Source organism: Dermochelys coriacea, chromosome 19, assembly GCF_009764565.3.
Source record: "Dermochelys coriacea isolate rDerCor1 chromosome 19, rDerCor1.pri.v4, whole genome shotgun sequence".
NCBI classification, from domain to species: Eukaryota; Metazoa; Chordata; order Testudines; family Dermochelyidae; genus Dermochelys; species Dermochelys coriacea.
Genome location: NC_050086.2, coordinates 3892559 through 4002566, shown reverse-complemented (window position 1 = coordinate 4002566; position 110008 = coordinate 3892559). Strand labels below are relative to the sequence as shown.

The 110008-nt window shown below is 40.3% G+C and overlaps 2 protein-coding genes and 3 long non-coding RNA genes across 38 annotated transcripts; 2 read left to right on the top strand and 3 right to left on the bottom strand.

Moving 5' to 3' along the window:
* Positions 1 to 3215: 3215 nt before the first annotated feature.
* On the bottom strand, positions 3216 to 19562 carry SFPQ (splicing factor proline and glutamine rich). Of its 27 annotated transcripts, none has more exons than XR_006278193.1 (13): positions 18846 to 19562; positions 18177 to 18365; positions 17779 to 18080; positions 17501 to 17596; positions 16075 to 16271; positions 15435 to 15519; positions 14940 to 15057; positions 14662 to 14710; positions 14461 to 14588; positions 4872 to 11597; positions 4293 to 4368; positions 3852 to 4125; positions 3216 to 3308 (listed from the first exon to the last, which is right to left on the bottom strand). XR_006278193.1 is itself a non-coding variant. In XM_043505921.1 (11 exons), the coding sequence occupies exons 1-10, from the start codon at positions 19476 to 19478 to the stop codon at positions 4896 to 4898; spliced, it is 1821 nt and encodes a 606-aa protein (XP_043361856.1). In that variant the 5' UTR covers positions 19479 to 19562; the 3' UTR covers positions 3216 to 4368; positions 4872 to 4895. The 27 variants fall into 27 exon arrangements, 3 of the variants coding, with proteins under 3 accessions (XP_043361856.1, XP_043361855.1, XP_043361857.1); XR_006278189.1 differs by having other exon boundaries at positions 4293 to 4365; XR_006278194.1 differs by having other exon boundaries at positions 4293 to 4362.
* Positions 19563 to 34846: 15284 nt separating this feature from the next.
* Positions 34847 to 39926, top strand: LOC119845470. The gene is made up of 3 exons (XR_005289604.2): positions 34847 to 34860; positions 36550 to 39339; positions 39446 to 39926. It is a non-coding gene; the product is annotated as an uncharacterized LOC119845470 (long non-coding RNA).
* Positions 39927 to 40652: 726 nt separating this feature from the next.
* Positions 40653 to 98125, top strand: LOC119845311 (zinc finger MYM-type protein 4). 8 transcript variants are annotated; one of them, XM_038377418.2, is made up of 30 exons: positions 40872 to 40981; positions 44364 to 44661; positions 60232 to 60274; positions 60396 to 60920; positions 62529 to 62596; positions 63266 to 63436; positions 67242 to 67320; positions 67738 to 67990; positions 70076 to 70250; positions 70349 to 70561; positions 73801 to 73951; positions 75284 to 75399; positions 75518 to 75793; positions 76277 to 76427; positions 76660 to 76832; positions 77439 to 77589; positions 79548 to 79688; positions 80039 to 80076; positions 81032 to 81176; positions 82381 to 82499; positions 83382 to 83553; positions 84660 to 84713; positions 84806 to 84985; positions 85637 to 85731; positions 86352 to 86523; positions 88324 to 88475; positions 89926 to 90037; positions 91409 to 91657; positions 93747 to 93876; positions 95760 to 98125. In XM_038377418.2, the coding sequence occupies exons 4-30, from the start codon at positions 60419 to 60421 to the stop codon at positions 95965 to 95967; spliced, it is 4446 nt and encodes a 1481-aa protein (XP_038233346.1). In that variant the 5' UTR covers positions 40872 to 40981; positions 44364 to 44661; positions 60232 to 60274; positions 60396 to 60418; the 3' UTR covers positions 95968 to 98125. The 8 variants fall into 8 exon arrangements, with proteins under 8 accessions (XP_038233343.1, XP_043361847.1, XP_038233347.1 ...); XM_043505913.1 differs by lacking the exon at positions 44364 to 44661 and adding an exon at positions 52992 to 53119 and having other exon boundaries at positions 40904 to 40981; positions 77439 to 77469; XM_043505911.1 differs by lacking the exon at positions 44364 to 44661 and adding an exon at positions 52992 to 53119 and having other exon boundaries at positions 40907 to 40981.
* On the bottom strand, positions 42001 to 44691 carry LOC122458260. Its single transcript, XR_006278187.1, has 3 exons — positions 44496 to 44691; positions 42965 to 43067; positions 42001 to 42250 (listed from the first exon to the last, which is right to left on the bottom strand). It is a non-coding gene; the product is annotated as an uncharacterized LOC122458260 (long non-coding RNA).
* A 7522-nt stretch (positions 98126 to 105647) lies between the features above and the next one.
* LOC122458258 lies at positions 105648 to 109066 on the bottom strand. Its single transcript, XR_006278184.1, has 2 exons — positions 106779 to 109066; positions 105648 to 106731 (listed from the first exon to the last, which is right to left on the bottom strand). It is a non-coding gene; the product is annotated as an uncharacterized LOC122458258 (long non-coding RNA).
* Positions 109067 to 110008: the final 942 nt, after the last annotated feature.

Here is a 110008-nt window from a genome sequence, read left to right as displayed (position 1 = left end):
CCCCACCCCAATCCCACCTCTTCTTGAGCCCAGCTCACTCCATCCCCCACCCTCACTCACTTTCACCAGGCTAGGAGAAGAGTGTTGGGGTGCAGGCTCTGGGAGTTTCACTGAAGGAGGGGGGTGAGGCCTCTGGGAGGGAGTTTGGGTGCAGGCAGGGGTGCGGGATGTGGGCTCTGGGCTGGCGGAGGGGGTGAGAAGGCAATGCAGGGCACAACTCTAGCATCCCTGATGCATTGGGAACACAGCACTGGTACCTCAAGACTTCCAAAGTACTGCAGCTGCAGAGCGGAGAGATGCCAAGTTTCTATTTGAGAGTAAAGCAAAATGAGCTTGGGTGGGGGCCCAGGCAGCATGGCAAGCTATACCAGGTGAATACCTGACTTGAGCTGAGCTTCAAGTGCTAAAGCCACATTCCTGTCTCAGGTGTGTGACCTACCTTTGCTTTCTGACACTGCAAGCCACCTTGCAAAAAGACAGCTGAGAGTTTGGATTCTTTTAATTGAAAGTCCTGGATTCTATCACATTTAGATGGTGGAACAGTCTCACACCGGGAGTGGTGGAACCCACACTGCTGGTGACAAAACTAAGACAAATCATTGCAGAATAGAGTATTTGTCCGAAGGAGATGGGAAGAGGAGAACCACACAGTCCTGCATTAGCCAACGAGATAGACAAGGCTTATTCTCCCCCTACCCCCATCTCTAATTCCTATGATTTAATCAGGCATAAAAGATCTCAAAAGTATTTAATAAAATGTTACACACTACTGAACAGCAGGTGGTAGGGGACTCACCTGCTCTCAAAGCGCAATTTCCAACTGCGCTGCTGCTGACAAAGGCTAGAGCATGTTAGATAGCTGGGACAACAAAGCCACATACCTAGCATCTGGAAGAGGAGTCCCTTTCCTTGCTTTCAAGTCCAGAAGTGGGTTGCTCAGTCCCAAGGATATTTTTGGCACTGCTAAGTGTAACATTCCGCTGCGTTTGTTCATTTCACTGAGTGACTTCCCAAAGGCAGTGGCGAGTCCTAGCCCTGGAAGAGTTCTCCAAGTCTCTTTCCCTGAGCACCTGCCCCCGTCCAGTTTAGCTCAGGTCTAAACGACGTTGAATAATTCAGTTGCTGAGCTATGTAATATTCATGAGTGATGAGTAAAAAATGGGACCTAATTACCATCCAAACCTAGAGGGAAGTTAGCTATGTAACATGAGGACTTGCCTACAAGCTTGCCAGACAAATGGTTGCATTAACACACAAAGAAAATGCAATATTGGACATCCCTCTGCAGCTGAAACCCTCATTTTTTATAGTTGCTTGAAAGGAAGAGCAATGACTTGGATGCCAAATAACTGAAATCCCCCTTTTCCTGGGGAGATTGTCCTGTATCTGAACAAATGTTACTTGATTGTATGGATAACTGGAAGTCAGCTCAGTACGAGCTTGTTATGATGCAGAAAAGCCTGATGGCAAATTCAGCATTGCTACTTTGGGGCTGGACTCTCACTGCTGCTTTGCCACTACCTCACTACTTGCCTGCAGCCCCCAGCTCTGGGCCTATTTTGAGCAGGTACTGCTAACCATAGTGAACAGGGTGGTTTGTTAAGGATAACTGAGCCCACATGATGGGAAGCTCAAGGGCAGTTATACCACTTATTGTTCCACTTGCTGATGTACTACTTTTGGGAGCAAGATTAGGAAACCAAAAGCCAAAACAGGAGTCACTGGTATCACTTCAAGCACCTGTAACATACATGTGGCTGACTGTTCACTTACAGCATGGGTACACTTCCCACAATTACGTATATGCTCCAATCCAGTACTCTCTTCCCCTCCCAAGTAACACCCCAAGGATTGCCAAGAATGTTCCCAGGACATCTAAGACACTAACTCAATTTTTAAAACTTAGGCCTCCACTGGGCTTACAAATTTCCACGTCTTGTCACACTGCTGTTCAGTTTGATCCATGCAGCAATGAAGCAAAAGGCTGCTTCTCCTGCGACCACTAACCCCTTAATCAAGCTGTTAAGAAATTTTCTACAGCAGTGTAGAAACCTGTGATTGATCTTTTATTTGAAAGGCTGGTTATATATGGGAAAAATTTAGCTGGTATTATGTTAGGATGGATTAATGTGATTACAGTAATCTGCACTGCTGTAATATTTATGCCCAAGCCTTGCCTAGCAAAGGAATTTACACCACAATAATGGCTATTGGCAGAGCATAAACTTCATCAGCTGCTCTGTATTACATGACAGGACAAGATCAGAAATATGGATATTCAAAGCTAAACACAGCAATCATCTTCATCCAGCACTGATTGGGTTGTGGCAGTTTTCTTGGTATGGACATATTAGAATGGAAGACCAACAAATTCCAGAGTGTGTTCACCTAGGACTGCTGCTACACTGTGCAATCACTTGGGTGGCGAAAGGTTTGATGACACAATAAAACTGAATATCCAACCAAACCACTTTAAGGACCTAGATAGATAAATATAGGTGAAGCTTCATCTGCAATGATGTCACATCCCTTTGTGATTTGTCATCATGAAAGCATTAACATAGCTGCTATCTTGACTCTTTCCTGAAGAGGAAAAATAAGGACATGATGGGCCTTTTTTGCTAGACTTAAATCCTCATCCACGCACTGAAGCAATAAAGCATTACAACAGGATTGGACAGCTGCAGGATTCATGCTTTCTACACAACCAACCTTATTTTGCAGTAGGTAGCTGGCTCTGGCTAATGAGTAACTGCAATTTTGAGATCTATCTCTGGAGAAGCAGTTGGTCTGATTAAGAACCTGATCTCTGTAAGGGAGCACTTTGGAACAAGATGCTTTGTCTAGTAAGAACTTTCAGAATCAGGCTTCTAGTTTTGTAAACATGATAGGCAAGTGCCCATCCCAGCTCACGCAGCTGCCTATTGCTTTCTAGGATTCATTGGGGTCTTGAGTTTGCCTTGTTCAGTACAGGTGCAGCACAGCACTGGAAGACATTAACCATGCAAATGCTTACACAAGCTCAAAAGACAAGAGTCCAGTATTCCCCACATACTGATGTTTGGTTGCTTAGGGGAGGGGTTCACAGATTCCATCACATTGTGCTACCCCCCCCAAATCACCACCTCATTTTTAGCAGTGATACCCAAAGTACATAAATACGTTCAACTAAATTAAGTTCTGGAGTAAAACTTAAGAAAACAAATGTCATTTTGTACAGCAATTGAGTCTTTTATTGAAGAAAACCATTGCCACTTAAGTCCCTAGGTCCTCTCCACTGGGTTCTGGGCTTCAAACACTGCTTCTTCCTGTGAATGCAAAAAACAGAAAGTTAGCCCCAAAATCTAGAGATGTTACCAGCAATCTTCATACATAGATAACTTAAATACTGAATGAACACAAAAAAAAAATCAAGCATCTGGCCAACATGTTCTTTAGCAATGTATATAAGCTTTCAGGATACACCTGGGATTAAGTGAATAGCATAGGAACAGGGACATAGAAGCAGTTCTGAATTGGACCACAGCATTAGGAATCAACTTGTAAGGATCTTTACATCACTGGTTTCAAAAAAGTGTTATTCTGTTTAATCTGCCTAAAGGATAGATCAGATGCATACAACCATCAACAGTCCAAAGAAAATATTTAGCAAGTTTCCCCCAGGCCTGTGGTTTTAAAAACTGGCATAATATTTTGTAAGTGTTTTAGACTGAAGTCTAGTCAAATGGTGAGAGAAAAGAACTCTAGTTTAATTCCAGCTCTGCAGATTCCTCCTTATGGTCCCTGCATACTATCTACTATCTGCTCGCTCCCCCACATATAAAAAACAGGTAAAATATTGATTTACCTACCTTGCTGGGTGCTGTGAAGTTCAACTGTAAAATGTTTTGAAGATGAAAAGCAGAACTAATTTTTTGCATCAAGTTTAATTTAGGTAATTGTTTTACTCAAGAGCTAAGCTATCTGCCCTAAACCTCTCTCCTCCTAATGCACCATGCATTTCTTATGGTGCTTGAAATTAACATGTTAGGTTCCTTGTTTGTGTCTGAGCATCTGTAGAGTTCAGTGAGCAGGGTTTATTGATGCTGCAGAGCCGGAAAGCCTCAAACAATGCTTATCTTGGTTCTACAAAAGAAAGATTAAAAGGTTTTATATAAAATCCATTGAAGAATTACTTCTGACCTTACGAATATATATTAAGATCAGGTCAAGTTTTAGGCAGAAACTGCTAAGTACACTTAGGGTCATTTCTTCTTACAAACTCAGTATTCCAAGGTTAATCTACTACTCACCCATTCACTTTGCAGTCTGGCTACTCCACGTCACCTGACATCAGGTCACAGTCTGGACTGTGCTCAGGCTCTACTGCTGCATAGGGAGAAGATATGCAAGTTAATGTCTCCCATAAGATGATTTTATACCCCCCAAATACAAGTCACTTATTTGGTGACTCTCCATTTGGCCATTCCTTTATGAGGTGCAGCATCTCAGCAAAGTAGAGGCCATGGAATTAAGAGGAAGTTGGCATCTAAAGTAGAACATGACCAAGCAAAAATGACAGCTTGCACAATCATAACTATTTATCTGGACATGTAAAAAGCATGTTAACTCTATGGCAGGGGTTCCCAAAAATGTATTCAGAGGGTGAACCATATCAACAAGATTGTTTGAGAACTACCTACCCTCCCTCCATTCGCTATTATAATGGACTGTCTGTGGCAACTACTGCAATTGCTTACACAAAAATGTACGTTTAGCTTTTTAACGCAAATTAGCTACTGGAAACAAGAACCACCACCAGCACTATTCCACACTCCTTTAGACCAGTTTTGAACATTTTTTTAAAATGAAAGAACACCACATATGCTTACTTCACATGGATGAGCACATTTGTTTCACTCAGCTTGCATCATCTTCACCTAAAGGATAACAACTGAAGTTATTATAAAAATATACACTAGAAAGTTTCTGAAAACAAAGTTCTAACAGATTACAAAATTCTAACCTTTAAATTAAAAATAAAAGTTTAAAAGATACATGGACTGATTAGTTATGAGGGAATTTACAAATTATTCCAAAATACTAGGTGGAAGTAGTATAAGGGGCAGAAATAGGCTAGTCTAAACACTTGTAAGAAAGTAAAAGAATATGCAGGTGGTTGAGTGAAAAACTGCACCTAATCTGAACACCAAGCCATAACTGCTAGCTTCACCAGTCTGAGTACAATGAAGTTTGATTGCAGTCAGAGGTATACTATCCCTTATGTGAAGGTATGCACCTGTGAAACTATACTAGTTATTTAACCACAGTTTGGCTTATCTGTAGTAATAATCCACGCTCCATATGGATGAAGCAAAGTGTTCCTGATACTAGCTGTGCCCAGCCCAAGAATCCTACAAGTGCATTGCAATCCAAAGGAAGACACTAGAGTTTGTCATGCGCTTTTCGTTACCTTCGTTCTGTCACAGCTTTCCCCCCCTCTGCATATTAAGCCTTCACTATAGCTATGTTGAGGGCAAACTGCAAGGGGCTGAATGAAGATCATCTACTCATCAGCAACTAGGGACAAGTCTGTGCTAAGTTCTGTGCACGCTATTAGCTGGAGGCAAAGCACACTGCCTTCACAATGCTACTTAGCCAGCCAAAGGGATGAGAGACCCAAATTTAATATCAAACCCACCTCTTGGTAGTGTTGACACTGAATTATAAAATCGACAAGAGAAAATTTAGTATGCACATTGTTTTCTATGCTGTAGCACCAAACACCATGCATAAGGGATACTATATCTTTGTGCATCTTTAGAACACTCCAGATTATGCACTTGTAGCCACCCCCTTTTCCCCAGTTAGCTCTTCAGTACTGGTGTTCAAAAGCAACATTTATAGGTGGGGTATTCACAGTCCACTGTGGGATTGCACAATCGAGTCCTAACTTGTCAATCATTATCTAGCAGCAATGACAGACACGGGAGAAGGCCAATCCTCCCATTTTTTTCTTTTCCAGTAGGCAGCCATTTAAAAACCCCACTAGCTGATATGGAGAGAAATCAGAAGCTGATCAGTTGATTCCAGCCTTGCTAGTAGTGGAAGAAGCCAAGTAACAGTCCAAAACAGCACACTATGCAATTTCTCCAACATGCTTAGCCTCATTTAACATGTTACAACGCACAGGCCTTCCTGATCGTGTCACTGCAGCTGGCAATGATTAACAGAGACATGCAACCCCAATACCACTCAAGTCCTAAAACTACTCACAGGCCTCAATATTTAGCTGTTTAGTGTTTTGCTATTGGGGAAACTGCAAGCAAGACTTGGTATGCTTAATGTTACAGTAAAAGCCCCCATATGCTACACTGTGCTGTGCTCTCCCCTGACAGCACCAGTATCTGATCTAACAGGTACGCATATGTATTCTGGCACCACACTTCCGAGCTTCAGATAAACTTTTGGGAAAAGTATAATTTATAGAGAAAAAGATAAAACCAAGATGAAACACAATGCAAGCACTTCAGTGTACTGTTATTTCTCATACCCACTTATTACAAGTTGTTTGCTTAAAATAAACATGCCTATTTGTTTAAGAAACCTACTGCACTAAGTTTCGTTACTGCAGACAAATCAAAGCTAGTATGAAACCCATTGCTTTGTCACAAATTGCTTGCTCCAAGAGTGTCAAAAGCCTATTACCATTCCAAGTATGCAGAAGAAGGTAGATGTGTCCGTATAACCCCTCCATGACATTCCTGAAGGCAAGTCACGTGTCTAGTAAATACTCAGCACACTGACAAAACTGAACAGACCTGACTGTTGGTTTAGAGATACCTAATAATCCAATTCTTGCAGTTTCACAGCAAACATACTGCCATCAATTTCATTACTGAATTTTACTCATAGAAAACTCTAAACAATGGCAACTGCCCAAACTGGCTTAAAGACTAATGGTATCACAGGTTGAACAGCTTAAGTTCAGCTACACATTCAATGTAACTAAAGAGCTGTTACTGTCCGAGTTATGAAGTGCAGAAATTACTTTGATTTTTCAAAAGAACATGAATACAAACAGTAGAGGGCAAGCCTATCTAGTTTATAAACTGCTTACCAATGAGTAAGATTCTTTCTTGGAAGATACAATACGGAAGTATAATGTCCAAATTTGACAAAAATGTACACCAGAAACAAGTATGCAAAGTAAAACTTTGCATCTTAAGTCAAATCCCTTGCAATACCTCTGAAAGAGGTTTCTTATGCATTGCCAAGAACCAGATCAGGGGATGAAATAAGGAAACGTATGACATTCAGACTCTGTAGTTACAGCTAACTAGCACAACAAAGCAGATAGGAGCTGAAGGTCGACACATTCAGAAGTTTGGAAACATTTAGGTATGTAACCTTTTGAAACACCGTATCTGGTATTTCAAGCAGTGAAGAATTTAGAATAAGCACACACTTGAAAGATATTTTGATGAAAAATTAAGCTACTTTGATCAGTACATTCACTACCAAGATGAGTATGTAAAGACGGGAATCCACAGATTCCCAGCATATTCAGTTGCCTTTAATTGAACATGTATCATGATCACTGTCACCTAAAAATTAAAACAAACGTATCTTAAGTTGATAAACCCTGAAAATAATGGAGATATTTGAACAATTTATGACCTGAGAAGTACTTACACCCAGTCTTAAAACTCACTACAGTGAGCTTTACATCTTTATCACCTAGTTCATTGAAGGCTAGAGCAATGATTACCAATATGTTTTCTAAATAGCCAAGACTCTACAAGGGGATGCACTGCAGATGGGATATTTTGCTACTACAGAAAGTTAATACAAGTGACAGGTTTTTTAGGTGCAAATTGCACCCAGTTGACTAGTTAAATGATTCTAAAATCACATTCCCTCTTCCCCACAGAGCTCACCTAAGAATATCTTCTTCATTACAATGTACTTTAAGAAAATCCACACAAGCCAAGTCATATGTACAAAGGAATCGGGTCTGAGATACTTATCTAAGAATTGCAATAAGTTGCTTATTGCTGCTGAAAAAGATACAGCTTAAAACCGAAAGCCACGCAACTTTGATGCAACCTAAACATTATACAAGTATGAAGAGTGCTGCACTGTAATTTCATAGTCGGAAGTGTGATGTCAGAATACCCACAGAATAAGGTTACACAGAAAGTCACCAAGTTATATTATATTGCTTGTTACCTACCTGTACGCAGTCGGCAATGAGAATCTCGGAGCAAGCAGGAATACTACATCCGGGTCCTAATGTCCATTGCCATTTGTGGTACTACGTTCCTCACAGTTATGAACTGCAGAAATGCTGGCTAAGTGCAGTTATGTAGCAGGCCACTACTTTTAAGAGTGTAAAATTGCAGTCTCAAAAACTCCAGCAAAAACTTGCTGCCACAGTAAGTGGTTGCCGCCAAGGAGAAGCCAAGAATTTTTCTACCATAAAAATACCACGAAATCTCACAAAAGCAGTTTCAATTTCTCATAAGCTGTATTTCTATTAGGTGGTGTGATGTATCTACAGAGTACTGTAGATATGCTCTGTATTCATTTTTAAGGAAGTGTGAAAACATGCAAAAGGATACCCATTTCTATATGCTGCATAACAGATTAAAAGTTTAAATGGGCTCAATTTAATTAAAGCAGACTAAATTGCAAAAGCCAATATTTTCTCTAAGTCCAATACAAAAAAAGGTTCTACATGGTCTAGACCATCTAGAAATGGGTCTGCCAGACCAAGGACTTTTCTTAATGGATTTGAAAACCCTTTACTTCAGTTATGTAAATCACCTGAATTTGTGAAGACTCCAAAACCACAGAACCATGGGGTAAGACCAAGGAATATGACAACTTCCTTAACACCTCCCACCAACTTAATAACTGGATATAAAATTTTAAAATTCTGACATTTGTCTGTCAGCTTTTAAGGCTACCTTTAAAAAGGTTTTGAAATCAAATTGGCCAGAAGCTACTGTATGCCTGTTTAACACATGCAACTCAAAGCAGGACTTGACTTTTTTTTAAAAAGTCTGCTTATGCAACTACAACTACAACATTGGGTACGTGGTTTAATAAAACTATCTCAAATGTTGTAGAAACTGCTGAATCTTTCAGTATGTTTGCTAAACACAGTTTTGCAAACTGTCTATTTTTAAGACCTAGCAACAGCTTACATACAAATAGGGGTACTAAAAAGAAAACCTCTGGAAGGTAATGATTTAGGACATCAGCATCCTTCACTCTTCAAAGTTACAGTACTACAAAAGAAAGCATTTTAGGACATGTGCCAGCATCTCTTTAATAAAGAATGACATGTAATCTGAAAAATAAACTGAAAAAAATTAATTTAATGTTTACGGTCAGAGTTCCCCATCTCAGACACTTTCACCCTCTGTGGGTGTCCACGAACACCCTTTTGAAAGTATTTGCATTGAGTCCCTACTATAAAACTCATACAAATTGTAATTGGACTGCTGATTTTAAACTAAGAATCCTATACAAAGGATCCCAGCCACTTGATCTCCAGTTTAAGAACTGCTGATCTAAGATTTCCTACATTTCGATTCATAGTGGTAAAGTGTCATCTACCCTCTTTAAAAAGTTCTGGGAAAATAGGAACAGATTTGCCCAACTGGCTGAGTCTCTATTTAGACACTTATTTAGTCACACAGCTGGTTACAACATTTCACAGCTTGCCAGGATTTTACAATTGAAGTTTTAACAGTCAGCATTTAAACAGTGCTCACTTCTGAAGACAGACTGTATTCCAAGGTAATGAAGTCTAAACACTAAAACTTTATCCAGAGAGACAAAATTTAGGATTAGCCAATGCTTAGCACAAACAGTGGAAAGACCTTCTAACAATTAAAACTATTCACAGAATGCTCAACATTTTGGGAGTCAGGTAAAAATACAACCAAACCAAGTAAGTTTACCAACTTTGCACAAGCAGGTTGATGTATCCTGTCTTAACACCAAGGCATTTTACACTGGGAAGCCATGCTCCCAGCTTGTCAGGTACAATCACAGTAATAAAGTCCAGCATACCTTGAATTCTATGGGGTTTAATTAAGTGGACAGCAAACTGATAATTCATCAAACCCATCTCCTCTGTCAGACTCTTAAGAGGGAGTTTTATTTGTACTATGTAACATTAGCTATTGAACTCCAGGTTTAGTCCTACTCTTGCCTTCCAAATGTCAGCATTAAGACCTGACAATATCAGAACAGGGGTTCTCAACCAGAAGGTGTGGTGAGCTGAGCCAAACTTAAGTGGCACTGTGACCTGGCACATGGGCAGTGGAAGCACCAAGTAAAACGAAATGCGAAGATTGGCCAGGACTCAAAAAAAGCTGAGAACCCTACTACAGTGCAAGAGGCTATTTATTTATCTGAATTTAACATGATGAATTTAGGATTTAAGTACTACAAGGTCTATGAAAGAACTTCAGTTTTTACAGCCCCCTGACATTAACCCTAGTTGATTTCTGAACTATAAGAGTTAGTCCACTCAATTAGCATAAGGACATAAGCAAGTTACAGAGTACATATTATAAACCTCCTTGTTTTACTCAAGTAATACTCCCTGGTCTTCTTGCCAAGCAATTTCATTTAGGTATTAAATACTGAACCAGGCCAATCCTGCATCTCAGGCAGACAGCTTCTGTATAAAACAAACTGTCACATTTACAGCCATTTAATTGGGAAGTCAATCCAAGCCATTCTGTGGATTTCCTTTAAAAAGTGACCTTTTCAACTTCTTTAAAGATTTCAAGCAGTGGATGCCAAAGAGAAGTCTGTTACCATCCCACCCTCCATTGTTAAAATCCAAAACTCATTACATGACAGCAGCATCATTTGCAGTTTAGTTTCCATTACTGCATCTTACAACACTTGCACAATTTCCATTTATTTCCTTATTGCAGTATAACGAATGCTCTGAAAATCTGTATCCACTGGAAGATCAAGTATCGGTCTACAACTATTTGACCCAAACGTAAAGCTTGAGTCGTAACGGGAGGAGGCCTCACCCTTAAGCTACTTTTCCACATCCTGGTCTAAATCAGACCTCTAAATCCAAGACTCATTTCTTTTATGTTGAAAGGTATGGCATTTAGCCTCATTTAGAACCATGAATGGCGAGTTTAAGATCAGAATAGTTACTACATTTAGTATTCTATTTATTTGAAGCACAGTAAAAAAAAGTTGGTACACTGCCATCAAGTTAGGGATGTTATACATCAAAAAAAAGCTAAATTTTTTTTGAAACACTGCATTACATAATTAAATTTTACTCGTCCAAACAGACCACTTACAAATATTAGGTCACTAGTTTCTAACATCCATAAAAATGTAGCTTTCTTACTAAAATGCAAGAATTAAAAAGTTGGTGTCTAAACAAGGCAGACAAAAACAAACTGGAATGAAACTACTGGTCACATCTAAAATCGGGGCTTTTTGTTTGGGCCTTCATATTCTTCTCTCCCTCTACCATATCCTGCTGGTGTTCCAGGCCCCATTCCTCTAGGACCCTGGCCACCCACAGGCCCCGCACCTCCCTGCCCAAAGCGTTCAGCACGCTATTGGAACAGTATTAACAGTTCATTATATGTAGTTGATGTCCATGTGTGTTAAGTATATATTTTTAGAAGGTTCCGTAGTCAAGGTTCGTCGATACAATCACCATTGAGCCGATCCACAGGTACCGGGAACATAGAAAGGAAAAAAGGGTAATTTAAAAATTAGTTTATTGTAAAACATGCCTTGAGGTATGTTCCCAACTTGATGCATTCTCATACATCTGTTACAAAGAACAGATACTCCCTGCAGTGCTAGAAATGTAAGCATTAGTGCAGATGTGAATTAACACCCTTTCCAAAATGAGCTCTAGCAATTTTCAACCAAGTTTACGCAAACAGCTTGCAAACTCAACTTTAGTTCAGTACAGGTTTTGTTTACGTCAATAAGTTATTTCCAAATAAACCTAGCCAGAAAAAGCAAATTCAGTTCACTGAAGTATGAGCTGACATTAATAAAATGTCATTGTAAAGAGGATGCCTACTCACCAGTTAATGGCATGTGCTGCATTAGAGACCATGTGCTTTTCAAGATGGGCTTTAAGACTACATCTGCTGACTAAACTGCAGAAGCCTTAAGTAGTAAAACAAACAACTGTAATACAGTGCTACTGGATTACAAGAATGAAAAATGTGAAAGGCTAATAAGCAGTGATTTACCTAACCAACACAATTGCTTGATCAAAAGACCTTAATTTATTCTCACATTTTCAGGTCTATTGCTATATAACCAAATGTAAAAATGGGTTCACAAAACTACATTTTAATCACTGTTTCAAGTTTGCCCTTTGGGCATTTCACTAGGTGCACCCATTAGAGCCCCCCTCCCTTCCCAGCTTCACCGCAAGCTCTTGGAAAGTCCACTAAGACTTTACAATTATTAAAAAGACTTCAGGGACTATCTCCCCATCAGAGTTGCAAACACTGAATTGGACTGCAATAAAGCAGAGACTTCAAATATCTTTACTAATGCATCTAGCTGCACGTATTTCTACCAAGCTACCAGATAAGCAAGTAGGTGTGGCTGGCAGCAATCTCTAAAAGTTACATCAATACTGTGAAGTCAAAGATAGCTTTCAACTTCCTTTTCAAATAAGAGTTTCACTACCCCCTAAAAGAACAATAGTAATTTCAATTTACTAAATTAAGTCTGTAAATACAGACCATAGGTTAAATTCAAACTTTTCTCCAGTTACTGGCACAGAATTATTTGAAAGTTGCTTCAATCTTTCTGAGGAAGGAATTTTCAGAAAACAAGGAGTTTCTAGCTTCTCCATAATTCATGTCTTCTTTACAAAGTTTATACACCAACTAAAACCTAATTGCAACTCTTAAGTTTAATAACTGGGACTGCATTTTGTGGCATAGAGAGCCATGTCCTAGGGAACTTTAGGCAGTTAAACCATCTTAACAGCAACATGTTTTGATGGTACCAAGTTGTTTTAAATTAATACACAAGTTCAACATGCACCTGTACCAAGACTTTTAAAATGAGGAAAAAAATGTACACAGCATTCGCCACAGACTACCTAAATGTTCACTAGACACTTACGAATTGCTTAAAAATGTTATCAGTAGATTATAGATGCATTAAGGCCAGCAGCATCATCTACTGAATCAATCAATGCTTTGCAAAGTTAGATACCAGAGGTATGGTTTCCATAAAAAGAAGATACCTGGTAAGCTACTGTGGTAGCACACCATATGAAGCCAAAGGCCTGAGTACAGTCTAACCTTAAACCCACCCAGAAAAAGATTATCTGCATTTTGTGCCAGAGGGTGTGCACCCTCGACAGGGAAGGTGGAAGCATACTATCATCAACCACTTGACCCAGAATACACTTCCAGCCTATTAAAGCATTTCTGTTAGCACTGCTCCAGTGGGATAGCACCAAGCAGACTCCAACCCCATGCACACATTTAGTGTGCCAAAAATAGTATTGTTTGGAAACATACCTCTAAACATGAGGTATGCAGTAGATTAAGAACCTGCGTCTACAGTCATGCCCAACAAGTGGGAAACAAGAAGTTAGAACAGGCTATCATTCTTTTGTCAGATAGGAGTCACAAAATGACTAAGGTCAAGGAGTACTGGGAATATCTAAACATGCCTAAAGCTGCTAACTGCATTTCCGCTCTTTTGATATTATGGCAAACATTAGCACACAGAATATGGTATACTGTTTGCCATCTGATTACTCACAAGTTGGCAGTGATGAGTAATCTTGCATAAACATACGTGAGTACAGATTTGCATTTTGCAATCAATGCAAAGGTGCACTGATTTTGTAATTAGGCTTGGAAGGACCAGATTTTAATTGATCTCAGTAATTACACATTGGAGAACAAGAGTAGAACATAGCACTTGTGGACAATTGCTACAATTATGAAATAGTTTTAGATAGAACTGACAAGCTTCAAGCTCTCCTGTCTATTTGTTGTAAATTAATTTCTACAGTAATTACATCTTGATAAATAAGCCTTATTTCTTGTTAGAGCAAAAATTTAAGCTGTTGGAAATCAGACCAGTATTTTGAAATATCAAAATTCATGAAAAAATCCTTCCAAGGCTAAATATAATGCAGGTACTCAAAACCCAACCAGTAACAGGGTTACCAGCACATATGCTTAATAGCACATTTGAATTTGTTTACAGACAACTTTGTCTAAATGACCATACTCATTAAAAACTGAATTACTGTACATACTGCCAGACTAGTCCTTAATACTGCTATTACATACACTGACGAAAAAAAGCAGTCAGTACTTAGATTTAAACCATCTACCATTCAAAAATTGGGAGAGTTCAGAATTTCCTGCCTTAATTTCCCCCCTACTAAAGTAAAGCCACCACAGGATACATTACCATGTCACTTCCCATCATAGAACCACTCATGGCCGGTTGGCCAACACCAGGACTGGCTTCATAACCTATGCCGCCACCACCGCCACCACCCATAGGTGGGAATTTCTGAGCTGTTGCACCATAGGGATCTGAGAAAGAAAAATACATAATCATATTCTGACAAGTTATGTTACCCTTGTAAACATATTTAACAATCCTTACCTCCCATGTTCATTGTGCTAGCACCACCCATTCTCATGTCTCTCTCTCTCTGCAAAGGCAAAAACAGAACATCAGAATGAGTAATCAGTTCTGTTCCCCCTTTGAAGGCCTGCATTTCATGAAGCAGGTGGCACCATTTAACAGTATCCATTCACCTACCAAAATTACTTGGTTTTAAGTTACTTTGAACTATTTTTTGAAACCAAGAAAATCCCAGTAGCATCTCAGATTAGTTTAATTATCCATAAACCACAAGGTTTTATTTTGTTAATACTTACTGGATCCATGTAACCCATTCTACTGTAATTCTCTTCTCTCTGTCTTCTCATCTGTTCTTCCATCTCACGCTGGCGAATCATCATTTCTTCTTCCCGTCTACGACGTTCTTCCTCCTGCCTGATAAGTGTGTGTTATTATACCTCAAAAAGCACAATATTTACACCCTTAATATGTATATAACCAACCTGAACATAAAGAGTGAGCATCTTACAATGTGTGTTGGTGTTGGTGGATGAAAAGCTAACAAGTGAATTCAACTTCAGTGAGAGCTAAAGATTAACCATGTAATGCTAAATAGTTTTTGGACACAGAGAAAAATACCTACATGATTTAAATCTCAAGATGTTCAAGTAAAAATGATAAGCTAGCTTTAACATGCAAACATCAACTTGAAATTGTATCAGCACATGCACAACTGTCATTTACACAAAGAACATTGTTGTACAGTACTTAGTTTAGTTTTCAGCGAAAATCTTTATCAAATCCAGGCCTACCTCAGCTGAATTTCCTTGCGTTTCTGCATTTCTTGATTATGAAGTTCCTCCATACGCCTCAATTCTTCTTGACGCCTCATAAGGTCTGAAAAAAAATTGTGAATATTCCCTTTGTACGAGTTTTTATTCTTAGAGTGTTACCTCACTTCAACCGCTTACCCCAGCCTCATTTAAGTTCTATCTGGCACACAAATGATACTGAAACAGGCCTGCTTTTCTCATCAATTAGAGTCATTAATAAACCATTCCCATTTTAAATTACAGTTGGCCAAACAGAATTTGTGCTATGCTCACAAAAAGCCCCGAAAAACAAACTGAACTTGGTGGGAAGCTTTTTCTCCTCACAGCATCCTACTGAGCAACCAGAATTCCCAGTCTCTCAGAGCCACGATAACAATGTGCACCCAGACTATACAAAGCCAATTAATAGGCTCCCATATTTTTATGCAAAATAAGATTTACAGGGAGCAGGATTTAAGTTGCAAGGTACTTTTTAAAAACAATTCTCAAGCTCCACCTGGCTGTTTACAGGGGATCAGTTAATGAAAACCTAAAACACAAACATCCACATAATACGACTTTGTATAGATAGCCCACACAACCAGAAAACAAAGGCAATAGAAGAATTAGTGCCAATCACCTTGACGCAAGAGATTTGCCTGATGTTCATGATAGGCATCTTCCATTTCACTTTCAAGTTTGTCCTTGGCATCTTTCATGTTTTTCTCCACCTGATCTCTTTGCTGTTTTTCCATTTCATCTAAGGATTTCCACCTCTGTGAATATTCAAATTCAAAACTGCCATGCTGAGCAAAGCGGGGTGGAGTTTCTCTTTCCCTACAAATGGAATAGAAAATATTAACTAATAATGAATTTAAAAGAGGAGCTGATTAACAGATTCACTTGAACACTGAATTCAAAATTAACCAGTTTCCTCCTAAGTCACAGTATTTTCAAGAAATGTTCAAATTATGCTTAGAGTTTTAAAGTCTTTTCTAAAACTCTGCTGCTGACACTATATATTCTGCCACAAGCCAGATATTCAGAACAAAGAATCTAGAAAATCCCACTAATAGAAGCAGTAATTTCTTCCAGGAAATTAAAGGAGAAACACATTGTTAGCTAGATCCAAATCATGTTTTTTATATTAGAATTAGAAAAAATTCTGTTTCACAGTTAACAAACCACAGACTCTGCCCATGAGGATAAGTGACTTAGCAGTTGGACTGAGAAAGGGTATTTACACCCACAGCTCATTGAAAAGTCAAATGATATCCACATCTTCATCACTGCAATTCTCTGAATTTGCATTTTTGTTTAAAATTTTCTGAATGTGTTGGTTTCAGACCATTAATATTAAAACATTTCATTTAAGTGGCATCAACTTGAAATCTCTTTTTTAAACAATTTTCAGATGTAGTTAAGAATTTCCATTTTCACTAATGATTTGGGTACATCTGATCATTTTACCCAGCATCAGATACTACAACTACCATTCCAACGTTCGTGCTTTTTTAATTTCCTTCTTTGTTGCTGTGTGAAAACTGCTGAAGTGCTGTGAAGTGCACAAAGCAAACAAATACTCTATTTTTACAAGTAATACAAAAAGTAAGCCATTTTTATACAGAACGGTGATTTTTAAGTTATTTTAGTGGATAGAAAGAAAAATAACCTATGAGAAGATGTCAAATTCAACATTGGCTTCACAGCAAAAGTTTTATTAAAGCTAATGTTAAAAAAATTACACTACTACATAGGTTAAGAAAACAGTGTCTATACATCTGGGTATAGTGCTTAGATATCCACAAAGTTTGTTTTAAAAATCATAAGGTACATATGCTAAACTATCATGTATTGTAAATAGCATGTACTGTAATATTTGAGCATAAACTTGTGAGCTCATGAAAATTTATGCTCAAATAAATTTGTTAGTCTCTAAGGTGCCACAAGTACTCCTTTTCTTTTTGCGAATACAGACTAACACGGCTGCTACTCTGAAACCTGTAATATATTTGAGATCAATATGCCCTATCTTTATGAGGAGGAAAAAACAAGAGTGCCCCTACTTTTGATACATTGGATTCTTCTGAGCAAGCTTTTCTGGAAGACCATCTTCATCATCCAGTTGTTCAAGTGGTTCCACAATAACTGGCCTAGGAGTACTAAACAAAAACAAAAATCAGATTTTTCCAGTATGAATGCTGCTTGTAGCTTTTAGAGGAAAATTTGTTTATAACAATTATCACTTAAGCTAACTGTAATAAAAAGACAATAAGAGACTAAATGTTTATCTCTAACTGCCATGTTTAAATAAGGTACATTTCTATACAATCAAACGGCTTACGTGGTCAACAAGAATACTCCTTCGGTGCACCGTTCAAATGCTTTCCTTGCAGCTGGCTTAGATGCAAATTCAACAATGCCTTTTCCTGTTGATCTGCCACGATCATCTACAATCACAACAGCTCTTTCAACTGGACCAAACTGTGAAAAAGCTTCTTCCAATAACTCATTGGACACATATGGCGAAAGATTACGCACAGACAGAGCAGCAGCGTGTGTGGCAAAACGAACTCGAAGCTGTCGGCCCCTCATAGGAATATCATCAAGTTCTGCCTTTGCAATTTCAGCCAGTGCTCTGGATTCCTGAAAAAAAAATTAACGAGACCCAGTTTCAACAAAACAATTGGCTCACCGTAATTTAGCTGAACAGATTTAAATGGCTATAGCATGAGAACCCACCAATTTAATGAATCCAAATCCTTTCCCCTTGTTGATAAAAACCTCTCCAGGCTCCCCATATTTAGCAAATAATCTTTTGAATTCTTCATCTGTAATATCGGCAGGCAAGTTCCCCACAAACAGACGGCAACGTTGGGTGTAAGTCTTCTCGCCGGGTCGCCGCAGAAGAGACAGATTTGCTTTAAAGCCCTACAAAAAACAGAGCAGTTCAAAGACGCGTTGCCTTTACACCCGGTAAAAGCCTTCAGTCAAAGAAGTTCAACCAGCTGCCACCCTCTTGGCCACAGCACATGCCCCGCCTGCCAAGTCGCCCAGCGAGGCGTGACGGGGTTTAGCCACCAATATGCAAACTGCGCCCACGTTGCCTGTCAGGGGGCCACCTTCCCTCCCGTAACCCGCGCCGCATTTAGGCGAGGCCAGGCGCCCCCGACGGGGAAAAGCCTCGTTCAATGGGCCCATAGCACCTTCCCCCCGCAGGGCCACGTCCCGTCCCCCCCCGCAGGGGTATCTCCTCGCCCCCCCCCCCCAGCCCGAGCACGCCCCTCCGCACGCTACGGCCACCCCGACAGGCCCCTCCGCGGCTCCCCTTCAAGATGGCGCCGGGCGCGCGGGGAGGCCGAGCGCCGCCGCCATCTTGTAGCGGTGGGGGAGGGGCGGGGACTCACTCACCTCGTCCGCGGCCTTCTCGCCGCTGCCTCCGGCCGAGCCCTGCTGCAAATTGAGGCCCTGCCCTTGGTGCTGCTGGCCCTGGCCGCGCCCGCGCTGCTCGCCGCCCGGGCCGCCGCGGTGTCCCTGCCCCCCCTTGGGGTGCGGGCCGCCGGGGCCCTGCTGGGGGCCCCCCGGACCCTTGGGCCCCCCGCCTGGAGACTGGCCCTGACCTTTCTTGGGGCCGCCGACAGGGGTGGGGCTCGGCTTCGGCTGCGCCTGCCCCCCAGGGCCGGACGGGGTGGCAGGAGGAGCGGCAGCGGCGCCCGCTTGGGCCTGCGGCTGTTGCTGTCCCGCGGCCGGGGTGGACCCCGCCGGGGCCCCAGGGCCGGCCTGGCTGCCGGAGGGGCCCGAGGCAGTGGCAGTGACGGAAGCGGACGAGGCGGGCGGCGTGGCGGTCGAGATGGGCGGCTTCGGGGGTTCGGGCTTCGGGACCCCGCCAGGCGGGCCGCCCCCCAACGGGCCGCGGTTCTGGCCAAGCCCCATGCCGGGCGGTGGAGACCGGAAATCATGGTTGGGGCCTCCCCGGCCTCCGCCGCCGCCACCGCGCCTGTGGAAACCGCCACCGCCTCGGCTACGGAACCGATCCCGAGACATGGTGCCGCTGTTCCTCTTGTCTCCTCAAGCTCCGAGCCTTGCGCACAAAATGGCGGCTACGCCAAACGGCCTCGCCGGCGCCTTTGTCCGCCCCTTATATACCTTCTCCGCCCCCGGAAACCACCCTCCATCGCGGAGTAACCAATAGAGAGCCGAGTTTGCAAAGACTGATAGATCTAATAGCCAATAGTCCGCTCCTACTGTGCCACATCTTTTCTCCCGTTGGTAGGAAATCTGCTCCCTGCTGATTGGTCTGTTTGACCTCCGACTACCCGACGGTATGATCCGTTATACTCCTGTGTGCTGATTGGACAATTTGACCGGCAGGCGGGTCGGTCATTATACAATGTGTATTACGATTGGACGGCAGCGGAGTCACTCATGCTACTAAGCTACCGGCTCTGCAGGGAAGACTAGGAGTCTGTCAACTGCCACAATGTAACCAATGGCTCTGCTATCCGCTATGCAGCCTCAGCCACGTGGTGCGCATGACCCTGAGGTCCCATGCTCGCCTTCCCTGCGGTGTGGAGGAGGGGGTCCGCTTTTGGCTGTGTCCGTGGTTAATTAACAACTGAAAGGAGGTCGCTGATTGCTCCAAGAGGTCCTATAAGAACCGAGGAAGGCTGTTCTTGCGGTTATAAGGCACTGCTCTGGCACTCAGAATAGTGGGATTCTCTTTATTCTGTGGCGGACTCACTGCTACCTTCAAAAGCAACTTTTCTGATTGGCAAAAAGAAAAGGAGGACTTGTGGCACCTTAGAGACTAACACATTTATTTGAACGTAAGCTTTCGTGAGCTACAGCTCACTTCATGGGATGCATGCCGTGGAAAATACAGAGGGGAGATTGATATACACCAAATGCATCCGATGAAGTGAGCTGTAGCTCACGAAAGCTTACGCCCTAATAAATTTGTTAGTCTCTAAGGTGCCACAAGTCCTCCTTTTCTTTTTTGTGAATACAGACTAACACGGCTGCTACTCTGAAACCTTTTCTGATTGGGGTTCTTCTATTTCTTGGTCCCCATTTTAGGCTGATTTTCAAAGGGGCTGAATATCCTCAGCTCCAACTGAAGTCAGTGGTGTCTGGGTACCCAAAAATCAGAGGCCACTGTTGAACATGTTAAACCAGATCATAGGCCCTTCTGTAAAGTATTATCTCAGTGGGGAATTCATAAGTACGAGCTGCTCAGATGAAGTGGGTTCTAGCCCACGAAAGCTTATGCCCAAATAAATGTGTTAGTCTCTAAGGTGCCACAAGTACTCCTCATTTTTTTGCTGATACAGACTAACATGGCTACCAGTCTAAAAATGTACCATAGAAGAGAATAAATAAATGTAAACAATAAAGAAATGAAAAGGAGGACTTGTGGCACCTTAGAAACTAACAAATTTATTTGAGCATAAGCTTTCGTGAGCTACAGATCACTTCATCGGATGCATTCGATGAAGTGAGCTGTAGCTCATAAAAGCTTATGCTCAAATAAATTTGTAAGTCTTTAAGGTACCACAAGTCCTCCTTTTCTTTTTGCGAATACAGACTAACACGGCTGCTACTCTGAAATAAAGAAATGGTGAAATAATTGTAGGCACAATATAAAAAAGCATCAGAATGTAATAACATTTTAATTAGTCATATTTTATGTAAGTTTTTTTGTGCTTTTGAAGGTGAGATGTTTGGAAGTCCTTCGTTTATCCACGGAAAAGTTGATTGGGGAAAATGTAGGGGATTGCAATCACTAACATTTTTATTAAATTTAACCTGATCTACAGCTCAGGAAGGCATCATAAGTAAAGCTTGGTAAAAAACAGATTATTGGTTTGTCGGCAATTCTGAGATACTGAAAAATCATTTCAGATTGGACAATGTCCAGCAAATCAAAAAGTTAAAAAATTAATTTTAGGTCAGTTTAAACATTTCCTTGTGACCATTTTAAACTGTTTTTTGATTATTTTAAATAAAATGAAAAGAAATGGTGTCTGGGCCCTCAAAATCAGAAATCACTTTTGAATGTGTTAGACGACATCTTTCTGTACCAAAATAGGCTCTTTTGTACCATACTTCAATATCTCAGTGGGGAAAACGGAAATGTTTCCTTTCAAAATGTCAAACAAAACATTTTGATATTTGGGGGGGTATTTTTTTGTTTTTTCCTAAATGAACTATTTGGCAAAATCAACACAAATTCACAAAACATTTTGGTGTCACCAAATCTGCATTTTTCACTCCAAAAAAAGCTTAGTGTGAGAAATTTCACCCAATTTTAATCACAAGTGACAAATTTTCAAGTTAGAAAAATAAAGCCATTTAATGAACCTCTGCTATTATATAGAACTAGTCATTACATTTAAGCTGTGACCTTGAGCTTTGTGGTAACATTTTATCCAACTGCTAGATTTTAGTACCAGCCCCAAGATGGGTGTATGGTAAAAACCTATGTCAATTAGCTGGTGGAAAAAGCAGATTTGGGACCCAAAAGTAGTAACAGGGGAGCCCCACTAGAGAGTTACTCTTAAATGTAATACTACACAGATCACTACTCCATAATACTGCTATCACAACATTCTGCAGATCAATATAGACAGTAGGTCAAATACATCCCAGGTGGATAGCACCATTAATTGCAATGAAGTTATATCATGGACTCATTTTGTTTGCTATAATTAGAGGCATGTGGTAGTCTGTAGTTTCAGTTTTGAGTGTTTCAATCCACACAAATTTGCAATTTCTCCCCCTCTCCCCTCTGTTTTACATTCAATATTAGGCTGGAAGGAGACCCAACACTCAAAGCAAAACTCAATCAAAACCAAAAAGTTTTGCTTGATTTCACACCGAAACCAAAACATTCATGTGGTTTTGGTGTGAAATTCTAAAGCAGACCCAGGTTTGTTGAAATAGTTTGTTAACCCTTTGGATGATCCAAGGCGGAGCATGGAATATGTACAAGAAAAAAAGTTTGGATTCCGCTATGACTTCTGCTTTTTTAAAAAGAGATTTCTTACAGCTCTAATTATTTTTCAAAACATTATATACATAACAGGCATGCTTCTTCAATCGACTTAATTCCAGCAGGATGGAACCCAAAATGATGTTTTAAAATGGATGCTCTCCTGAGATGTGAGTTCCAGCTGCCAAGAGCAGTAAACATTTCCACCGCTAGGTGTCTCAGTGGTTGTATGACAGGAGAAAGCATTTTTTAACTCAGTCTAACCAAAATACAAATAATTGTCATTTTCTCCCTCACGTTGGACTATTTCCTTTCAGTAGGCAGTGAAAACAGAATATTCAATATACAGTCAATATTTCTACCTTTGCTGTGTCTTAAGTGAAAACTATTTTTAGTTCAAGGAGCTTCTATTTGACAACATTCTTTGGATTAGATACAAAGTATGAAAGGCAATGGAGAACAACTATGATCATTTGCTACAAACCTACAGGACAAGAGGAGAGTGGAAACAAGGGGCAATTCTCGGGACCAACTCTCAATGTACTTTTAGTGTCAGGATGCTGTGTTCATGGGGGATGTAAACAAGATATCTTGTGGCTAACAAAGACAGCTAAATAGGCAATATCAAGGACGTCCTTGAGTTGTATAAAAAAACAATTTTATAACTCCATAAAGCAGGGATTCCAACTTGGGGAGACTTCAACCTAGCTCTATTGGGAGGAACTTCCTGGGAATACGAGAACAATTGGGAAGGTTGGACTAGTGACCACACATGCAGTATTTGAATTGACCATAGTATAGAATGAATTCATAGAATGCTGTAGTACAAGGCATTAGACTTCAAGAAAACTAATTTCAGGCAATTATTAAATCTGGTGAGTAAGGTGCAGAGAGAGGAATTATTAAAATCCATGTGTGTGAAAAAATGCTAGGGAATCCTAAAAGACACTATAAATGAGGTACTACAACTACAGTTTCTCTGAAAAGAATACAAGAAATAAGAATCAGTCCACATGACTTCACAAGGTGTTCTGAGGTCAATATTCATATGAACTGGAAATAGAAAAGGAGGAGGCAACCAAACAAGAATTCTCAGAATCAGTTAAGGTATTCAAGGAATATAGAAAAACAGCAAAATAAGCTAATGCTATTGAATGGGCTAAGAGGGCTTTTACAAATATAGAAGAACATGGCATATAGGGAGAAATGAAGTACATTAATAAATGAGGAAGGGGATTAAAATAGTGATTTGAAAATAGCTGGGATACTAAACTGCTTTTTAAAATGTCACCACCAAGAAATAAATGTGGCCAGATTATCCCATCTCAAAGGACTATCCACAGGAAGGGTGCAGAAAAGATTGAAAACTCTATGCTGTTTGACTCATGGAGTTTTTAGGGAATTATCACTTACCTGTATGTGTAGTAAGTGTGACCTTGCACTTTGCACTATTAAATTTAATCCCATTTCACTCCAGTTTCAAGGTACTCCAGATCTTCTTTTATGATACTGTGCTTCTACTTTGTATTGGCAATACCTCCCAACTTTGTGTCAACTGCAAATTTTATTAGCACATCCCACTTTTTGTGCTAATGTTATGAATGAAAACGTTACGTAAGATTGATCCCAAGACTGATCCCTAAGAAGCTCTACAAGTAACTTCCCTCCAGCCTGACAATTCACCTTTTAGCATGACCCATTGTAGTCTCCCCTTTAAACAGTTCCTTATCCACCTTTCAATTCTCATATTAATCCTTCTCCAATTTAACTACTAATTTCTCATGTGGAACTGTATCAAATGCCTTAATAAAATCCAGGTAGATTAGAGCTACTACATTTCTTTTATCTAAAAATTTAGTTATCTTCTCAAAGAAAGAGATCAGATAGGTCCGGCATGATTTACCTTTTGTAAAGCCATGTTGTATTTTATCCCAATTACCATTTATCTCTGCGTGGGAAGTGCAGAGAACAAGCCAAATTGAAGAAGTGGCCAACTAATTGTATGAAAAGAATTGTGAGGAATATTTGCAGAGAATAGTTCTTAGGAAAGTGCTCATGCATTTGAGGAGGAACAGAAATATTGTGTGTAAGTGCAATGGTCCAAATTTACCCCTCGTGTAACTCTACTAAATTAACTGGAGTTACACTAGGAATTAATTTGACATACTATGTTTCTTCTATATGTTTGACAGTTTTCTTCTGGTAATAATTTGTATAATCTTAGAAAGACTAGATAAAAGGATTAAACACTTATATGAATAAGAACAGCATCTGCAGTGACAGAAGCATGGATGAGTATTATAAAGGCTCTCAGTCCTCATACTTCAGCACATGAGCAGGTTGACATCTAGGTCAGGAAGAAACCCCTGCTTTCTCCCTGCACCTTCCCCCACTTCTTCATATACATGACATAGGCCACAAAGCCTTCAAAAACTTACACATGTGCTTAAAGCTAAGCATGTTTGTAAGTCTTGGCAGGACTGGGGCCAAAGTGCATAGCATAAGTGGCCTGTGACACAATTCCATCCCAGTCTCAAGAACTCATGAGCCAATTACCACATTACAGCCAATTACCATGACCTAGACTTAGAGCCATGATTTTCCATGGAGTTAATTCTGCTCTCAGACCTATATATCTAGACTAACTTAATTGAAGTCTATGGAGTAACTTCGGATTTATGCAGATCTAACAGACAGCAGGATATGACCAAATGTCTCATGACATTATAAGTGCATTCTGAGCATTTTTGATGGGTATGAAATCAAAGAGACATTGGCTAAGCAGTTGGGAATTTTTACAAAATAGCCTTTTTTAACAGTGCCCGTTTTTGTAATTATTCACAATAGGGAGTGTGCTGCTGAAACACTAAAACAAACAAGAAGAAAACTGTGAGACATTCTCCAGACAAATATGCCAAAGACAAATATGTAACAATAGCTAAATAATCAGTGGCATATTGAGAGGAGATGGTGTATGCACACCCATGGGTAAACAATCCTATGCTTGGGCATTACCAGTACCAGGCTGACCTTCAGAATGGTGCAGAATGGTCCAGTGGCTGCATCCACAACTCCAACTGAAGTCAAGGGAAGCTGTGGATGCTCAGCACCTCTGAAAATCAGGCCACAAGAAACTAGAGTGGACCAATGGGGATACCCGACTATGAAGAACCTTGAAGGTGAGGACAAGAAGCTTGCATGGTGAAGTGGAGGGATTTACTATGAACTGGCTATGTGATACCCAGATGGTACTGTTGTTCAGAACTGAAGTGCACGGTGGGAGAAGTAGTGCAGGGGGGTATGTCTGGAATAGAAGGAGAGCTGCAGGTCAAGGGTGTACACGGGGAAGCTTGCACGTTTACCCATATTATGCCAGGGTTCAAGCCCAGTTTATGAACACCAAATTGATCCTTTTATTAAATAAAAAGAATGAGTGAGGGGAAAAACACCCATACAGCAACTTCTGGTACATAGAGATAAGAGACAGCAATCCCTAATTACTGCTCTAGAGGCCCTTCTGATCAATTGAGTAACTTTCCTAGGTCACTTGAGAATAGGAGTCCTCCTTCCCATCCTCTACAGTTTTAATTCCTGGCTTGAGTACTGATTAAATCTGCTCTCCAATGGTATTTCCTGTGCACCATAACAAACATGCCTGTAGGTCAGTTGTTAACCAGGAAGGCTGGTTAGGTGACTGCAGTGACAGTAAGGCAAAGACATAGATCGGGGCTTAATTCTCCACTCACTAACACTGGTTTTGCTGTGAGTTAGTCCTGATTTACACTGGGGTAAAGGAGATCAGAATCAGGCCCCACATCCTAGGGAAAAAGGAAAGAAAATCCTAGATATACTAGGGAAACTGTTGTTTGAATATTGCCATGATAGGGACTGTAAATTCTGTTGGAGACTGTTTAATTTCTCTGAACACGATCCTGATCCCATTGAAGTCACTGATTGATTTGCTGCTGATGTCAGTGGCAGCAGATTCAGACCCACAGTGAAAATTCAAAGCTGCCATAAAAGTGACTTACAAAGGAGGAAGATTTGGGCTTGTGTAGTTTAAAGGTGTAGGGGAGCAGCTTTAACTTAGCAACATTACAACAGTGAGGAATTGGGCAGAAGAGAACTGTGCTCTGCCATGCCCCCTCCTTTTCCCTCCCTACCATCTTCCTTCTCTGATGGTGGGTTGGGCAGTGCAATTAGTCTAGGAGTCCACACCTGGAATCTGTGGCTGGTTTACATTTACTCTGAGCTGCTCAGTGAATCAGAGAACCCAGCCCTAAGCGCTGATCCTATAAACATTTAAACACCGGCATAACTTTACTTGCTCATTGACTTCACTGAGACTACTCATGGGATTAAGTGTTTGTAGAATTGGGATTTAGGTTGTGAGGTTGCGGGGAGTGGGAGATATACTGGGACTAAAAAGGAATGAACCCCAGCCACAAAGAAGCAAGAATTATTTCCTGCTTTTATAACCAGAGGTTCATGGGTAGACCTATTTATCTACTGTACTTATTTGGCCCCCATTATCACAGTATCTGAGTACCTTTCTACCTTTAACATATTCATCATCACAACATCCCTGGGAGGCGAAAGTACTATTATTCCTATTTTACAGATGGGGAACTGAGGCACAGAGAGACTAAGTAACTTGCCCAAGGTCACACAGGAAATCTGTAGCAGAGCAACAAATTGAACCCAGTTCCCTCAAGCACGAGACTAACACCCTAACCGCTCAGCCATCCTAGCCTAACATCCTGACAAGTATTGTCTTATTGCTTCCTTGTACTCATTGTCTCATTGTTTCCCCTTTGGTCTGTTTGTATCCATCCATTGTCTCTTGCCCTATACTTAACTTGTAAGCTCTTTGGGGCATTGACTGTCTGGTTCTGTATTTGCACAGTGCTTAGCACAATGGGGTCCTGGCCCATGACTGGAGCTCCTAGCTATTACAATAAATAAATAAATTATCCTTCCATCCAGCTGTGTGCATTCCTCACCAGAGATGGCTGCATTTCACTGATAGATGGAATGATTCTTGTATATGTTTGTTAAAGACACACTCCAGCATACTGAGTGTGCCTCCTGGGAGGGTGGATGTGCTCTTATCTTCCAGATAAGGCAGCTGGGATTAAGGGTGCTCCACATCTTGCAGGAAGCACTCATATGTGGGCCATCAATTTATAAAGTTTTTTGAGAGCCACCATGACATAATGTGCTTTAGAAATATAAACTACATCGTGATTCTACAGTTAATGCTCTTTCCATTTCTTCTGCTAGGAGAACTTCAAATCTTGTCACTAAAAAGAAATAAGGTATTAAAGTGTAAAAGCAGCTATCAAAAATAATGATATTCCTACTGAGCAAGTCAAGGGCTGATGGGGAAACAAATACATCAACCATGCAGAAGCTCCAGCAGCCCTGAACTACTGCTTTAGTCAATGTCAGCCTGTCCAAAGGGCTGTTGGACAGCAGGGATGTGCAGGCTCATCTCTCTCCCTACCCTCTATGCCACACTGCCTCATCTTTCCGAGAATCTTACAGGACAAGTAATTTATTTTTTCTTTCAATTTTTAAAAAAAATAATTATTTCCAAAATATGAACTTTGCATGAAATGATGGAACATAGAAAACACACACAAGATTAGAGAATTACAAACCCAAGAAAGTACACATCATGGATTTTTAAGAAAAAGTATTATCCCAAGGCACCTTGGGATCATGCTGTTCCTAATTTTCAGGTGCTTTTCCATGGACATAGGGTCCATTGAAGGAGCAATGCAAAGGAGCATTTTTTAAATTGGGTGTATGCCCTCTTTTTGCTTCTTGATGATGTATAAAAGGGCCTGAAAGGTTGTTTTGTATATACTGAAATTTAAAAAGTGGCAAATTCAAAACAGATAAAAGAAAATACTTTTTCATACAACACTTAATTACACTGTGGAACTTATTGCCACTGGAAGTTGTTGTGGCCAAGAATTTAGCAAGATTCAAAAAGGGGTTGGACATCTGTATAGATAACAAGAATGTTTGGAGTGGTGATAAAAATTAGAAAGGGATATTAAACCTAATGCTTCAGGCCTTAAGCTGATCTCTAACTCTTGTAGAGCAGGCTGAGAATAATGCGGGGAGCAGATTATCCTGCATCTGCTACTGCGCTGTTCTTACACTTCCTCTGAAGCCTATAGTGCTGGCCACTGTCAAAGATAGGATGTTGGGCTAAATGGACCTCAGGTCTGATACAGTACAACAATTTTTATATTAAAAATACTACACACTTGTTATTTATGTTAGAAGTATCAGGAATTGAATATCAATATGATCTTCCCTGGTTTTGCTATAGGACTTTCTTGTGGAAGGGGAAGCTGGGGTCAGAGATGTGTACTGTGGGCTCACACCTTAACTGAAGGAAAGAGGGTTGGATCCTTAACAAAGATATCCTTTCTCTCAATTGTTCACTAATCACTGGACTTCAGTAGGTGTTAACAGAAACAAACAGCAGACATTTAAAACATTCTGAGGACTTGTGTACATGGGGAAATTTACCAGCAGAACCATACTGGTATAAGTATACCTCTATAGCTATACTGTATAACTCCCCATGTGGACACATCTATTCTGGACTAAGGCCTTGTCTACACTGCCACTTTATAGCGCTGCAACTTTCTTGCTCAGGGGTGTGAAAAAAAACCCATAATGCTACAAGTTTGAGTGCTGTAAAGTGGCAGTGTAGACAGTGCACCAGTGCTGGGAGCCGCGCTCCCGGCGCTGGTAGTTACGCCCCTTGTGAAGGAGCCACGACTTTAACGTTGCTAGCGAAAACATGCCCTAAGAATGCCCATTTTGGGAGTTATACAGGTATACTACAGTGCTATCACTATCCTAGTATAGTTCTGCTGGTAAATTTCCCCATGTAGACAAGCCTGGAGTAAAATCTTTTCCCCTCTCAATCACCTGCTGTCAGTCTTGTATATTTAGACGTCATAATTCCAGTCACCATAACTGGGCTATCAAACAGACAGCCCAGGAGCTGGAGCTGACCTGCATGATGTATTTTTGTGGCCCTCATGACATACTCAGATTGTGCAAAATCAAGTTTCATTTTAAAAAAATGTAAGCTTCCACTTTTCCCAGACCTGAAGAAGAATTTGGTGTAAGCTCGAAAGCTTGTCTCTTTCACCAACAGAAGTTGGTCAAATAAAAGACATTACCTCACCCACCTTATCTCTCTAATATCCTGGGACCAACACAGCTACAACAACAACGTTGCACACTTCTCATGACTGCAGAGATAACCTGACCTGATGTCATGATATCTGCATGATCCTGCAAGCAGCCTGACACAATGAATTAGAGAGGTGAACTTTCTGATATTCTATTAATCTCTTTGGAGCCTCACCTGGAAAGCCCAATGAAGATCTATCAATGTCAATGTTAACTATTCCATTGCTGATCAATTTACCAGATGGAATGGGGAATGGGTGGGAATAAAGCCTCTGAGGGATGGGAATTGGGAATGGCTGCAGGGAAACAAAAGCAGAGTGAACAAAACAGGAGATTCACAAAGGCAGAAAAGAGTGAGAAACAGTGAAAAGAAAGGAAACAAAGGGCGGAAATAGCAGTGGCCTAATGAGGAGCAGATTTTCTCACTCAAATCTGACATACATGTTAAGGTTTTCATGGCATAGCCGTGTTGTTTAGGAGTGTGAAAAAAATCATATCCTAATGTAGACACAGTTACCCTGGCAAAAAGTCCTTTTGCTGGTATAGTTTATTTTGTTTGGGGAACTAGTATAAGCTATACTGACAAAAGCTGTGTCTTCACTAGGAGCATTTGCTAACCCTTACTAGTGTAGACAAGGTCTGAGTGAGACAATAATATACTGAATAATAAATAATAAAAGTTGACTTTTGAAGAAGTGAGTTTTTTACCCACGAAAGCTTATGCCCAAATAAATCTGTTAGTCTTTAAGGTGACACCAGACTCCTCATTGTTTTTGTGGACGGATAACACGGCTACCCCTCTGATACTTAATAAAAGTTGAGTTATTGCATGAAGGTTGTGGTCTCTTCTTGGTCTCTATTCAGACCTCCCTCTGACATAAGTGGGAGACCTGCTGTGTATTGAGAGGATATGAAGTCCTCAATATAAATCCTGGCCCATGGACCGTAATTAAATATGGAATCTGGCCCTCTCCTCCAAACGAGTTTGACATCCTTGCCCCAGAGTCTTCCAAGGTAGATGAGACCTGAATTTCTAATGTAAAAAACAAGCTGCAAATCAATGGAAGAATGAGTGAGTCATCGGATGATTTGTTGTCCATTTGTGGGGGTGTGGACCAATAAAGGTTAACACAAGAACATAAGAATGACTACCACTGGGTCAGATCAATGGTTCACCTAGCCCAGTATCCTGTCTTCCAACAGTGGCTGCTGCCAGATGTTTTAGAAGGAATGGACAGAACAGGGCAATCACTGAGTGATCCATCCCTGTTATCCAGCCCAGCTTCTGGCAGTCAGAGGCTTAGGGACATCTGAGCATAGGGTTGAGTCCCTGACCGTCTTGGCTAATAGCTATTGAAGGACCTATGCTCCATGAACTTATCTAATTCTTTTTTGAACCCAGTTATAATTTTGGCCTTCACAACATCCACTGATTAGTTCCACAGGCTGACAGTGCATTGTATGCAGAAGTACTTCCTTTAGTTTGTTTTAAACCTGCTGTCTATTCATTTAATTGGGTGACTCCTGGTTCACATGCTATGTAGAGGGGTAAATAACATTCCCTTATTCATTTTCTCCACACCATTCATGATTTGATAGACTTGCATAACCATTAGCCTGGACTAGCTTCATGTGTTTTAAAGATGGATTTAGGTGCCTAACTACAGACACCCAAATTTGCATATTTTGGCCACTGTCAACTAAAATTTTTATTATGTAAACAAACAAGTTCATTTTTAAAGTTACCAATGAAGTGAGCTGTAGCTCACAAAAGCTTATGCTCAAATAAATTTGTTAGTCTCTAAGGTGCCACAAGTACTCCTTTTCTTTTTTGCGAATACAGACTAACACGGCTGCTACTCTGAAACCTGTGATTTTTTAAAAACCCAGTGTACTTCTCACTGTTTATATTCTCCTTGTTTAGTTTTTGCATTTTTCTCTGTCTGGACAATGAAAATCAGTGAAATCAGTTTTCCAAATTTGTACTTACAATCAGTTTCACTTTCAGGATCTTAGCACTGCCATGTTTGTGTTGCAAACACTGAATGTTGGCATATTTAAAAAAAACAGCTGTTTTGTTTGGAATTAAAAAAAAACGGTGGAAGGATTCCACAGGTTTTAGGTTTTATAAAAGCATGCTTATACTGATTTTAAATTCTGGGCCAAATTCCGGTTGTCGGGTCCATCCATAGAATAATTCATCTGATGATAGACACCTGATCATTCCCATAGGAAAAAAAATGTTACAGGATGATTGATGAAAATATGGTTGCTTTTCTTCCCTAGTTATTCACATAAGTCCACTGTCTAGTTCCTGCAGTGTTTTGGGGTAATGTGGCACAAGCAAAGCAAATCCATCACAGATCTAGAAGTGAATAGCCCCTCCTGGGCCAGCAGAAAGTCCCTGTCGCAAGACCTTATTGACGAAAATGCAGAAGGGCATCTGTTTGTGGAGGTTTCAGAGTAGCAGCCGTGTTAGTCTGTATTCGCAAAAAGAAAAGGAGTACTTGTGGCACCTTAGAGACTAACAAATTTATTAGAGCATAAGCTTTCGTGAGCTACAGCTCACTTCATCCGATGAAGTGAGCTGTAGCTCACGAAAGCTTATGCTCTAATAAATTTGTTAGTCTCTAAGGTGCCACAAGTACTCCTTTTCTGTTTGTGGAGGGAAACCTAGAATATTTCCTTTTGAGTTTCACTTCTTCCTTTCAATTCACCTCCCATCAGACACTTCCCGGGCATCTCTCTAGCAGGGAGGGTGAAGCAGCTGCCTTTTTTTGTTTCCCTTCGCTAATCAGGGGAAGGTTGGGGGAAGGGATGTTATTCAGTGACAAATCCAGCCCTGCAAATCTGGGAGGCGTGCGAATGGGGAGTTTAAAGGTGAACTGCAAAGAAAAAAATTATGACCCTGCCATCACTCCTGTGTTCGTGAGTATATGACTGAACGCCTGCTGAACGCATTTCTTTTTTAAACTTGGCTTTTGTCCTTTGAGTCTATGTTGTTTCCATGCTTGTTGTCGCTCCCCTTTGTCTTCAGAGCCTCAGGAGACCTTGATTAGTGTAGGCCCGTGACATCACTAGTGCCATGGAAATGCAAATCACCATACTGTAATCTGAACTCCTGCTGTCCCCACAGTCTGCCAGCTTTCTTCTCCCCACCAATGGTGTCCTATGCTGGGAGAGTTCTGACAAAACAATGGTAACTGTGTAAAAGAAAAACAAACCTAGGCTGCTCCCTGCATTTAATTTCTTGCTTTCTCTCCTGGGCTACCATGGCACAAAGGTTGTGTCTACACTAGGTTTTTTTTCTGAACTATTGCTCTCCATTGCTAACAGTGATGCAGCCCCACCCGTGCGATGCAGGGCTCCAGGAGGCCACCAGCATTTTAAGCACCGTGTAATCTAAAACTACTATCTCAGAGCAAATCTAGAGATTGCCAGCACCTTGTCTACACTAGAGCTGCCACCAGCTATTCTGGTGGAGCTAGACAGGAGCAAAAGCTACAAGATCCATAGGCAGTCGAAACTTCAGCTGCTAGATCCCATGAGCTTCTGCATAGGGAGAGAGCCCTGATTCAATCTTAGTTCCCCTTTCCCTGCTGCCATCTTCCTCAGAGCCTGTGGACACTGTCCTCTTCCCACATCCTACCACAGGCAGGAAGTCCCAGCTTCTGGGCATTGCTGTCCCCTTCTCTCAATGATCCAGTCCTGAGACCCCACAGTACCTTGCTGGTGCCAACCCCGCCTGTGCTTGAAGGGTGAAATGACTGTGAATAGGTGCTTTCTCCTGCCAGGTGTGCCTCCCCAGCAATCCTCTTAGGTCAGGTCTTCACTAGAAACGTTAGCGATATAGTAATATCAGTTAGGGATATAGTATTTTGGTGGCATTTCTATAACAGCTGAAGTCCTAGTGCAGACCCAGTTATACTGGCATAAAAGTGCTTTGGCTGGCATATCTTATTTCGCTTGCTGAACTAGTATAAGCTAGCCTGGCAAAAGCGCTCCGTGTACAAACTGTGTGTACACTAGGCAGGTTTTCCTGTATAGCCAGGTTGGTATAGCTATACCAGCACATCTTTTCTAATGTAGACCTGGTACTTCATTCACCTCCCTCTCACTAGCAGAGCAAACCTTAGCTCCTCCCCACACTCCCAACCCTCTCCTCCAGGTTCATTTGCATCCCCAATAATAGTTACAGATTTTTCCCTAACATTCACCCACTCCCCCCACCTGCTGCTATGCTGGAAGGAGAGGGGGAGCCAGGAATGCCAATCCCACAACCCATCGTGTTGCCTGAAAGGAGACAAAACAGTCCCAGGCTAACCTCCACATTTCCTACCCCAAGCGTTCCCTGCTGGACTGTGGAATGATGGTGGTTATTGAAACAATTGGACACTATAGCATGAATGGATTGACTGGCTGCTGGCTGGTAGTGGGAGGAGTAAAGGTAGGGGAAATGCAGTGTTGTGAATAAAAAGAAGGCCTTGCGCAGGATGGCAGAAATGAGGAGAAGGAAAGAGATTGCACAGCTGAGCTGTCCTGCGAGTTGGTTCGGAAAGCAAACCAAATACCCGGTCAGGATGGTGTATTGTGTGTTTTCCTTTTGTACTAATGGGCAGAGTAGTGGCAAATTCTTTTACCACTTCCCTTCCAAGGAGAAAATGAGAGCAGCATGGACTGAGGTTCGCAGAAGGGAAATGAGCTGGAAGCCAAGTAAAAATAGCATGCTCTGTGAAGATCCCGTTGATTAATGTGATTTCTCAACGATGGCAGACATGGCATGACGCTGTGGATACAAAAGAAACCCTCTGAAGAAGAAAGCTTTCCCCAAACTGAGAATACGAGCAACTGCAGGGCTGGCAGCAAGGAGTAGAAGTCTGAGCTCCAATAGGAAGCATTTTTGTGTGGTAAGGGTGTATGTTCAGTGTGACAAGCCACATGGCAAAAATGGTTTAGGAATGATTCGTATTGCAGGCAAGACTCCAATGTAACATTTCCATATTGCATTTCCCAGCCATCCACGAATGCAGAGGTGGATCCAGCACTTGCAGATGAGAATGCTAGTCCAGGTGTTTCCGAACTTTCTGGGGCAGATGTCGGGAATATAAAGAGCACTGCAACAGCAAAAGATACATATCAAGAGTATATATATATACTCTTTATATATATCTGGGGCAGATGTCGGGAATATAAAGAGGACAAGCAACAGTGAGTACAGCTGAGGAGGTATCTCTTTAAAGGGGATTCTCTCTCCGAGGTTTCCATAAAAGGGAAAATCAAAGTCACTATTTTTGCTTTTAAAAACTATAGGGAAAAAAACGGGTTTGATATAAATAAGCAAAATGGAGCTGAACCCTCCCTATTAACACTGAACCTAAGAGACCGAACTCAAACATCCTTTCCAGATCACTCCAACAGGAGGTCACTAAAGGAAGGTCTGTGCTGAGCAACTTTTCTGTCTAATGTAATTTGTCTAGGTTTGTGTATCAGGCTCATCACCATCATATCGGAGTGTCTCTGTGTTATATAAACTTGTGGGAAAAGAGCTCTCTCAGCCACAGATTTCTCACTGGAACTGAATGAATAATTGAGTTTTTGGTTTGGTGGCTGAACCAAAAATCTGGAAGAAAAAAAAAGTGTTTCGACCTGAAATGAAATGTTTTGTTTTATTGCTTACATTTCAGGGTTTTTTTTTACACTTTGAATGTTTGGGTTTTTTTAAATATAGCTAAATTTAGAAAGGAATCATTGTTTCAGACAAAAAGTGAAAACGTTTCCTTGTGAAAATGTCAAAACTAACTATTTAGACTTTTAAAAAAAATTCAATTTTTTATTCAACCAAAACTATTCACCAAATTCATTAATAGTTTAATTTGCCCCAAAGCTGCATTTTTCAGTGTATAAACTATTTGACCAAAATTTTTCTCCCAGACCTATTTCTCATCCCTCGAAAATTGGCCTGGTTGTTTGCTAATACAGCAATAAATGTTTTATTCTATAGGAGACGTACAGTTCTGTTACTCCAAACTTCCATTTTTTAAAATCACAGCTGTTAATATATTGTCCTATTAAGGTCCCAATGTTTCAAAACTGAGCTCCCAACGTGTACACAGCGTGCTCCAGATTCATAGATTCATAGATACTAAGGTCAGAAGGGACCATTCTGATCATCTAGTCCAACCTCCTGCACAGCGCAGGCCACAGAATCTCACCCACCCTATGAAAAACCTCACCTATGTCTGAGCTATTGAAGGCCTTAAATCATGGTTTAAAGACTTCAAGGAGCAGAGAAGCCTCCCTCAAGTCAACCATGCCCCACGCTACAGAGGAAGGCGAAAAACCTCCAGGGCCTCTCCAATCTGCCCTGGAGGAAAATTCCTTCCCGACCCCAAATATTCTTCCAGGTAATCCCACAAAACAAAGCGAAAATGCTCACAGAATCTGCTTCCAAATTTGGAAGAAAACATTATTATTGTTATTTATTTGCATTGAATCAGGACAATTTAACACTTTTAAATGGTCCAAGTATTTGCAGGTGCAATTCTTTGAATAGAATTGAGTTAAAATAGAGGAAGGAGTGCATAGAAAAGAATGTGCAATGCTGAGGGGTTTATTTGGATGATCCACACTCAGCTATTCATGCCTGAGGGTATGTGGAATGATCATGCATTCAATTCATTGAACTGCAGCCTGCACATGATTGGAGTTTCACAATCACTTTTTTTAAAAATGTCAATCATTTAAAGACAAATGCTCTTAAACGGAGGTGTGCCATAGGCTATGGTTTGGGGGTTTTTTTCTGTAAATTAAAACCGATTATAAATCAGTATACAACTGAGCGCTCACATCTGTCTACCTGTCTAATCTACCTGTCTGTCTATGTTTTTTTTTCTATAGTGTCCGTCACCACGTAATCTAAGTCCTGAAATGGAGTGTTTATTTTCACACAGAAAAGTCACAGTTAAGTGGTGTTTCACTATAACAGGAGAGAGCCTACCTGGTTATTGCTCCCGCTTCCTCGGCCCAGGAACAATGGCAAGGGCTTTCTTCACCCCTTGCATTTTCAGGGGGCATTATCAGCTTTGTGTGTTGTTGCTACCAGTGGGAAGCAGCTATGGCAAGAGTAATCCAGTTCCTTTTCATTCCAGCCTAAAAAAAAGATGCACCAAGAGTGGGAGTCAGTGGATGCCATATTAGCCTTTTGCCATGGGATATTGTCTACTTCTCTTAACCCTCCTCTATCACCTAGGCCTGATCCAATCCTATTTAACTTCCACAGGGTATGTCTACATAGCACACTAAAAAGGCTCTGATTCAGATTTGAGCCTAAGCCCCCGTTCCATCCACACACAAAATCAGTCTAACTTGGGTCAGCAAGCACACAGGACCCAGGTTCTAGGATCCTCCTATTGTGTTGGGACAGAGCTTGAATCTCTCTGTGACTCAAGTCCAAGCCCTGTCATTTTGCAGCGTGGATACAGCTCAAGCCACAGACCTGAGTCACAAGGTCTGCCTACTTCAGTATTGATGCGTTACCATGGCTATGAGACTCATATTCAGCAATTGTAAATCCAGGTTTACAATGGAACGTGGATGCTCAGGTCAGTGATGCTGGAACAATTTTTATAGTGGGGGTGCTGAGAGCCAACGAACCAAACTGTAAACCTGGTATATAATTGAAACCACTAAAAGCTAGCACCCCTAGTTCCAGCACCTATGGCTGAAGTGTGGGCTTGGAAACACACTCCACAAGCACAGATCTCACAGACCTGGGCTTACAATGCAATATGGACATACTCAAAGACTCCTGTGTGCTGATCAGGCCCCTAGAGCAGGGGAGCAGGCAGGTGGTAGTCTCTTTGGAATAAGAAAAGGAGTACTTGTGGCACCTTAGAGACTAACAAATTTATTTGAGCATAAGCTTTCAAAATTTGTTAGTCTCTAAGGTGCCACAAGTCCTCCTTTTCTTAATACAAGCATGGTTAATGTTAGGTGCAAGATTAAGCCAAGTTGTGGCAACTTTGAAAATTTGTCCCATCAGTTTGTCTACTCCATTCCTAAGAGGGGCTAATGCAAGACTGTACTTTAGAATCTGTGCTCCAAGGCTCTGCCTGATCTAGTTTTAAATGTCTCAAGTGACATGATTTTCCCCATTTCCAGTGGGAGATTATTCCACAAAATAATAAACCTCACTATCAGTAACACCGTATCAATACAAGAAAATCCTTTATCAGGCACACTTGTTAACAGCACATTGTCTTGTAACATTCAATTCGAATGACAGGGCCTATTGCTAACAAAAAATATTACTCAGTGTTTTGTATGCATTTTCAGTATATTGTCAGATCTGGGGGCTTATGCTGACATTTCCTCAGCTCCTCAGTTTACTTCTTTGATGAGAAAAACACAAGAAGAAAAAGCTTATTGTTCCTGTTGTTGTGCACTGAACAACTCATAAAAAGTGTCACAGTACTCTACAACGTTGTTCCAGACACGACAGTGCGTAACATCAGTTTTGCAAACAATTGTGATTTCATTTAGCTTCTCGAGTCATGTGATTACATAAAAATCTCAGCTTTCATTTGGAGCTCTAGACCTAATGATTGTGGAGCAAAGTTTGAGGATGTGATCCTAATGCTACTTACAGGCTCAGAAACCAAAAGTCAAAGAAAAAGAACTTCACTTTTTTTTTAATTAATAATTTTTACGACAACTTCATCATATTTTAGGATTTGACAATATTGTTACTCCATTGTTTTGGGCCACTAATAAATATTTATACTTTGCACTTCCATCCATTCAAGAATCTTAAGAGAACTTTATAAATATTAACTAAGTCTTACAACAAATTTATTTTTATATTATATAGCACTTTTCATTGTGAAGGATTCCAAAGTACTTTAAGCTGTAACGAACTGATATATAAAGTATTAAATAGTTAATTAATTTAAGGATAAAAAGTAAAGTATAATTATTAATTTATTAATAATTTATTATTAATTATTATTAGATACAGGAATTAATCCACAACCACCACTGGAATGCAGCCACCTCTAGAGAGAGACTTGACAGCATTTTAATAATGAATCACAACAAGACACAACAGTTTAGGGTAGGAAGTGAAGGATACAGTTTATGCAGGGATCATTTCAAGCACCACTGAAATGCAGCTATCTATGGCAAAGAATGTGGCTATTGTTTAACTGTTGTTCAACAACAGTGCACATCAGATTAGGATAGGAAATGAAGAATACACTATTTAGTAAAAAAAAATAATTAACAATTAGATTATTTAACTAGTAAACATCTGGGATTATGTTGTTCATATTTATTATCCTTGGGTGCTGACAATGTGTTTGACACTATACCAGGTAAAAGATGATGACGGTCTCTAGCATGAAGGATTTACAGTCTTCATGTATTTTTGAAAGGCATATGCCCTGTTACTGGTGGGAGGTATCAAAGTGATGAACACCATTACAAAGCTTTAAAGATTTAAACCCTGCAAAGATTTAGATCCTGCAAAGTTTACATACATGCTTAAATTTAACTTAAAATCAGTGGGACTATTCATGTACTTAAAAATGAGTCCTCTTATATGCGTAAAGGTAAACATATGCAAATTTTTGCAGGATTGGGGGATTAGTTTCTGTAGAAACAGATCTTTGCTGAACCTATGACCAACAGGTTTCAGAGTAGCAGCCGTGTTAGTCTGTATTCGCAAAAAGAAAAGGAGTACTTGTGGCACCTTAGAGACTAACAAATTTATTAGAGCATAAGCTTTCGTGAGCAGAAATCTTTCTGCAAAATTAGGAAAACTCCAATGAAAACAAATAAATTATCCTCCACATATTTGCAATCCAGGTATTGCACTGACAAAAAGTGAAATTAACTAGAAACTGACTATGATATTTTTATTAGTGAATGACATAGCCTGGACACTATAAACAAAAGCAAAACTGACTAATCTAGTTTCACTAGCCAGTCCAAGTGAAGGGCAAACAATAAATAGCTCATCAGGGTAGGGACTGTATCTATTTTTGTCTCTAAAACAATGGGGTGCTGATCCCAGGATGGGAGGGATGCGCCTTGGGACTCTGTCGTAATATAAATATTAATAATAAAAATAGATTGCCTCAGAGATGAAAGATAAACAACATCCTTTCAGTGCTAATTAACTCAGATGTCATGAGCAACATAGGGGAGGAAATTTGCTTGTAAGAATATACTATGTTTAACTTGCCGGCTTCCTTTAAATAAACAAATACATACTGCCTCCAAGAGTAATGTTATGACACCACGAGGTCACTTCAAGCATGACTTTGATGAGGGCTTGTGAACAGCTTGGTCACCGGGACAAAGTTGCCTTATCGCATCTGGCAATCCCACAGAGGGTGGGGACCTGCAGCCAGTCTTCACTGAGGCCAATTGGTCCCAAGCACTAGAGGGGCGGGCACCATGGCATGAGATGGAGATGTTGTGGTGTGTGATGGAGGCAGGGGCTCTGGTAGGATGGCCTGGATGCCGCGATGTGAGGCCTAAGGTGAGGGTGCCCTAGGGTGAAGTAGGAGTGTCACAGTGCGAGGGAGTGCTGTGGCAACGTTGCCCGGGTGCTGTGGTGTGAGGTGGGAGTGCAAAATGGGAGGCGGGCGTGCCAGGGGGCGAGGGGGTAGTGGGGCACCCTGGCATGAGGCGTGAGGGTGGGGTACTGGAGCATGGGGGAGGCCTCTGGGGCACAGTGCTGAGGCTGCAGGGGACGCCTTGGCCACGGTGGATAGTGCGGCCTGGTGTAGTGCAACCCCTAATAGTGTACCCTCCCCCTCCCTTCAGAGCACAGAGCCCCTGGGTCTCCACTGAGGCTGCAGGCTGTGGGCCCCTCCCTTCCCAGCTCAGCCTAGACATGGACGCGGTGCCCTTTAAGAGGGAGCCAACCTGGACCTGAAGGAGCAAGGGGGGCGAGCGCGCATGCGCGGGGAGGGGGCGGGGGGAAGCCGAGCCTCAGCGCATGCGCCGTGCGCATGCGCACTCGCCCCCCCGCGCGCTGGGGCTTGTGGTTGCAGCTTTAAGAGGTTGGCGGCCTGGAGGGTCCGACTAGCCCCCCCCTTCCTCCCCCCTCGAGGGAGCAGCCTAGACCCCCCCCTTCCCGGGGAGCCCGGTCGGAGCCCCCCTCCCCCGCAGCAGGGCTCGGGGCCGACCCCCACCGCTCCGTGTCACCTCCTCCTACAGGGGGCGAGCGGCAGAGACGCCCCCCCCCCACCCCGGGGTGTGAGGGCTGCGGGGGCCCAACATGGCGGAGGCAAAGGAGGAGGGACCCGGAGCTCGTGCCAGGGTGAGCGGGGGGGGGGCTGGGGAGGTCAAAGGGGAAGGGTCAGGGGCGGGTCAGGGGGAGGGGGCGTGTGGGAGGCGCCGGCCCGCAGAGGAGGGGGCCGCGCTCGCAGGCAGAGGGGCAGGGAGTGGGGCAGCCCCGGGGGGGGGGGTATCCGGAGTGTGCTGAGCGGGTGGGAGGGACTCGCGCGCCCGCTCCCCTTTGTCCCTGTTAAAGGGATGGCGCAGCCCGTCTCCGCCTTTGAGGAGGGTCGCGGGGGGGGGGGGGCGCTGATCGGGATCTGGCCTGTGGAGGATGGGGGAGCGGAAGGGGCCTTTTAAAGTGGTCTTGAAAAGATGGCTGTCTGGAAACGATCCTTCTCTCTCCTCTCCTTCCCCCCCCCGCCGCCAACCTCCCATGCCAAAGCCTCGGTAGTCTATGGCAGGAGGTCCTGACCGGGCTGGGAGTGAGATGCCATCATAAAGCATGCTGGCGATGCCATGACCCAACAAGCAAAGTCCCCACTAATTAAGGGCATGGAATCCGGTAGCTAAGGTGCATTACAAATGTTGAAAATTTTCTAGCTTTCCCTAAAATTTTCCGGTGCAAATCAGTTGAGTGATATTACCTCTTTAAAATTTTGTAAGGGAGTGTCAGTTGGTCCTCCGGGTGTCATCATTCGAACGACACAATTCAAGTTTATTAGGTTTCATCATTGGGATTTAATAGTCTGGCTTTTCCTTGTTTAAGCACACACTAGTTGTTTTTAAAAAGTTATGTTAATTGTCCATGCCAAACCAAAGTGAGTTCTCAGCATGGCAGGCTCATCCAGTTCTTAGCTACTCCGATTGCAGCCACTATATGAGTACTATTAGCACAGCTAATACTGAGACATGGTCCTTCAGTTTCACAGTTAAGTCTGCATGAATATTAGGCATGTTATTTTACCACAGTGATAAGGGATCTCAGTAATAGATTTCTTATTCCCTATGTTTAGTTGCCTGAAGAATAGCTGATAAAAATAAGTTTTAAAGCATTTTTCTAAACAAATGTGCAGCAAGTCCATGGCTTTTTTCTGCACTTGTATAACTCCAATTGAAAACTGTCAGTAATAAGTGAATCAATACTAACCTGGGTTTGAGCTTCTGATGTAGAAATGAAAGTTCATATCCCATTACCATTCTTCTGAGCTGTCCCATTTCCGTTGTCTGAAAGATGCTGTTTATGATGAAGTCCTTTCAAGTTCTGGACTTAGAGACAATGAGAACAGGAGTACTTGTGGCACTTTAGAGACTAACAAATTTATTTATTTAGAGACAATGAGTATTCTCTACAAAACTTTTTGTTCATACGTATAAAAGAAGATTAACTTAATTAATTTGCTTCAAATAACATGAACCTTGTGATTGGTTAGTTGTTAGGTAGCATATGTGAATCTTCTGGATGTAATTGGCAACACTGTCTAAGTAGTTTTATATTGCTCAACTACCACAGGGTCATGGAACATCATCATAATGTTGTCTTAGATCCCGATTCTTCAAACACTTATACATTTGTGTAGCTTTATACTCGGGAGCAGTCCCACTCAACTTGGTGCAACTTCCCACAAGTCTAAAGGTGTGTGTGAGTGACCAGGCTCTCAGATATTCCCAAGGAGTTGGGAGGGTAAGGGACTTGATGAGAGAAATGCATTAGAAAATACAAAGCAAAACTTCATTTCCACTCAATTCAGATGTTAGTAATATAGCTCTTCTGCAAATCTTATCTTTCTCTTCGGTACATTATGCAGTGTTTATTGCCAAATGTATTCCATCTTTGAGAGGAGATATTTGGGATACGCAGTAGTAATGTATTGTGAAAAGAGGAAAATCATGAATCCCTTTCCTTTCTGGATATTCTAATTACCCTTAAACTTTTTGATAGCCTGATAAATTATAATGCTTGCATATTCAGAAATTGCCCTCCAGAAATCTGTGTTAAGAACCTCCTCCACGCCCCCCCCCATACCTTTTGCAAGGACTGTCACTCCAGAGTGATAGTTCTGTACATGTTGAAATTGTCATCTTGTTAAATCCATTGGATGCAATCTTGCAACTTGATCCAGGAACATCTGCAAAGAATGAAGGAAAGATGAACACTTTGCCATTGCAAAAAACAAAAAGCTGGCCTTCTATTTGCTTTTTAATAATATTCTGCAACTTTTAATATTAAAAAATCACTATAAAAGGAGATTAGTGTTCTCCCCAAAACAACACTGATACATTTTATAAGGAATATAAATAAACCTACTTAAATTATTATAAAACTACTTTTGTATTTATAAATGCTAAAGGTTTAAGTTCAAGGTTGTCCACTAATATATTTTCTACTAAGGAGTGAAATTCTTTTTTTTTTTTTTTTCAGTGCCTCAAATGCGCATGGCATTTTCCTCTTAGTTGACTGTAATGTCCCTTTCTTGAACAGATTACAATTTAAACAGGGCATGTATTTATTTAGGTTCTTATTCTGTCACCCTTACTGAAATCAGTGGGACTATTTGTGGAGTAAAGTACTAAGTGTGAGTAAAGTTAGACAGCCTTGGGGCCTTGGAAATTTAAATTAGCGCTGATAGACAAGCAGGCATCTTACATCAATAAGGCAGATATCTTCAAACATTTGTTAACTTCAGTATGATTCTTGTGCCATTGAAAATAGAAGGAAATGTTCTCTCATTTGAGAATTGGTATTGCTGAACCTCCTTCAGTGGTGCAAAGACGTTATAAACAGCCTTTCATCTTGGCAGGGGGTTAAACTTGTGGTCCCTTCTAACCCTATGATTCTCAAAGGCATTTATTGTCACCGTCCATCTCTCAAAGAACAAGTTGCTACCATTATCCTTCCACACTTGGCTGCTATATGTGAACGTAATGGGCCTGATTCTCTTATACATTAAGACCACTTTACATTGCCAGAGCAGTGTAAAGGGGTCTTCAAGTGGAAGTAAAATATACTTAAGCACACTTTAAGGCCCTTCACACAACTAGAGCTGTGTAAAGTGGCCTTGCAGTGAGAATCATGCCCAACGTTCTTGAAATGGACCTGTTTCCATCTTCACCTTCTAATAATGTCTAAATAATATTGTAGCTGATTCTATTTACTGAATTTTCTTGAAGGACTCCTGTCAATAGCCCCCTCTATCCAGATAGCTCCCATCTGTCCATTTCATAATGAGTTCCTAGCTGCATAGAAACAGAGCTATTGTAGCCCAGTCCTGTTCTTGCTGATAACATCTGTGCTTTGTAGTCATCTCTACCTGTTAAAGTAAGACTTCTCCAGTAGAAGACTTTTCATCAAGCACTTGTCATTAGGGTGGCAGCTGCTCCTGCTTTCTAGTGTCTTAGCGTATTTTTTGCTTTCCGTTCTATAGTGAAAGCAACATCATGTCTCTACTGGTGAAAAAGGGAGACAGGCAGAGAAGAGCAACAGAAGTGCATTTTTTAATGTCAGATGTCTAAAGGGAACAGAAAAAGGATGTGCAAGGATCCATATGGGGAATTACCTGGAGAAGAAATTGAGCTGTGCCACAGGGAAGATTAAATGGATTATATCAGGAATGCAGTAGGAAGTCTGGCGAGTTGGCCTCTTGTGTGGAACTGGTTCCACCAGCAGGTAGTGTCTGCACTGCTAGCAGCATAGTTCACACTGAAGCAAAGACCACATGACAGGTGAGTTTGAGAGAGATAGGAGGTCTGCTACCCTGATTTGCTATTTAGCCTTCTCGGGGAAAAGGACACCCATGTAAGCCATAAGAAAGGTTAGGGAATGGTGCTCCCCTTATAATTTAAATGTCATCTAGTTCTCTATTTACCCTTTCCTTGTTCTTAGTGCCATCTTTCTGCAAATGCTTCTTTCCAGAAACTGCAAGGGAAACAAAAATAAAAGTAACTAGTTTTTTTAAAGACTTCTATCTGTAGCTTTAAATTACGAAAATGTTCTTTGTTCAACAAATGCATGCTACTTACTGCCTTTTTTTTAGACCAGTTGAGAACTGGTAATGTTGTGAAACCATAGCTGCTTTGTTTTTTTCCATACATTTTTGCTATATATTAGAAAGCAATCTCAAATGTAATATTTGATTATCAGTCCAAAATTATTGCTTTTCTTTGGCTTTTGGCAAAAATAAATTAGAAAGGTAAAATCAGTTAGTCACCTATCAAAAATGTTTTTGGTTTTTCTTTTAGTTCATCCAGAGAGAACTAGCAGTCAGATTCTAGGAATGCTCTGACAATAATATTTTCTCTAACTCAATAATACTGCAATGAAATTGCACATTTAGAAACTTTTAAGTGGCCTTTCAGAAGCATATGAAAATTGGAACACATTTTGAAGTTTCAAAGTGTCTGTGTAACTCTTAATTTTCATTGAAAAATATATATGATATTCAAATATCATTGTAATTAAAACTTCCTTAACTGTGGTTCAATTTTATGGAAATCATAGAATTTACCACTTGCTTCAAAAACATAAAACTCTAGCTGTCTAGCAGTCCCGTCCCCGCCCACCTCCTGTGAAAATCTCTTATTTAGGCTATGATTCATCAGACTGAAATTGGCAAGGTATAAGAACTTCAATAATTTTTCTGATTTGACAAATGTTGCAGTCGTCTGTGTGTGCCAGTCCACAATGCAAGTGCTGAAATAACGTTTTCACACTATGTTGCACTGCAGGATTTTAAATACAGGAGCATAAGACCAGAGAATTTGGGCTGGATTCTCATTTATAACAGGGCCACTTTACACTACTCTGGCAAAGGAACTGAAAATGAGAGTAAATAATATCTATGCCAACTTTAAGTCTCGTATTGCATGTGGTACACAGAATATTGTTGCAGGCTGAACTTAGCTGAACAAAAATTTTCATAGAGCAGATGTTCCTGTATCTTTTGTTTAATTTTTTTATTGAAATTTATTCTTATTTTTTCAGTAAGTTATACAAGTTCTCCCTTTGATTCTTGAATATTTTCAAAGTTCCAATAAGTTAAAAAGTAAGTGGAAATTCTTTGCTTCTTCATTCTGGTATGTACTGAAATATTTCAGCTCATGATGAAGTATTGTTTAATTGATTCTGGCCGTTAACATGAATGTTCATGAAATTTGATGTTGCCCTGTGAAAGTTGCCATGGTTCTTTATGAAAAATGACACTTTTTCCATGACAAAAAAAAAATGTAGCGTTAGCTAGAAAATTGTTTAGGGAAATCAGTAGGGTTTTAGTAAAAAAACAAAAAATATGTCTTTGGGAAGATTATATAATCAGTTTTTACTTCAGTCTTTAATACGTTAATGTTCAAAAGACTCCCATCTAAAGCTAAGTTAATAGCAAGTATACAGTGAAATATAGGTAGGAGAAATAATGTAGAAATATTCACCGTGTAAAATTAAAATAAATCAAGAAATGTTTGCAAAAAGAAAAGGAGTACTCGTGGCACCTTAGAGACTAACAAATTTATTTGAGCATAAGCTTTCGTGAGCTACAGATCACTTCATCCATGAATGCATCCGATGAAGTGAGCTGTTGCTCACGAAAGCTTATGCTCAGATAAATTTGTTAGTCTCTAAGGTGCCACGAGTACTCCTTTTCTTTTTGCGAATACAGACTAACATGGCAGCTACTCTGAAACAAGAAATGTTTAGGTACAAACAGTAACAAAAAGTAATTCCTGAAATTAGCATTTGAGACCAATTAAACATACAGCATTCATAAAATTTCCCCCTTAGAACTGTATCCATAATTATTAATAAATCACCAAGAGTGGAATCTCCAGTCATGCTCCAGAGACAGCGGAAGCTGGTCTAACTGAACACTGACAGTATAGCACAATGAAGTCTGGGATATGAACCACAAACAGCCTCATTATTCCTTAGGCCAAAGTTCAACGCCTCTGTACTAAACACACGGTAATAACAGAAAAATTAAACCCCAGTCTGTCTTAGTTCAGAATCAAATAATCCTTTTTAGAGCACCATTCAGAAAAAAAAGTCCCAATCAAACAACACTACAACAAACATCAAACTTATGCTTTTTCAGTTTAGATGGAAAAGCCAAAACAGAGTTCTACATATAAATTTAATTCTGTAACTAGAAAGCATAAAGTTCATCTACCTGTTTGAATTAAAAAGATCTGAAATCGTATATACAAATACTCAGGCTATTTATTAAAATTCAACACCAATGTTTATTAGGGCTGTCATGGGATTAAAAAAATTAATAGCGATTAATCATGCGATTAAAAAAATAATTGTGTGATTAATCACACTGTTAAACAACAATAGAATACCATTTATTTTTAAAAAATTGGATGTTTACTACATTTCAAATATATTTCAATTACAACACAGAATACAAAGTGTACAGTGCTCACTTTATATTTATATTTATTTTTGATAACAAATATTTGTTCTGTAAAAAACAAAAACATATTATTGTTCAAGTCACCTCATACAATACTGTAGTGCAATCTCTTTATCATGAAAGTTGAACTTAAAAATGTAGAATTATGTAAAAAAAAAAACCTGCATTCAAAAATAAAACAATGTAAAATTTTTGAGCCTACAAGTCCACTCAGTCCTACTTCTTGGTTAGCCAATCATTCAGACAAACAAAGTTGGTTACAATTTGCAGGAGATAATGCTGCCTGCTTCTTGTTCACAGTCTCACCTGAAAGTGAGAATAAGTGTTTGCATGGCACTGTTGTAGCTGATATTGCAAGATATTTACATGCCAGATGTGCTAAAGATACATATTTCCATTCATGCTTCAACCACCATTCCAGAGGTCATGATTTCATGCTGATGATGGGTTCTGCTTGATAACGATCGAAAGCAGTGCGGATATGTTCATTTTCATCATCTGAGTCAGATGCCACCAACAGAAGGTTGATTTTCCTTTTTGGTGGTTTGTGTTCTGTAGTTTCCACATCAGTGTTGCTCTTTTAAGACTTTAAAAGCATGCTCCACACCTCGTCCCTCTCAGATTTTGGACAGTGCTTCTGATTCTTAAACCTTGGGTCGAGTGCTGTAGCTATTTTTAGAAATCTCACATCAGTACCTTCTTTGCGTTTTGTCAAATCTGCTGTGAAAGTGTTCTTAAAATGAACATGTGCTGGGTCATCATCTGAGACTGTTATAACATGAAATATATGCAGACTTCAGGTAAAACAGAGCTGGAGACATACAGTTCTCCCCCCAAGGAGTACAGTCACAAATTTAATTGACACATTATTTTTTTAACAAGCATCATCAGCATGGAAGCATTTCCTCTGGAATGGTGGCCGAAGCATGGAAGGGCATACGAATGTTTAGCATATCTGGCATGTAAATACCTTGCAACACCGGCTATAAAAGTGCCATGCGAATGCCTGTTCTCACTTTCAGGTGACATTGTAAATAAGAAGCAGTCAGCAGTATCTCCCATCAATGTAAACAAACTTGTCTGTCTTAGCGATTGGCAGAATAAGATGTAGGACTGAGTGGATTTGTACGCTCTAAAGTTTGACAATGTTTCGTTTTTGAGTGAGCTTGAGATTGAGTTTAGTTTTAGCTTGTTTTCCAAAATATCTGCTCTGTAGACCAGCACCTTCTTATTTTTCTGTAAGGGCACTGGGAGCATCATGTGCTTGCATTGTGGTATGAATTTCTATATCTTTTATGTCTCCTAAAATTGCTTCACTCCTTCTGTCGACCATGGAGTGAGTTTTCTGGAAAGTATCACAATGGATGAAGAAGTTCTAGGCTGCTGGTAATAGTCGTTTTGAATGCTGTCGTAGGAGCCAAATGCTATAGGAGAAAGTCTCATCTTTACCACTAGGGTCCTCATCTTGGATAGTTGTTTCCAGCATGTTTAATTTATGTTGGCTATTTTTACTGGGGCATCTTGTACAAACTGTCTTGTTTTTGTGTTCCTGTTTATTTATTTGGTGCAACAATTCAAAACTGTCCTATGGAGCATTTGCTGGTGGGTTGCTGGGAGTTTTTGGGTCATATAATAATGTTTTGGAGGTATCCAGATTATGTATAACAGACATTGGAAACAAGGAGGAGCATCCAGTCTAGCTGCCTCTACTAAGAGCCACAACTATGTAGGAGGAGAAGAGGAAATAGGAGCCAACCATGGGAACTAGAACCACAAGCTGGACTGGAATTTTAGCCACCAGCTGGAGGGGAATGTCCATGATTATGAGAGTAGGGGAAGGAGAGGATCAGGTGGCAAGGCACCATGTAAAAGAGAGAGGAGGAAGAGGCAAAAGAAAGCATCAGCAGGGAAGATGAATTAAAGAGCTAAAGTCAATGTCCTGATTACATTGTTTCAGTAAGGACAAAACATATTGTAGTAGAGAGATCTAAAAACAAATAAAGGCTTTCCTATCTTCCATGTAAGCAACTGTTGTAGTTGCCACAGGACAGTTTTGGGAAGGGAGGCAACTGTAGGTAAAGACCACAGGACTGTTATCTGGTCCACCAGAATCTATTAATATAATGTTGACCACATGGTGAAAAAGTCTGAGAACCCCTGAAGTAATATTTCAGCAACCAGAGGATACCCCATTCCTGTATTCTCTTAATTTATATGCAAAGCCCTCTTGTAGGTCTCTTATTTGGGGGTGGACTAGAGTCATAACCAGAAGAAAACAAACTCTGTCTAGTTATCACTGTCTTCAAAGACTTATTGTCATAAGTTTAATAAAACAACCTATGTTCTGTTTCAGAGTAGCAGCTGTGTTAGTCTGTATCCGCAAAACGAAAAGGAGGACTTGTGGCACCTTAGAGACTAACAAATTTATTTGAGCCTAAGCTTTCGTGAGCTACAGCTCACTTCATCGGATGCATTCAGTGGAAAATACAGTGGGGAGATTTATGTACACAGAGAACATGAAAAAATGGGTGTTACCATACACACTGTAACGAGTGTGATCAGGTAAGGTGAGCTGTTACCCGCAGGAGAGTGGGGGGAAAAGCCTTTTGTAGTGATAATCAAGGTGGGCCATTTCCAGCAGTTGACAAGAATGTCTGAGGAACAGCGGGCGGGGGCGGGAGAGAGGAATAAACATGGGGAAATAGTTTTGCTTTGTATAATAACCCATCCACTCCCAGTCTTTATTCAAGCCTAAGTTAATTGTATCCAGTTTGCAAAATTAATTCCAATTCAGCAGTCTCTCGTTGGAGTCTGTTTTTGAAGTTTTTTTTGTTGAAGAATTGCCACTTTTAGGTCTGTAATCGAGTGACCAAAGAGATTGAAGTGTTCTCTGACTGGTTTTTGAATGTTATAATTCTTGACGTCTGATTTGTGTCCATTCATTCTTTTATGTAGAGACTGTCCAGTTTGGCCAATGTACATAGCAGAGGAGCATTGCTGGCACATGATAATTTATATTACATTGGTAGATGTGCGGGTGAATGAGCCCTGATAGGGTGGCTGATGTGATTAGGCCCTATGATGGTGTCCCCTGAATAGATATGTGGACACAGTTGGCACGGGCTTTGTTGCAAGGAGAGGTTCCTGGGTTAGTGGTTCTGTTATGTGGTGTGTGGTTGCTGGTGAGTATTTGCTTCAGGTTGGGGGGCTGTCTGTAAGCAAGGACTGGCCTGTCTCCCAAGATCTGTGAGAGTGATGGGTCGTCCTTCGGGATAGGTTGTAGATCCTTGATGATGCGTTGGAGTGGTTTTAGTTGAGGGCTGAAGGTGATGGTTAGTGGCGTTCTGTTGTTTTCTTGGTTGGGCCTGTCCTGTAGTAGGTAATTTCTGGGTGCTCTTCTGGCTCTGTCAATCTGTTTCTTCACTTCAGCAGGTGGATATTGTAGTTGTAAGAACGCTTGATAGAGATCTTGTAGGTGTTTGTCTCTGTCTGAGGGGTTGGAGCAAATGCGGTTGTATCGTAGAGCTTGGCTGTAGACAATGGATCGTGTGGTGTGGTCCGGATGAAAGCTGAAGGCATGTAGGTAGGAATAGCGGTCAGTAGGTTTCCAGCATAGGGTGCTGTTTATGTGACCATGGCTTATTAGTACCGTAGTGTCCAGGAAGTGGATCTCTTGTGTGGACTGGTCCAGGCTGAGCTTGATGGTGGGATGGAAATTGATGTTCCGTTAGTAATATAATTTCTGACAAAACAATTGTTAATGTGGTTAACTAGTTAACCTCTTGGGAGATACACGGAGCAAAGGAAAGTGTGTCTCTTAGATTCTGGTATGCTGGTCCTTTGGCCCCAAACAGTATATTTGTAGTCATCATTGTCAGTTGGCTGTATTAATTTAAATGCATGTTTTTTGTTTTTTTTATAACGTGATCAAAACCTCAATCCTGTGAGATACTGAATGACCTCCTCAACTCACATTGAGTTAAATGGGAGCAGAGAGCTCTCAGCACCTTGCAGGATAGAATCTCCTAACTGAGGAAATGTTAACTTTTTGGAAGCTGCGGACAAATCCTTCTAAGCATATACTTTCAATCTGGAAAATACAAACATTCTAATAGATTAATAAAATATGTAAAGTGAAACTTGGTTTGGAATAATTCATCTAATAAATATCACATCAGTAACATTTGCTGCTAAAATGTATAGGGACTGATTTGCTTTCATCCTGGTTTATACCATTGTAACTCTGACTTCAGTGAAGTTCCTCCTGATTTACACTGGTGTAAGTGAGAGTTCTTCTAAAATTCAAAGTGAGTTGCAAATGTGTTTCACCACAATCCATGGATTTGGGGGATGTGTGTGTATAATGACTTAAATGGCAGGAGGAGGAAGGATGTTCAGCATGTAACTGATATAACCTCCCAAATCCTCTTGCCCACTCCCCCCCCCCTTTTTTTTTTTTTTTTTGGTTTAAATGGTTGTAGGTTCCAGGCATCTAGATTGGCAGGCTTCCGCTCCATGTGCGCTAGGCTGGTGGTTTTGCAACCAGCACAAAACTGCTGCAAACCACAGCCTTCCTATTCGGGGACATTGGGCCAGGTAGGAAGGTTTCCCCCCCACTATTGCATTTTTTTGGTGAGGATTTTTTTATGGGAGTAGGAGCCCTTTCTGCTTTTATTGGGTACAACTACGAGTACCAAATATTTGCAAAACTATGCAGTAAAGAGTGTGTATGCATGTGAGGAAACCATTTGCCTGACCTCCTATAGCTTTGTTGCAATCTGCACTGAGATTCTGGGTGGGTGGGGGTGATGCCATCAGCATAATGCAGGGTTAGGCTTCATGTATAGTAGGAGCCTAGATGCTTGGGTAAAGATGCTAGCACTCACTGTTAATCTATTAAGGATATTTGAGAATTTTTTTTGGAGCTTAGATGGCCTAATAACCTTGGATGAAGTATAGCCTTACATTTATCATGAATAAAAGGTCAGAAGCAATATGCAAACAAAAATGTCTTCCTTGTATTTTTTAACATGCATGTAGAATTGTTAGGAATTGTTCTATGCTTAAAAAGAAAAAAAATAACTGTAATTAAAGGGACATTATCAAGGTTAGGCTAAAATCTTGATTTAAAAAAATCTGGGCCCAATCCTATGAGGTGTTGAGTATTTACAGTCCACTGAATTTAAAGATACACCTCACAGTATTTGTACTTCTATGTACTTTGCAATTATTCTCTAAAATGCATGTTGTAATGCGGTTCTTTGACTTAAAAGAAAATCGGCATGTTCATTGACAACCCATATATATCTCACCTCCCCAAACATGTGGAGAAATGATAGGGTCTTGTTGATACTTCCCCATTGTTAAATTCAAATTTAGTTGAATTTTTTTTTCTGTTTCAGAATAGATTTGTATCTAAAAATGCTTACAATGTAGTAGAAATTAAAATTCCAGAGACATGATAGAGCAAAACTTTATTTCAACTATCTCCAGAAATAACACAGAAATACATTACACACCCACTGCAACTGAATGGCAGAAATAAGACGCTAGCTACAGGCAGCTGAAACTGCTGAAGCTGCTAGGGGGCTCTGTAGAATTAAATAGCAGTCTTTAATGCACACTCTGTGGCTCTCTTATTCACAGATCTCTATGGCTCTTCTGACCTCTAGGGGTTCTCTTCCTGTTGAAGTGCTTCTTTTCCTGTAGCAGGTATTTGCAGCAGGCTGGCTCTTTGTTACCCTCTGCTCTCCTCATTCTCTAGGTGTTTGAAGGTATGAATCAATTGGTCTCTGTTATTCTGCAAAAGGAGCCCTAAGAATGGCCCACTGATTAATTTTAACTATTTGTGTTGTACAGGTTTCAAATCTAGGAGGGGCAATGTGATTGGCTGAATGCCTAACAACCCTCCAGTGATGTCATGCACCAAGGGTCAGGGAGCACTTCCTGACCTCGTTATACCTGGGTTCAGGAATATTAATTACATTTTGAAAGACTTTTTTTAAAAAAAATTCAGGCTTCTGTAAAAGTTTTCTGTTTTCCAAAGCGATATGGCTGTGGTATGTGCGCACAAGGGAAACTGCATAGGAGGTAGGAGACTGTGGAATCTGTGATTTTAAAAAATATATATTACAGTTGACCTAGCATCCCTGCTCATAATCAGTCCTAAAACCTATGTGGTGAAAACCTGTGAAGGGAAAAAATATTTCAAGCTTCCAAGGGGTTGTTACAAAGGAACAAGAGAGGGAACTAAATGGTTTATTTTTAAAAAATGTTATACTTACCTGTTTTTCATAAAAAATGAAATTGCCAGCCTCAAGGCAGCCTTACTCTTTGTATTACACAAAAATAATTATTAATTAAATGTTTGGTTTATGGATGTTGTTGCCATTTTGAATGACATTGTAATTATGAACAAGTTTTTAATTATTTCAAATTAAAGTGTATAATACTAAACTACAGTTAATGCCCTTCTGCCACCTATGCCAGGCAAAAAAAAGGGGTTAGTGGTGAGCTTTCTAGTGTCTAATAATTCTGATGTGCCTTGCAACTTGAGTATAAAATACATTTTACACAGCAGTGTGGTTGTTTAGATGCTTAGGCTTAAAAGGAAGAATTAAACTAAAGCACAACATATCGGATTTACTTAGATTAATTTGACAATTCTGCTAAATATTTTGGTGCCCAGCTTATCAAAAGCCTTATTTTCTTTAAACAAGCTAACACCTAAGCAGGCTTCTTGTGTGCACAGCTGAAGAGCACTTTGGATATGCAGAATACAAGATAATGTAATCTTCAAACTTGAGAAAATACTTAAAATCCATATTATTCTAAAACATCTCCATTATGAAAAATAGCAACACATAACTTTTGCTAGTTTTAGAATTTAGCTGTCATAAGCATACCTATCGCACTAAGTGCACTTTATAGAAATGATGTGATATGAATACATAGCAAAATAAAATATCCTCACTTAGAAAAAAAGCTCTTTGGCTAGCAAAGTGGTGCAGTAATCCTACATTTTGCCTTAATTTATTAAGATCACTTTTGGGAATACACTTGGAATGTCAGGCACAGACTATTGGAGCTTGGTGTGCTCCATCTTCTTACAGGTCCTTCTAGCTATAACAAATGTGCATCATAAAGAAGTGTGGGTGATAGATACAGTACATGGAGCTCTGCCCTGCAATATGTGGGATACTTCATGTGATATGCAGAATGCCCCCAATTCCCACCGACTTGAATAGGGGTTGAAGGTGTTCAGCAAGATCAGACCTATAAGCAGTAGGATCTGGTTTCCAAAATAATACTTGCTACTTATTTAGCAACTTGCATGTTTAAATAGCTTTACAGATATTAAGTGATCCTTACAACATCTTTGTGAAGTACTGGCATCCTCATGCTAGTTTGGGAAACTGAGGTGCAATGTTCAAATTAACTTTCTCAGGGTAATGCAGTGGATCAGCAGTTGAGCCATGATGAGAATTCCTGGACTCCAGTTCCGTACTTGGATCACTAAAACACATTGCCAGCGATGTAAGGAGACCAAACTTAGGGGAAAGTGAAGGCAGTGTTCAGAAGAATTTAAAGTGGTATGGACTAACAATTTTCTCACGTTGACTGGAGCTGTAGCTCTTACAGTAGAGTTACCATGAAGTAGTGTAGTCGGAGAGAGGATCAGATCATTGCCTTAAATGCAACACAGCATGTTTTCCAGTATGTATACCATTTAAAGGGAAAAGACTACATGCGGAACAACCCAATAAGGCCTGTGGTAACTAGCATGAGGGTATTATGATCCACTGGAAAGGAGTGTGTCAATTGTGCTGTTGTCTATTAAAACCTATGTGCAATCAAGTCAGGACTACAAAGTGATGTTGTAATGTGAGTAGCAAGAACACTCATTTATCTTATTTTATTGCTAATTTTTGCAGCCAGCTTCCTTAAACTCTGCTTTGGGACAGTGCAGGTCAAGCAGTTTTTTATGGGGAAAAACTTTCCTCCCTCCTCCTCTTGTTTGTTAATTGCAGTTATTGTGAGTCTACTTGTAATATCACACCAGAACATCTGTATTAGCATAATATGGTAACTTATAAAAACCCTGCTATTTTAGTGTCCCTGTATTACTCAGTGCAACAACACTTTGGTTTTGGATATTGACTTTTTCTGTTTCCTATAAGATGACTATGTTCTCATCCCCGTTTAGAGTAGTTGTGTACTGCTTCTTGTAATCAGTAGGATACTGTACTGTGAGCAAATTGCTCTGTACACTTATGCACTATTTTGTATATGAAAATAACTTCAAACTCTGAAGCCAGCTCTTTGTTCTAGTTATGCAACTATAGGGACTATGTTGTTTTTCTCCTAAAATTTTCTAGAAAGAAATTGTGCACCACTCATCAGAGCTACACTAGTGATAGAGTAGCAGCTGTGTTAGTCTGTATTCGCAAAAAAGAAAAGGAGTACTTGTGGCACCTTAGAGACTAACAAATTTATTTGAGCATAAGCTTTCGTGAGCTACAGCTACAGCTCACGAAAGCTTATGCTCAAATAAATTTGTTAGTCTCTAAGGTGCCACAAGTACTCCTTTTCTTTTTTACTAGTGGTAGAGCAGACACTTGAGGGGTGAGCCTCCTAAGATTGCACTATGACGAGCAAAAACATCTGCCTTTTTTGAAAAAGCAATGGCCAATCTGCAGACTTATGTTTTTAGGTCTTGATGATGTGTGGTGCTCAGAACTCTCAACCTTCGAAGACTTCTGTGGGAGTTCATGTCACATGGTTCTGCCCTTAGAAAATTAGGCAGTCTAGCCTCAACTTTGGAAGGTCAGAGGAGTTTTGGGGGATGGCTGAAAAGGGCAAAAGGAGAATGCAAGTGCTGTACTTGCTAGGTACTTACTCAGTGCAGCAAAGATGAAGGAAGTTGTCTTTGTCTCCGGAAGAGGTACCTACCTCTTCCTATGTGTATATAATCTGAGCATTTCAGCCCCTACCTCCAAATGGCTGTTGGGGTCTGTTCGTTCAGTGCAACAGTATGATGGTAAAGAAGAGCAGAAGCTTAGATAGACTTAAGGGAGATTGGATAGGTCAAGAACCAGGGCTGCTCCCCAACAAGTTGGGGCTACGCCATTATTAGGGTTTCCTTGGAAGTTCAGTGAAAATTTCTGTTCAATATGCAGGAGTGTTTTTTGTTTAAACTAAACAATATTGGAATGCATAAGGAATGGGATTGAAAAATATGTTTAATATCATTGTATAAGTCAAATATATAGCCACACTTGGAATACTTTGTTCATTCTTGGCACCTTCTAAAAGGCTAGAGCAGAATAGATGGCATTCAGAATTAGATGACATTTGTTTGGAGCATGGAAAGACTTCCAGTGAGGAAATATTGGGGACTTCTTAGAGAGAGACAAGGAAGAGATAGCATGATAGAAGTATACAAAGTAAAGAAGGTATAGAGAAGGCCAGTTGGGCATTCTTATTTACCCTTTCTCGTACTACAAGAATGGTGGGGGCACCCAAAGAAATTGAAAGCAACAAATTCAAAACTGCTAAAAGGTAATTATTTGTTACAACAAAATGTATAAACATGGAACTTACTTCCATGAGATAACATGGAGACATAGAGTATAATAGGATTAAAAAATGGATTAGAAATATATATGAGTAGTGAGAATATCCAGTTAGAGAGGAAAAAAAGGATATAAACCCTCACTCTTCAGTATATAATTAAACCACTGATTGATAGGGGAAAGTTTTCCCCCAGTCGCAATAGGCTGGTCATTGAGTGCCCATTTTGAGGATTTTTGCCCCTTCCTGGGAGGGTTTTGGTGCTGGCCACTGTCAAAAACTGGATACTGGACTAGGTAGACCGATCAGGTATTATAGTTCCTATGTTCTGAAGCTTTATAGGTTGGCCTTATTGGCAATAGGCAGAGAAGTTTCTCCAACACATCTAGACTTGGTACCTCTGTTCTCAGTTCTTGCTTCTGCATTTACCTAAGTAGTTACACTCCAATATGTCTTTCCCACGTCAATTACTCCTTGTTCCCGCTGTGGTTGAAGGCTCCTCTAAGTCTATTAAGAGTCCCAAGAAGAGAACCTATCAGAAGGATATTTAATTCTAAGGTGGATTGTGTGATATACTGTATATAAAACTAGGCCTTCAATGGTTGCCAGCAGGGTAAAACAAAGTAGAAATAAAAACACACTAGTGATCTATTCATGTTTTCATGTATTCCTTGAATCCTGTAAAAAGAATAAATCCTAAAGATCTACTAACGCCCAAGGAAAACGTATACATCACCTCTCATTCTGACAGCTCCATAGAGGAAAGAGACAAATCAAAACAGGTTTTCCTTCAAGAATAATCTGATGGTTGAAAATGTGGTAAAACACTTTAAGAGCCATTCCAAGCTGGCTAAATTTCAAATATTTTTCTACCTGTTCAGAAAGGAACTTGGTATTGTATGTTGGTGCCTAATGTCCCATAATGCTAGGTGCTATACAAACACTTATGTGTTACAATCTAAGTTGAAAGAAAAAGGAGTACTTGAGGCACCTTAGAGACTAACAAATTTATTTGAGCATAGCGCTTTCGTGAGCTACAGCTCACTTCATCGGATGCATCCGATGAAGTGAGCTGTAGCTCACGAAAGCTTATGCTCAAATAAATTGTTAGTCTCTAAGGTGCCACAAGTACTCCTTTTTCTTTTTGCAAATACAGACTAAGACGGCTGCTACTGTGAAATCTAAGTTGAACCTCTCATTTCCCTGAATGAAGCAGTTAGTTTATTGAGGGGCAAACCTACAGGTGACAATTCCAGGATCTCTCAGTTTCTATAAAGTGAAAAAGGATTGTACAGTACTTTGTCAAAGTGCTCAAGTTAGAGAGGTCCTCTACAGGATAAATCTCTCTTTTAACAGTGATTTCTTTCCAAAAGACTTCAGGGATGGAAAAATTGATGTGTTCTTGAGGTATAACTTTCCAGCTTCAGCATCCTCTATGTAGACTCCATTATCGTCTGATTCCTTGTCAAATTGATCATGGCAAGGTTTTGAATTCCATAAAGGACACATCCTGCAAATCTGCCATAAAGCAAATATCTCTCTGGCCCTTTCTTCATCTCTAACATTTTATGGTTCTGAATCCCCTCCATGGAGCAGAAGTAATTAGGGTTCTAACACTCCAGCCTCTGGGAACTACAGGACTTCAACACTTCGCCAGCACATATGGGACCTGGAGAGGAGGAAGAATAGCTAGATTCTGAACACGTGTAAGATGACTACCAAAGGCTATGGTGGATCCTAAAAATTAATTCTCAGAGCTATTCAAGAATCACTTAAGATTTTAATGCAACTCAAGAAGGAGAATGAGTTGGTCTAATGTTTCATCTCCATCGGAAACTTAAAATGCCTCACTAGCAAGTTCTCTCTAGTATGTTCTTTGTCCTCATGAAGAAGAGTGAAAACATTGCTACTGGATCTGGATGTAGAATTGAACCTCTTACAGGAGACTTCCAGTATGGATACATACCTGCACACCCTGGGGAAATGGCAGCAAGTGCCTACTGAGAATCTGCTACCAGGGACACTTCCAGTACTGCATCCTTCTCTCTTGGGTTCTCCACATCTCGGTACCAGCGCTAGGAAGAGTTCTGGATTTATAGATTCTGATTTTATTCTCACAGTGATTTTACACTAATGTAACTCCATTCACTTCAGTGGAAATACTCCTGATTTACACTAATGTAACTGAGAAGAGAATTGGGCCCATAGACCAGCCTGAGATTTGCATCTCACCAGACATTGCCAAATTAATGCATCTGATGAAGTGAGCTGTAGCTCACGAAAGCTTATGCTCAAATAAATTAGTTAGTCTCTAAGGTGCCACAAGTTCTCCTTTTCTTTTTGCAGCAGTAAGAAAGCTCAAACCTTCCAGGAGCTACACATTACATAAGGGGATGTCTGTTTGTCTAATCTTAGCTTGTGCTCCAGATGAGGAGGGCAAAGATTATTCTAGCCTCGATGGGAAGTTTAACTTCTTTACCTCTTACCTTAAGAAAGCAGATATGACTTAAAAAGGAAGCTTTACCATTTCCATTGAAAGGAAAGATATGTCAGAGAAGAAATAATAATAATGCTGTTGAACATTCTGGTTCTCCTTGGTGGATATTCTTGCTTTGAAAAGCCTCAAAGGATGCTATCAATGTTAACATCTATCAGGGAATGTATAATGAAAACACATGTTCCATACAATACATAAAAACAAGCACTTTTCAGTTCCGTCCCTTACTCTCATGCACTGTCAAAACTCTTGGGAAATAAGGTGTTACTTTGTATGTGTGTTACGGAAAAAGGGGAAATTCCTGGCCAAATGGCAAGAGTATCCGTTATGGTTATGCAGCCCATAAGATCAATGGAAGTTCTGTGTGCTGGTGTCCCTATATTCATAGTGTGCTGGTCACCTTAGTATTTGGGTATGACAAAGGCTAATTTAGACTACATTAGGCCTTAGTTTCCCTTGGGTAGAATCTCTGATCTTTACTTATTTGGGTGTGTGGGGTTTTTCTGTTGGTTTTTTTGGGGTGGGGTGGGGATTAAACTAAATTGGGGTTGTTTTTTTTATCCTTTTTTCTTAAGTGAGGCAGTATTAATTCTAAACCTCCATACTGTGCTTTTCTGTACACTACTAAAGCAGCTACAATAAATGTCACTTTGCAACTTCTAATGAGTTATATTGCAGAATAGAGTAATCCTAATTTACAATATCTTGTATTGACAATTTTGGTGGTGGTGGGTTATGATTTTTGTTGTAGGGTAAGTTACTCTACAATACATCACACTTGCCATGGATAATCATGTAATGCTTTCCTTCTTACAGTTTGAAGACAAATCTAATGCAGTTTTTGACATTACAGAGAAATGTAAGTGCTTCTTTTATTTATGTATGTATTTACGAGTAAGATAAAGTTTAATGCTATATGCATAGTCTCTGTTAAACGCAAACATGGTGGTTTTTTGAAGACTTTTTTTCCTTATTCATAGGTGGTGATATTCTGGAGGCAGAAATGTCTGAGGACACGGATCACAATTTAATACCTGCCCTTGAAAGCATATCCTATGAAATGCAGAATCGAACGGGCTCTGAAAACTCACTGCTGGATGAAGACGATTATTTTCTGAACTCGGGGGATCTTGCAGGGATTCCAGTTGTTGGGAGTGACAATGAGGACGATCAAAATTTTACTCCAAAAGACGGTCTCCCTTCTACGATTCACACTGAAGATAACCTGGAGGATGGAAAGAGAGTTACAGAACATGAATTGGACAGTGAAAAAGAATTGCAAATACAAAATGCAATCCAAAAGGACATAACTTCATCATGTGACCAGGGCCCTATATTTAAACCTATTCGGAAGGATTTTAGCATAGCAAGAGATAATGGTAAAGAGACTTTTTCAACAAAAGAGAAAAGCAGAGAAGGACCTTTCCAAGAACGTGAAAAACGTTTGGAAAAAATTCCTAAAGAGTTGGATTCCAGATTGAAAAGCAGTTTCCTTGATAAAGCAGGTAACAGTTTAACCCACAGGAATAACAGCTCAAGAGAGGGGAAAAAGAGAACTAGATACAGACCACTCGTAGAGTTAGTTAGGTAACTCATTATCTTGGAGAGGGTAATGTGTCCACTTGAATGCAGGGAAAGTATTTTACATTAAACCCTGAAATATGACAATTTATAAAATATGCATTTATGTATTTAGGCTCTTCTGAAAATTCTAGCCTTTAGGCATTGGGTGCTTGACTCCCTTAGCCTTCTTCGCAATATCTCAACCTAAACCCTGTTAATTGAGGCTTTATTAAGCGAGCTCAATGTTACCTTAAACTTTCTTACTGTGATTGTGATCATGTTCTTTGCAGTCTCTTTATACTTCCATTTTTCTCTTCCATGATTTTTGTCTTTAAGAGTTTGTCAGTAGTGCACTGATGCTTCTGTGAAATGCATGCTATTAATATGTGTTCCATTCAAGGAATGTGCCTTTCATAGTGGCAATGGGGAAAATTTATTAGAGCTATACTAGTGCCTTCAAGAAGTCAGCTAGAGAGCAGCTTTGAGACACACTCTATTGGAACAAAGAATTTGCTTCTTGGACTCCCTCTCCAACCATCATGGACAGGGCCAAAGGGATGCCTGGGGATCCTCTCCTCAGTCAAGGGAGCCTGAAAGTGGTCTAGTGGTCCTGCTACCCATGCACCTATTTCAAACTTCCCAGGCCCTGGAAGCCTCAGTACAGTGTGGGATGCAAAGCTTGGCAGTAACAAAACAAGCTGAATGAACATACGATCTAATCATGTTCAGAAATCTCTGGGGATGGGGAGAAAGTAGGCTTTAGGACTGGTCCTGGAATGAGAGATTTCTGATTGCTGCTTTTTAGTGTTCTGCAATTTATATCTCGGGTATTTATTGCTGTGTATACCCAATCCTGCATTTTCAAAGGCTTGTAACTCTACAAGTATTTTAAAATCAATGTCTTACAATCTCAGTGTATGTCTGAATCTCAGCAGAGACCAAGCACAAAATATTTCTGTCCCAGAGGGGCATATTTTGGAAAATTATGATGAGCTTAAAGTTCAAACTCTCAAACACTTTTTGCAACCTTGAGTAAAGTGCCCACTAACTGTGACAACATAAAAAATGTTCACAAACTTGCTAGACTTGTGTAACAAATGCAGTATCTTTGAACATTTTTAAGAAGAGCATGCACTGAATACATCTCTTCGTGTATTAGCTGCTAGTACTTATGGAGTGAGGGAAAGGGGCAGAAAAGCAAGAAATAGTTGAGTCGTTTTTGCTTCCTTGTTTTGAAAAAATCAATAACCAGGTATAAATGTAAATGCAGAAACATGGCAGGATCCTCAGAGTTCATTCAGATGCAAATAACCCACAGGGAGGGGTATCTGCTTCAGAATTTTATGACCATTTCACTGATGTGGGGAAATAAATTGTCTAATAGAAGAACAAAAATCTTAATTCTGTTTGAGCATTATATTTGACCTGCTTTGGGAAGGAAGAGAAGGAGAAGTTTGATTATAATACATTGGAGATATTCAGAGACCCAAGACAGATTTGAAGCCGTTTTGTCTAAGAACTGTATTCACTTTAATATACATTTTCCCCAGTTACTAATCAAGTAGAAGAAACATTACGGACACAGTTAGCACCACAGATTCCAGAAACTAACTTCAGGGTAAGTTATGGATCTCTCAGGGGATTTTTTGGTATAGCAAAATGTATTTCAAAATAACTGTTTTATGTGTGAGTGTAGCTTTGAAAATGAATTTTTAAAAAATATCTGCAGTTTGTCTCCATATACATTTTTGCTACTTTGAAAGATCAAATGCAGATTATTTTAATTTTGCCCACCCTCTTTGGATGCGGGCCCTTGGTAGTAAAGTTGCTGTACACATCATTTAGAGACCAAACAAGTGGTTGCTTTTTAGTGAGCTCTTCTGCAGTGCCCCATGCCGTTTGCTAGAAGCTGGGACTGGCGATGGAATGGATCACCTAATGATTACCTGTTCTGTTCATTTCCTCTGGCTCACCTGGCATTGTCCAGAGGAACAGACAAAGGGCAGATGGACCTTTGGTCTGACCGAGTATTGCCGTTCTGATGCGGAAAAACTACTTAATAGATGAAATCCTGACCCTACTGAAGTCTGTGGGAGTTTTACCATTGACTTCAGTGAGGCCATGATTTCATCCTAGATTTGTAGAGCCTACTGTTTTTAACTGTCTGTTGCTTTGTTTACAAGAGCCAAAGCATTTGAAGAGGGAAGGGAATAGTTACAGACGTATAGGAAATGGTCATCTAAACGTTGGATATTGTGTAATTCTTTTTCATATTATTGTGCTTCAGGAGTCTAGCTACCTGTTTGCTAGTAAGGAATCTATTGGTCAGGAGCTGGGGAATTCCTTTGCATCAAATATTAGAATTAAGGAAGAGCCTTTGGATGATGAATATGATAAAGCTATGGCACCACAGCAGGGACTGTTAGACAAAATTAAAGATGAACCTGATAACTCTGAGGTAAGGCTGCTACTACTTTTTATATTCTGGTTTCTTACATCCAGTGCTATAAACTGGATATGAATTAAATCTTGCACTTGGTTGTTGGTTGAAGCTTAGTCCTACAGGCAGTACATCTTAGTGCAGGGATTCTCTATCTTTTACTAGCCCCAATCCCAAAACCAAACAACTTTTTTCCTCCCATGACCCCGTATCCCAGATTGTTTCATACTGTTTAAGTAAAAACAAAAATGCTGTAATACATAATTTTTTAAAAACATAGCACTGCATATAAGTTTATTATGTCATTTGTGGCTAAAGTAGATACTTCGGTCCAGCCCATGGCAATGTCATGTTTAAAAAAAAAATCTAAAGTATAAGTCATGGTTTTTATTGACTATTTTGTGAATTGTCACACCTTAGCAGTATATAAAAATAGACTACATCTGCTGTTTACATCCGAAAGATTACCTTCATAAGCATAAGGGCTAGAAACAATTTTTTGGAAATGAAGCTTAGGGAGTGTCTACACGGGGATAAAAAACTTGTGGGTGGCCCAGATCAGCTGGCTCAGGCTTGCAGGGCCCGACCCCAAACGTCTATATAGCAATATTTTCAGCCCAGAGCCTGAGTCCAATGAGCCCAAGTCAGCTGCTCCGGGCCAACTGCAGCTGTGCCATGGGTCTTTTATCCCTGTGTAGACGTACCCATAGAGGCCTTGATTCACAAAAGCAATTAACCATATGCTTAACTCCCATTCCCTTGACTTCAGTTATAGGGACACTTAAGTGTATGCTTAAATGGTTTCTTGAATTCTTGAGCTTTATAGAAATTTTTGTGACTATACAGAAAAAAGTTTAATGATTCTAAGGTTGAGAACCATTGGTCTAATGCAGTGGTGCCCAATCGACGGCCCATGGGCCATACACGGTCCACCAGTGCATTTCATAAGGCCCGCAGCCTGCTTCAGCACAATATACTAATGGCTGATTCATTAGCGTTTTGTCATCATGTTTACATTTTAGTTTACACAAATGTATAAATAGGTTGTTTCTATATACAGTATTGTCTTTCTCAGTGGTTCCCAAACTTGTTCCGCTGCTTGTGCGGGGAAAGCCCCTAGCGGGCCAGGCTGGTTTACCTGCCGCGTCCGCAGGTTCGGCCGATCGCGGCTCCCGCTGGCCGCGGTTCGCTGCTGCACCTGAAGCAACGAACCCTGGCCACTGGGAGCCATGATCGGCCGAACCTGCAGACACGGCAGGTAAACGGCCCGGCCCGGCCCACCAGGGGCTTTCCCTGTACAAGCAGCGGAACAAGTTTGGGAACCACTGGTCTATCTAAATACATACGAAACAAACTGAACTTAAAATATAAATCAATACAGGTGAGTTTAAATCTTATTAAAATATGTAGAATCTGTTTGGCCTCCCACATAAGATTGTGCTTAGGTTTATGTGGCCCTCCTTAGGTTTATGTGGCCCTCCTGTGTAATAAGTTGGGCACCACTGGGCTAGTGGATTGAATGTGGTGGCAGAGGGGTGTGGGCAGGATTTTAAAAGTTCTAACTTATCTTTGCCACTCGATTGTTTTGTGGCCTTAAGCAAATCATTTGATTTGACAATGCTTCAGTCTTCCTCATTCCTAATATGGGTATAATATCATCCTCACAGGGTATTATGATGGATAATTAGTGTTTGCCTAAGGCTTTTAAAAAGAGAGAGAGAGAGAGAGAGTGTGTGTGTGTGTGTGAAATTCTTCCCTACGTAAGAGGAGAACAAATTTAGGGTTTGTAAATACTGACAGTATTATCAGTGCCATTGACACTGCTGCCTGTGTTTTGGTGGGTTTGTTCAGTGGTGGATTTTTTTGTTTTGTTCTTTCTGTACCTTTTTGTACTCTTTCTTCTGTATCTGCCCCTTTTAGTCTTTATAAAGATTTTTGAGGAAAAATAAATGGAAACTTGCACTATAGTGCCTTCTGGGTCCAAGTGAACAAAGATGTTATTCATAGATAAATGTAAAGAAAAATGGAAATCGTTTGTAACAACTATTCATTCAAATTTCACCTCATTTTGTTTGTGCAAAGTTCATGAACATTTTGTGATTTTTTTTCTCAAGTGTATGTATTATTCCAAATTATCTGACAAAATATTTCATGAATCTTGTTTACTCTAGGACTTGCTAGTTGATATCTGTGTCAGTGTTTGGTTGGAGAATACAACCTTTTTTTTGGTTTTATTTATTTTGTTCACTGTAATTTAAACATTCATTCTTGTGTGTAATAATTTGCAGATTCTTATTTTGGGCTGAATGGGTTTGGCTATGAAAGCAGAACTTAATGCAGGATATCCTTTGCTTATCAAAGGTCATATTGATCAATGTCAGTAAAGACTTGGAAACTAAGATATATGAAGTTTAAATTCTCAGACACACAAATCACTTGAACCCTATAGTAATCATCTTTATTTGTTACTGAGGATGTGGAAGCTGGTGAGGATTTTCTTAATTTGGTTTTGTTAAATTGGCAATGTGTTTTTTTTTCTTCAATCTGGAATACACAGTACACTTTGCTGCAAGTGATTTTCAAGGCTGATGCTTTCTAGTTTTTAGCTCAATTGTATTGCTTTGAAATTTTGCTCTCTAAGAACCTAATCATGCATAATGGACATCAGGATGTGATCCTCCCATTATCAACAATGCCTGCAGCTAACACTATAATTAAAGTTGTTAAAATGTCTGTTTACAGCTGATTTGTAAACCTTAAAAGTTGTAGTGGTTTTCAGTTATTTTACAGTTTGTTTGTTTTTTATAGTTTAAAAAAAAAAAAGCTCTGTTCTGGTGCACACAGATAAAACTTCACTTTAAAAATAGAAGAAACTTTAAATGTTGCAGTCCATCAGTTCCCAAAGGGGACTAGTATCCCTGGGTGTTCTTGTGAGAAATTCTAAGAGACGTAACTCAGTTGTCTTAGTAAAGAAGTTTGGAATTTTCCTCCATCCCCAATAGAAATATTATAAAGCTTGACATTATACACAATATGTGGATTTTACTGCCCCCACATGCCTGGAAATAGGATAAACTTTATCTGCCTTGTAGATTCCTTTATAGAACATTGAATGTGTTGTATTTTGAAAATTGTTTAAACATTTATATAGTTCCATGAAACTATTTTTTTAGACTTTAGAATCTGCATATAGAATGTGCCTTGCTTCTGGGTTGTGGCTGCTGTTTGGTTTAAATGTCTGGAGAGAGCAAGTAGGGGTGCATGATCTGAATAGAAGACAGGAACACCTCATTCTAGTTCCGACATCTACTCCCTTTAAGTGACTTCCTCATATCCATAATCTCTATTTTCTCATATGTAAATTGAGGACTATATTTGCCTCTATTTTACAAGGCAAGAGCAAGAACAATAAGTTGCAACGTGCTTTGTAGCTGAAAAGCTCTCTAATAACTGCTGATTATTTGGGGATAAGCATGGATTTGTTTTAAGACTTGGCCATCAAAGTGTCTTGAAAATATAACTGAGGAAGGGGACATATAATTCATGCTATGAAATCTACACACAGCACTACACAATTTGCATACACCAATGTGAGCTTTGAGAATGCAGTGGGTATATGTATGCAACAATGTCTGGTATGTCTCTGGCCCTTGATTTTTGACATAGAAGTTTATGAAGAGTTTTTGTTTTTGTTTTGTTTTTATTTTGGTTTCTTGGATCTTGTATTCAGTAGCACATTATGAAGGAATTGATGTCATTTTATTTGTTTTAATGTCACTTTTTGTTAGATTTGTTTATTTGGTCTCCTTTTCCCTTTGTTCAGGAGTACGGCCAGCAGCCAAAAACTCAGGAAGGGGAGCTGAAGATCAGTGCTGTATTTTCAGTCAGTGGCAGTCCTCTTGGTAAGGAACAGGAAAGACCAAATTTAATTAAATCTTCCACATGTTTCAATTTCAAAAAATGACCCCATGGGTTAGCATGCTTTTCATTTGCTATCTAACTGCAGCAGAAATGAAGTCTGGTTGAGCTTCTAGACACTCTGGACACTCTTCAGTTGGAACCTACAAAACGCTTGTATTTCAGAACCCAAGAGAGAATTAAATCTGAAAGGGATGTAAAAGTATGTATTTAATTATAACAATGGGTAGAATTTGCTCCTGTGCAGAAGGCCAGGTACATATATACGTATGTATGGACAAAGCTTGTGCATTACTGAAATCCCAGTTAATCCCTCAAATGCAGAGGCTGGCCATCTGCATAGGGTGAATTTCACCCAGTACATATTGGCTGTTAATATATATTTCCTCTTGTTTTTCTAGCTCCACAGTTGACATCAGGTTTCCAGCCTGCTGTGGCATCCTCTGGCATGAGTAAAATGCTGCCTTCAGTTCCAACCACAGCCATTCGGGTTTCCTGTTCTGGCTGTAAAAAAATTCTCCAGAAGGGACAAACGGCGTACCAGAGGAAAGGGTCTACTCAGCTCTTCTGCTCCACACTGTGCCTCACTGGATACACTGTTCCAGCTTCTCGTCCACCAGCTTCTACAAAGAAGACATGCTCAAGCTGCTCAAAGTAAAGCAGTGTTCTAGTTAGTTCTAGTAATAACTAACATTCAGATGAATAATTAAAGGCTTTGTTTTGTGAAGAAAAGTTAGCTTGTTAGGGATCGCTATTGTACATCCTCTCCTTCCTCCTCTGGCCCCCCAGTATCCACTTCTACCACCAGTCTTTCCTTTCAGAAATACATTTCATTCTCTGCCTCTGCTGATTGAACTCTCTGCAAATGGTAGTGTGAACTTGGTTTTCTGTCACTGCAAATGGGCTGTTGTATGCAACTACATATATTTTTTTAAAATGCTTACCCTGATATGCACACCTTCTTTTTTCCAGTTAAAATCAACAGGAAATAAAAGTTTGCCTCTCAAAAGGTACTTGGTCCCTTTCCCCCATTCTAAAAATAATCATATACAAAACTAGACTTACTCTTCTTCAAGTTTTAAATATATTTTGAGAATGCATTTAACAGATGCTCTTCAACTTAAAACAATTAAATTACTAAAGTCAATGAAGTAAAATCAAGTTTAGTAGTTGAATGTAATTGATAGCTTGTATTTCATGAGATTCCTACAAATTCTAGCTCTCTAAGCTATTTATCGAACTTAGCAATAGGGTAGTCTCTCCACTTTGCAAGGTTATGTTTTGTCCATTAAGTTTTTGACCAAAGAAGTCACCTGAGAGCACGCAGGTGGCACTTCATTATATAATATCTAACCCTTGCTGAGCTGAAGAAATGAAATTATTTGAGCATGAAATAAATTTCTGGTTATGGGGATGTCATGACCTAAATCAGATGCTCACAACTCCTGTCAGGTATGGAAAAAGAAACTTTGCCCTTTATAGGCATAATTTGAAAAACCTGTTCTGAATAAGAAATTAGCATTGAACCAGGATTTGTTGTCTACTGCTGCAGAAGCAGTTTTAATGCCTATAAAACATATCTTCTTTTATGTCCTTATCTCCAAACTAAACCAAGAGAAATTTTGAGTGTAGCTGTTCAAACTTTCATCAATATCTAATATATACCATAATCTGAGGCAAATGAATAGCCTCTGAGCCTAATTGTGGCAGGATCTGATTATCAAGGAGAGTTATTCATATGTGGTATTTTTAGTTACAAAAGTCACTTTTCAAAATGAATGCTACTTTGTTTATATCACTGTGACTTCCTCAACAACAGATTTGTTACCTTCAGATTGACAAGGTCAGCTCATCTTGAATATAAAACTGCAGTTTGTTATGTTGGTATGTTTAATGCATTACTGAGAAAAATCCATACAACAATTTTCAGTTGTGTGCTGTTCATATTTGCGTTCAGAAAAGTAGTTCTCATCTGCACTAAGGGCAGTGTTATTTTAAACTTGATTTTACTGTCAGAAGCCTTCCATCAAGAGCATTGGCATAGAAGATTTGCTCTTTAAGAATTTTAAATTAATTTTAGCCAAAAGAGTTGCAGTAATTAAGAGGGCAGGCAGGGCAGGAAATAAGAGGAAAAACTAACTCGTCTCTGTCAAATTCAGTGGTTAAGAATCAAATAGAGCAGCACAAAAGGTTGAAAAAAGGAAGGATAGGAACAGCACTGGTCAGGCCATCTCGGGATAGGCTTCACAGTGATCAGAAGTTGTATTTTGTTGTTGTTTTTCCCCTCTGATGAGTATTTTCCTTGTTAAAGGAACTCTCTTCTGACTTTAATTTATGTATCCTGCTTTCTGAAGTTTTGATAAATGTTTCTCTTGCACAGTCTACATCACCTTATTTTCCATACTACATTTTAAAGCAGAGTTACTTAGTGACATCTAAGCAAACCGAATTGTCTAAGTTAATGTGTAAAGCAGTCACAACAAGAACAAAAACACAACCCGCCTTGAGAGTAAGATTTTTAAACAAAGAAGTTTTGTCTCAGTGTATTCTGGTGGTTTTATAGTTGAGAAAGGCTACTGTATTGAAATAAAGCCCATGGGAGTGAGAGACTGTCACACTCTCTTACCACTGCACTACTACTATTACAGAGAATGTGTTTGGTCTGCCAAGGGCCATAGATGTATCAAGCTGATCTGTCTTTTTTTTTTTTTTTTTTTTTTTTTTTTTTAATTTAAATAGAGAGATCCTAAATCCAAAGGATGTGATCACTGCACAGTTTGACAATACAAACTCCAGCAAGGATTTCTGCAGCCAGTCATGTCTTTCTACATATGAATTGAAAAGGAAACCTGTTGTTACTATTCATACTAACAGCATTTCAACCAAGTGCAGCATGTGCCAGAAGAATGCAGTGGTAATTTATATGTAACTTCTATTATCTAGTTGAATTTCCTGCAGATCAGAACAGTTTAATGTCTCGGACACTAACTATTTTACTTTTTATTCTTTTAGATTAGACATGAAGTGAATTATCAGAATGTTGTACACAAACTCTGCAGTGATGCCTGCTTCTCCAAGTTCCGTTCTGCTAATAACTTGACTATGAACTGCTGTGAGAATTGTGGAGGCTACTGTTACAGTGGCTCTGGCCAATGCCACGTTCTTCAAATAGAAGGACAGTCAAAGAAATTCTGCAGTTCAACATGTGTTACCGGGTACAAACAGGTACTTTTTTTGATACTTCTAAAACTTCATGTGTCCCATCGATTGAGAAGTTACTTTAATTAAGTGTAGACTTTAGAATAGACCAACTGAAGGCTTCAGTTCTTCTCATTAACTCTGTCCTGAATACATCTCTGCCCTTTAATTTCTCAAGCTCTGCTCAAACGTGTCACTTTGTCGTGTCACTTTGTCTCCATACCTTGTTTCATGCCACCTTGCATGCCTAGAACGTCTACCAGCATATGCTAAGCTTCCTCTGACTCCACCTCTGATAAACTAGAAATAGACCTGAACCAAAATCTCATATCCAGACATCACCAACTTTGGAGAAATTCAATATGACATCCTTATATCTCAAGCCTGTCTCTAAGAAAACCCTATGTTGAACACTCAAGCTCTAATGGCTATCCCCCTTGTTTTGTTGTCTTTAGGTTGTAAGTCCTTAAGTATAGGGACCAGTTACCTGTTTGACACCTACCTACCACAATATGGTACCCTATAGATTTGTAGCACTGTATAGAAGATAAATAATAAGGCCCTGATATTTTAAATGTAACCTCCATTTTTGCATTGTCCATTCAGGTATCACCATTAAGATGTCAAGATACTTGACTCTGCCTGCAAATCAGGTACTTGGCTGATTAAATGGTGGCATTTGTATCTGCAGGTAATTGATGTGCAGATGCAAAAATGTACCTTTAAAAACAATGATCATTGCTGAAAATTGTAGCCTAAACCTGGATGAAAGAGCAAGGAACAGGTCTTAGATGGAAAGGAACTGGGAAAAGGGAGAAAAATGTGTCTTTATGCAGTAGAAATCGAGGAACGAATGATTTCAAATTTAAGTTTTATGTTAAAAGAAAAGGAGTACTTGTGGCACCTTAGAGACTAACAAATTTATTTGAACATAAGCTTTCGTGAGCTACAGCTCACTTCATCGGATGCATTTGGTGGTATTTTCCACCAAATGCATCCGATGAAGTGAGCTATAGCTCACGAAAGCTTATGTTCAAATAAATTTGTTAGTCTCTAAGGTGCCACAAGTACTCCTTTTCTTTTTGCAAATACAGACTAACACGGCTGCTACTCTGAAACCTGTCATTATGCAAAGTTTTATGTTGTATATCATCGGAGAAACCTATTTGTACTGCATAAATGAGTTACGAACATGTATCTCAAACATGTTCATATGACAGTGAGTTGAGGGGCTTTATTTCCTCTCTTCCCAACCCTGCTTGATTCACTGCCCTGTCTGATCCTTTTAACTAACAATTTTATTTATTTATTTTATTTAAATAATAGCTGGCTAATTGTTGCTTTCCAATGTGAATAGTGAATATTTTGTAGCTCTGCAGCTAAAAGCCATTAGCTCTATGAAATAATTGTTTCAGTATCACTGAGATAGATAGATAGATAGATATTTTTTTTTGACATTTCTAGAGAAAAATCTCCATTAATCTGGTGTTACATTTTGAGAGTATATAACAATAACTGAAGGGTACAAAATCACAAGAATGTTTTTATCCCAAAAAAGGAATGTGACTCCAAAAAACTGGTTAAGGCTAAACTTAAGCAATCAAACAATTTAAAGAAATGTATAGCAAAGGCACCCACACAACTGTAACTGTGTCCTCTACTAATGTCAGCCTCCAGCCTTGCTTTTTTTATTCTTTTATTTCTTAAATTCTGTTCCTGCAAATGATGCAAATAATCCCTCCCCACCCTCCTTCTCCCAGGACTTTAAGAAATTCAGTCTATGGCTGAGCATATTTTAAGTTTTGGTCACTTGCATCCTCCCTCTGTTCCCCCCTCCCTTAATATTTATCTCCTCTCTCCTTTTTAGAAGAAATTTTTAAGATAATGTAGTTGTACAGCTTGTACAGTTGCAAATCAGTGGTGGGACTTAGATGTCCCTCCGTGCCCTCACATCTCTAACAAACCCACATCCCCAGTCTCCTCTTCTGTTCCTCCAACTCCAGAAAGCAGTGGGGAGGCCAGTGCGAGTAGAGAGATGACTGTGTAAAGGGAGTTGGGTGAAGGGGAATGTGGGAGGCGACAATGATAGGGTCATTCATATCTCCTTGTTCATTTATCTTTACCTCTGATATTATAATGGTGCCTCTTAAAGACACGAGCTTTTGATTTATAATTAAAACAAAAATGTTATGACAAATAGCATCTAAAAAAAATAATTATTTTAGAAAAAAATTCCCTTAACTGTAGCTAGAGTAAGCATGCAGTATGTAATTTGAAGAGCCTGCAGTTCCATTTCAGATTACATAAGTCAAAAAAAGGGGATGAATTTCAAAATGATTTTTTTTAAGTGTTTGTTCTGGAAAAGTAGGAACATCTCATCCAGAAAATGACCTAGAAAATTAAATGGTCTTCTGAAGAGCTGTTGGGACAAATTAAGAAACCAAATTAATTAAACAGTGGAAAAAAAGGGGTTTTAGTTCTGTTTGTACGAATCTTGGTATAACCTTAACTATGGAGACTTACTGGCACCACCATAATATTTACAAAGCTTATAAAAAAAAGAAAATGAAAGGTTAATAAATCTTTTATTGCTTGTATATGATTTATGCCCAAAATATATTTATCGCAACTGATAAACCAGTCCTAACCAACTACTCGTCTGTGATAGTTTAAATCCTTACATTGTATATAGTCTTTCTTTCCCTTGTGTCCTTCCACAAAATTCTGATATTACTTGATTATAGAACAAAATGCATTTTTAAGGATAGGAGATGGTAGTTGACTCTAGTCTCAGCCCTGCCACTGACTGTATCCCTAGGCAAGTAACTTCACCTGTCTGTGCCTTCATCTTTCCATCTGCAAAAATGGCAATATTGCATACCTACTTCACTAGTGTGTTGAAAGTTAATGTTAGCAAAATATTTGAGACACTCCAACAAAAGCTACTAGATGAATGGAATTGTTGGTGTTGCTGCAGTGGCTAGAGGCCCCAGAACTATTATGATAGGTACTATTTAAACACATAAAAAGACGGGCTTACAACCTAGACATAAAACAAGGAGTACAAACAAACATGAGGGAGCATAAGGTTACAGTGAAGAAATATATTGTAAGTAATAAACACTGCAATAACTTCATAAGAAATCAAATTTCACATACATTGGCTCTCATATTTTATGTACATTTTACGTACTAGAGTGATTAATTTTCAGTTTTGATACAAATTTTAAGCTCCAAATGAGTAACTTACTTTATTCTTTCCACAGAAGTCAGCCAAAATCACACCCTGTGCACTGTGCAAGTCTTTGAGATCTTCAGCTGAGATGATAGAGAGCACAAATAATTTAGGAAAGACCGAACTCTTTTGCTCTGTTAACTGTTTGTCAGCCTACAGAGTTAAAATGGTTACATCTGCAGGTAACTTTATTCCTTTGTTTTTGTTTTGCATCTGTAGTTCCATCTAGTTTAGATCAAACTTAGTTCATCTTGAAAACAAAGCTTAAAAAATAATTAGAATAATAGGCTGAAATAAGAGCTATGTTTTTTCCTTGTTGTATACACAACTATTAACTTTGCAGTGCTTCCAGTTTAAATATTATCTTATTTTGCCAGGAAAAAAGAATAAGAAGCTAAAGTTTTATCAACTTTTAGTTTACTACCTCTTTTTCTTTTTGTGCAATTGGGTGTAAACTTGCTTGCATGCTTTGAATGCTGATAGCCCTAAAAGTGGATCTATTTGCTGTGTTGATATCGAATGCACATCCTGTTCCCTATCTGCTAGAACAACAACCTGTGCAGAATTTCCTATGACTTCAGAGAGCAGGAAGATACCTGTAAATCTTAATGTACTTCCTCTTCACAGCATGAAGCATGAAACAGACAGGTGTGGTGTGAGTGGCAGGGTGCACTAATCTAGTGCACTGTTTGGTCATGGGCATGCCTACAATTGTGATGAAATTGGCATAAATGATGGTTCTGAGGTGATAACCAGTGTATGGTTTGTTGGTTTGTTTGTTGGCCTTTGTTTGTAAAACACTCCATTTCTTTGCAGGCCAAGTTCTTTCTCAGCCAGTTAACCAGGGGATTTTATCAAGGAACATACATTCTTTCACATTCTGCATACACTGTGTTCCAGTACTACAATTATAATTTTAAAAAATTATAGCTTTTCATATAGTCAAAAGCACTGGGAAGACTTTAATCACTCTAGTACTCTGATTCCTGTATCTTGTACATAGGTCATCACGTTTCTGCCAAACCCTTCAAATGTATTGTTTAAACAGCAGGTTTTGTATTTTTATTTTTTTGTTGTAAAACCCTCAACCCTTTTACATGTCACAAATGACAGGTGTGGGCCTCAGAACTTTTGCATTTTAACATTCCAGATTGACACTCATTCCCCCTTTGGCTTTAGCTTCTGTCCCTCTGATGCTTCTCTTGTAAAATGGGGAAAATGTTTACTGACCTGCCAGCAATACTGGGAGCATTAATTAACTATAAAGTACGATGTAGGAACCTATGTACCACCATTGCAGTGCTCATGTCAATGTATCATAAAGTGCTCAATCTACTTTGGCTGCTGCTGCTGCTTTTTCTATAGGATGTTTGGTCATATTCTTTCTTAGATATATCCAACTGTGTCATTCAGAATCCTTGGTGTTTTTTTTACACACAGCATAAAGCCATTTGCAATGCTTTTAATCATGGGTTTATTCACTGGGTTTTCTTTTTTCATTGTTTTTCCATCAGGTGTCCAAGTTCAGTGTAACAGCTGTAAAACTTCAGCAATCCCTCAGTATCACCTGGCTATGTCCGATGGGAGTATACGCAATTTCTGCAGTTACAGCTGCGTTGTAGCTTTTCAGGTATCATGTCTAGACTTTCTTTCAAAGTTCAATTAATAGAATGGTAGACTAGTGCTATAATTTCCAAGAGATGAGTTTCCTGTTGCAAAATATACCTTCCTCAATTGCTTTCCAACAGAACTTGTTCAACAAGCCTGCAGGAATGAACTCCTCTGTGGTGCCCCTGTCGCAGGGTCAAGTCATTGTAAGCATTCCCTCTGGGGCAACAGTATCGGCATCAGGTGGCACTACCTCGACTGTCTCCCCCAGTTCCATGAGCAGCTCAGCTGCAGCTGGTCTCCAGAGGCTCGCTGCTCAGTCCCAGCAAGTCACTTTTGCCCGCACTGTTGTGAAACTCAAGTGTCAGCACTGTAACCGACTGTTTGCAACCAAACCTGAACTGCTTGACTACAAGGTAACAAAGATTAGAGCTTTGCATGCAGATCTTTCTGAATCAGAAACAGACACAAAACCCTAACGTGGGGCAATAATCTGGCAATAGTCCTTTGGTGTCTTGCTATAGCCAGCTATCCTGGGATTTGGGTAGTAGGTTCGGTACAGCAAAACCACCATCAAAATTGGCATTGATTTGCTTCCTTTTTGATTGCCTCAGAAGAAAGGGAAAGGATTAAATGACTATGTAGGCAGCTTTCCTTCTTGCCTCCTTCAGTCAGGAGTGAAGAACATTGGTGGGTGCGTCTGTGGGAACCTTTCCACTCCCCCCTTGTGCTGCATCTGTTCTGCGGACTTTATTCTCCAGCATTATCAAATGGTGACTTTCACCAGCACTAGAAATCCCTTACATGTTTTTTTGTATTGTTTTTTAACTATTTAAAAATACTGGTTTTGGAGGGAAAACAAGATTTTGCATAATTGAATTATTCTCTTGTAATCACAGGGTAAAATGTTTCAGTTTTGTGGGAAGACCTGCTGTGATGAATATAAGAAGAGAAGTAGTGTAATGGCAATGTGTGCATACTGCAAAATTGAGAAGATTATCAAGGAGACAGTGCGGTTCTCGGGAATAGACAAGCCATTCTGTAGTGAAGGTAAGAAAAGGCAGGCTTGTGTGTCGGGTAAATCCTATCAGAAAGCATCCTGCCATAAAATTAGGGCAAGAAAATGAGAAATCTCATCTGTTAACCTTCTTAGGTCTTTGTCCATACTCTACGATAATTTATTAAAATTGATCATAAAAGTCACAATTAACTGCAAGAGCTAAATAAACACCTTAATTTGATATAAAAAAAATTTTTTTTTGTTCTTCCTTTGATGTCTTAGGTTGTAAACTGCTCTATAAACACGACTTGGCTAAACGTTGGGGAAACCACTGTAAAATGTGCAGTTACTGTTTACAGGCTTCCCCCAAACTGGTCCAGAATCACTTTGGGGGGAAGATGGAGGAGTTCTGCTCAGAAGAATGCATGTCTAAATTTACGGTTTTGTTTTATCAGGTAAGTAGCTTTCATGCATCACTTTCTGAAATTTAAATGCCATAACAAAAGAACTTTTGAAGCCCAAGAGCTGCATGAAACAGTCTACAGTGGACCTTTGCTTCCGTTAAAGATCTTGCATATCTGTGGGAGCTGAATGAAAAAGAAGTCTTCGCTCTTTGGTGTTTTTCATTTACTGTCAGAATTAGAAAGGTTATTTGGGTCTTCAGCCCTGCTTGTTCTCTGACTCACTCTGGGGCACACTCAACGCACCACCCGGGGCCTCTATAATTATAAAATCCTGTTTATTGGCTTTGGTGCTGCTCCTAGGCTTCGCAGGGGAGATGGGTGCCAGGTTTCCTTTGTGGCTTTGAATGCCTCCCACAAGTTGTGAACGCCAGTTCTACATATAAAGGAACCTCGCAGGAGAACACAATATAATGCTCTCATTCCTTAGGCTGTTTGGTGGCAGTGCCAATAAATGTTGCGGCTATTATAAAAGTACCAGCATATAAGCCAAAAGCTTTTTTTTGGAGGTAGGTGGGAAGGGGGGTCTATTATATGCATGCATTGTTATCCTGGTATTTGAGTTTTTTAATTTTTTTCCCTGTGCTGTTTTTTTTTTAGATGGCAAAGTGTGATGGTTGTAAAAGACAAGGTAAACTCAGTGAGTCTATGAAATGGCAAGGGGAGATCAAACATTTTTGCAACCTGCTTTGTATTTTGATGTTCTGTAATCAGCAAACTGTGTCTGAACCCCCACCTCAGAACAACACAGGTAAAATAGGATATGAATTAGAACATAAGAACGGAACAATTGCTTTGGATAATGCAGTATGTACATTTCAGGGGAAACTCAGTTCAGTGGATCTTTTCATAAATAATGTACACACACACACCCTACTGAGAGAATAGCCATTGGATGGACTCAGGTATATCCCGCATCTTGGCAGGGGATTAGACTAGATGACCCTAGCAGTCCCTTCTAAACCAATGATTCAATGATACAGGGCTATGTTTCTCAACCTTTTTGTGCTGGCAACCCGCTTTGGTCTATCAATAAATAAATTTTTTACCCCTCTACTAAGCCGAAGCCTGATCCCTGCTGCCCGGGGCTGAAGCATATAACTTAGCTTCCCGGGCCCCCCTGTGGCATGAGGCCCCAGGCAATTGCCCTGCTTGCCACCCCATAATGCTGGCTTTGCACTTGTGATCCCTCCTCACTCAGGTTGAGAAACACCTGATATAGGACTTTTCTGCCTCTTGTCACTTGAATCCTCTCTAGTGGAGAAACAAGATTTCTCTACATGTTAAGTAGACAAACGCTCAATGTAGAGAAAGAGACAAATAAATTACTTTTTGAGTGTCACTGTTTGCAAAAGCATGTTTGATTAGAGTAATGTCTGTTGAAGAGATGTCAGGCACCTGGTTTTCTTGAAGCGGCCCCGCATGGCAGCATCATATTTGGCAGAATCGACATATTAATTAAAAAAAATACATTTGTAAACCTCATGATTGTGAAGACAAACTTTCAAATGTGAACCTCGTTTAACCAGTGATGGGTTGTCTTCCCAAATGTGCAGACATTTTGAAACAATGACTCCGAGCTCCAGTTTTGTTAGGTGTTGACTCTTAAAATATTAGTGTTAAGCTTGATGTAAGCTGTAGCTATTCCTCACTGATTATTTGAGCAGATGGAATGGGAAGGAGGGTGAAAGTTCATCCCAAAGGAATAGGTACTGTGAGTTGCTATAGGCAATGAAGTGTTAGAGGGGAGGAAGACAGGAAGAGGAAGAGAAACAAAGGGGAGAAATAGTAGTGGTCCTAAAGAGGGGCATATTCTGCCGGTGAATGATAGTGACTGCAACACTGTAAATTACTCACCAAATAATAAATATTAAAGTGTGTTGTATGCTTCCAGGCCATATTCTACCCTTGATCCTTGTGCAAATCTCCTATTGATGGCAGTGGGACTTTTGCTGTGGATTGAGGGTAATATGTAACTCAGTAATTTAATTTATACTCTCACACTGTTACTAAAACATTTGACACTCCTGGCGTAGTGTAAAGTTTGTCAGTTAGTGTGTTAAGTAGTAAGGATAGTGATGGGTACCATGGCCCTGATTTTCAGAAGTTCAGAGTACCTGCAACTTCATCTGAAACAGATGTGCTACAGGTGTGCAATACTTCTGAAAATCTGGCCTCTTGTCTGGGTTAGTACCAGAGACTCCTGGGAACAGTACCTTTTGTGAAATATGGTAAACCTGGGGATTATGAATGTCAAGGACTTAAACAAACCTTTGATAGTGAAGAGTCTTGTAGGACATTGTTACAATACACCTAAGTTGTTTAGATTATAAGGATTTTGGGGCATGGACTGTCTCTTATACTACTGTTTGTACAGTGCCTAGTGCGGTCCCATTCTCAGTTGGCCCCATGGCACTTATGTAATATAACATAATAATACAAATAGAAAGGTCCTTTCATGCTGTGATGAACATCTGAGATGTCCCACTGATTGGGTAGCATGGTTTGCATATGGAATTTAAAGAAACAGATTTTTTTAAATCTAAATTGAAAGCCTGCAGTTGACACTTACACTCTTATAGTTAAAAGCTTGTGTATGTATTGGAGTGGAGGGTGGGTTTTGCATCATATGTTAGACTAGCTATGAATACACCCTGTTATCAGTAATATTAATGCTTACGCTATATTTCTTCTGCTTTTTCTGAACAGCAAACCTTTCCATGACACCAACATCTTCATCAGGCCCTCCTTCTCTAAGGAAGGATTCAACTCCAGTTATAGCAAACGTGGTATCCTTAGCAAGTGCCCCTGCTGCCCAGCCCACGGTTAACTCCAACAATGTCTTACAAGGTAGAATTCCTCAATACTCAATTTCAAAGTCTTTTTATATCTTTTTTTTCTTGGGCTCATAGATCTGATAGGCAGCATTAGGTCCTGCTCCCATTGAAGATAACAGGCCCAGTTCTTCATTGCCCTGCACTTTGTGCCTTCACTTATACAACTGCAGAGCAAATGTAAAATGCTACCAAATTAGAATGGCGAGGATTTCACATTCACTTTGCACAGGTGTAAATAACTATAATGTTAATTAAATTCAACAGAGAATTGGGCCCAATGGGGTTTAAGACTTGACCTCTATTGGAAGAGGGTCTTACTGTTAGGCAACACAGAAATTAAGTTTATGCTGTTCTAATTAACAGGTGCAGTTCCTACTGTGACAGCAAAGATCATTGGAGATGTAAGTTTTTTGCAAAAGAACTTTTACACTTCTTCCTGCTCCTCCCCCCGCTTTGCTCAGACACACTAATTTGTTAGAGATATTATCCAAACATCAAATATCTCTGTTCCATATGTAGTGTTACAGCAGTTATTTGAACTGATTTTTTTTCTGACAGTGACTGAGATTCAAAATACATCCAACTTGTTAACATCTTCATAGATAGCTAGAATTTTTTGTGCACAGAGAAGTCTTTCTTTTGGTGTACACTGGTAAACTGCTGATTTGATATTCTAAACTACAATATGCCCATGAATGCAAATATATGTTCCCCCCTAGTGGAGTCTCTACTGTAATCTGATCATGCTATTGGAATAGATGATGAGAGAGAGAGAGAGAGATTCAGCACAGTGTGCAGGAAATTAGAAACAAAACTAATCAGTCTGCTTACAGTCAAAAAAGTGATCCTAAAATTGACGGGCTTGGTGTGTTCTACTTTTATATTTTTTCCTTTTTAGTGACTTCATATGAGGTTTGCCTAGTTGATGGGATATTTCTAATTGCATTCCCCACATGGCATCTGAAAACTAAGCTGTGTTCTTTCTGGGTCTTAGATATTTGTTAAACAGTTAAGGTTTCAAATCAGAACTTAGCCAGCATTATTTGTTATCTAAAACAAGACACTCTTGCAGGTTTACTCTCAGCAGTGTTGACAGCAATAAACAAATCACCCTTTGCTTCACTGACAGAAATAAAAGAGAGATGTGTAGACACATGAGGAGCAAATAAGATACCATTTTTGCAAATTTTTTGTGGTTATCACACTTTAACAATAAAGTATGTTGCATACCAAATTCTCCATTTTTTAAATTACGTCTGTCTTATATTGCAGGAGGCATGTATCTCATATTGTAATAAAATACCATAGCCAAATATATTGAACTTAACATACTTTCTTTTCTGTATTTAAAACCAGGCTAGTACTCAGACAGACGCCCTGAAACTACCACCATCACAACCTCCAAGGCTTTTAAAAAACAAAGCATTATTGTGCAAGCCAATCACCCAGACCAAGGCCACATCTTGCAAACCTCATACCCAGAATAAGGAATGCCAGACTGGTATGTGTCAGATTGCCTTCCTTTTTTAAAAAAAGGCCTGTATTGCAGGTGAATGAATAACAGTGCGCGTGACAAGGATTTTTAATATTAAAATAAGAGTTTTGCTTGATTGCATAGTGCTTGTAAGCATCATTTTCTGTTATAACTATATAAGAATCTCCATCTGCATTTCTTGAAGTCCATGAAAACTGCATCTGCAATGCACCTTGGAATCCGCTCTAACTTTCACAAGGGTGCTATCATCATGTTATAGACATGGAAAGTGAAGCAGGGAGGTCAAGAGACATGCTGAAGTCTACAGAGGGACCTTGTGTTGCTCTAGGATTAGAATTAAGGAGTTTTTGGCTCCCAATTTGAGTATAAGACACAAGATCACGCAGTCTAGTATTCATTTCAATCAAGCATTCATCCTTCTTCTGATAGAACAGCGTATGAAATACCTCTTTCTTTGCCATTGTTCATGTATATGGTCACAATATTGTTTACATCTGAATTGTATACCTAACCGTTTCTAATAACGGCACTAAAGTTAAATGTCGCTTCCAAGGAAGATGCAAGGGATTTGCTAGAGTAAGTCCATAAAAAGAGTGGAGTGTCAAACTTAAACCCAGTGTGGGTGAACTAAATAGTTAGATATGGAATAATCCACTTGGCATGTGTAGGTGCAATTTTTCAATAAAATGCTGGCTTTTATTGATGCAGACACAGGCACAAATTTGGCATCCTCTTCGAATAATTGACCTAAACGTTTTAAGGCTACATTCCAATTCAAGTGATATCAATCGTAAACCTCCCATTTGACCCTTTGTGACCAGAATTTAGCCCTTGCCATACAAAGGGGGTGTAAGCTAGTCTGGTGAAGAGTGGTCTAAGTCACAGCCCTTGACTTTCTATGATACATACATTTATCTGTCTTGACAGGAATCCTGTCCTGTTTCAGGTAAATCTGTCTTATTACCTGGCATGTAATCCTCTGTTAAGAGCTCGGGGCAGGAGGTGTGCGCACAGCTATGTAGACATGTCAGTCACTGGGATGAACGTACAAGGTTGTGCATGGGGAGTTACAAGCAGAAGTCACTGTTAATGGAATTATTAATAATAATTTCTCCATGGACCACTCTGAGATATTACTGAGTTGTCAGACGTTCCCTTGCCTCTGGGAATCAAACCACTTTTTTTTTTTTCTTTTTTTTAAACATGACAGAGGAAGATGAAGTTCGACCCCAAATCCTTGTGGTGCCTGTTCCTGTACCAGTGTTTGTGCCAGTGCCCCTTCACCTCTTCACCCAGTATACACCAGTTCCACTTGGGGTGCCAGTACCTGTAAGTTACCCTTCAGCTCATCTGACAACTCATGGTTATGTTCTATGGCCTGCAGTTTAAAGATTGGTCTCGCTAGAACAAAGAACAGTGAGGGTTATATTTGTTCTTACTCTGTCTAAACACATCCCAGTAGGCAGTATTCAGGGGGAAAAGATGGTTGCAAGAGCTATAGTCATGTCCCATTGCCTTAGAGGTCACTTAAAATTTAATACCCATCCTCAAAAAGCTTCTCTGCTGCTGTACCTTAAATTATAACCCAGGGGTCCCAACTTCATCATCAAAAGATTTGAATTAGAGAGAGATTTCCTAAAATCTTCAGCCTGAGTCTCTTATCTATTAAAAAATACCTGGTTATGTAGCGTTTCTACTACTGTCCCAGGGTGCTTTCAGAACCTCTAGCAATGTAGATACTGTAAACATCCTTTTAGGAAAAGAGTTGGCATAGGCTAATCCAATGTGAGAATCTTGGGTTCAGATTCAGATCCTGGGGTTTAGGTCCTAGAGTTTTCAGAGGCTGGAAGTGCCACAAAGGCCATGTGTTCAGATGTTGAGCTCTTCTGGCACTCAAATCTCTGGTCAGTTATGGGGTTTGGAGGGAATCCCATCCAGTCCTCTTCTGCTTGATTCATTTTGTTCATTATGCGGGGTCATAAAGCTGGGCAGTAGAGGAAAGAGGTGGTGGTAAAAGGAATCGTTCAGGTTATTGCAGAGGTACAGCAAGTTGTCCAATCTGCAGATAGATTAAAGGGGCAACGCAGACTAAGAGCCAGAGGAAGAAAAATAGCTGGATCCTCTTTAATGCATTTGGTACTCAAAAAACTGCTTTGTGTGCAACAAAACAAGTCGTTGTTCAGAAATCTAAACTTTCCTGTGTGTGTTTAGGTACCAGTTCCCATGCTTATCCCAACTACTCTGGACAATGCCGATAAGATCATAGAGACTATTCAGGACATCAAGGAGAAGATTCCCACAAATCCATTTGAGGCTGATCTCCTTCAAATGGCAGAAATGATTGCAGAAGATGAAGAGAAGGAAAAAACGCACTCTCATGGAGGTATGTGATCATTTTAAAAGATACTAAAGGAAGTATTTCTGTGAAAGGTAGGTAAATGTCAGCTTTGCCTGCATTGGAACAGATGCCCCTGCATTATGCTGTGATAAGCCTTCCTTTTGCCCCATCAGCAAGCTGCTATTTTATTTTCCCATGGGCAAATGCAGTGAAAATGGTCTTACTCCATAAGGGATTTTGGTTACCCATCTCTTAAAGCCAGGATGCCTTCTTGAATACTTTAAACACATAGTCCATTTAGAAATCATTTTGCTTCCATATCCTGTCGCCTGTATTTTTGTTGTTTATTTTGAGGGCATGTCTGTTTGTTTTTTCTTTAAAATTCATTTACTGTTGCTGCTCAGTTCCCATTGCAGGTCCTGATCCCCTCACTCACAAGTAGCCACTTGTGATTTTTTTCAGGGGTTTTTGGCCTAGAACCTTGGGTTTGGTTGAGCTGTACTTGTCAAAGGACCAGAGGAGGTACAGGGGGCCAGAGGTGGCGACTTGGCATTCCCTGATCCTGGGGGAAGCTAGGGGCTGGTCTCACTTGCATTGGCAGTAAGAGACCCCAGGGGGTGCTGAGCTGTTGCCCCAGAACTTTGTGCATTTTCAGGCTACACCAGGAGAGTAGCATAGAGCTGGTTATGCCACCCAAGAGTTTCCCAGCTGTCTGTTTTTAAGTTGGGTTTTCATAGACTGGACTGTAGAAGGGATTGGGGTGAGAAGGGGGAATCTCCCCTTATGAAAGATGGGAAGCAACCTGAAAAGACAAAACAAAGATCCTGTTTGTCTGCAAATGACCCCAGTAAATAGCGAGGTGAGGAAAAAAATTAAGAAAATGGTGTGTGAATGATGGGGGGTTGGGGTTTATTTTTCCATGAGATGACTGGAGCCCAGGTTAAGGTGTATTAGTAGAGCTATAGTGGGGAGTGTAGAATCTGCACAATACCTGCCCGCACTATTCTTAGCCCAAGATTGACCGGTTAGTCTCCTGACCTTTTGGATCAATTATATGAGCTAAGAAATTCTGCATTTCAGCTGCTGTTTTAAATAAGTAAAATGCTTCATGTCCATACGAATTCTTGTTGTATTTTTTTTTTTTTCTTAAGGATCCCAAACATCTGAGCATGAGCTGTTCCTGGACCCTAAGATATTTGAGAGAGGTTTGTATTTCATTTGTAGAGAGGACTTGGGTCCTACTGTACATCTCTTTTTCCTTTTGGTGCATTTTGTATATGGGTCCTCTTAATTGCAGATCAAGGCAGCACCTACAGTGGAGACCTAGAATCGGAAGCAGTGTCAACTCCACACAGCTGGGAGGATGAGCTGAATCACTATGCCTTACGATCAAATGCCATGCAGGATCCAGACCCCGAGCTGAGGCAGTTCTCTAAAGGGGACATGGAGCAGGACCTGGAGGCAGACTTTCCCTCAGGTTTGTGTAACATGTAGAAAAATGCACTGTCACGTATTTAAAAAAAAAAAAAATCTACATGATTTGCTGGGAACTATCCTTCCATTATTTTTAATGCAAGAAGTTAATTTGTCCACGAAGAGCTTATGTTTGTTACTCAGTATAAATGCATGTTGTTAAAGCTGCAATACATCTTCTCTAATAGAAATACTTGATCCCTATAACATAGAGCATGTTTGCTTACACTTTAAAAAAACATCATTTAGAGGATTTGATAGAGAATAGTGGTTACTCTTCGTTGACTGCTTGTGAATTTGACACCTCTCTGTCCTGGTGGGAGTCTTAATGAGTCTTTCATGAGTACAAAGGATATCAGTTTCTTATGTACAGAAGCACATCAGTGCATTGGGGCTTTCCCCCCTACCCTGAGAATTCCATGTCCCTTACATAGGAGTCCTCCATCTCAGAGCTTCCTTCTAGCTGACAACCTCAACAGAGCTGCTTTACAACTTAATACCACTGCTTAACTATCCAGTGGTAATGCAATAGGAATATCCAGATTTGGCGTCTTGAATTTTAAGATACTTAGTAATGTCTGAAACTCTCATTTCTAGATGGCCCAGTTAAATCATATAATTAATTTAACTTGTGCTGATGTTGTTTTGACTTTAGATTCATTTGACCCTCTCAGTAAAGGACTGGGTCTCCACTCACGTTCACGAGCAAGGCGGAGACATAGAGATGGCTTCCCACAGCCGAAGAGACGGGTAAGAAAGCATCCTTCCATCATATTAAAAACTCCATGCATCTAAGATGCTAATCTTGCGTACATATTTACTTCTCATGAGTTTGAACAAACACAAAATAAGGAAACAAAGATCAGGATTGGGGATATTTTATCTACATTTTATGTTTATTCTATAAAATTAGGTATTTTTGTTAGGAGGAATCAGTGTTCTTTTTATAGGGTAGCATTTAAAGAGTGTGTAGCATTTAAAAGCAACTTTTTTGGAGCCTATATTTTTTTGTATAATAATGCACAGAAAACGATCAAGTTTTACTCATTTATGCATTTTAATCATGGGCTGTGGCATTGCTGTCCAGAGATTAGAGCAGGAGACTAGAAGCAAGGAGACCTATGTTTTGTCTCTGTCATTGACTTGCTATGTGTGCAGAACCTCCCTGTGCCTTAGTTGTCCCTTCTTTAAAATGAAGTTAATATTTCTCCACTCTTTGTCAAGTCCTCTGACACTCTGTCATAACAGGAGCTTCAGGAGTGGAAGCGTTTTCTAGCTGGTCAAAGTGTAATGCACTTTTCCTGTGAGATCAGGTTAAAAGGGGTCCATAATTGGACACTGTTATATGAGCTTTTCTGGATTTCCTGCAGGGGAGGAAGAAGTCCATAGTTTCTGTGGAGCCTCGGAATCTTATGCAGGGTTCCTATCCAGGCTGCTCTGTTTCTGGGATGACCCTGAAGTACATGTATGGGGTAAATGCCTGGAGGAATTGGGTCCAATGGAAGAATGCACAGGAAGACCAAGGGGAACTAAAATTTGGAGGTAAACTTGTTTCTATTGAAGCAAAACCTGCTACTTGGAGGGCACCTGTTGTGATGTAGCTTTCAAGATGGAGTTTGAGGCGTGCCATTGATACTGAGGCCCACATCCCTATGAGTAAGGATTTTAGGAAACGGGTCTCGTTTCATGGCTTTTTTTTTTTTTTAAAGCATTTTTTGGCTGTTGCTTTTAATCTATTATATCACCTGTCGAAGCAAGACTCGGACTGAAATTTGGAAGTTGAACAGTATAAATATTACAATCACTCATGTCCCTACAAGTGTTCATTTTATGCACATTTGTACTTGATTTGAAGCACAGGTGTGTTTATAGAGGTGCAGGTTTCTGATTGAGCTAGCATAGGGTATGACCCTGTACTGATCTTTCTGTTGTCCCCATCTGTTTCTCCAGAATTTAAGTATTCATATGTCAATTTTGTAACTCTTCACTGGTTTTATAGTGAATGATGAAGCAGAGAATCAGATCCTTCATTTCTTGCCCTTACAGTTGCATAGAAAATCTTCCAAATGTTTCCCAATGCCATGCTACTGCTTAGAAAGGCATGAAGCATTCCTTTTATGCCATTTGGTATGTTGGCTCTAGAGCCTAATAATGTCTGAAATGTCAACCTTGTTAACATTTTCACTGGTGATGATTTTTAGCAGAAGCATCCAATAATTCTGGGGTTCTGGCAGAGGCTGAGTCCAGTGTCACTGCTTCCCTTCCCTCTTCCCTAGTTTGACCTAGGAATACACCAAGAGTTTTATGGGCATGCTTTCAGAGGCGAACTGGATTAATAAATTCATTAATTTAGAAATAGTAGTTGGGAGTTGTGGAGGGGTTTGGTTGCAGGGAAGAGAACAAACTGATAGATTTTAAAATACTTTTGGGGAAATAATTTTTTTTTTTTTAAATTTCTGAAACCGAATATAAGGGGCTTATATAAGAAAGAGGAAAAATCTTCAGATTAGGAAGAGAACTCTTCCCCTGTGCTCCTTCGGAATTTTTTTGTTATATGAGAACAGCTGGTTGTAAGTTCCCACAGAAATGCAATCAGTTCAGTTTTTGTCTATCCTCGGTTTTGCGGGTGAGGGAACTCCACTCATCTTCTTGCATACTCCCAGGAGCCACCTCCATACCCAAACTTACCCCACAAAGGCTTTCTGTCTAGTCTGCAGAAGCAACTTGCCTATGGTATGGAGGAAGCAAGCCCAGTGCATTCACTCAGAGTTCTCTGACCATTTATTCTGGAACCAACTCTTATGTTTGCTCTTCTTCCCACTCTTCATATCCTGACCCTTTAAACTCTTAATTCCTTCCTCCCTTTAAGTAAAGGAATCAAACATACTGCACCCAATTCATTTCTGGAGCTACTAGGAAATGCTCAAGATCATTCTCCCACTCAAGATTCCCCTGAATCCAGCTATAGAAATGAAATTGATTTATGAAACCTACACTGCCAGCCTAAAGTATAAGTCACTATTTCTTGGGTTCAGTGATCACATTACTATACAGTCTTGCTTAGTTTTAAGTTACCATTTTCTTATTGCTCAGTTAAAATTTGTATTGGTTACATATGGTGGCAGATAAGGTTGTTACTAAATATTCAGAAAACAACAACTGCTTCATAATTGTTAACTAACATGGGAAAGTAATGAACTGTTGTTTTAGACATGAGATGAGTTGTGTTTCGGAGATGGATGTTGTAACAACTCTGCTCATGTGATGTACGGGACCAGGAAGTACAGAAGGATGGACCTGCAGAATGGGGTCTTATGTCTCCTGTACTTCTGTTCCCCACAGTTCGACCTGTGAAACTCAAGGAGGATATTCTCTCATGCACTTTTGCTGAGCTGAGTTTTGGCTTGTGCCAGTTTATCCAAGAGGTGCGGAGACCAAACGGTGAAAAATATGATCCCGACAGCATCTTATACTTGTGCCTTGGAATTCAGCAGGTAACTCATTGAACCACTGCATTGCCAAGTGTGTAAATAAGACGTTTTTTAATGTAGTATCTATAGTAATTGGTGGCTGTTGGGATTTTATTTTGGAGATGAGGGCCACTTGGTTACCCCATTTTTAAGGCTTATTCTTAACCCCTCACACATACCTCTAAAACCTGTCTGGCAGCCAGGGCAGGCCCTATCATGAGTGATTAAGGAACACCCTTCCTTAACATGCTAGCATATCTGGAAAAAGTCTTGGACTGCCATTGCTAGGCAGTTAGTTATCACAGATATACGACTTACAGAAATAATATCAAGAGAACAATAAAATTAGAATTAACCAATAGGAACAAAAAATGTAACTAGTTATTGTGGCCTGCTTGTTTACCGTAAGCTGAAACAATGACAAAACACCCCAGAACCTTATAACTAGCTCTTTAAAACGCAAACTGACTCAGGGTGGGGCCAGTTTTTGCTTAGGTAGCATATTTGTTCACTCTCTCCAGTAACCATTCAGAGATTTAGGATCAAATGCTTTCCTGGGCATTAAACATCATTTGGTTGGTTGGTTGACTTGTCACCTTAACGTTTTTCACCAGACATGCTTGACAAAATGGAAGAAGAGCTATACATTTGGTTTGCCTGTGACCAGCATCTAGGAAGCATCAGAAATTTCTTTGCATTGCATTTTTTTTTTCAAGCTAACTTTTTTTCTCCAAACTGCAGTAGAATGTTTGAATCCTAGTCCATTAGCCATTAAAGGACAATACTTTTATGATGAAGATTGAACTCTCTCCCCACCCTCCAAAGATTACTGAGAGAAAGCCTGCCTGTGACATCATAATAAGTCTGTGGTTGTGCCCTTTGTAGGCTTAGGTGCTGTCTGTGTTGGCAAGAGACACTGTGTTAGCATATTTAAGTCCAGTTCATTAGAGGCTGAAATTATTACGCTGGCATCTGTAGACAGAGCCATATTTGGGGATGTATTTTGTTGTGTTCAAGGATGGTAAATTTTCAGAATACTGCTCTAAATCTGTGCATTAATAATAATTCATGCCTGCATCTCCCATTTAATAAGAGAGGCCATTGTCCCTGTGTTTATCATACCTGGGAAGCCAGTAAAGTGCTTTGGAACAGAACACATTTGGAAATGCACATTCATTTTGAGCATAATTGTAAAAGGAAGGCAAAGAGAAATACCGTAGGAGAACACCAAAATAAATCTGACACCCAGTAACCTGTCAACACTCTTCTATGTAACTATGAATTGTATTTGAGCATAAGCTTTCGTGAGCTACAGCTCACTTCATCGGATGCATCCGATGAAGTGAGCTGTGGCTCACGAAAGCTTATGCTCAAATAAATTTGTTAGTCTACTTTTCTTTTTGCGAATACAGACTAACACGGCTGCTACTCTGAAACCTATGAATTGTATCTCTTCCTTTCTTTTCTCTTGTAGTACCTGTTTGAGAATGGTAGAATAGATAACATATTTACCGAGCCCTATTCCAGGTTTATGATTGAACTTACAAAACTATTGAAAATCTGGGAACCTACAATACTTCCAAATGGTAGGAGAATTATTTTTCATATTGTGTTGTTTTTATATACATGCATGACAGTGGAAACCCATCTTTATAAATGAATGAGTTCTCAAGGGTGCTCCTTACAATACATGTCATCTGAAGAGTGCAGGGGCGAAAGAACAGCAGCACTGAACTACTCCATTAAGTCTACCATGATTAGGTGCGTGATCTGTACTGTGAGGTGCTATCCTCCTCCCCTCTCCACAACATGTAGTCATTTGTGAGAGACGGGAATCCTGGATTCCGTATTCAACTCTGCCACTTACTTATTATGGGACCTTTAGCAAGACACACTTAACCATCTCTCTGCCTCAGGTTATGCCTCTGTAAAATGGGTATAACGGTTCCCTTAGCCATGTCTTGGAGCTTCATGAATTAATGTTTGAATGCTCTTCATCTAGCATCTATCATAGGAGGCTTTCAAAGTCTTGTTATTAATCCTCCCTCTGTTTCCTGCAGAGTTGGCTGGTTGGTATACCTGAGGGGCTGAATGAGACAAAGGTGGTAATTTTATAAACAACTAAAAGAGCTGAACCCCTTTTTTTTTTTAACTGTAATTTGGATAGAGGAGCTTGGTTTCAGGGTACCAAAGAACCTTTAGTGATTGTGGTGACTGCATACCTGGATCCATGACCATCTTTCTGTGTATTTCCTTTAATAAAAAACAAAAGAAAATCCATGCATTTACACGGTGCTACGTCCACCAATACCTATGGTTGCCTAACACATCTGTGATTAACCTCCATAAATTCCTTTTCTTTACCTGCTCTCAAGTTCACTATGTCACAACAGTGTATCTCCACATGGAGGCATCACGTCACTATCCATGCTCCACGCCCAAAAAGTGTTAATGTGTAAGCAGTTGATTGAGCTACATAACATGAACCTGTGCTGAGGTCTTACTGAGATAAATAATGACTGCTTTAGCCCTTATTTCCATTTGCTTTTGAAAAGTCTCACTGATCAATAGCTTGGTCTTCCTCATGCTTGATGGGTCGTATTTATCTCTTGTGTAAGTGTATGCAGTTCTGTTGTTTTCTGTCAAGTTAAATCTACTTATTGTAGGTCTGAGTTTGACCTGATGTACAGTTCATTGATGCATCAGGTTGTCTAGGAGGATTTGATTTATATCATAATTTGTCTGGCAGGACCTGCCTTTTCCATGTAATTCCTCCCCCATCCAACAGGGGTTTATTGCTTTTCTTAAACCTATGAAAATCTTCAGGGATCACATTGTGCCCCAAGGTCACTGCTGAAGCTGCTTACTCGTATCTGAGAGCAGACAGTTGCCCTTACAATGAGATGGTTGTTTAGTAAAGAGCTGGTTTTTCCTTTTCCTTTACCCATTATCCTCAGGTTACATGTTCTCAAGAATTGAAGAGGAACATTTATGGGAATGTAAACAGCTCGGTGCATATTCCCCTATAGTCTTATTGAACACACTTCTGTTCTTCAATACCAAATATTTCCAACTAAAGAATGTCAGTGAGCATCTGAAGCTGTCCTTTGCCCACGTTATGAGGCGCACCCGGACTCTGAAATACAACACCAAGATGACGTACCTGCGTTTTTTCCCACCTTTTCAAAAACAAGAGGTAGAATCAGGTGTGTTGCTGCTTTCTAATGACTTGAGTGGTTTTAATTTGGATTTACAATGCTTTATTTTAAAATGAGGAAAAAAATGTAGTTGTGCATTTTGCACATTTACTAATATTTGGGATTCTGCTGATACTTCTCTCCCCTTTTCTTTTTGACTTCCAGCTGGGTTTAAACCAAAATTCTGTATGAGCCCCGACAGCTGATAGAAAATTGTGAATGAGATGCCCAAAATATTTGAAAGCTTTTCACTAATCATTTTTAGAGCAGCATAAGCACATCCATCAATTCAAACCTAGAATAAGATCCATTCCCTTCCTGAAGAGCTGATAGCACGAAGGACCAGGCTCCTTAAGGTGCTGAGCACCTTTAACCCCCATTGAAGTCAGGGGCACTTGAAGTTAGTCTGCTTAGTTAGGATCTGCTTTGTAGTATGCACACCCTATCACACAGGAGCAGGCCCTAAGAGAGAGCAGCCGGAGGACAACAGTTCAGATAAAGCCACGCCAACCAGAGCTGTTGACACACACATGAAATGCAGGAGGAGGGAGTGGAAACTCTCCTTTTCAGGCCCCAGACATAGAGAGAGAATGCAGCTTTCCTTCGCTGCAGTAGTGGTTTAACAGGTCATTGGTAAGCTGGGAAATGCTAAAGCTAAATCTGATTCTGTGAGGGGTGGCAATGAACCCTGGGAGAGGAACTGTTGGTGGGACGTGATGTTTGACTTGTTTGTGAATTGAAAACTTGGTGGAAGCATGCTGACTGCCACTGACCAGAGACTTTGTAAGGACAGCAAGCAGGATCATCAAGCTACTGGCTACTTTAGTTAATTTTGATAAGCTATGAATTCTCTCTATTAAGATAGCTGCTATTGTTGGTCTGCTTTTGCTTGGTGCTAGGTCTTCTTAACTTTTCCAGGAGGGGAGTAACACTTCTACTTTTCCCTCCTAGAGTTGAAGTCCTTGATAAGATTGATAACATGCACTACTTATTTTCTAAGTGAGTGACCACAAAGTCTCTTAAATGCCTGTCAGGTGGTTTCTGCTATTATGCCATTTTATTATTCATAGCATCTTTCACAGGGGAGGTACTTTGTAATATGTCTGGTCTGATTGTTTGATGGGCTCTGGAGGATACTGGGCCAATTTCTACATTGACTTTCACCATGTGTAGCTCCATGGATTCCAATAGTGTTACAAGTCCATACAGAATTGGGCCACTATGTCTTAGGCTATGTCTACGCTACAGCCTATGTTGGCAAAACTTATGTCGCTCAGGGGTGTGAATATTCCACCCCCCTGAGCAACATAAGTTACAGCGACATAGCACTGTTTCCACGAACACTTAGGTCGGTGGGAGAGCTCTCTCCCATCGGCATTGAGCGTCTTCACCACATGTGGCGCAGTACCTACTGCAGTGCTGTACATTTAGACATATCCTTAGTTTCGGAACTTATCCAAAATTCATTCTGTGTTCTGGCAAAGGTCATTTGCATAAGCAAGATATACTGTGTGGTAGATCTTTATTTCATTTTTATATAACTACTATTAAAAGCAGTGGGGGTGTCTGCTCTGAAGGTGCAGCAGAAGGAGATTGGGGGAGAAAAGGATAGTGGCTGGTAAGTGGATCTGTCTTTGAAAGGATGTACACGCTCTGAGGTAGATTGGGAACAGACACACCGAGGATGACCATGCACTGGTACGATGGTATTCTAGCACTTGAGCCGTGGATGGGGGCGAGGGGTCTTATCAGTCCCTATAAACAGACATTAACAAGGTGAAACTAAATATTGTTTAAGCTATTACATTATCCTGATCCAGCATTTAAATCTGTGTAGAAACAGATCCTTTCTATTATGTTGGGCTCCTTTTTAACTGTCAGCGACACAAATGATGGCATTCATTTGATAAAGTTGTTTCCAGTGTTCGACTTGGCAGTGTCAGTTTGACCGGATCGCTTTTCATGCAAACAGCATGTCATGTATGCGCTGCTCAAAGCCCCATCAGGGTGCAAAACTAAACCAAACAGCTTCAGCTTACTCTCACAGAGGAGGACTGTTCTCCACTGAGCTCATGTGGTGTCATTTTCCTGTATCCAGATAAGTTATCTGTAGGAAAAAGGAAACGGAGTGAGGATGAGGAGGTTCCAACAGCAGTGGAAATGGCTGAAAACACAGATAACCCTCTGAGATGTCCAGTCCGACTCTATGAGTTTTACTTGTCAAAATGGTGAGTGATTGGCACAGCCTAATTTTGGATTATACTTGGATCAGATTGTGCCCTCCAGCAAGGAAACTTGTGGTGGGGCAGGGCAACTCTGCGGCTCCTCTTGAGGAGTTTTCTCCAAACACCCCACAAGAAGGGGGTTCCACGCATGCAGTTACCCTGCAAAGAAGCAAGGAAATGATCCCCCAATCCCTATCGAGTCCCTCAGGAACAGGGTCACCCAGCCCTTTGCCTCTGCACAGGCTCGGAGGCTCCCTACTGCTCCTTAACAACATCACAGCTCAAATGGAGCCAGGCACCAGAAGGTTCCCCGGAGTTCAACCGGTGATGGGGAAATGCCATCACATGGTAATACAGCTGTGGTTTGCATTAACTTTTCCAAGAGTTCCCCGGGCTGGGTGGAGGAGAGGGGCAGAGGAAGATGCAGTAATGCCCACCATTCCTTTGCCCTCATGCTCACGGATCCTGGACCCTGCAGAATGATTGTAATCTGGCCCCTTGATCCAAGAAGTAGAGCCAAGCTCTACAATGCAGAAATCTGTTGCTCAAGATAAGCCACCTCTCAGTAGCACTTCCCTCATAAAGAAGGGTGGAAAACTGACTTAGAGATGTTTCAGAGTAGCAGCTGTGTTAGTGTGTATCCGCAAAAAGAAAAGGAGTACTTGTGGCACCTTAGAGACTAACAAATGTATTTGAGCATAAGCTTTTGTGAGCTACAGCTCACTTCATCCGATGCATGCAGCGGAAAATGTATTTTCCACTGCATGTATCCAATGAAGTAAACTAGAGATGCTAACATTTACTTGCTGAAAGATGAAATCAACTTTACTCCAGGAGTCACAAAGGAAGCTGCAGAACAAGGATGAACATATAAATCATTTGGTCTCTCCCCCACTCTCCACTTAAGATCACTGAGCAGTGGATTTCAATATTATTCTCTCTCAAAAGAACATACATGCCAGAGAGCAACATCTCATTAGTGCCCGCTAATAGCCCTATAAATCATTATTTGAAACACACACACAGCCAAATTAGTGCAAAATAGCCCTGCTCAGGCAAAACCATGTCCAGCAAACCCTCACCACTCCCTGCTCCTTTCACACATTCCTTGTGTTCACTCGCATACTGTCAGAAGGTGTCATTCTGAGCTATCACACATTTGCTGCACCACCTCATATGACATCGTAGTTCAGCCTCTGCAGTAGTGGCAAGTGACAGTGAAAAGCCTCTTTCACTTTCTGGATTTTAATGTGACAATTGTAAAGCCCAGCAGGGAGCAGAATCCTTTCTGCTGAGGGCTTTACTCTTCTTGCTAGGCAAGACTGCCAGGCACTTTCTCAGATTCTGAAGCCAGTCTTTCAAGTGGATGGGTTCACCATTCTGCTATCACTAACAGGCAGGCTAGGCTCTGGTACCCTTGGTATCCCAAAGAAGGCTTCAATAGTTATCCAGTGTCCTGGGAAATATCAGTAATGCAATTAGTCTGCATATACTTACCAGGAGCTCCCATGATGCCTAGGACACGAGAACCAGTTTTATTCTGAGATTGAATGTTAATTATGTTAAGACGCTGATATCATGTAATGGGATGAAACTGCAACCGAAGAACCACCTCTATAAGGAGACACAGCTATTCTGTTTGGTTCTATAAACAGCTAATGCCCTTTAAACTGGAGACGGATTGTTAGCTCACTGCAATGAAGGGCGGAGATTGAGTCACTAGAATGGAGATCCAAATTTTACTGTTTAAATTGTAGTGATTCAGTCTCAAGGTAATGTCAGGTAATAGGGCTAAGCTACTTTCCCTTTGTCTCTTGAACTGTGTTGTAAACAGGACTGATAATGCTGCCTTCTGATATACAGTCTTCCTTTCTTTACACTAACAGTTCTGAAAGCGTGAAGCAGAGAAGTGATGTGTTTTACCTTCAACCTGAGCGGTCTTGTGTACCTAATAGTCCTATGTGGTACTCCACGTTGCCAATAGACCCTGGGACCTTGGACATCATGTTAACACGTATTCTTATGGTGAGGGAGGTACACGAAGAACTTGCCAAAGTCAGATCAGAGGACTCTGATATTGAATTGTCAGACTAACTGAAGTGGGGTATTTTCCTTTCAATACCCGTTGCAAGTACCAAACTGTGAACACATCCAGCCTTCAGAAAATGTTGTGTATCAAATAAGCCAAGTTAACATCACTACACAGGCATATTTTGAACCACAATGGATGTGCAAACTGGAATCAGAAGGAAGCAAACTACTTTAAGCTGCAAGAAACGCCAGTGTCCAATGCAGTGATAAATCCTCTAAACAAACTCAAGATTGATTAACCTGTTCAAGCGGTGCATAAATCCTTCATTTGTTTGGGATTAAAACAAAATTGTGAAATATTTTTAAGCAAAACTGTTGTATAAATTCTACCATAGTAACCATGGGCATAGAGAACTAGACTGTGGCTCACATGACTTTGCAGCCCAATGGCTGGCAGCCATTGCTGCCAAAGAGCCTGTGGAGATCCTAGAGATCTCCATGTGGACAGGAGACAAAGCGCAGTGAGGTCTAGACAAATAGACACCTTCCGTTATGTATACACACACTTTTTTAGTTTTATTTTATTTTTTACTGGGATCAAAGATTAAGAAAGATATTAAGCCAGAAGTCTGTGTTATATCTGCCAGATTACTACCCTAGTGGATGACTACCTGGGCTGTGTTCAAACAGTCACATGACCCCAGAGTCTAGCTCTTAATCTATGCTAGTAACTACGACTCTGTTGGATCTCTGATGTGCACGAGATGCTGTAAGTCAAGCATCAGAGCAATCACATTATGGGACAAAAATCTCTGGAATACATATAGGAGAGCGAGGATCTAGGGCTATGTGCAGAAAATCCCCTGAATAGTCTCTGCAATCTGTTGATGTAATCTAGCAAATGCTGTGGTGCGCAAAAATAGTTGTTTTGGAGGGAGTTGTTTTTGGTTTGGGGTTTTTGTTTTTTTTGTCATAAGGCAGCTTTCCTTCCCTTTTTCTCCCATTCCCCCCCTAATTCTTTGTTTTTATACAGTGCAAGTCTGGAGGGCCTAGTCATTTCAAAGTGAAGATACTCTTTCCATCCTTGCAACACGTGCAGTATTACTTTTGACAACAGAACTGTGGTAGAAAAGTACCTTGTGTGTTTTTTTACCCCACCCCACCCAAAGAAATTTAGTGATAGTGTTGGAAATTGAAATATTTTTTTCAATGGCTTGGCTGTTACTGTATCTTTTAAAAGGGGAATCTCCCATACTGTATCCAGAGGACAGGACACTGATTAGATAACATCTGTCTCTCCATTTTCTCAAGCTTAAGATGCTCATTTCTGAGGACAACAGGTCAAATACAAGACTATTTTTAAAGAGAATTGTACTTTTTTTTTAAAAAAAAAATCAGTAGTTGCAGCCAGTTGCCCAACTTCTGTAGCAGGGGTTTTGATATCTGACCCTCTCACTGCAGTTTCAGAAGTTGAAAATCAACAGCCTTGAATTAAATTTGTTTTAATTTTCTTTACTTTTAGCAGTAACAAAGGTAATTTAAACAATAAAATTGGAAAGTAGTCTGTTGATGTTGTGTACTCGGTAGTCCTGTCCCTGCCTGTAACGGATTTCACTGATGTATTTTTTAATACAGAAAACTGTGTGAAAAGTAAACCTGCCCCTGATTCTGTCTGATCCAAGTTCATCTGTGTCTGTCATTTCTGATCAGAAACTGTTTATTTCACATCTTGTCCTAAAGCTGTGGGGGAAAATACCCTGGCCATTATTACCCTACCAATAAACTACCCAGAGACTTGGAAGCTTAATGATCTCAATTACATTAATTTTACAGTGTTTAAATACTAACCTTCTCCCGATAGTAATATTAAAAATAATTAGATAGCAAACACACAGCTTGTGTTCGGACAGCTGATGTGTTTCAAGAAGAAAAAAGTCTCAGTTGCATGCATGTCTCATGAACCCAGAACTTCACATCACTGGAAATATCCATGAATTATTGTAATTCTTGGACATTGCTCATGATTGCAGCTATAATGTCTTTGTCAGGTTGTTTTTTCCCCCCTTTATATTACAGAGTTGTGTGAAATTTTTTCAATGAATAAGCAAGGGAAACAGTCAAGGCAGCGTTAGGTTTGTTTTTAAAACAAAAATTTCTGGTTTTCCCTGGATAGAAGTTACAGAAATATTCCCGTAGAATAAAATCGTATCTTTGTATATGATGGGTGACTTACTCTTTTTTTTTTTTTTTCTGGTTCTAGAGAACCTCCCTCTTGGCTGTCTGTGGAACTACAGAATGTCAGTTTGTTTCAGGTTCTTGAAATGAAAAATAATTACTCCTCATATCCTCTTAGCAAACAAATCTAAACTACTTTAGCCTGACTGAAAGCAACGTTGGTGAATGTTGTATTTGTCTTTTTATTTAATTTTTTATATGATAAACACTTAATTGCAGTTTTGGTTCTTTGTGGCACATTAACAGGACCGTAGTTTAGTTTTTTCCAGTGCAACAACTTCTGCTTTGTGGCTCTTTGTAAGAGACATTATGCATTTCCTTGATATTCCAGTGCTGCCTCAGCCTTTCAGATCTGTGGTCGTTTTAAATGGACTCAATACTGAGGCAAGATCGGTTGCCTCGAAGAGTTCAATATATATTACACACACAGTTTCAAAGTTACTGCGTATTCTAAAACACTTACTTTACTTTTATTATAAGTAGTTCTATCTGTATTGCTTGCTGCCCAGGCAATACTGTTTGTAACTTGAAATGTTCTATTTAAGGAGAAAATTAAATCACTTTTTTAGTCTGCACCTGGCAAAGAAAGGACAGTGGTAAGTGCAAGCAGGACAAACAGAAGGTGCTGCTTTCTGCTAGTAGGGTTTCTTTGCTTATTTTTAGGCCTCCTAACCCAATGACACGATTTTCAAGTGTTTCTTTTCTGGGCATAGATAGGACAGCATAGCTGTTAACATTGTTTAGCTTGAGGGCCTGGAAGCCAGGCTCCCTGGTTACATATTACAGAGTATATTACATAGTGAATTACAGCTAGAGCCAGTAATTTGAGACTGTCAATTTTGCAAAGATTTTAAAAATGCCTTTTTGGGGCTTGGTTATCCTCTGCACAATTCTGACATTTTCTAGTGGGATGCATTCTGAAATATGCTGAGCATACTGTATGTGCTGATCTTCATCAGCGTCCATTGACTTCAGAATCCAGCACAAAGGAAATGCATGTTGCATTAATTATTCCATTGACTCATTAGCCACTGATCTAAAAAAATCTGCGTTCACCTAGCAACAGTCTCCAGTTCAGTAATGTCGCCTCACAAGCTTAAAATAAAATGGCATCAGTGGTATCAGTTTCTTACTTCCTAAGTTACAGTAATATAAATGGCCAAGCAGTACTGAGGGACCTTTACATCCAGGGTGATGAACTGTTGCCTTACAAAACAGCTACTGTGTATAAAACCTTGTATACTGTGCTCCTCTTTTCATCTTCAGTCTCCATGCTTTATGTGTAAAATGAGGGCATTTGGAGTTTGGCTGGCCTCAACAAAGCATGGTTGCATTCTCTTGTTGCTTCGTGTTCTCCTATTTAATGTTCTTGATCAATCCAGTGGATTCAGAATCTGGATTTGCTCTCCTCCCCTGCTTAGCTGCTGCTTTACAGTACGTTCCAAGTATAAGGGAACATCTCTGCAGGCTCGTTTGCAGGCCTGAAAGAAGCAGGTAGTTTTTGAGCAGCCAACTTAGCAGACAAGTAGCTGAGAACTGATGGAATCTATCTATCTTCATTGTATATACTGGGTATATTTACACCTCAACCACTGCAGTGGCAGCAGCAGTGCAGTTAGACACTACCTACACTGATGGGAGGGGCTCTCCCTTCATAAGTAGAGAGGCAGTAGCTAGGTCAACAGAAGAATTCTTCCATCAACCTAGCACTGTTATACCTTGGGGATTAAGTTGGCATAGTTACATTGCTCAGAGGTGTGGATTTTGAGAGCCATAAGTATGCCAATGTAAATTCCCAGCATAGACCAGCCCCCTGTAAATCTTTTTTGTAGTCGCAAAACTTTTTAATTCCGAGGACAAATCCTTACAAACAGTCAAAGCCTACCAAATCCTTCTCTAGTTGTAAATTGCATCATTTGTCCAGAGAGCAACATGAATCAGGCTTTTCTCAGTTCAAGTGGCAGACCACCTGCTGGTTTCTTATTTCATGTACTGTGGACGATAGTTTTACCTTTCTTCTGCAATAGTAAAGCTGAATCATGGAATCCAGTTTTGCCCTTAAGAGCTGCAACTTTAGAGCCAAACCCTGCTTGCATTACACAAGTATTACCACTGGACTAAATTTGCACTTGTCAGGGCTCATCTACATTGGGAACTTACACTGGCATAGCTACGTCTTTCTCAGGGTTGTGAAAAATCCACACCCCCAAGAGAGATTGTTAAACTGACCTACCCCTGCTGTAGAGAGCACTAGAGTGGCGGAAGAATTCTTCTGTCAACCAAGCTACTGCGTCTCAGAGAGGTGGATTACCTATGTCTACACTGAAGCATTGCAGCTGTTTAATTGTAGGTATATCCAAAGAAAAGCAGTCTTGCCATTTTATGTCTCTGCTCATAGATGCCTTGAAAGATGACTGAGCAGGATGAGATTTTACATAATTGCAATCCCTTATTCTATTATGGTCAGTAGCTTGAGAACCATCTGTAGCTCAGTAAAGCCAAGGAAAGCCTATCCAGGAATTAGCCCTAGCCATACATGTACCAGAAATATTAATATATTTTTGCTCAGGGAAAATTGACCTGGAAAACAGAGGGTACACATGTTTTGTGCACAATAGGGTTGGATTTGACTCTTTTGAATAGTTTACTTTTAAAGCTGGGATTCCCAGCTGTAAATCTCAGAGCTGAGAATCTAAAAGGGAACATTATGCTCATCTAGTCCAGGGATCAGCAACCTTTGGCACGTGGCCCGCCAGGGTAAGCCCCCTGGCAGGCCAGGCTGGTTTGTTTACCTGCTGTGTCCGCAGGTTTGGCTGATCACGGCTCCCACTGGCTGGAGTTTGCTGCTCCGGGCCAATGGGGGCTGCGGGAAGTGGCACGGGTTGAGGAATGTGCTGGCCGCCACGGCCCCCATTGGCCTGGAGCGGCGAACCACGGCCAGTGGGAGCCGTGATCAGCCGAACCTGCGGACGCAGCAGGTAAACCAACCGGCCCGGCCCGCCAGGAGGCCTACCCTGGCGGGCCGCATGTCAAAGGTTGCCAATCTCTGATCTAGTCTGACCACCTGCTTTAACACAGCCGATAGAATTTCACCCAGCAATTCTCCCCAAGCCCACAGTGTCTGGTTGAGCATGTGTAAAATCTTATGTGTTGTTTTCAACAAAAAGGCTCTTAATGCTTTTTGGGTGTTTTTTGTTTTGCCTTAGAAGGAAGTTCTTTTGCACTTGCCAAGGGGTAATGGAATATTTAAATAAAAGTGAGAATCTGCAGCTGCTGCACTGTATTCCCAAGAGCTCTGCATTGCAAATACTTTATCATGTTTGGTTTTGGGGTCAGTTTATGCTTACAAGTGATTTTTGTATAGCAGGTGAATAATGTTAGATGGGCTTAAGGTGCAGGTGTCCCATCATTCTGCATGCAGTGTTTCTTCTTCAAAGAAGATCCAACCTAATCAACCACATGATGTGCGAATGCACTTATAGCAGAGATGGGACAAGTCTATGGCAGCCTTAATTTAGAAGTTCATAGGTCAAGAAGTCCAAGCTCTATCTAATACCTTTTTTTGCTATTTAGATTTGAGGAAGAGGGCTATGGTGGTGTTCTGGCCAACAATTTTTTTTTTAAACTTTATAAAAGTTAGAGGCCACATCTATTGAAATCAGCGGAACTACACTTATTTATACCAGCTCTAGATCTGGCCCAACATGCTGAAAAATTCTAGAACCATTTTTAATAGTTTTAACAGTTTCATAAACTCCAGACCCCTTGGATTCTCTGGTGCCTAGTTCTTAAACACCGATAAGATAGTAACATTCAGCTAAAGATTTTCAGGGCTAATTGGTGGAGGTTTGTGATTAACAACTGGAATTTCCCAACCTCACTCTTGACTGGGGAGGGGGGGTAAAAAATAAAATGCAGAGGGCAGCTCTTGAAAAGTGGTCAGGTTTTAAAAAAATTAAATCAGATTATACAGGTACAGTCCATTTCATTGACCAAAATCCAGTCTGCATTCTTGGTGTCCAGATGATGTGTGTCCAGCAGCTGGATTGGGTATGGAATGGATGGCTCTCATTGCTTATCCACAAATGAACAGACTATCTTGGGTGGAACTGCTTCACGTTTTAGTATTTCCTATATGTGTTTATACCCCTAATAACCAGAATACACCAAAGGACACAGTCTGGATCTGTTGGACAGCTAGTGTCCTTAACAAAATTCTTTAGATGTTAGACAAAAGGATTGAGAAAGGACTCCTCCGTTTTATTCCCAGCTCTATAATTGGCTCATCATGTAGAGTATAAAAACTGCTTCTGTAGTGTAGATGAAAGCCTTATTTGAGTCACTTGCCCCTCTGTACCTCAGTTTCCCCATCTGTAAGTTTGAATATACTTTCCTACCTCATGGATGTTATGAGATTAAATTCTGTAAAGTGCCTTGCAGTCCTCTGAAAGGTGCTATGCAACTGTAAAGTATTACTTTAAAAGACCTAAATGGGTAGGTAGTGAATAAGTACCACTTTTTAAAAAAGCTGATTTTTAGAAGAGGAGATTGGTGTAGTTAGATGGGCTGGCCAGGTAAGGATGTTCTTTGTTGATCAGCAAAATCTGTATTCTGGAAAAATGACTAAACATTTTTCAACCTGGCTGAAAGGTTAAATCCTTGTTTCGCAAATAATGGCAGGGTACCAGTTTAAAGCTTATGTCTTGTAACCTGTTTTTATTTTTAAAAAATCCAAAGTTTAAGCTCTTCAGGGCAAGGACCATGTTTTCCTGTGTGTTTTGTACAGGACCTAGCCCAATGGGACCCCATCCTGGTTGATGTTTGAGTGCTACCATAATTATATAGAGACACTTCAAAAGTTGTGGCACACACCAGCAAAACCTGTGGGGGGAAAAAGTCACTTTGTCCCCCTATTCTTCTATAACTATGTGCTGCTAAGCCCAAGTCCTAGTTTTCCTTTTCTATTTCCCTGCTTTACAAGAGCATTTTCATATACATCCTACTATAACAATTTGTAACTTCTGTCCCTGCAGGCTTTGGGGATCTTTACACTACTTATGTGGACAGATTTACAAAAGAACAAGGCGACCTGCCATAGTAATAAGCCATCCATCACTTGGCTTGATGGTAACTGTAAAAGTAAAGTTGCTGATGACATAAGTGCAACAGCTGTGTGTGAGCACAATTGGCATTACCCGTCTGCTGCTATGAATGACATGCAATAATCCTTAACAGCCAGCTAGATTCCTTGGTACAGGACAACTTAGTTTAGCTGTTGCCCCTGAAAATCCACAGTTACTGTTTAATCTTGATCATTTAGCTGTTTGCCAGAAGCTGGGAACGGGCACCAGGGGATGGATCACTTTAGGATGACCTGTTCTGTTCATTCCCTGTGGGGCACCTGGCATTGGCCACTGTTGGAAGACAGGAGACTGGGCTAGATGGACCTTTGGTCTGACCCAGTGTGGCTATTCTTACATTCTTATGTTATCACTTTAGCTGGAAAAAAAAAATATCAATCCAAAATGCGGTTTATGCCCTCTAATATGTACAGTGAAATTCTCCAGTTTTTCTAATTAGATCCACTTTTCTCCTTTGTATTTAGATACATTGGGGGTGGGAGGCGAGTGGGAGTGTTTAAGGCCCTGATTCTGCCAAAACTTGCATGTACTTAACCTGAAACACATGACTAGTCCCACTGACTTCAGTGAGTGCACCCACATGAGTACGCGTAAGCATGTGTATAAGTGGTTGCAGGATTGGGACCTAAGTGGTATATTTGCAGCCTACTAGCAACCCTTCCTCATTCACAGAAAGCATCTTAAAGTCAAATGACTGTTCAGTTTAAACTTGCTGAACACGACTAAGTGCCGCAAAAGGTAAGAGAAATGATACACCACTGGTCACATTTCTGTTTAGACAAAGAGATAAATTTATAATAGTGCAGTTAACATTTGCCACACCAAATAACTGTCCTGAGAGATTTCTGAGTAGCAGCCGTGTTAGTCTGTATCTGCAAAAAGAACAGGAGGACTTGTGGCACCTTAGAGACTAACAAATTTATTTGAGCATAAGCTTTTTGTGGGCTACAGCTCACTTCATCGGATGCACAGAATGGAACATATAATAAGATGATGCATACATAGAGAATATGAAACGGTGGAGTCAGAGGCTAATTAAGATGTGCTATTATCAGCCGGAGAAAAAAAAACTTTTGTAGAGATAACCAAGATGGCCCATTTAGACCGTTGACAAGAAGGTGTGAGGATACTTAACGTGGGGAAATCAATCCGTGTAATGACCCAGCCACTCCCAGTCTCTATTCAAACCCAAGTTAATGGTATCTAGTTTGCATATTAATTCAAGCTCAGCAGTTTCTTTTTAGAGTCTATTTTTGAAGACTTTCTGTGACAGAGTATGTGTAGTATTTACACACACACACACACACTTTTTTTTAAGCACTAAATATTGCACTAATACTATTTAGTGATAAACTACTGAACCACATGGTTTTCCTCTAGGTAGGCCAAAGAGTGACCAGATATTTTAGACCCGCTTCCAAAGCTGTAACCTGGGTTCTTATGAAGCTAAATCTATCAAGACAAGTTATGGAAGCTCTGTATGATTTTTTTGGTATCTTTGTAGTGTCATTTTAAGGGAGCCAGACATAAGCATTAACAGCTGGTGTTCACTTAAGGAGATAGAAAAGGTTAAACCAAGACTTTTATTAAAAATAATGGCATGCGCTTTGAAAAGGTAGTAGCAAAACTATGGGAATGGCAATTCAATGACCAGTCCCCTTGTTTAACGCATTTATTCTAGGTAGTTTATTGTAGAAGATCTAGTAACTGGAATACAAATGTTAAAAATAGAAAGCCTTGTACACTAATGTAGTATAAGTTTATAACACTGGATAAGGCTCCCTTTTTATAAATGCTTCAAAATACAAAAAAGGTAGAGGTTTGGGTGTTTTTTTTAAGAAAAACCCTGTGCTTCCTACACCTGGACATTAGGGAAGGCATCAGTATTGGTGCGAAGGCAGAGAAACACAGTCCTGACCTCGGAGGCAGAACTACTCTGAACTCTATTTCAAAGGGAACACAAGTGACGTTTTTCTGCCCCAGGGAAAAGTCGCACATTAATATAAAAAGAATTTAAGATACTTTTTAGCAAAACCATTCGATGTAGTAAATTTTTATTGTTGCTCTTGCAATGATATTTTTCTTTTCCCCATGATTTAGGCTCAAATCCCAGAGATACTCACGGGTTTAACTTTAAATGTGGGAAAAGAGCCCTAGACATGAATTAGATTATTCATGTGCTTGAAGTTGAACATGTGCATAAAAGTGTTTACAGGGTCAGGGCCTTAATTATATTAAATACGATTTAAGCATTAGTCTACTTTCTTTATAACAAAGTGTTTAGACAATTAACAAATGATAAATCCATACAAGTTCTTGGGCTGGTCCATATTATTGCAATGACTTTTTTTTTTTTTTTTTTTTTAAATAACCAGCAGTTGTACATCTGGTCTTTTGCTATCTGAGTGTGTAGTGGCTATGTTTTGAGGAATTGCAATGGGGTGGGGAGGTTTTGGAGAAAGTGGCAGGTGTGTGTGTGTGTGTGTGTGTGTGTGTGTGTTAAGCACCTACTGCATTTGTGGTTTTTTTTTTTTTAATATTGTTCCGATTTCACATATCAGTCCAGTCGGTCATCTGTCACCCTGTACAATTTGAATTAAATACTGTTTATAATAAAACTACCTACATCTTTGTCAGTGTCTCATCTGTGTGTGTGGAAACAAAGGGCTGGTCAGATTCTGCTCTTACACCAGTATGACTCCTGAGGCATTCAGGATTTACACTGGTGTAACTAAGTGCAGAACCTGGCCCCAAGTATTCTTCCCCATTTCTCTTACATGTTTAACATGTGTCCAGCCACCCATCTCTCCCTACCCCTTCTACCCCCAATGCTGCGTCTAATGGACTCATGCAGACCACTCCCGAATTAGCGTATAGAGATTGCATGGAGAGTGCTCTGTACAAGTTAACATTCATTTGTACGTCAGCCCTATGTTGACTTAGATTGGTTAGAAAAAGAGGAAAGAGCCTTTTCTTAAGCCCACCTGAAAGGACTTAGTTTCTATATGGTGCTTAGGTAGCCTTTACTTCTCCACCAGGTCCCTTATATTAGCATGTGAGCTTTGGAGGTGCTCAGGAGGAGGTCAGCCATTTTTAGGAACAGTAACAAAGGGAGAACTCTATATTCTGCAGCCTGTAAAGCTTTGCTGCTTGGTAAAGGTGACCTTTGCCAATACGAAGGTCAAGCCAGCAGACACGCTGGAGAGCCCCTACTGCTAGCGTGACGCACTGGCCCTGCCGCTTGCATAGCCCAGGGAAGCTACCTGGGCTTGTGTGAACAGGGTGAGGTAAGATAATCCTGCTTCGAGATTCTTTACATCAGGTATCATGTGAATATGCTTAACTGTGCAACAAGGCTCAGACAGGGACCCATGTGCTCTCTGCTGTTGGGGTGAAAACCAACAGGGTAATAAAGATGAGGCATATCCCACACAAGGCAGGGGGTTGCAGCCTGGGGTTGCTGGAGAGGAACCTGGGGTCCTTTTAGCCCCCCAGAACTGTGGAGTCTGGAAGTAAACTTTTTTTCTCTGCATCAGAGTATCGTGCTACCATTGATCAGCACATTTACCAATGAGAAGTTATCTTTTACAGGCTTCATCTAGAAGTTTAGCATTGAAATCTGCTCCCATACCAGTTTGCTGCTGTAACAGAGTTGGTCTGCAAGGTTGTTCTTTGATTCTGGAGGGTCGCTTGAGAGCTGAGTATGCCAATACTGCTTTGTTAACATCATAAGGCAGGTTGAAAGGTTGTCTTTTTAAGAATTAAAAAGGATGGGGGGAGATTTGGTATGGGGCAGATGAGGGGGTGAGCAAAATACCTTCTGATGAAAATGTGGGAAGGTTCCCTGAGCCTTTTTATATATATTTTACACCCACCCACAACTTGTTTGCAGAACAAAAACTACTGCCCCTTCACTCCCTTCCATTTCAGACTTGTCTCCATGGCAAGGAGTCCGACAACAAGGGGTCGGGATGAGAAGGGAATAAGCTGATGTGCAGGCTTGTTTATAGGGCGTGAAAGAAGGCAACACTGGCAATGAACTATAGGCCTTCCCAGCACTGCTGCAGGAGCAGGCTAAACTCAGCTGCCCTCTTGAATACAGTATAGTATGCACCCACAGGTCAGTTTACCATGAGTGGCTGGGAGTGCCGTAAAGCTTTAAATCGGCAGCCACCCTAATCCAAGCACATGGTAAAGCGACAGTCCCCCTGCTCTGTCCTGCCCCTCTGGGGTCCCAGAGACTAACTCTTGTGGACATCCATGCATCAGGAACCAACCTGATCTCGTTAGCTCATTGCTCAGAGACTGCTGACGACGACTTCTGGTCAGTGCTGACGCAGGCTGGATTCTAAATAAGCTGTTTGGGCCAGGACCTGCCTTTCCATTATGTCCGTACGGTGCCAAGCACAATAGGGCCCTGATCTCCGTTTGGAATCATGTAAGAGCTTCCCTAATGCAAGTGACTCAAAATCTCAGTGCCAACTGCCCTGTGCTATCAGTCTGTCCTCTGGCTGTCTACACCCCCAACTGTACAACCGACTGCACTAAGTCAGCCTTTAACTTGTGTAGTGGCCTCTGTAGGTGTGGGGAGCAGTGAGACCTGCGGAAGCTGTGTGGTCTCTCCAGGATACTGGGTGAGGCTTGAGGGGCTGATCTTCTCGACAAGCAGGAGGAGACTAGTTCCTAGGCTATTCTCTCTCCCTGGAGAAGATTTTCTGGATATTGAAATTAAGGGAGAGTTAGGGTCATTCTATTGCTCCTATGTCTATCCCTGGCGCGTAGGGCGCTTTATGGAGCCATCACTGGGTAAACCCTGCTAGGTATTGTAAGATGTAAAGAACAGAGTTTGACTTTTTGGTGGTTTTGAAACATGTAGGTAAAGCACGAGGCTGACGGCTGCTGCTTCCAAATCAGAAGAGCGGAGATTCTCCGGCAGAAACAGTGGGCTATGGGCTGAACTCATGAATTAGAGCAGATTAGGGGATCTCTGGCATCTGGCCACCAGTTAACTATTGTCCTCCTCCTGTTTTTGAATACATTATGGTAAAGATGTTCCATTTTCACACAATCATGTAAAGCTATATATTCAGAAAAACACACCACAATTTCCCTTGTTTTAAAATAGCTCCAGTTACTTGGGGTAGCTTTGTGACTATGAAAGTTAGCATCAAGCTTTTTTAAAAATGAATTGGTCACACACAATGAAGTAAAGGATAAATAGCAGGTTAGGGAGGTGTCGTGCTGCTGGTCCTCTTGGCAGGGTAACTTGCTTGTGTGTAAGCAAATGTGGGACAAGTGAATGACAGACCCAATGAGAGAGACATGAAAATGTATCCATGCAGGACCCTCAAAGCGCCGCAGGGATACCTTCCTTTACAGAAGGAGCTATTGCCACCTCCAGCAGTCTCATGATTCTACAGGGCAAACGCAAATAACTTTCAGTGCTAAGCGTGAGAACACACCAAATTTGCATGGAGTAATTTGACAAAAAACCAAACAAGCGACATCCCGTAAAACAAGGGACAGTCGAGCGGTGTCTCTGAGCAACACTTGTCTCAAAGCCTGAACAGGTGCTGGGCTCTCTGCTCTCACCACCCCCTCTAATCATCCAGAGGGAAGTGCTGCCAGCGGAAGGAAACCCTGGATCTTTTTAGAGAGAGCGTTGGCATGACCTTGTTGGACTTCACTGGAATTAATCAGAGGAGTAGTTTGAGTCAGCATATTTCCACACTTGGGGCACAAAATGCAACCAAGAATTATGCAAATATTAGCAACTGTGTGGGAGAGAGAAAAGGAGTACTTGTGGCACCTTAGAGACTAACAAATTTATTAGAGCATAAGCTTTCGTGAGCTACAGCTCACTTCATCGGATGCATTTGGTGGAAAAAACAGAGGAGAGATTTATATACACACACAGAGAACCTGAAACAATGGGTTTATCATACACACTGTAAGGAGAGTGATCACTTAAGATGAGCCATCACCAGCAGCGGGGGGGGGGGGGGGGAAGGAGGAAAACCTTTCATGGTGACAAGCAAGGTAGGCTATTTCCAGCAGTTAATAAGAATATCTGAGGAATGGTGGGGGGTGGGGTGGGGTGGGGGGGAGAAATACCATGGGGAAATAGTTTTACTTTGTGTAATGACTCATCCATTCCCAGTCTCTATTCAAGCCTAAGTTAATTGTACCCAGTTTGCAAATTAATTCCAATTCAGCAGTCTCTCGTTGGAGTCTGTTTTTGAAGCTTTTTTGTTGAAGGATAGCCACTCTTAGGTCTGTAATCGAGTGACCAGAGATATATGCCATCCTGTGCCAGCAATGCCCCTCTGCCATGTACATTGGTCAAACTGGACAATCTCTACGTAAAAGAATGAATGGACACAAATCAGATGTCAAGAATTATAACATTCAAAAACCAGTTGGAGAACACTTCAGTCTCTCTGGTCACTCGATTACAGACCTAAGAGTGGCTATCCTTCAACAAAAAAGCTTCAAAAACAGACTCCAACGAGAGACTGCTGAATTGGAATTAATTTGCAAACTGGATACAATTAACTTAGGCTTGAATAGAGACTGGGAATGGATGAGTCATTATGCAAAGTAAAACTATTTCCCCATGTTATTTCTCCCCCCCACCCCACCCCATCCCCCACCGTTCCTCAGATATTCTTGTTAACTGCTGGAAATAGCCTACCTTGCTTGTCACCATGAAAGGTTTTCCTCCTTTC

Excerpts from the sequence above, each read along its gene's own strand:
- LOC119845311 (XM_038377415.2), top strand. The coding sequence starts at position 40,940 with ATGGCGGAGGCAAAGGAGGAGGGACCCGGAGCTCGTGCCAGG. Across the intron at positions 60,921-62,528 it reads CAGTTTCCTTGATAAAGCAG|TTACTAATCAAGTAGAAGAA; the intron begins GTAACAGTTTAA and ends CATTTTCCCCAG. Across the intron at positions 84,714-84,805 it reads CCCTAAGATATTTGAGAGAG|ATCAAGGCAGCACCTACAGT; the intron begins GTTTGTATTTCA and ends TCTTAATTGCAG.
- SFPQ (XM_043505921.1), bottom strand. The coding sequence starts at position 19,478 with ATGTCTCGGGATCGGTTCCGTAGCCGAGGCGGTGGCGGTTTCCACAGG. Across the intron at positions 17,597-17,778 it reads GGAGTATTCTTGTTGACCAC|TACTCCTAGGCCAGTTATTG; the intron begins GTAAGCCGTTTG and ends GTTTTTGTTTAG. Across the intron at positions 15,058-15,434 it reads CGCAAGGAAATTCAGCTGAG|GCAGGAGGAAGAACGTCGTA; the intron begins GTAGGCCTGGAT and ends CACACTTATCAG.